Source organism: Aricia agestis, chromosome 5 (assembly GCF_905147365.1).
Source record: "Aricia agestis chromosome 5, ilAriAges1.1, whole genome shotgun sequence".
Lineage (NCBI taxonomy): Eukaryota > Metazoa > Arthropoda > Insecta > Lepidoptera > Lycaenidae > Aricia > Aricia agestis.
Window position 1 is genome coordinate 5930854 of NC_056410.1, and position 144179 is coordinate 6075032.

Sequence of the window (144179 nt, forward strand, 5' to 3'; positions counted from 1 at the left end):
CACGACCACCGTCTACAATTATTTGTCTTGGAGCTCCGAAAAGGTGGACAACTTGTTTCAAGGCTGCCAGAGTGCTATGATGACTTTTATTATTGGTGTGACGTAGTAGTACATATTTAGTAAAGGCATCAATTGTGACTACAACATATTCATGCTCATTTGAACCTCCTAATTTACCTGTGATGTCCATGTGTATTACTTCAAATGGAACCACTGGCTTGGCAATGGGATGCAATTGTACTTGAGTTACTCCAGATGTCTGTTTTGAAGTTCTACATATGATGCAGTTGTCAACAAAATCACGGACAATTGTGCTCATTTTATCAAAATAGTAGGTACCTTTTATTTTATGGAGCGTCTTCTCCCAGCCAGGATGCTTCAGAGCTGTATGGAAAGTATTGATGAGACTCCACTGGAAAGATTTTGGTACAACAATGAGCTTTTGTGAGCCCAAAATTGTGTCCTGCTTCTCAAATTTGAGAACATTGTCTTCGAGGTGATACCCAGGGACTTCTTCACCATTATGCAATTTGTCTATGATGGGTCGCAATTGGTGGTCGCGTCTCTGTTCAATATTTATCCAATCTAAATTTTTCGTTAGGACGTTTACAGTAAGTGGATCTGGATTTCTGCTTAGGTAATCTGCATGCTGCATCCGCTCGCCCTTCCTGTATTCTATATCAAACTCAAAATTTTGAAGATATGACCACCATCTATGTATGCGAGGTAACAAGTCTTTCTTGTGCTTGGAAGCTTTAAGCGCATTGCAGTCGGTAATCACCTTGAATTGGCGTCCATATAGGAAGTGTCGAAAATGCTTGATTGCTCGGACTACGGCCAGCGTTTCGAGTTCGTAGGAGTGATACCTACTTTCTATGTCTGTCGTACGCATACTAAAATAGGCTATCACATGCTGCCTACCGTTTATAATCTGTACGAGAATTGCTCCAAAGCCAAGACTGCTGGCATCGGTAAATAGCTCAATAGGTTTCCCTTCTTGAAATATTGTTAAGACGGGTGCAGAAGTTAAATGATGAATTATCTTTTGACGTGCTTCTTCATGAACATGATTCCATTGCCACTGAGCGCCTTGTTTAGTTAATTGATACAGAGGTACCATAGTCCGTGCAAAATCTGGTATGAATCTACGAAAATACCCTGCTAAGCCGTTAAATTGACGAATCTGTTTGACATTAGTCGGAACTGGAGCCTTTAGTAGGGCCTCAACTTTTTTGGGACTAGGACGAACCTGACCATTTTCTATCACATTACCGAGATATTCAATTGACCGTTTGAAGAATAAGCACTTATCAATGTTAACGGAGAAACCCGATTCCCGTAACGCTATAAATATTTTCTCTAAATAGACAAGACCAGATGAAAAATCTCTACATTTACTAATGACATCATCTATGTAAACTTGGGCTACGCTATCATTATGAACTTTATCCGCACTACCTGGATTTAAAAGAGGACCTAAAGCACGATTTATGCATCTTTGGTATACAGCAGGGGCATTACACAAGCCAAATGGCATAGTCTTATACTCGAACAAACCGTCCGGTGTCACAAAAGCGGTTTTCTCAATAGACTCATCAGCGATAGGAATCTGGTGAAAGCCAGAGGCCATATCTAAGGAAGTGTAGTACTGGCCTCCAGTCAACTGGTCAATTTGATCGGCTATTAAAGGAAGAGGATAATGATCCCGGACAGTGTTCGAGTTAAGTTCTCTGTAATCTACGCACATACGATCGTCCCCGTTCTTTTTCTTGACTAAAATAATTGGACTAGAATATGGGGACTTACTTTCTTGGACAATATCATTATCTATTAATTCCTTAACAATCTCCTTAACCTTTTCACGTTCGACTGGGCTCAATCTGTACGGTCTTCTTTCAACAAACTTGTTTGGATTTTTCAATCGAATCTCTAATTTACCTGTATTGACCCGAGATTGAGGAAAGCCGCGCGTAAAAATGGAAGAGTACTTATTTAGCAGGGTAAGGAGTTGATTAATCTCAAGTTCATTAACTAAGTCATGATTTATGTTATCAAATAGTCCGGTTGACGATTGTATGTGCATGACACGAGGCTGAAAGCACAAAGACGCACTATTTTCAGTCACGATTACAGATAACCCGGTGCTGTTTAAAAGATTTGCACCTATTAATACATCTGAAGTCATTTCGTAGTCAGATAAAATATAAAAATCTATCTCTACATTAATGTCATTAATGACGCATATAGTAGTTAGCTTATTAGTCGAAACTACAGGAAAAGGACCTATTCCTCGTAAATAATTAACTACTTGAACTCTCTTTCCAGGTAGCCTGTTTGCAATAGATTCGCACATAACAGAGCAGTCCGCACCGCTATCGAACACCGCATCAATAACTATATCACCTACTCGCATACGCATCGTGTTTAATTTTGGTTTATTTATTACAACTGAATTTACATTTGAAGTAATTTGTTTTTCCCGACGGTAACAAGTATCAAAAGTATGACCGGCCTTTGAACAAAAAGAACAGATCTTAGACGTATTAGGTTTTTGGAGTGATATTCCAGAAGAACTAGGGTTATTTGGAACAGGCTGTTTGTCAAGTATTGTGGAGTTATTTTTACCACGACAATCGCGAGAAAAATGCCCGGGCTTCTTACAGAAGTTACAATTAGAAATATTCCGATTATCTAAAGAGTATTTAAAACGCTTAGCAAGTGGTTGGTTCACGTTAGCGTGATTAGGTCTCTTAGATGTACGAATAGAAGAGGCAACAGATATTAATTCAGGCACTGAAGTGGCTCTGGCATTCATAAGCTCAATCCGAAGACGTTCATCGCTAATGGTTCCAATAACTGCTTCTACTGCATCATTATCGTTAAGTTTATCCTTCGTCACTCGTCTCCACAAAATCCAAGATCGTGATAAAAACTCTGCAATGTCTTTAGTGTGGTCATATTCATGCTCCCTAAATCGCAAGACGTCCTTTGAATAACGACTTTCGGGTTCAAATGTAGTAATAATATTTTGTCGCAACTCATCCCATGTAGAAGTTGTAACGAGCCAATTATCAGCCCACATTTTAGCTCGTCCCTTTAATAAGCTAGTCACCTTCATACGAATATCATAATCACTAAGCTCATAGTTATTTTTAGCCGAAGTGATATGGTCACACCATTCTCGCACTCCAACGTTACCATCTGGATCATATGAAGGCAAGAACACATCGGTAATTTTTACTTTTTCGCGCTGTTTCGTCAAGCGTTCGCTCATATTTTGCATCATTGTCATCATATGTAAATAGAACTCAGGAGGTACGTTACCGCACTGCAGCTGCTGTGAAGCTGCCATATTAACACAGGCATTTGGTCCATGATCAGCATCTACATCTGCAGTATCTGGTCCAGGTATAGTACATGGCAGCTCACTTGGTTCCGTTTCAGTCCGATTTTCTGCTTCCATCGCAATACCAAAATTCCTCAATATGAATAGGATGTCTGGTGTACCTGAAACATAAAATGAAAAGCACAGAAAGGACACGTAAGTATCCCACTTCTGATATCGAAAATCAGAGAGGGCGTTACAAAAATAATAATAATTATTAATTCACTTATTATGAGATTTGAATGTTTAATTTCATCAAAGCTATTGATTTCTCACTAAAAGCAATAGATTTCATTTATAAACAATAAAACAATTTCAAATCATTAAAAATACTAAAACTTAAAGAGCAAAAGAAATTAGAATTTAAAATTAAAAAGAAAACAAAGTGATAAAATCATTTTCATTTATTTAAACTGACATGGATTGTACTTACAATGTTTATTCACCGCAAATTCACAGTAGAATGAGCTCCACGCTCAGAACACGTCTTTTTATAAGCATCATCCCTACTTGTTTGCCCTACCACAAGTAATTACGTCACTCTTGAAAATCATGTTATAGAAACATTAAATAATTGTAAAATTAGTAAATAACGTTAAAATGAATTAGCTTATTTATTTTGTAATTTACCAAAATTCACATTAAATTATTACGAAGTAAATAAAACCGGAAGTAATTAATTCACAACCAAAATACGTCGTAATTTTAGTGAGAATGTTTAAAGAAATTATTTAAAAGTTTGATTGGCATGGAAAACTAGTTTCAATTACATTAGAATAATCCTATATTGGCCAACTATGAAATTGACATTAAATAATAATTTTAATAAATACCACGGAAGTTAAAATATCTTCCGGGCTTACAATAAATCATAAAATGCATATCAATCGTTCTAATAACGACGTATTACACATTTTTAACAATAATTCATGATTATAATCACATTATAATAATTTTTCTAAACATAAAATAAAGAGTCCCAATCAGACAGGAACCTCCGCGGCGACATATATATTTCCGTTGTCTGGTACCCGTAACACAAGTCCTTGTACTTAGCACGGGGCCAGACTGACGTGATGTGAAGCGTCCATAGATATTTAAATGACAGAGACACTGAACAGAACTCCTGAACCTTTAAAGATAAAAGTTTGGAAATTGCAGCATTGCTTAGGTAACTGCAAGCATTTACCACAATTTCGCTTACAGTAACATAATGTGAATAGTTAAGAGGATTCCACACCGCCATTTTTTCCATACAAACGTTGTCCCCTGTTTCCTCCCTGGATAATGCTAGTAGAGTTATAATTTTTTTCCTGAATATCTACGGCCACTAATACAATGTCCCTATGTTTTCTTTTTTTTCATAATTCAATTATTAAATAAGATATGAACGTTCAAAAACCCAAAAAAATGGCCAGATTTTCCACTGTGTTCAAACGTCCAGAAAACAGATTTGGATAGATTATACAAAAAAAGCAAAACATAGGAACACAGCTCAAGCCTTTTTTTAATCTTTAATGAAAAAAGTACTTAAATCGGTTAAGTTTTGGAGAAGGAATCAGGGGACAACGAATCGTTGATTTTCTGGATTTTCTGCAGTTGTCTCTATCGCGTTCTGCGGTATAGGCTTGAGGTAAGGGAGACAGCTATAGATATTACACGTACTTTTTTTTCATTTCTCTAGCCGCTGTGGTATCCTCTTAACATTCGTAGTGGTTATTTACGCATAAAGCCTTATCTTGTAGATGACTGAAAAGAGTGAAATTATTATTTTTAACAAAAAAATAAAACCGACTTCCAAGTTAAAAACAATAATAATATGAACTAAAAAGTATTAAATAACTCTTACTCTTTAAAATTGCCTTTTTCAGAATTAGTCTAAATCTCAACTATTTCTGTACATACTACAGTCTTCAGTACTTTTAAGTCGGTACCAGTCCCAAGTTTCAGATATTCTGACATTGACTGAACTCACGATTAAATTAGCTAGTACCGACTTCAAAATAATGAAGACTGTAGTATGTACAGAAATAGTTCAGATTTAGACTAATTCTGAAAAAGGCAATATTAAAGAGTAAGAGTTATTTAATACTTTTTAGTTCATATTATTATTGTTTTTACCTTGGAAGTCGGTTTTATTTTTTTGTTAAAAATAATAATTTCACTCTTTTCAGTCATCTACAAGATAAGGCTTTATGCGTAAATAACCACTACGAATGTTAACTATTCACATTATGTTACTGTAAGCGAAATTGTGGTAAATGCTTGCAGTTACCTAAGCAATGCTGCAATTTCCAAACTTTTATCTTTAAAGGTTCAGGAGTTCTGTTCAGTGTCTCTGGGTCCAGGGACACCTTCGTATGAAATTTCACTTATTTGTAACATATGTTTAAGTTACTAGAAACAACTTCGTAACCACTATGTGTGTTTTAATAAATTTCAAGGATTTACCTCGACTGCTCATAGATCCCATCATCAGATCACCACTTTCGTAATTGTTATACAAAATTTAGATTATATTCTATACAGCAACACAAGAATTTAAAAAATCGGTCCACAAACACCGAAACAATCATCAAAAACATCAGCTTCGATGCAAAATATCACGAAAAATACCACTAATTGGGTCATAATGTGATGACCCATGGTATAATTATAATTGTGATGATGATGATTAATCAAATTGATATATTGGCTTATTATTTGCTTTCAGTGGTTTAAACAACGCCAAAATCCCCGAACCTGTATCTATAAGGATTCAAAAGTTCTGTTGGGTACCTTCGGATCCAGGGTATAACCTGGTGAGAAGTCTTACTTTTTGGTAGCATGTGCCTCGAATACTTCAGAAAAAATTAAAATCACTATATATTTCCATACAAATTTCAAGGAGTCCCCTCGATTCCTCATGGATCCCATCATCAGATCACCACTTTTGTGAACATGGTACCAAATTCGAGTTAAACCCTATACAACACAAAAAGAATTTTGAAAATCGGACAACAAACGGCTGAGTAATCGTTGAACATACAAAAAAAACAATACAGCCGAATGTATTACCTCCTCCTTTTTGGAAGTCGGTCAAAAAAAAGAAAAAAACTTTAAATTCCAAGATAACATTGGCCTGTGAAGGTATGAATCCAATTTCGGGACTTTAATAAAATACAGCGCCAAATCGCGGAGCATCAGGAGCACAAAAATATAATAACCGAACACTACAAAGGTTCCGAATATTTTACATTCTTTGTGTCTTCAAACTATACTCTTCTATTTCAGAGTATCTTCATAAAATGTCTTTAAATTAATCGTGTTTGTTCTTTTTTTATTTAGATGTTAATAATCTTTTAGAATTACAGTGTACAGTAACAGTTTATGGTTACGACTTTACGAGACATAATATTTTTTAACCGACTTCAAAACTAAACCCGTTGAATTAATAACCTCCTTTTCAGAAGTCGGTTTAGAAGTCAGTTAATATACTTAATATAAATCTTAGGATTTTGAAAAAATATTATTCACATTCGACACCTCCCACAGGTATGGCATTATCAGACTTCTATTTATGATCATACAGGGAACTGTCAAAAAACGTTTCAGGGTGGTACAAATCGTTTGGCGAAAAAAAATTCACTCTTTTGCAGTGGTATGGCGGCCATAATTGGGAACTGTCGGAGAAGTGGCAAGGTGATTTTCGTGAATAGTCTACTCGACGATGATTAGCTATGCAAAAATTAGCCTGGCACAAATGGTTGAATTGTTTTTTTTTAATTAATGTATTCGCGTCAGTATCGCGGGCTGTAAGTCACACCCGAGAAAGCATTAAGCTACCGCCTACTTCTTTTTTTGAAAAATACAAGCATTCTTGTGGAACAAGTCGTTCGACACTCGTTATTTATCCAAATTCTGACGCGTTCCGCCCACGCGATTGGGCCGCCGCGCCGCGCCGGTGCGAGCGCTATGACTATCATTTTCCTTTTTGCCTTTACGTAATTAGACCTCTGAAGAACCGCCATACTGGTACAAATGACCTAGTATTTTATGTCACCATCTCCCGGTCTACCTATTTAAGTGTCTGAACAAATGTGCCAAATTTCAAAAGCGTATGTATGTACTATGTAATTATGTATACAAGGTGTAACAAAACTAAGTGAAAATACTTTAGTGTGTGTATGAGTCCCTCAGACCCAGGTATAAAGTTCACTGTAAAAGTGGCAGCACTGAAAGACCAAATTTTTTTTCACTTTTGTATGGGTAAACTCGTGACGCCGCCGCGCCGCTGTGATGCTTGCCCATACAAATCACAAAAAAAAATTGGTCTTTCAGCACTGCTACTTTTACAGTGAACACATACACACCCTAAAGTATTATCACTTAGTTTTGTTACACTCTGTATATGTATGTATGTTTTTATGTTTGTGTTCGCATATCTCCGGAACTACAAGTCCGATTTTATCAATTCTTTTTTTGTCGTACTAGGTATTATACAACTTAGGGAACACTACAAGTTTCATCAATATCGGTTCAGTAGTTTTTGCGATATTTGAGAGATTTTAACTCTCAATTACGTACAATTTTGAAGTCGGTTTTATGTTTTTAAAATACGTATTATTTTTGTTTTTGATTTTAATTCTGAAATCCGAGGGAAATGGGAATGGTGGCCATACGTGTTGTGGGGCTACCCACAACACGTATGGCCACCATGTAGATTTTTTAGAATAGATACTGAGAGATATTCGAATTTTTGAACTCAGAATTTTCGAACATAGAATTTTCGAATTTGTTACATTCATAGAGCCAAGAGCTGTGAAGGTCAGCAGCGTCTTGCATTACAGATGTCCAATTCTGCTCGTTTGCTTAAAAATAGGAATACTTCTACGCAATACCCTTTTATCGGCAACGGTCTTGTATAGCGCACGTTCTAACCCCGGTCACGTGCTGGGCGGCGACCCGAATTTACCCTATTTATTGGTAGATGCATAGAGGCCGTATGTATCTGAAAATACTGAAAGTTCATCATCAGCATGTGATGAAAACTTGCAACTGAAAAGATCTACAATGCAGTTCTTTTCAGTTGCAAGTTGTTTTATACAAAGATCGAAACGCCTACTGAGTAAAATAGGTAGTAGGCGTAACGTTTTATTGCAAAAAAAAAGCAAATAATGGCGGCCATAATTGGGAACGGTCGGAAAATAGGTAATTACTAATTAGCAAATAATATGATATTAGTATCTATCTATAGATATCTGTAACTTTTTATTTTTTTAGCACATTACATTTAACATTATTTACGTATTTAAGAATTTATCTTAAATAATCGTGTCACCGCTGTCATCGTGAATGAAAAAAAAATCAGCCAAGTACGAGTTGGACTCGCGCACGAAGGGTTCCCTACCACAGTAGAGCAAAAATAGGCTGAAAATAGTGTTTTGTGTATGGGAGCCCCCCTTAATTATTTCATTTATTTAAATTTTATTATAAATTATTAAAGTAAAAATAAAACGGAACCCTAAAAATATAATTTGGCTTTATATATTAACGGGAATATTGTTCATATTTTTAGTTTGCCGAAATCAGGTACAACAAATATTATATCAGCATCCATATATCAGCAGAACTCGCCAATAATCGTGATTGGTATCGCAATGCAAACTGGTGACACAGAGGTGGTGTAAACCCGGTCACAGCCTTGAAGCCGAGCCAGCCGACAGTGTTTCCACGCTAGTTTTGAAACTCCCAAAATACTGTACCTAATTGGTTACTGGCAATAAAGTCATACTTTTTTATTTTTGTAGGTACTAGCTGATACCACAATATTTTTTTTGTTGTGTCTATGCAAAATCTTAATTAATGTAAAACTACCGTACTGTACAGCGGGGCCAAAATGGTCACATTTAGCAATTCCTCTCAATCAATTCAGCAAATGAATTATCAAAACTGTCAAACTGACAAATGTCAAATCAGTACAAATATACAGAAATGAATTGCAAGCAGAGTTGCATTATGCGATTTTAGAAAAATGAATCATATTATGATTCATATCACGATTCTTCAAAGCGACCATTTTAGCCCCGCTGATATTATAGTTCAGATGTTTGTGGGAGGTGTCTTTATGCCAAGAAACCAGTTCATTAAGATAGATTGAAAGGATCGATCGCAATTGAAGCTAACTTAACCTGACTTTTACAAAATGTGAATTTTTCTCTCTTTATTTTTCCACCAATTTAATTCTGCACACATGCTTGAATTCAGTTCTCCAGTTTTCGGGGAAATTACGTTATGGCCACCCCACATGATCTTGAGCGGCTTGCGGCGTGTATGTAGGGCATGTGACTTTCGTACCGACCGCTGACTTGCGGTATTACACTGAACTAATGCCTGAAACTGATCCAATATTGGATATAAGGAATATATCGTGTTTATCAGACTGTAAAACTTTGACAAGATAGAGTTGTGAAAAAGTTTACATGGTGAAAATAGCCGGGTTTTTACCAAGTCTAATAGGTACCCTGAAGCCATGACGTTTTCTTTATTTTTCTCTTTATAGAATCGCCGATCAAAATTGTATGGAATTGACATAACAGCGAATGTCGACTATATTTTATCGAACGTTTATGTCAATTTAGTAATAAAGAAGCGATTAAGAAAACGTCGTAACTCCTAGCTAAAGGGTCTATGAGGTTTTTGATAACATTACTAGTACTGTATTTTATTATATTGTAAATTCTAACGTCATAATAATGTAATATTAACCAATTAACAACACTGTTGAAGAGATAAACTACCGACAGAACCTCCTAACTGGGCATGAGTTTTGTCACTTTAGTAAAACTTAGAAAAATATAAACGTTACAGGTTATATTTTTCTAGTAACTTAATGTTAACTAGCTACAACTCCCTGGTGCTTAATAATTCCACCAGTCGCAGGTAACGAGCGTAAAAAAGATATTTCCAACACTTTCCGAGTACTCATTAAAATTACTTTAACGACCGAGTTACGAATTACGATAGAATTTAAAAGTAGGTAAAAGCGTTAATAGTCTAGCTAGCTTAAAAATTTATTATGAACTTATCATACATTTTTAAGCTAGCTAGACCCCTCCAATTTAATATTCTTGATGTGTTCATAGTTCATACATAGTGCTCTTGAATGTTCATAGGCAGTGACGGATTAAGACTACTTGATGCCCTAAGCAATTCATGCCTGTGGGCCCCCCTATCCGTATCTCAACTAGAATCGGTCTTTGAACCTTTACTCTTCTGGTGCCCCCTCAGAAGTGATGCCCTAGGCAATTGCTTAATTTGATTAAGGGCTAATCCGTCACTGTTCATAGGTTATATTATTTCGTCATCTATGATCTATCTAATCTAATCTATGTAACTAATATATTATTATAATATTATAAAATTTTCATATCACAGTGTTTGCGCGCGAACTCCTCCAAAAAGCTCAACCGATTTTAACGAAATCGTGTACATACAAGATTTTATTAAAGTTAGGTCTGAGAATAGGTTTTTATCTACTTTTTATCAATATAAAACTAGAAAAATACTAGAAATAATTTATATCATGGCAAAACAACATTTGCCGGGTCAGCTAGTATTATAATATTATATTACTGTCTATACTCTATAATTATTATAAATTATAATACTAGCTGACACGTGATTTTAATTACCACGTACCGTCAAAAAAGTTTTAATTAAAAGAGATTTATATCAAAAATGGAATGCTAATCCTAATACGTGCTTGCCCTTTGATCCTGGATCGGGGCTCAAAGCCTTTTTTGTAAAAGCCTTACAGTTTTCATTTTGTATGTAAATTCCTATAACTTTATAAAAGCAAAGAGCTTTTTCGAAGTTTTTATGACTTTACAAATTTGTTCGCTAAATCAGTTTTTGGGATTAAGGGTGCCTAAGTAAAAAAGACTAACTAGTGAATGTATTAAAATACTTAATTGTTAATTTTAATTTAAAAAAGTTTTTGGCTAGATCATAATGTAAAAAACAATAAAATTTACTTTTTTGGAGTCTGGTTAAATTGAAACAAAAAATCATGAAAATTTACTTTTAATACCCAATCTGACTGAAAATATATTTTATTTCCAACACTTCATTAGGTAACACGTTTTTGATTCCCACTTGCCAGGAAAATTGACGTATAATCTATAGTTTAATATATCTGCCCTACCTGGGTACGCCCATGTACTCATTCATTTACCGAGTTAGCAGGATGCCAGATGTATAATATTAAGTATAACATTTTTACATTTAACAATATTATTATTCAATTACGACCGCTTATTAGGGTTCCGTAGCCAAGGCAAAAATGGAACCCTACTTCCCCATACTTTAAACTAACTTTAAACTGTTTTTGCTTTTAAAATATATTGGTACGGAACCCTATGTGCGAGAGTCCGACTCGCGCTTGGCCCCTTGGTACTAGACCACGTATTCAAATATGCAGTAGGTAATGATAGAGGCCACAACCCCACACATTCCAAACGATCTCGACAAATTAATAACTTGACGCTTCAACCCCAAATATGACGCAACTTTCTAGCGATATCTTAATAATTTACATGCTGAGCATTGCTCGGTCGCTGAAAAACTCAGTCACTCAAAAGCTATGAACAGCAATGTATAAAAAATTCGAAAAGTTTGTAACCCGTTGGAAAGTTACGTGGGGATACATTTTATTTAGCACGAATCACGATACTCCTTATCCTTAGTTTTATATTCTAGGATAATGGATGAGTTACATTGCTCACATACATAACACAAAGCCTTAACAGTTGAAGCTTTATCTATTAATAAGAGAAAATAACTCTAAATAAATAATAATAATATGAGTGATTTCGGCAGCAGCTGCAGCCTACGTAAAACTATAGGTACTTAATATGTTATTTTTATTATTTGGAAGTAAGGAAGTATGATCTAAGTATCCATTCGCCATTGTAAAAAAAATCCTAAAAAACAGTATTAATTATTAATTAAGTACTTAATAATTACTAAGAACTTAAATTAGTTTTTGCAGCATAGGTTATTAAAGATCTGTTGTCCTCATTGACATAGGTCTATAAAGATCATATTTTTAAGAATATTGTTTTTACCTTGGAAGTCGGTTTAAATATTTTGTTAAAAAATAATAATTCACTCTTTTTAGTTATCTACAAGATAAGGCTTCATGCGTAAATAACCACAACGAATGCTAACTACATAATATTCACATTATGTAACTGTAAGTGGAATAATTGTGGTAATTCTAAGCGATGCTGCAATTCCCAACCTTATGTTTCCATACAAATTTCAAGGAGTCCCCTCGATTCCTTATTCCTTATGGATCCCATCATTAGATCACCACTTTTGTGAACATGGTACCAAATTCGAGCTAAACCCTATACAACGCAAAAAGAATTTTGAAAATCGGATCAATAACCGCTGAGTAATCGTTGAACATACAAAAAAAATATACATACAGTTTTACCTCATCCTTTTTGGAAGTCGGTCAAAAAGGAGCACCTTGAAGCTGTGTGTTATTATTTTTATTCTCAAGAAAATTATTATAATTTGTAACAGGAAGAGTAGACGACAAAAATAATAAAACAAAGATTACTTTAAAATTTCGTACAATTTTTGGGGAAACTCGTGACGCTCGGGCCCTTGCCCATACAAAAGTGAAAAAAAAATTTCGTCTTTCAGCGCTGCTACTTTCACAGTGAACTGTCTACAAGGAACACGTAGACAGCCTAAGGTATTATCACTTATTTTTGTTACACACTGTATATAAAAATCATTAATAAATTACACAAATTATAATCCTTAACGAAACGTCAAAGAAATGGGTAAAATTTTAATGGTGACCTATACCAAAAAAAAACAACTGACTTCAATTATGATTCCTACTTCTGGGTGGTTTACAAAAAAATAACCGCGATGGCTAAGGCGGGAGCGTAGCGCAGCGAAGCTCCCGCCTTAGCCATCTAACCTAACCCAAAAAAGTCGTATTGGTCCGCAGCCCAACTCACCTGACTGCAATTATTCGTCGCATCGCCCCCATTCAAATTCGCACGCATTTAACAATATGTAGTTTTCATTAAAACACGTATCAAAATATAAAATATAAAGCCTCAAATAGAATATCAGTAACCAATTATTATTAATAAAGCGGCTCATAAAAGTTTGCTCAAAATGAACTTTTTAGTAGCTCGTAATAAATAACCTCACTTAGAAAATTTTAATCTATATTTAATATTGAAGTTGCCCGCTTTGTATTTCCAGTCGCTCACTTAGTAATACAGTCGCTCGGATAGAATTTTAATATCTGAAATAGATTTATTGCAATCCACATTTTGTAAGCTCGTTCTGGATTTTATTATAAATCAATATTAGTCGTTAGTTTAGTTTATTTTTCGCTTAGTCAAATTAATACCGCTCATGTTATTAAAACAGTATGTTCATCATCGGTCGCAAAGTAATTTTTTATTCGCTCGTTTTATTATTTCCCATTTTAAAGTGCCCAAGTGTGTGCGCAATACACAAGAGCACTCTGGTTTCAATGAAACCAGGCCAGGTACGCATGAGTTATTTTATAGTGCCCAAGTGTGTGCGCAATACACATGAGCACTCTGGTTGTTACGCAGGAGTTATGTTATAGTGCCCAAGTGTGTGCGCAATACACAAGAGCAACTCTGGTTCCAATGAAACTACGTCAAGTCTACTAAGAAGTCAAGTCGGTCGATTCAGTAAAGTGGTAGGACGCTTTATTGAAACTTTTGATGGAGTTTTGGAGGAAACACAGAAGAGCACGTTTCTGGTTATTACATCACTTTCCTACACTTGTGCACGATAACAAATATTTAATGGTTAATATCATAGACATATTATGTATATATTATGTCTATGGTTAATATCCTACCAATATTACATTGGCTTAAAGGTCTCGTTACCAGGCCATTAAATCTTAATAAAAAAAAAAAAAAAAAAAAAATACCAATATTACACATTAAAAACCCAGATAACACAATTTTAGGAAAAATATATAAATAGACAACATCACTCTTTCACATTCTTCCAAAAACTCAAAATGTCAGATGTCAAAATATTATTTCCAAGCTGTCACTTGTCACGAAACGCGTATTTTTATTTACACAGCATTTTAGTATTTTCTTGATTCTTAGCATAGTTTAAGTTATTTATTATTCATATAATGGCCCGTGACCGCGACCGGAGCAGACATCGCAGCAATAGCAGACACAGAAGCCGCAGTAGGTCACGGGAGCGAAACAAGAGCCCAAACAGGGATCGTCGTGAACGTAGTCGACACCGAGGTAGAGATAGAAGAGAGAGAAGCAAGGGTAACAGCAAGGAGAGACACGGAGATAGCGGTAGACATCGGTACTTTGAAGATAGACAAAGGGAGAGGAGCAGAGGACGGGAGAGAACCGAAAACAGAGGACAAAGTTCTTACAGAGAAAGTAATGGTGCTTTTGGAGGAGGTAATGTTCAAATATTAAATAATTACTATTTGTCTTTAGTTACAAATATCATTTACATGGATCCAGCATTAGGGCCACATTGTACATCCTACAGACTGCAGTAAATTTATGTAAGCTTTGAGTTTTTGCCATTGGTGTTAGTAAATTAAGCCATGTTGCCTAACTATTGCATTCGTTGAATGATTCATAAAATTTTATTTTGTAGTTACAATATTAAAATATTGGATATTTATGGTAATGTATCTCAATCTCTGTCTGTCAATGCTTATACATACGATAAATAACCTGTTGAAGATGACACACGAATTGTGTCCGCAGCTGTTGTCCCATCAAGGAAATTGATTCCTAGGCAGTTGACGGACCTATGTCATTTGGTCGGCTTATATCAATTCAATGTTAGCTGTAAATTGTGATAGGTCAGATGGGTTTGACTTAATGCGACCAAATTACTTAGGTCCGCCATGTGCATAGGAATCAACTTCTCTGATCTCTGATAGTATATAAAATTTACTGCCAAGTATGTGTGGTCTGATCAATATTGATCTTTAGTCTTAAATCATAAATGGTTAATAATAATGTAATAATTTACTGTCATGTATTTTTTATTTATTTAATAGGGTTGGGAAGCAGTGGCACTTCAAGTGGGCATGGAGGTGGTCATCAGAGGGGCCGATATAAACCACAAGAGGAGGAGTTCTTTGACGCCCGTCGGGAAGAGAGAGAAAGGATAGGTGAAATAGGAGTTTCATCTGTATGGGGAAAGTCTCCAGTAAGACCAGAGTAAGTAAAATTTATAGATGTTTTGTGGACTAATAGGAATTCGGCGGGGCTGAAATGGTCACATTTTGTAATTCCTCTCAATCAATTCAGCAAATGAATTGTCAAAACTGTCAAAATAACAAATGCCAATACAAAAAAAAAAATCAGTACAAAAATACAGAATACAGAAATGAATTGCTTTTGCAATTGCAAGCAGAGTTGCATTTTGCGATTTTAGAAAAATGAATCATATTAAGATTCATATCATGATTCTTCAAAGCAACCATTTTAGCCCCGCTGGATTTAAATATAAAACACTCTTTTTATACATATAAAACACCTAGACTTGTCCAAATATTTTTGGTTATGGTTAAATCTATATATATATATATATATAAATGAATCCATTTTCGCGTGGTCACGACATCACGCGTAAACGGCTGCACCGATTTTGCTGAAATTTGGCATAGAGATTCTTTCAGTCCCGAAGACGAAACTTGGATACATTTTGTCCCGAAAAATGTACGGTTACTGCACAATAAATCTTGATGAATTTGGTATGGTGACACTTTGGGTCTCGGGGAAGAACAAGGGCTACTTTTTGTCTCGGAAAATGTATGGTTTCCGCACAATAAACTTTTATGATTTTCGCGTAAACTATTCAATCAATTTTGATGAGTTTTGGTATCTACTATCTAGATACTCTAGATTTTGGGTAAGGACAAGGGATACTTTTTGTCCCGGAAAATGTATGGTTCCCGCATAATAAATTTTCGCTTAAACTATTCAATTTATTTTGATGAAATGGGCGAAATACTTTATATGGCAAAACAATGTTTGCCGGGACAGCTAGTAATAAATATATTACTAGCTGTCCCGGAAAATTGTTTGCAAATAATTTTTATTAAAATAAATATTCAATAATTACAGCTCGGAAGAAGAAAATCCAGTAAGCAGTTCAGAAACAAAAAAAGAAAAGAAAAAGAGTAAGAAATCTAAAGACAAGGGTGAAACCAAAGAAAAATTAAAGAAACTCAAAAAGAAGTTAAAGAAAATTAAGAAAGCAAGAAAAAAGGCCAAGAAGAAATCAAAGACTTCTAGCAGTGACAGCAGCTCAAGTGATGAAGAAGTTTGGGTGGAAAAAGGAAGTAAGTGATGTTTTCGTAAATGGTGTAAATGGCACATGCTCACTCATAGACCTGAGTGTATTGAATCTCCTATGCAAGTAAAACTTACATTGACAATGTAATGTGTGAAAGAAGTTATGTTAGCTTGCTTGCACTCTTTTGTTTCCACATATTTTTTATTGTCTTAATACTTTTGTGTCTACGATATATTATGATTTTATTAATCAATTACAGAGGAACACGAGGTAGAATCAAGTAAGGCGTCAAAGTCTAGTACAAAGACGGACGAACTGGCATCGGAGGAGTATGGTCCACTACCACGTGTAGGGCCACAACTGGGTCACAAAGACTTCGGACGGGCCCTGCTACCCGGTGAGGGTGCCGCTATGGCCGCTTACGTCGCGGAAGGCAAGCGTATACCTCGAAGAGGAGAGATTGGTCTGACGTCAGATGAGATTGCGTCGTATGAAGCTGTTGGATATGTGATGAGCGGAAGCAGGTAATTAAATTAATCACAATATAAACATAGCTAGACTGCTTGGTTTACTTTTTAGTAAACGATTTTTCATTATAATATAAATTATAGTAGAGGCTCAGAAAGGTTCTATAGTTTCGATACAGAGGTGTGTTTGTTTTAGGTTATAGATTTTTCAACAGACACCGTACATTATCATAAATTCACCGTACATACCCTTGTTTGTTCATTAAACCAACTTTTAAGGCAGAGTCTACTCCAACACATTCACAAAGGAGCCATAAATAAAAAGAAGAAGAAGAAGACACATAAACCAACCACATTATGCCAATTTGATTTCAGGGCTTGTACCACGAAACCGTTTTGAGTCTCAAACAATCGAACGAGAATGCCGGATCCTACTCTAACAACGTGAAATGACGTTGTTAGAGCCGGACGCGTTTCGTCCGATTGTTTGAGTCTCAAAACGGTTTCGTAGTAGGCCTACAGCATAAATATAACATTGTATGCAAATATCATTTCCACTGCCTAGTAAATGTTGTGTAAAACGCATGTCTGTGGGAGTAAAATAAAAAAAACTCTAATCTCTCTTTTAGGCAAGGTAGCAAAAAATATTTACAACTCTTGTCTTTTCCAGACATCGTCGAATGGAAGCTGTGCGTATTCGTAAAGAGAACCAGATTTATTCTGCCGATGAGAAACGCGCGTTGGCAGCGTTCAGCAAAGAGGAACGAAGTAAAAGAGAGAATGCCATACTACAGCAGTTCCGACAAGTTCTCACAAATAGAACTAGACCTGCGCCTCCATAGTGTTAATTATGATAATGGTGGTATCCCTGGACTGTTCTATTTTTGCCTAAACATCAGGCTCTTTTGACTACTAACCAGAATATTGCAGGATCTCAATGAGAAAATATAATGAATGAGATGAAAACATTTTACACAATAATAATATTTATAGTTTATGCGTTTTATGATGATATGCGTGACACATTATAATTGACAATAATATGGAAGTTACCTAACAAAAATTAATCGATAGTTTAAAAATATCGAATCACTTCGTAAAGGAACTGCAATCAAAATTATCGATTTCGTACTGACATTTCAGTGGTGCCGGCGATTTAAGATGGCCGCCCTTTTTTATCGATTTGATTTCGATTCAACAGAGTCAATCTCTATTGACATAAGTTCCGTTTCATGCATATGACATTTTTCAAATGTTTTCGTAACAATAATTTTATACTCCTATTTCACAGTTAATATTTATAATTTTTATAGTTAGCATTTACCATCTTTTCATTTTTATTCATTTACAATTATAGGAAACATTTGTTTTTGTGATTTTGTAGAAAAAAAACCCGTAGCAAGGAACATGAAAACTGTCTCCCATATCATCTTAGAATGCACAAACTATAATTATTATGAAATGAAGATGACTGAAGTCAAACTAGAAAATATAATTTTTATACTGCTCAACCAATTTATTGAAATAAGAAGAAAACGCCACTAAAACTGCATCCTTTGCCAGAAATAATAAGTGAAATCAAGAATTCGATTTTGTATAAAAATTGATGATTGACGAAGATTGTGTATAAAAATAAAATAATTTTAATTTACTTAACTTTTTATTTTTTCGATTTTAAAATTTACAAAACCTCAACAAAAATTGTACTCACTTCTGTAAACATTTACATATAAAAGTAAAAAACTTATACAAATCAAAATGCAATGATTATTGCCGATTATATTTTCACACTAAGGTATCTTTTAATAAGGCTTTGAAAAAGTTATGGAGAATAAAGGCAAGTGCTCACTCATCGTCTCATATTAATAAACCATTATTGAGCAGTACAATTTCAATTTTGTACTGTATCAGGTAGTAAGGCAGATTCGAGACTTATGTAGAGACAAAACTATCTCAAGAGAACTATATCCCAAATGAGCAATCTAACGATATTCTTCACACTACTTTTACGGTTTGAAATAAGGGTAATATTTACACGGGTCAGTCTTCGCCATATTATTTAGGAAATGTGAAAGATACAAGTCGTATTACGCCATCGTATTTATACCTTTCCATAAATGGACTGGGAAGATGCAAGTACATTAAATATATTATTATTATGGTAAAGTTCAAAAAGGTAATGAAATCACATACATACACTGATTTATCTTACTGTAGTACATATTATGTAGTTATTTACTATTACTAAGTAATGTTTTTTTATGTATAAAAATAATACAACTGAAGACTACGAGTATAATATTTTCGAAGTTCACCAAGTCCATTTTGGTAAGGTTATGTTCAGTTAAAAATCGTTTTATATCTATAGAGCTGTACCACTATCATGTATTTCTCATGGTTGGGTTAGACGACAAATATATAAGGCATGTTCTTTGTCAAAACGGAATGCAAGATTCAATGCACAATAATTATTATTGTACAGTGCGTCTACGTCGTTCTTCATACATTATATTCTGTCTCTGCATTCTGCAATAGGGAACATGCAAATATAATATTTATGAAAATTTTAAGGCAAGGCAAGGTTAATATTTTATAAAATATATAATTTTTTTTTACAAAAATTACGAAAATAGTAAGAAACGGAACGGATTTCAAAACACTAATCAGCGTTCAGTGACGTCACGTCATGCTATCCCCGCGTTCCATTTAGCGTTAAAAACTATCAAAATGCCTGCATTTTGAGCGTTTTGAGCGTTTTGATCGTTTTTAACGCTAAGGTACGATCAGGTGGTGTCATAGTCAATAATTATTGTCAAACAGTTGTGACGTCATACAGACTATAGATCCTTTTTGGCGCCAAAATTTAAATTAACAATTTTAAACCGCATTTTGTGCAGTAAATTTCAGTGTTTTAATTTTTTTTAATATACTTGTGGTCTATTCTACATGGAGTTCTTTAAAATAAACACAAAAATAAAAATATTGCATCTCCCTACTTAAGATTGGAACATATCAGCACTGTATTGCAGATATTTTATTCCTGACATCATCAGTAGTTACGCCACTCACTCACTTCGTAACAATTTAAGCTTGGTACCTTACAGTACTGTATTAATTATAGCATCGTTGATTCCTGATTAATTTTGAGTAATCATCAGTGGTCCGGTGGTTCGTACTGAGCGAGCCTCGCCCGCGTCGCGTCCAATTCCTCTTGTAACTCTCGTATCGTCGCATGCGCAGCTTCCAACTGCGCTTTCAAGTCTACCACAGATTCTTCGCCTGTCGACTCTAGAGGTTCAGTCTCCATAGCCGTTGGCTGCGCCTGCCGAAAAAGTTAAACTTTAATTGTTATGGTAGTAAATTTAAATTTCTATTATATGCCTTTATTTTAGTAAGTAGTTTATTTGATACAATATATTTTTTAGTTTCCTGTAATGGACAGTAATTTCAAAAATTCGCACAACTTTCAAATTGTTCGGCACAAGAAGGAGCATATTATTGTGCGTTGTGCAGTATTTAGGAAAACACCTAAGTGTTTTCTAATAAGACTGCAATGTTTTCATGCTAGAAGCAGCACCAGCATAGACAGTAATCAAAAACTTTTGTTTTATGTTTGACAACGTTTCTGTCAATATTCTTTTTAACGTGTTCAACATGTCAGAGTTTACTGCATTGAGAGATCTGCAAAACGTTGCAGCTTTAATTTAAATATTTTACGCTCTAGTCACTGACCTCCATTATACAAATACGGTGGACTTATGATACCCACCTGCTTTTTGTGCCTATTTGAAGCGGAATCAGCGCCCCCGATGCGGGGGAAGAGAACTAAATCTGACGTAAATTGCAAATGGCCGCTTAATCGTTATTGGTTGTCATCACTAGTATTAGTTCCAAGTACTCTCACTACTGCTATCAGCGCCAATATGGCGACTTTCAAACGTCATTTTTACGTCAGATTTAAATATGAAATTTTTTTGTGCCGCTTCAAATAGGCACAAAAAACGGCTGTCATTTCAAAGGGTATCATAAATCCAGCGTACTTGTATAATGGAGGTCCGTGGCTCTGGTGCTGTAAGTGGAAAATACGGCTTATACAAGGTGTAACAAAACTAAGTGATAATAATTTAGGGTGTGTATGGGTACCCTATATAGAGATCGCTGTGAAAATAGCAGCGCTGAAAGTATTTTTTTAAACGTATCTTTTTTTTCACCTTTGTATGGAAAAAATTCATAACACCGCCCATACAAATCACAAAAAATGTAATCATTCAACGTTGCTACTTTCACAGAGGGGATTCATACATACCCATAAAGTATTATCACTTAATTTTGTTATACTCTGCAGATTGTGATTCATTGTTTATAGAGTAGAATGTCGAGTGAAACTCTATCGACAGTTAAGTTGTGTTAAACGATCTTAAAGCGATAGATTCTGCCTACCTGTTGTATTTGTATCACGGGTTTCCTCACTTGTCCTATCTGCGACTGTGTGATCTGTTGCACTGGCTGCGTGAACAGTTTGTTCAAGCTCGCCTTGTTCATTATAATTTTGACCGGCGCACGATTTTTCGCCTTCAGTGGTGACGCTTTTGCTCCTTTAACATCCGACAATTGGACTAGCTTGACAGGCTGAAATGCAAGCAATATTTTCAAAATCGCAAATCTCGCGACTATCTCATATGTTGGCTTCTATAGGACTAATAATGATAAAGTAATTATACTGTTTAATTTGATTATTATTGAATCAAATAGCATGCTTATTTTATTTTTTTATTTTTATTTTTATTTATTTATTTTACACTTTATTGCACACAAAACCATTAAAAAGTAACATAATATTAGAAAGACGACACAACAGGTACTGCTTAGCTCTAAAAGAAATTTCTTCCAGCAGTCCTAAGTAGAGAAATTTGAATAGAAACATCAGATGGGGCGTGCACAGATAATAATTAGTATTGATGAACAATTTAAATTACTGTAACATTAAAATACAATAATTATACTATACTATTATACTACAATACTTAGATACTAATAATAATATTCTATAATTTATTACATACTATATCGACATAATATTATATACCAATTATATATTTAAACATTATATGGATACATACTTTAAGTATATTTAATTATAATCTTAACTGGATTCAGTATTGAGGTCATGTTCCTTCAAGCGTCTTTTAAAGACAGTGATTGTGGGACTATCACGAACGGTGTGGGGAAGGGAGTTCCATAATCTAACTGCATGAACGGTAAAGGAGTAGGAGAAGAAGTTGGAGCGATGGGAGGGGAGAAAGAAAGATTTGTTCTCACGTTAGGCCCACAAGGAATGTCTAAGGGTCGAGAAAAGTTAAAGCGATCCACGAGGTAAGAGGGAGACAAAGGGTTATAAAGGATATTGTAAAGGAGGGATAGGATATGGATATTTTGCCGAAGGCGAATCGGGAGCCACTTTAACTGTCACCGGAGAGCTGATACGTGATCATACTTTTTTAAACCAAAGATAAAACGAATGCACTGGTTTTGCAAACGTTCTAACTTCGTTAGCAACTCTTCGGTAACATCCAAGTAACAGGAGTCAGCATAATCGAGGATAGGGAGAATGAGTGACTGGACTAGGGATATTTTAGTTTTTAAGGGTAAAAAGTTCTGAAGGCGCCTAAGCATGTGTAACGAGTGGAATACTTTTCTACTTACCTCGTTGACTTGCGGTTGCCAGGACAAATTATTATAAATGATGATGCCGAGGTTTTTAGTAGATTGTGTGAGGGCAATCGGAGTACCATTCTCTGTGTCATATATCTACTGCCGACGATTATTGCTTGAGACTTATGAGGATTAACTAAGAGACCAAATGATTTTGCCCAGTCTGCAATTAGCTTTAGATCCGCATTAATATCACTGATTGCCCCACTTATATCATCAACATGAGATTGAAGATAAATTTACAGGTCGTCGGCGTAGAGATGAAAATTGCATGATAAAATTACTAAGGATACTGTGTTTATAAACATTGAAAAAAGAAGAGGAGAAAGGACACCACCCTGTGGAACCCCCGCATCGAGATCACACCAGTCTGAGGTAGCCTCATCATAGCGTACCCGCTGCGTGCGCCCTCGAAGATAGGAGTTGAACCAGTCTATAACTGAGGAAGATATATTTAGGGAACGGAGGACAGAAAGGAAGATGTCAAAGTCTACTGAATTAAAAGCACTGCTAAAGTCTAGTAGCACCAGGATAGATACACATTTTTGCTCCATAGCTAGTCGTAAATCATCAGTGACTTTTAGCAGTGCTGTAAAGTGCTGTGACCAGGGCAGAAACCGGATTGAAAGGAAGAGAGCAAATTATTACAGGATAGGAATTGGGAAAGCTGTTTGTGGACAATATTTTCGAGGACTTTGGAGAGGTATGGTAAAATGGAGATTGGTCTAAATTGGGATAAGGAAGAGGGATTTGGGGTTTTAGGTAAAGGAATAATATTGGCACGTTTCCACGCCGAAGGGAAAGAACTCGTTGTCAAGGAGTAATTGAAAATATGAGTAAGAATTGGCAAGAGTTCAGGAATTGAAAGGGAAATCATACGGGGACTGACGCCATCATTGCCAACAGCGGTGGAAGTTATAGCAGTGACATGCTTCTTAACATCATCCTCAGTGACGGGCTGGAATAGGAATGAAGTGCATGAAGGGATGGGAAAAGAGGAGATGTGGGAAATCGTGCGCGCTTTGGTATGTTGGTCAACATTTACAGGTGGCTTAGAAAAGTGCTTGTTGAGAGCGTTCAAGTCAACCGTGGTATCTAAACCAGCAGATGACTTCCCTATACCAAGCGACGAAAGGAATTTCCACAGTTGGGAGGGGTTGCTTTGGTTAATTATTGAATGGCATTTTTTTAAATACAAAACGGGGGAAATAATACAATAAACTTATTTAACTCTCCGTATTGCCCGCAACTTTGTTGGGCTAAAATTATTAATTGCGTGAGAACCGTAAAATTTTCCGTGATGAAAACTATTCTTTATTCTTTTAAGGCCTCAAAGTATACCTACCAATAAAACTCGATACCAATACATACAGGTGATAGAGAATAGACAGACATGTTTGAGATTTTATAATATGACTAGATGACACAAGCAACTCTTCCAGGATAAAAAGTATCCTATGTCCTATCCCGTACTCAAAGTCATGTTTGATATTTTATAATATGACTAGATGACACAATCAACTCTTCCGGGATAAAAAGTATCATATGTCCTATCCCGTACTCAAAGTATCTCCATACCAAATTTCAGGAAAATCGGTTCAGCGGTTCGAGCGTGAAGAGGTAACAGACAGACCGACAGATGGACAGACGCATTTCCGCATTAACAATATTAGTATGGATTATGCAGACATAGTATACCTGTGAATTGCCTTTGTTCTGCAGTGCGAAGACCTTGACGCCTTTGGGCGGGTCTCTAACGGGCGTGGCTCGGACGACCACGCCCTTCGACCGTGCCGCCGCGCTGACTGTGCTCGCGAGTGTACTCGGTACACTCGACTCCACTGTACTCTCCTTGAGCATGAGCTTACCAGCGTCTGAAATATGATTCTCTATTATTATTAACTAGCTATTTGACCGAGAATCCATATTTTAGGACCACGAACCTTAACTCTAGAGCGTAACGCATACATTACTTACCCAAGGCCAATCAGCGTTGGTTGGGCGCATTCACGCGAATTCGCGCGGATGCGCGCGCCTTTTTCAATTCTCAGAAGTAATAAAGTGCCTTAACGCTTTGGAGTTAAGGTTGGATTTGTTATGTTCAGTTTTAATAATTCGCTTCGATGCGCTTCGACTCTGCGCTAGTATAAATTGACCCTAAGATCAATGGGAAATAATTATAGGGATAGAGCAATGTTCAATTTTAAGGTGTTCGTGGGGCGGAAATATTGGCGGAATTCTTTAGTTTTTTATACGAATTTAAAAATTTTTTGCCGTTATTTTGGTGGTGAAGTACCGCAATGTGGTTATGTGTTTTAGCCCTTATAGAGGGTGCAATTAAACCTTCCAACCAAATTTTTTCCAGTCCTTAGGTATCATTAGGAGAGTCCATTTAACCAAAAAAAAATTGGGTGTTATTTTTAAATTTTTTTAATGACATATTTTATCCCATTTAAAATCGTTGCAGAACGGTCACTCGCGGCGCCGGGGAATGAGCGGGGGTGACGCGGGGGGGAGGCGCGCGTTTTTTAGGATAACTTTCGGAAGCTATTTCACAACATTTTAGTACTGAGTGATTATAAAAGAAAAAATACGTGTATTTTTATTTTTAACAAGGATCAATATATCAAAATTTTGCAGGAAGGTTTAATTGCACCCTGTATTACGTTTTTTTAAACAGTATGCTGACTGACCAGACAGCACGATGGTGCGGCCGCTCTGTAACGCTGACAGCACGGTGCCGCCGTCGTCGGGCGGCAGCAGCGTGATGCCGTGCGCGCGCAGCAACGCGGCAGCACCCTCTGTCGCGCGCGGCTGACTCTCTGTTACCTGGGAAAAAAAATTATACACTCAAGCAGGGCCGGATTTATATTTTTTATGAGTTTGGGCCACTTTAATTTTGCCACCCCTATGGACGAACTCTGGCGTCATCCTAGGACGCCCCCGTAGGGCGCTGCCACCCCCCTAGCACGCTGCCGCCCACAGGCCATGGCCTATGCTGCCTATACATAATTCCAGAGCTGCACTGAAGACTGATTAATATAATATTGGGCTGGGGACTATTTTCTAATGCAAAAGATTCACAACTTAGATCGCAGTACAAAAGCACTGCGATCTAAGTTGTGAATTAATTGTGAATTAATTGTGAAAAATGTGAAAAAATTGTGTGTGTGTTGTGTCTAAAAAGACAAAATAAGCAGGTAGACAATAAAGTTATTGTTGCATACATTTTCTTCTTTTGAGGTACTAGTAACTTTACTAGAATATTGTGTAAATAGTAACGACTGACTAATCATTATTAATTAGATAATATATAATAGAAAATAAATTGTAATAATATTACAAATAAACAAATACCTAAATTGTCGTATTTTGTGTGCGCTTTGATATACTGCTTTAATAACACCTCCGTGGTCTAGTGGTATAGAGTGCGGCTCTTGAGTCGGAGGTCGTGGGTTTGATTCCCGCGTTGGAAACATGCTATTTCCAAGTTTGGTTAGGACTATGCAGTCTGAACCTGATTGTCTGACAAGTTAAAGGCAAGCCGCCGATCTCTCGCCGGTCGTGTCGGTCTTCTGTCCTACTGGGTTATGAGAGTAAAGGAATAGAGTGCTTTTGTGTACTGCGCACACACTTGGGCACTTTAAAATTACTCCTGCGTAGCTGGCCTGGTTTTCAATGAAACCAGCCACCGTCACCGAAACCGGTGTGGGTGCGATTATTATTATCATATAGAGCAATAAGCATACCTGGGGTTTCTTTGTGTTTTCTTCTGTAGATTGTTTAGGAACTGACTTAATTATTTTAATACGCGGCTTTATTTCTTGCACTTCTGTGAAAGATTAAAAACAAAACTCATGTAGTTGTCGATCTTAACTTTAAGCTAATATTACATAATTACAATTACATAGTTTATGCTCACTTTGCACTGATTCTAATTCCTCAGCATGGATCTTTGGCGTTTTATCAACTTGCTCTGTAACAGAAACAGTAGAAAATAAGGAAAAACAGAATGCATATTACTTTTCTTTTAAAATCGTGGAATGCAATCATTAATGTATAATAACTATATCTCAGTATGCAATTAAGTTATTATACATTAATTTGATTGTATATTCCTGTGTTGTTTCTGGGTATATAAAATCAATAGGATTTTATACACCTAAAAACAACAATACCTTCTGAAAAATAATTAAAAAACAGCACATTCTATACCTTGTAATGCAGCAGCTTGCTGTTCCGCCTCAGCTGAATCTAGCAACACCAGCATTTTAGTATGATTATGTCTAACTGCATGGCAGCGTGGAGTTTTCCGGAACTTGCATCGCTCTTTTGGGTCTGCGCCGGCTCTGAGAAGCGCTCGGGCGACCTCCAAATGCCCTCTGGACGCCGCCCAGTGTAACGGGGTCATTTGTAGCAGATCCTTTGTGTGGGGTGAGGCACCCCATTGTAATAGGAGCTCGACGACTCGCGCGTGGCCGGCGTGAGCTGCGAGGTGGAGTGGTGTGCGTTCGACCTTAGTCCGAGCATCCCGGGAGACCCCTGCCCGTAGTAATACGTCACACGTCTCTGCGTGCCCGTTTGCAGCTGCTAAATGCAACGGAGATGTGCCCAGCTAAAAAGATTTTAAACTTATTTTGTTATTTATAATCCCATGTATATTATATATTATGTATTAATATTTCCTGGACTTCTACAAACATTTCAAGATTAAAATTAGCCATTCATCGATTTGCAAGTCATTCTCGAATTTTAGCAAGACTAACAAAATTTAAAATTCATTTTTATTTATACAGATTAATAGCGCAGTTTAATTGGTCGTTAACTCGTTCAATATGTATATCAAACGAGTTGCTGTATAGCCTGTATATTCTATATATTCAACAACGACTAATGAAAGTTACAAGTATATACGTGTTCGTTACATTCAGTGTTCGTTACATTCATTGGTCGATATACAGCTTGCGGACAAGTCAAATACATTTTCATTATTCAATTTTGATTCGCAAGTGCTTGTTGTAGTAGAAAGACATGCGGGCCCTGTGGCATTAGTTCCAGAAATCTGCCGCACCCCACATGCGGACCCTATCGACCAGTGAAATTGCGCGTCGAGTTTTAATATAAAATATGTTAGGAGACTCAGCTGGTTAACTTGTTTGAAGTGTTATAAATTGCTTATTAAAATATAAATGTAAAAACATAGCCCTCCTGGATGTCGGTTAATTACCCAATCTGTGGTAAACGGTGCTCCCTTGCTCATAAGATCTACAACGTTTGAAGTCTCTCCGGCACGAGCAGCTAGGAGTAGTTGTCTGCCTAGCTCCAGTCCTCCATTGCTAATACGACTGCTCACATTAGTATAAGTAGGAGTTGCTTCAGCGTCTATCAAAGTCGACCTCACCAGTGATTCGGACTGTTAATAAAATAAAAAAAAACATATACATTTTTTACAAACAATACATAATATCTACAGAACTTATTGTGAATTTTCTTTACAACTATTAATGCCTCTCACATGAGGAAAAAAAATCTCTTTTTTCTTCTCATAAATAATCTAATCCCTAAAGCCCTTTATGACTCTAGAGTCTAGAGTCTAGTCTGCCAAAGTAATAGTAGTACCTTGCAGTAAAGTCAGGTACATTCAACGTGAAAAAAATACTTTCCATTGTGTACAAAAGTGCAAAAGAATAATTGACAACAAGCTAAGACAAAAAATGTGGACATTGAGTTAGACCTAGTGTAGTTCGGAGTTATTTTTCCTTTAACATGTTGATTGCCAAGCCAAAAATAGTGAACTTACGAAATGGCCAGAACAAAAAAAAAGGTAAATCCCTTCCCTAGTGGCCAACACAAATGCCATCAAAACTAATGCCATTAGTTACGCTACGGCCACCATTTATAAGCGTGAACAAAATTGTAAAGCACTAGTGGACTGCATCACGCGACGTCACCTGATGTGGCAATGAACGTGTTAAGATCCTATCCAAGTCATTATTATAATATTATTGGCATAAAAATCTTGTGAAAGGACGGTAAGTTGCATATTTTATGAATATAAAAAAGACAGTGTATCTTTTGTATGTGACGGTAAATATAAATAATAAGATTAAAGTATTTTAACATTAATATAGATAAGTAAAAATGCAATTTCTTTTTTCTTGGTTTGGTTGATAACATAAAAGACGAAAATCAATTACTATTGTATTCAGTTATTAATTGAAAAATGTTAACTCTTCCAAATACCTATCATGAATTGTATGCTTACCACGTTAAAAGTTGGAATAGCTATATCTTCAGCGCATAATTCTGTAGTCATCTTGAACTATCTTAATTTACTGGTATCACTCACTGAAAAAGTAATTTTAACCTTAGTTAGAGCTGTTGAAAAAACTTTGTGAAACTTGTAAAACATTGTTATAGCTTTATCTTGATCATTAATAACCAATAAATCGAGCATATTTTAAATTGTTTTGTTTGTAAACAAATTGATATTTGATTGAAACATCAAACATAACAGGATAAGGATGTTGCTTCAGCATTAGGTTCTGAATTTTCAACCTCCACACTTCCTTTTCCTGTCTTGGCGGAAGTTACTTTGTGAAATTATAAAATTATGATAGAAAACAATACCTGATACACGCGAGTTATTTTCCTGTAATTTTTTATTATAAACAGGCTAGCTTACAAACATTTTTATAGTTATCAATAGACGTATTTTGTTAATTTCCAGTTTTGGAATAAAGCAAACGTTCTGTCAGTTTGATTTTGAAGTAAGGTCATAGACTATCGTTTTTTTTTTTGTGGCGATAACTCACCGGTTGTTGATGACTAGCTGATACTGTTTGATTCATAGACATAATATATACTGTCGTAAAGACCACCTGACAACTCGAAAATGCGTGACCATTTTTGATCTGTCAATGTGTGCGTGTTCTAGTGATGTATATTTTACTATCGATAGTATAGTATTTTGCTATCGATAGTTTAGTCCGTTCGAGTTATTTTACCTGAGTTTCTATAAGAAATAAATAATATGCAACTTTGATAGATTTGTATTTCAAATTAGGTATCATAAATTTTAATTGGCAAAAAAAGGTGACGATTGAAAAGTAGATACACATTTTCTTTTGGAATGATTTTTCAATCGTCGGATATGTTATGACATGAGGTTCTTATAGGGGTAAATAATTTACACTTAACACATCATAAAGTTACTTATTTATTACTCAGGTAAAATCTATCTGGTAAATCAGTCCTTACACTGAAAGTAAACGTTGAAAGTAAACAACACACATAGTGTATTATATTTTATTCTTAAATTAAATACATATTATAAAATATAATAATATTTTATTACAATTATTTTGAACCGACTTCCAAACAGGAGGAGTTCAACGATTACTCCGCCGTTTATGAACCGATTTTCAAATTTTTTCTTTTGCTGTACATTGTATTGTTCCGAGTAGGTATCATGTTCACAAAAGTGGTGGTCTGGTGATGGAAACAATGAGAAATCGAAGTGACTCCTTGATATTCAAATGGGAACATATGGTCCCAGAAAACGTTTAAAATCTTTCGATTAATAAATTTAAAAAAGTAGTCAAAGAACGTTTTGTGCCAAAGCCAAAATGATTTCATAATTGATGGCACATCTTGGGAGTAGAATGCTGAATGACTGCTTGCAAGGCTACTTCTACATGACTTACAATAATTATTATGTATCTATCTATGTTTACATTGTATAATTTTTAGTTACAGCATTGTAAATTTTGTTTTAAAAGATAATTTTTTTTCTCACTTTTTTTGGTAAAAAGTGGGCGTGCGAGTTTCTTACGCCGGTTCTTCTCGTCGGCTTAGTTACCGAACCGGTGGTAGGCACCATGTATTCTGAAAATATATTTTATTTTAGATTTGTTCAGAAATAAAGCAATTTTGATTTTGATTTTTTAAAACACCAACTGTAAGTATAGAAAACGTTAAGGACAGCTAAAATGAGTAAAATTATTATTTTTAAACAAAAAATTAAAACCGACTTCCAAGGCAATGACAATAGTAATATTATACTTAAATGAACTAAAAAGTATTAAATAATTCTTATTCTGTACTCAGTATAATTCTGTTCTCAATCTTCATTATTTTGCAATCGGTACCAGCTAACCTAATCGCCAGTTCTCTGACAGAATAGCTATAACAGCAACTTATATACTTAGGACTGGTACCGACTTCAAAATTATGAAGATTGAGTACTGAATAAGGATTATTTAATACTTTTTAGTTCATATAAGTATAATCTTAAATGAACTAAAAAGCATTAATTGCTTATAATTGCTTATTTTTAATAATTGCTTCAGTAACAAGTGCAACAGTATGTCAAACTTACTGGCACAAATAAAGTTGGGATAGCTCCTTTAACCAAAATAGTATTTATTCTAATTTTTCTTTAAAAATTTTCAATGAAATGTTGCTACATATTGTTGAATTTTTCTTGGGATTCCAACCGACACGCCCAATTAATTTCAGCCATTTTCCTCTTATTAGAGGATCTTGAGGGAATCTGTAAAACAAATGATTATGATATATAAATATAAACCTTCCTCTAGTTTTAGAGTCACTCTATACTATAGTAGTTATATTATATTAGCTATATTATAATATACTATTAGTTAAAATAAGATAATATGTCCTTTTAGTCCGGCCGCACATTATCCGAATTTGTGATCACTAAAATTCGGACGCCCCGCCCCGCTCATACATTTTGACACGTCAGAAATTCTTTTAGTATGATGGGTCTACAACAAAATGTATGAACAGAGTGCGTTCCGCCGGGCGTCCGAATTTTTCTGATCAGAAATTTCGGATAATGTGCGGCCGGGCTTAAGGTGATAAATATAAAGGTAAATGATTTTTATTTTAGATTTATGTTATTGTAAAATATCGATAAGCATATCGATAAATTTGATTCAAGCACAAATGTCAATTGCCAAAACATCTTGTCAAATTTCATGCTACTTTCCTCCAAAATTCAAATCTCAAATTTATTTACAAAATGTAATTTATACTATTGTTTTTATTATCGAAAACTTTTATGTTTTAAACAATAATTATTTAGTAAAACTTGACGAAAAGTGATCAGTGATTACGTAGTCATCTTTTTATTGAAGGAATTCAATTTCAAACAAATTTCTGTGTATATTTTATCGATTATTGTAAAAAATGAAGTTATCCACGCCTCGTTACACATTTTGTTTAATAAGTCAGTTAATATTCATGTTTTGTGATCTCATTTTTAACTGCGTAAGTCTTTTTCCGCGCAGTCGCGATGGATTACTGGTATTGTTTATGTGAGTACAAAAATTATGAGCTTATATTATTATAGTGTTAGGTACTAGATAACGCCCGCAACTCCGTTGCGCCAAAATTCATTTATCGTGCGGGAACCGTACATTTCTCCGGGATAAAAAGTATCCTATATCCTTTCCAGGACTCAAAGTATCCCCATACCAAATTTCAGCAAAATCGGTTCAGCGGTTTGGGCGTGAAGAGGTAATAGACAGACAGACAGACACACTTTCGCATTTATAATTAGTTTAAAGATATATTTTATTTATTACCTCTCGAATACGGGGATGTTAAAATTCTATTGAGCCTCAAATACCGCTTTCTATGGTGCCATTCAAATTTTTCGAATTTTTTTTTCAAGTTTTACAAAATTTGCGCCAATCAGGACCTAATTTAGTTCATTCTTTTTGTAGACAACTTCATACTCAATTCAAAAATAATGTATATGTTACCGGCCAAACTCGATTTCAGGACAAACCAGTTTTGCCTAGGCTCAACTAGTTCTTCCTATACGCGATAGGATTAACTAGTATAGCCTAGTCCAAACTAATTTGTCCTAAGCTCGATTGGATAGACCAGTTTAGACTAGGCCAAACTAGTTGATCCTAATATCAATACGCACACTATTAAAAAACTAATATTAAAATATTAGTTTTTTTTGTAATAATTAATGATTATGAAGAGATTAGCATGAAGAAAAAAATGAGGTCAAGTAGCCTATTTCGTTTATTGTACATGTGACCGACTCTCACACACGCAACTAGGTGCTACAACCCGCTGTCATTGTACATTGAGTGACGGCACCAATGACACGCACACATCCTACACGGGCGGCCATAACTATGTTTCACTCGTGATTAGACTAGGTTCCATATTTTTTTTACGTCTGTGGGTGAAAGGTGAAATACTTTATATGGCAAAGAAATGTTTGCCGGGACAGCTAGTATTATGTATAAGGCTGCGTTTCCACTGAAGCGCAGCGGAGCTTAGCGGTGCCGAATTGACCAATCACTCTGCTCAAAATCTTAGCTGTCATTCCGCTGAAATAGCACGATTAGTCAATTCGGGCACCGCTAAGCTCCGCTCCGCTTCAGTGGAAACGCAGCCTTACCCAATCATGTTCCCAGTTTCCACAGTCTGTTAGCTGTATATAACAACATAAAATTAAATATATTTTTATAGTTTTCAGGATTTATTTCTAATCCTATCGCTGACTACTTTACTAATGACTCTCTTCTCTACATATTTATTTCAAGTAAGTGTTTACCTAATTTTTAAGTCGGAAAGTTTTGCATTAGTTAAGTTTTGTATAACAAAGGAGAATGCCCAAGGTCGGTACCATAAATTCTCATGCGTCGATATGAAACTCTTATAGTAATTATTTTTCGAATTCTTTACGTAATTACACGCCAGGAATCCAATTTTTGAACCCGGAATTTAAATTATAGAATAAAATGTACTAAATGACTCCCTCCACATTCGTTTAGTGATATAGTGCATTATTAGAAACCACAGATTACACATCAAACAATATATTGTAACAATATTGATTCATTCGACTAAAGTAGTTATTGCAATCGTTATTCCAATTTTTATAAATGTTACTTGCTTTAATAACAATTTCCAAATAATAATATTATTTATTGAAATAATTTATTAGCTTTTCCATATTATGTATGTTAAATAACAGTAAAATTAAGCTAATCCATTACACCTAATCGATTCAGTGCTGCTAAATAACATAAAATCGATTTTTTTCATAAACTCAAAACTAGTTTAGCAGTTAAAAATAAGCAGTAAAGTAAACAAAAATGAGTTATAAAAAATAATGAAATGGATCATTGAAAATATTATTGAACAGTAAAATACATAAATGAGCGGTAAAAATTAATAAATGAGTTTGAATTCACAATTACCATTTAGACTTTAGAGTATATGTGTTATTTCTATGAATATAATATATTCATAGAAATAACACGTTTAGCATACGTGTTATTTCTATTCACTTTTTAATTCATTGTTTTATTACAGCTGACTTCAGATTCTTGTCAGAGCAAACAGAACCAGTGAAGGCTTTTTACCTGCTTTTGGTCATAGAAGAGTATGTTTTTCTTGTGGCCAGTCTATTCTACCTACTACAAGAACATATCCTGTAAGGGGATATTAGATTATCATATATATTGGATCCGAGATCATTGAGTCAATGATATTGGATAATGTAATATAGACATATGATTCATTTCTTCTTCTTCTTCTTCTTCTTATTAAAAAATGGCCCCGTAGTGAGTTGCCAATGTCAAAGTGGTTGATGCCTTGATCATAGATTTTTGACATTTGCTGAGAGATTGAATCCAATATGGTCATAGAAATTGGTGTTGCCAGTTATTTAATATAAAAAAGAGTTTTTGATTTCTTGTTCGTTAATATGTTTCAAATAATGTAATGTAATTATTTTTCTAATTATATACTTGGATAATCTTGCTGAAATAACAAAAAACAAGTCATATTAAAAATGACGATGTCTTTTGACAAATCGAATTCTCTGAGATCTAGTAACCCTGACGTCAATACCTGTCAGCGTTAGCGCTCTCCATTGGCTATTGAAACCACATAATATGACGTAAAATAGGATCAATGAAATATGATAATGTAATATGCAGATATAATCAAATGATCATACATATTGGATCCTATATATGATCATATAAATGATCCAATATAAATTATAATGTAATACCCCCCTAAGACAAGATCAAAATGAGAGAAACATTATAATTAGACTAGTTCCGTTGCACTTGGTAATCATTTTTGTTTATTTTATGTTAGATCCTATTAATATTTTTCATTTTTAGTCTCCAATATTTGATACTGCTGGTAGTGCTTTTATTTTCTTGTCACTATTATTTGTAAGGTTTAACAATACAATGAATATATTACAATATTACATATCACTTTTTAGATCTCAAGATTGGAAAGAGTTTATGCTGCTTGCTGGAGGTCAGCTGAAAGGGAAGTGTGACGTTATGATGAGCAAGACTCCAATCGCCCTGGTTTGTTAAGAGATATTCTGACAGATGCTGGATCAAGTGATATACCTCAGTTGCCTCCTCTCCCTTAATTAAACTATACAAACCCAAAAATGATTTCTTCTGTGTACAAACGAGCTGCAAGTACATCTAATCACTGTATATTTGTTAATTGTTTTGAAACGACGTTTACTGGTACTTTTATGTATGAGACTGGTTTTAGTGTCACGCGGACCGTTGGTATGGATCGTTCCACTTAGATTTGTATGAAGCATTAAGGAGGGTTTTAGAGTAATGCGGACGAATCCATATGGACCCGTCCGTATTACTCCTTAAAGCTTAATGCAGATCGGTCTATATGGAGCGATCCGTACCGACGGTCCGCGTGACACTAAAACCAGCCTAAAGAATTTTATAATTACATTATAAATTCTATTTTCCACCATGTTGTATGATTTAGATGAATTTATTGCAGGAGTATTATGATAAATGATTTAAATAGGTATTTTTCTTTTATGTAAATAAAAATGTTTGTGTGATCATGTTCACATTTTGCAGTACATAATATGTACTGAAAAATGTAAATTACTTACTGAATTATGTGTAATAATTATTCATACACTATATTAGGCTTACTTTACATGTAATATTATTATGTTATTGATTAATTATTATTGTTCTTAGAATAATTAAGCCCTTTGTGTTTGCCCTTTTTTCTTTTGTTTATAATACAACTCTGTGAACAGATGAAGCCGCTGGACGATTGATATGTATTTGTTATGACCTGAGGTTACGACAATGTTTGAATAAAATAAAAATACATTGTTTTATTTTCGACTCCAGTCAAAATCATGAGCATAAGCCCAATAGCGCATTAGCTGCGTTGGCGGTGGCCATCGAGATAGATACCTTAGTATGAAACCACCATAGACCACACGCGCACTTGGCCACCAAGCGGCCAGCGGCCTGGATACCATACTTACGATGGCCGCTAGTGCGCTATTGCCTATTGGGCTATGTGTCCATTGTGAAAAGTATTGTGACTAAGATGTTACTTACATTTTGCTTAAATTACCTAAATTGCTTATGAGAATGTATTCAATAATATTAAATACACACGTTTCGGTGATGATTTATTACTCCTATAAGCGCCTTACTCTGTTTTTAGAGCAATAACGTTCGCTCGTGTATGACCTGTCAATAAAGTATGTGTTTTGAAAATTTTGAGGTTATTTTCGATTTTATCAAATTACTCTGAAACCCCGGTTTTGTTTACAAATAAATTTTTATAGGAGCTAAAATGATAATCATAGACTTTAAAAAACCAAGTTTCGTAATGACGCAAAATGGTACGGGATACCATATATTTTTGGGCATTCTCCTTTATCTTTAATTTTGTGTTTGTAAGATGAAATTTCATCTAAATGAATTTTGATGAAATTTTGTCTTAGAAAAATATTGTTATGCATCTTTGCTGTCTAATTGATCTTGCATGTTATAAAAAAATACATAAACTTTTTTTCTCATCTCAGGCAGGTCTAGTAGAAGTGCTGATTCGTAAATTCCGTGCTGCCGGCTCAGTGATACTGGCTTATATTGTTGTCAACATGGTGTTGCATGCGGTGTGGCTTTTAGAGAAATGGGCCCAGCCAGAGTCTGTTTCTACTCCGATGCTCATAGTTCTATTTTCACTCCAAAGATGCTGTAAGTCCATACTTTTGATCATTCGAAAAATTAATTTTCATAAATATATAAATATCACAAAACTAGGTCTACTTGCACTTCTCTTGATTAAAGTTAACTGACTAATGATTAATAAAATATTATATTATGATATAATTTTTCAAAGCATGAACAATTGGCAATAATCTAGTCTAAAGTCTTAGTCTAGATTAGCCATAATAGTGTCATGAATTCAAAAACAACTTTTTTTTTTATTGATTAACTCGAATTTGAACCCAAACAACTTTTTTTCAGTGTCTCCTTGGTATTACTTTTTCTACAAAAGGGCAGCTCTCAGAGTGAGCGATCCACGGTTTTATGAAGACATCGATTGGATTAATCAACAGATGCAGACACACTAAACCAAGGACAAAGTTTAACCAAAGGAGATATGATATCTATTTTATCTCTAGTCATTAGAAATATCTTTAAGTTTAAGATATTTTGATTTATGTCACACTTGACAGTACACTGATATTTTGGAAAAACAACCCATATGTAGTCAGTGATGCCAACCTGCAGATAATTTCAGATCGGTGAGGAACCAATAGAAAATCTAGAAGTGTCTATCCTTACGCCATCTAGTTAAGATTGTTAAAATTAAAATTAAAAAATATGATAATGAAAATGAATAATGAAAATCCCTCATTATATTTAAATTGTAGCTTGTAAAATAAAATGGAACTGCAACATTAAGAAACATTCAATAATAAATATTAGTAAATATAGATTATAGAGAGTTATTATAATATTAAATTGAACTTTATTGACTATGACATCTTATTAGTTTGTTATTTTATTAAGCATGAGTACCGAAAATAATATTAATTAATTTGTAGTAGGGGAGGGGAAGGTGCTAATTTTGTAGTCACTCGAAGCGTCATGGAGACCTAGGTTTTTTACATTAGGTAAAACTGATAAAAAATAATAAGAGCGTTTTTTATTTTAGCGGTGGGTTCAGAAACTGCAGCCATTTTAAAGTTTTGAAAAAGAAAATATATCCAGAAAATTGCTTATTTAGGTTAATTATAAATATATTTAAGACAATAAGGACTAAATCATTTAGTTTAGTGCAAAATAAATTTATATTTTAAAATGTCCCCACATGCTTACCTAACCTTTGAATAGTCAGTATGGAAGCTTCTTTGGGGTATACTAAACATATCTTAATCTGATAGATACGATGACATTTCAATATTTAAAAAATAATATTTTAAAACACCATGTGAGAAATCTGATTTCTATATCATGATAACTAAACACATGTCGGAAGCCTATACAAGCTTAATCTGACACGCTCGAGCTTGTCCCGAAATCCCCTCTTCCCCTTCCAACTATTGTTCTTGCCATTACAATACATTTGAACATGTATTTCTTTTAATTTAAAGAAAAAAAAACTAGCCAAGCTGTATTATGTAATAGTAAGGTTAAAAGTCAGTTTCTCATAATATTCAATATTATATTTTAATAGCTGTTAATTCTGTTGGTGTTTCAAAATGTATTATTAATATAATGTATATATCGAAAATCAGAGAGGGCGTTACAAAAATAATAATAATTATTAATTCACTTATTATGAGATTTGAATGTTTAATTTCATCAAAGCTATTGATTTCTCACTAAAAGCAATAGATTTCATTTATAAACAATAAAACAATTTCAAATCATTAAAAATACTAAAACTTAAAGAGCAAAAGAAATTAGAATTTAAAATTAAAAAGAAAACAAAGTGATAAAATCATTTTCATTTATTTAAACTGACATGGATTGTACTTACAATGTTTATTCACCGCAAATTCACAGTAGAATGAGCTCCACGCTCAGAACACGTCTTTTTATAAGCATCATCCCTACTTGTTTGCCCTACCACAAGTAATTACGTCACTCTTGAAAATCATGTTATAGAAACATTAAATAATTGTAAAATTAGTAAATAACGTTAAAATGAATTAGCTTATTTATTTTGTAATTTACCAAAATTCACATTAAATTATTACGAAGTAAATAAAACCGGAAGTAATTAATTCACAACCAAAATACGTCGTAATTTTAGTGAGAATGTTTAAAGAAATTATTTAAAAGTTTGATTGGCATGGAAAACTAGTTTCAATTACATTAGAATAATCCTATATTGGCCAACTATGAAATTGACATTAAATAATAATTTTAATAAATACCACGGAAGTTAAAATATCTTCCGGGCTTACAATAAATCATAAAATGCATATCAATCGTTCTAATAACGACGTATTACACATTTTTAACAATAATTCATGATTATAATCACATTATAATAATTTTTCTAAACATAAAATAAAGAGTCCCAATCAGACAGGAACCTCCGCGGCGACACGGCCATACTGACATGCGATGCGTGCTCTGCATCGCTTCTGCCTTCTGTAATAGAGAAATATAAAATGTGAGGACCAGGTACTTCCACAGTACACACTAGCCTTTATGATTCTTAAGTTATTATTTGTTGCATCAACTGTTCACTCCACGTGACTACAGAAGATTCGTTCTTAATATTTTTCGATTTTATTCTCATGTTTTTTTTTTCTTTTTCTTTAATAGGAAAATGGATAGGTGGGTGAAAGATCGATGCTGTTTAAAACAGGGGCTCTAAAGGATACAGAGATAGGTCGATGCTGTGCTCTAGGCGGTCTCGTACGCCGTGGTACACAGGGGACATTTACTTCTTTCAGGATGGAATATCATCAATGGCTTATTGGTCGGCTCCACACGCCAATAGCATCTTTTGTCTTAGCATATTTTAGAAGTTTTAAAACAATTTTAATGCTTTTTAAGTATCAACATAGAAGTTGCTCACCGTTAATATTCAGTTTTCGTCGTTGACCTCGGGTCTTGCTTGATGATCGTCTAGAGGAGACACAGAACCCGCTTGCTGATGCTCTGGAGGCGAACCAGAAGGACCAGGTTGCTGATCGTCTGGGAGCGAACCAGAAGGCCCCGCTTGCTGATCGTCGAAGGGCGACACGGTTGCCTGATTGGTGCCTCCGGGTAGTGGAGCGCGTCGAAGCTGGTCATGGGCGACCTTGCGAGGGCGCCCATGATGTCCTATTACCTTTTTCACAAGATAGCGATCATTTTCGAGTACCCTGTGAACTTCGTATGGAACGCTAAATTTCAGATCAAGAGCAGTTTGATTACGTGGATTGTTTTTTATTAAAACAAAGTCACCCCTTTGAAACCTTTGAATTTTAGCTCGTCCTTTATCGAACCTCGCTTTATCTTTAGCAGACACTTGCATCATCTTCTGTTGCACGTGTTGTTCCAGGGCTTCAATATTGATGATTGCATCATCTAGGTTTACCAAGGTCAGTAATTCTGGTGGGACACAGTTTTGACGTCTAGTTAGAAGTGTAAGTGGAGCTATACCTGTAGTTCTATGAACAGTGCAGTTGAGGGCTAGTTGAAGGCTTTCCAAGGCTGTATGCCAATTTGGTGTTTCATAATTTTTAATCATAATGAGGCCATTTTTAAGGGTTGCCATTACCCGTTCCACTTGCCCATTAGCTCTGCTAACCCCCGGTGCTATAGAGTGTATTTCTATATTGAACATATCGCAGTAACTTTTAAATTCTCCTAGAAATTCACGACCACCGTCTACAATTATTTGTCTTGGAGCTCCGAAAAGGTGGACAACTTGTTTCAAGGCTGCCAGAGTGCTATGATGACTTTTATTATTGGTGTGACGTAGTAGTACATATTTAGTAAAGGCATCAATTGTGACTACAACATATTCATGCTCATTTGAACCTCCTAATTTACCTGTGATGTCCATGTGTATTACTTCAAATGGAACCACTGGCTTGGCAATGGGATGCAATTGTACTTGAGTTACTCCAGATGTCTGTTTTGAAGTTCTACATATGATGCAGTTGTCAACAAAATCACGGACAATTGTGCTCATTTTATCAAAATAGTAGGTACCTTTTATTTTATGGAGCGTCTTCTCCCAGCCAGGATGCTTCAGAGCTGTATGGAAAGTATTGATGAGACTCCACTGGAAAGATTTTGGTACAACAATGAGCTTTTGTGAGCCCAAAATTGTGTCCTGCTTCTCAAATTTGAGAACATTGTCTTCGAGGTGATACCCAGGGACTTCTTCACCATTATGCAATTTGTCTATGATGGGTCGCAATTGGTGGTCGCGTCTCTGTTCAATATTTATCCAATCTAAATTTTTCGTTAGGACGTTTACAGTAAGTGGATCTGGATTTCTGCTTAGGTAATCTGCATGCTGCATCCGCTCGCCCTTCCTGTATTCTATATCAAACTCAAAATTTTGAAGATATGACCACCATCTATGTATGCGAGGTAACAAGTCTTTCTTGTGCTTGGAAGCTTTAAGCGCATTGCAGTCGGTAATCACCTTGAATTGGCGTCCATATAGGAAGTGTCGAAAATGCTTGATTGCTCGGACTACGGCCAGCGTTTCGAGTTCGTAGGAGTGATACCTACTTTCTATGTCTGTCGTACGCATACTAAAATAGGCTATCACATGCTGCCTACCGTTTATAATCTGTACGAGAATTGCTCCAAAGCCAAGACTGCTGGCATCGGTAAATAGCTCAATAGGTTTCCCTTCTTGAAATATTGTTAAGACGGGTGCAGAAGTTAAATGATGAATTATCTTTTGACGTGCTTCTTCATGAACATGATTCCATTGCCACTGAGCGCCTTGTTTAGTTAATTGATACAGAGGTACCATAGTCCGTGCAAAATCTGGTATGAATCTACGAAAATACCCTGCTAAGCCGTTAAATTGACGAATCTGTTTGACATTAGTCGGAACTGGAGCCTTTAGTAGGGCCTCAACTTTTTTGGGACTAGGACGAACCTGACCATTTTCTATCACATTACCGAGATATTCAATTGACCGTTTGAAGAATAAGCACTTATCAATGTTAACGGAGAAACCCGATTCCCGTAACGCTATAAATATTTTCTCTAAATAGACAAGACCAGATGAAAAATCTCTACATTTACTAATGACATCATCTATGTAAACTTGGGCTACGCTATCATTATGAACTTTATCCGCACTACCTGGATTTAAAAGAGGACCTAAAGCACGATTTATGCATCTTTGGTATACAGCAGGGGCATTACACAAGCCAAATGGCATAGTCTTATACTCGAACAAACCGTCCGGTGTCACAAAAGCGGTTTTCTCAATAGACTCATCAGCGATAGGAATCTGGTGAAAGCCAGAGGCCATATCTAAGGAAGTGTAGTACTGGCCTCCAGTCAACTGGTCAATTTGATCGGCTATTAAAGGAAGAGGATAATGATCCCGGACAGTGTTCGAGTTAAGTTCTCTGTAATCTACGCACATACGATCGTCCCCGTTCTTTTTCTTGACTAAAATAATTGGACTAGAATATGGGGACTTACTTTCTTGGACAATATCATTATCTATTAATTCCTTAACAATCTCCTTAACCTTTTCACGTTCGACTGGGCTCAATCTGTACGGTCTTCTTTCAACAAACTTGTTTGGATTTTTCAATCGAATCTCTAATTTACCTGTATTGACCCGAGATTGAGGAAAGCCGCGCGTAAAAATGGAAGAGTACTTATTTAGCAGGGTAAGGAGTTGATTAATCTCAAGTTCATTAACTAAGTCATGATTTATGTTATCAAATAGTCCGGTTGACGATTGTATGTGCATGACACGAGGCTGAAAGCACAAAGACGCACTATTTTCAGTCACGATTACAGATAACCCGGTGCTGTTTAAAAGATTTGCACCTATTAATACATCTGAAGTCATTTCGTAGTCAGATAAAATATAAAAATCTATCTCTACATTAATGTCATTAATGACGCATATAGTAGTTAGCTTATTAGTCGAAACTACAGGAAAAGGACCTATTCCTCGTAAATAATTAACTACTTGAACTCTCTTTCCAGGTAGCCTGTTTGCAATAGATTCGCACATAACAGAGCAGTCCGCACCGCTATCGAACACCGCATCAATAACTATATCACCTACTCGCATACGCATCGTGTTTAATTTTGGTTTATTTATTACAACTGAATTTACATTTGAAGTAATTTGTTTTTCCCGACGGTAACAAGTATCAAAAGTATGACCGGCCTTTGAACAAAAAGAACAGATCTTAGACGTATTAGGTTTTTGGAGTGATATTCCAGAAGAACTAGGGTTATTTGGAACAGGCTGTTTGTCAAGTATTGTGGAGTTATTTTTACCACGACAATCGCGAGAAAAATGCCCGGGCTTCTTACAGAAGTTACAACTAGAAATATTCCGATTATCTAAAGAGTATTTAAAACGCTTAGCAAGTGGTTGGTTCACGTTAGCGTGATTAGGTCTCTTAGATGTACGAATAGAAGAGGCAACAGATATTAATTCAGGCACTGAAGTGGCTCTGGCATTCATAAGCTCAATCCGAAGACGTTCATCGCTAATGGTTCCAATAACTGCTTCTACTGCATCATTATCGTTAAGTTTATCCTTCGTCACTCGTCTCCACAAAATCCAAGATCGTGATAAAAACTCTGCAATGTCTTTAGTGTGGTCATATTCATGCTCCCTAAATCGCAAGACGTCGACTTTCGGGTTCAAATGTAGTAATAATATTTTGTCGCAACTCATCCCATGTAGAAGTTGTAACGAGCCAATTATCAGCCCACATTTTAGCTCGTCCCTTTAATAAGCTAGTCACCTTCATACGAATATCATAATCACTAAGCTCATAGTTATTTTTAGCCGAAGTGATATGGTCACACCATTCTCGCACTCCAACGTTACCATCTGGATCATATGAAGGCAAGAACACATCGGTAATTTTTACTTTTTCGCGCTGTTTCGTCAAGCGTTCGCTCATATTTTGCATCATTGTCATCATATGTAAATAGAACTCAGGAGGTACGTTACCGCACTGCAGCTGCTGTGAAGCTGCCATATTAACACAGGCATTTGGTCCATGATCAGCATCTACATCTGCAGTATCTGGTCCAGGTATAGTACATGGCAGCTCACTTGGTTCCGTTTCAGTCCGATTTTCTGCTTCCATCGCAATACCAAAATTCCTCAATATGAATAGGATGTCTGGTGTACCTGAAACATAAAATGAAAAGCACAGAAAGGACACGTAAGTATCCCACTTCTGATATCGAAAATCAGAGAGGGCGTTACAAAAATAATAATAATTATTAATTCACTTATTATGAGATTTGAATGTTTAATTTCATCAAAGCTATTGATTTCTCACTAAAAGCAATAGATTTCATTTATAAACAATAAAACAATTTCAAATCATTAAAAATACTAAAACTTAAAGAGCAAAAGAAATTAGAATTTAAAATTAAAAAGAAAACAAAGTGATAAAATCATTTTCATTTATTTAAACTGACATGGATTGTACTTACAATGTTTATTCACCGCAAATTCACAGTAGAATGAGCTCCACGCTCAGAACACGTCTTTTTATAAGCATCATCCCTACTTGTTTGCCCTACCACAAGTAATTACGTCACTCTTGAAAATCATGTTATAGAAACATTAAATAATTGTAAAATTAGTAAATAACGTTAAAATGAATTAGCTTATTTATTTTGTAATTTACCAAAATTCACATTAAATTATTACGAAGTAAATAAAACCGGAAGTAATTAATTCACAACCAAAATACGTCGTAATTTTAGTGAGAATGTTTAAAGAAATTATTTAAAAGTTTGATTGGCATGGAAAACTAGTTTCAATTACATTAGAATAATCCTATATTGGCCAACTATGAAATTGACATTAAATAATAATTTTAATAAATACCACGGAAGTTAAAATATCTTCCGGGCTTACAATAAATCATAAAATGCATATCAATCGTTCTAATAACGACGTATTACACATTTTTAACAATAATTCATGATTATAATCACATTATAATAATTTTTCTAAACATAAAATAAAGAGTCCCAATCAGACAGGAACCTCCGCGGCGACATATACATAGAAAAAAACTTAATAAATTTAGTATAATATGAATTATTTTTTATTTAATATTTGAATTTACATAAGTAGATAAAAATTTAAATTACATAATTTAAAGTTGGTGAACATTTTAATATCTGTGATATAATTTGGTTTTATAACAAGAAAAGTCTGCACTGAACAATTGTAAACCTTTAATGTGAAAACAATTATCAACTCGATTGTCTGAATACACTTTTTGTACAGAATGAAAAATTCCTAAGATCTGCAGCTGTTCTAGAAATGTGTCCGGCATATCGGGCAAATTGATTTCCCGCTAGTTGCAATCCATTTCCTCTGAAATAAAGAAAACACAAGACGTGAAATAAATTTTTTTTATAATTTAACATCAACAGTTTTACTTTCCACAAAAGCTTCAGTTCTAGCTTCAGCTTCAGTCCAATAAAAAAATATTGTAAGTATAACCTATAGAGATTTAGGTGTATCTTAACTCCAATAACTGCTTAGTTTAGTAACAAAAGTGACTTAAATCCATGCTATCCATACTCGAATTTCATAAATGCAAAAGTGACTCTGTCTGTATGTTACCTCTGCACGCAAAAACCGCTAAACCGATTTGGCTGAAATTTGGTATGAAGATACTTGAGTCCCGGGAAAGGACATTATTTATTAATTTTCATTGTAAATGATCCAGGCCTACTTGTATCATAAAAATGTGTCTTATTGTTTAAGTATGTGTTTTACTGTGAACAAAGTAAGCTAGGCCATCATAATATAGCTATATCAGTTGCTGGTTGCAGACAACCAGTACAAGACTTTATAAAACTGAAACTTTTTACAACACAATTTAAAAAGTTCAAATGTCACAATGACATTTTAACTCTTTAAAAATGAGTTTAAAAAAACTAAAACGTCAACGCACACTATAACCTAGTGCTCACACGAGCCCATTTATTTTATCTGTAGCGTGCATAATACTCACAAGACACGCCGAATGGAACTTGTTCCGGCACTGGTGGCAGGGCACGGAGGGCAGATGGCCGCTCTTGGGGTGCATGCGGCAGTAGCAGATGAAGCACTGCGACGCGCTCTCCACGCGCCCCGTCACAGATTTCATCCACATCTTCATAGCGTTCTCAAGTGTTCCGTTCTAGAAAAAAAGGTATTTTGTTTAGACTATTAACAAATCCATAAACCGTGAGATATATATTTTTTGTAACAGCAGATATAATATTGAATACGTTTACGCATTTTTTTCATATTAAGTCACAGTACCTGGATGACCGAGCTTTGTTCGGTATAGCAAACACTCATTGACTTCGTGTTACTTAACGACGCCATTTGCCGGAATAGCTTTAGCTGTTGTTGTGTCGTTAAAGCAATTAGTTGCTCACAAAATAGTATTATTATTCGCCAATTGATGTCAGGAAGAGTAATATTTTTCAGTTTATCGATTATCGATAAAACACGAATAAAAAGACATTTTCTAAAAATTATTCCTAGCTAGATCGATTTATCGCCCTCGAAAACCCCTATATACTAAATTTCATGAAAATCGCTAATATATATACAAGAATTGCTCGTTTAAAGATATAAGATTCCACCAAAACTTCTATATATAGTATTTTTAAGGCCGTCCCGCAGATCACCCTCGAACATCCGCGCGCGCCTATTGGCATTCTTAGGGCCAACACTAAAACTGACGGGGGCAGCGTTCGCGTGTGTATTAATGAAAAATAGTATGGGCAGCGTCGTCGCCCGCGTCCGCGCTCCGTCGCACGCGCCTGCGCTGCCCATACTATTTTTCATTTATACACTCGCAAGCGTGCGCCCGCGCGAGTTTTAGCGTTGGCCCTTAAAAGACTGAGTGCGTGGGTCGAAACGGGATATTGGTTTTTAAAAATCGATTTACTGCTCTAATAGTCATACCAGTGCAAGAAACATTATATTTAGACTTTCAAAATCATAGTTTTTTCTATTGCCGTAAGTAAGGCAAAAGAGCGTTCCAGTATCACACAACGCAGGAGGAGGAGAGAGTCTTATATAAACAGCAAGTGATCAAAAATTGCGTCACGTACTTTAACGCTCCCTTAAAAGGCCCATGACCTACCTGGTGTCCAAGATACAGCGATAGCCAGAGCGTGTCTGGGGCGGGCGAGTTGGAGCTGGTGGTAATGGTGGGCGGGGTTAACGGGTGGTCGGGGGCGAAGCGCACGTGCAGCTCTAGTACGTGTTCTTCCAGGCCGAGAGAACAGGTGACCTCGCCTGAGGACCACTTGATGGCGACCTGTGATAGAAAGATATTGGATCAAGTTGAAGAGGTGTATTTGAAGATTTTGATCAAGTACAGATAAATGATAAGGTTTCTTAAATATCAATGGCAAAAACGAATATATTTGAAAGTTTGATTATTTAAAGTTGGCGACTCATTTTTAATGAAAATTAAAACAGCGCCTCCAGCAGACAAAAGTAACTAAATCAGCAAGGCGATTATGACGTATCGTGCAACAGGCGTTTGCCAGCAGCTATTGCATATCTTTCAGACATTTACTAAGGCCACTATGCTAGTTTATGTTACCTGTGCGTCAGTGAATCCTTTAGCCCGCTCGTGTAGTTTACGCAGCTGCGCCGCAGTGAGCGAGGGCGCCACCGCTGCGGGCACGAGGCGGCGCAACGCGAGCAGAACGCGCGGCCTGGCCACGCCCCACGAGCGCGCGCCGCCTGACCCCGCTCCGCCAAGACATAGCAGCAGCGCGCGGCACGCTAGACCTTCGACGGCCAGAGATGCGTCGCCGCCGGGCTCTGATAAAATTGATTGTTTTTTATTTGAAATGGAAATTACATAGATCCTTGTGTTGTAATATGGGTGTAGATAAATACATTTCAGGAAAAAGAATATTTTTTTGTGCCGACACAATAAAAAAATAACCATCAGCTTGCTTTGTTGATTAAAGCCACAAGAACCAAAAAGACGACAAAACACCAGACTTGGTAACATATTATTAAGCACAACATGAAACGCAATATCAAACATGCTCGATAACGTTATATTACAGTAGCGCGCGACGTTGCCAGCTGGCGCGTATCACGGTAATTTAGTAGATGAAAAACCAACAACGTTCATAAAAAAGGTACACGCTTATTAGTTAAAATTGACATGTTGCCAACTCTTTGTGCTTCGATTGTTGCTTAGTACTTAGTACTAATTAGTAGTATTACTTTACTACTCAGTACTCACTATAGTCTGGCCCCTCGTTAAACAGAGCCAATATGTGCGGCGGCAGTGTAGACCCCGACTGCGGTTCGTTCGCAAGCGCCGCCACCGCATCGGGAACGAGGCGCAATGATGTGGATAGCGTCTCTTCCGCTATGCTGTTCTCCCTGCAAATTAATTTTATTATCTTATACCGTTATTTGTTGCTACTTACACCTTTTTACAACCATCAATATATAAAGCTATAGTCTGTCAAGAAAGTCATGACAGGCGGGAATTTTTTTAATGAAATAAAAAATAAGAGAACTTTATTAATTCGAGATAAAAATGTGCAAGGTGACAATATATAAAATGTAATAAGCATTCTCTATGAAAATACAAAGAAAAAAATACACCTTTTAAGCGTGATTACGTTTAGAAAATTTTCCCGCCTGTCATGACTTTCTTGACGCACTATAGAATACACAACGTCTTCGTAAGCGCAATGTACCATCAGAGAAGTTAATACCTAGGCAGATGGGGGACCTACGTAGTTTGGTCGCGTTACGTCAAACCCAGCCGACATATCACAATTAACATTAAATTGACATGATCCTACCAAATGACGTAGGTCTGTAGACTGCCAAGGAATCAATTTCCTCGATGGTACATACAATCCCGTGGAAGCCAAACAATTTTCAGCAAAAAAAAACCAATCCCCCTTACAGTGGCGTAACTATAGGGCTGGCAAAATGCCACGGGCCCCCGACCCAAAGGGTCCCTTATTATTAACGTGACGATTTTTACTGATAGGGGCCCATCAATTTGCTACGGACCCCGGATGTTATAGTTACGCCACTGCCCACTTACTACTATTTCATATTACCAGTTTTAAGTTGTCCATCATGTTTCCCAACTTGTTTGATGCAAACCAACAAACAATCAAGTCGCTTTTTCAATATTATGAGAAACTATTCACCCATCAAGCCCCATAGCTCACCGGTGAGCGAGACACAATAGAATAACAATAGATTTCCAAGAATCCACGATCAAAGGATTGAAGAATAGCATAATATAAAATTCTGCAGTATCTACAGGATTTTCCCACTTACCTGAAGTGATCAATATACACGATATGTAGGTCTCCCTCAGCTCGCTCAGCGAGGCGGTGCAGCGCGATCGACAGCAGCATCGCCGCGAGCGCCACGCAGTGACTGTCCGTGAACGGGACCACGTGACACGTGTCTTCGCCCACTCTGGAATATATTATGGTTTGTTAGTTACAGAATTATCTTGGATTGCCTAAGGAAAGTAAATGATAAAAAAAAAAGTTGTCGTTTTGATACAACAACAACTTTATTTTATTGCAAAATAATTTACTTAAACATTATTTAGCTTTAGCAGCCCACTGATGTAATTGAATTTAGATATTTTTTTTTATTTTTATTTTATACACTTCCCATGTTATAATTTTTTGTGTTATTTTTACGTACAATTTTAAAGTATTTAGTATTTATAAAATAACTCACCTAACAGATTCTAGTACGGCCTCAAGTAGTGTGTGCAGCTGACAACGCGCCGGCTCCAGCTGCGCCGGCCACACCGCCGGCCGCGCGCTGTCGTCGCCACGTGCACTCCACGCTGACAACTTGTCACCTAGATTAAATATAATTAAATTATGCACACATAGAATAATATTACGAACGCACATACATCTTATATATAAAATTCTCGTGTCACAATTTTAGTCACCGTACTCCTCTGAACCGGCTTTACTGATTTTTACCAAATTTTATATGCATATTCAGTAAGTCTGAGAATAGGCTACTGGCTACTTTTTATATTGATAAGTGCATTTGTTGAATAAATAATTGTAAATTATTACAACTCTAGACTGCCACAGCGACCATTGTTTGCGCGACGGGATAGCGATGGACGTTGCCATGGTGCCGTACTTATTTAGTCACTTCAATAAAATAATATTATGGGCGAAATACTTTATATAGCAAAACAACGTTTGCCGGGACAGCTAGTAATATTATATAATGCATTTTCATGCTTGGACACAAATGGGCCGGCTTTACCGAAGTCACAAGTGTAATTTGTCTGGTGTTGTGAGTTTCCATAGGCGGCCGCATTATATCTTACCATCAAGCGTCCTGCATGCTCGTTTCCTATTCCGTTTCAGAAAAAAAAATAAAGATGGAATATCTATTATCTATGTCTAAACCAAGGCCAATCGCATAATTTCAACTGATCTGACGTTTTCCCTCAACAATTGTATGTGTCTTACAGTTTCACTAAAACTTACGATCATCTTCAACAAGCGCATCTGCCACAAATTCTAGTGCGTAATACGCAAGATACGAGTAGGAGTGGTGTGTAACACGGCGCAGTGCGTCCGCAGCCGAGCGTACTATCTGCTCGAGCGAGCACGCCGCACGTACGGGCGGCGGTAGCTCCGCCCATCGCAGCGTACACAGCGCCGGAATGAGCTCATCGATGACCGCTAGTACGCCCGCTGACATTGTTTTGCTCGCGGTTTCTGTAAAAAAATCTCATATATTTGATACTTTAGAAAAATAATTGAAGGCTAGCTGTAAGAATTTCGTATTTTTTTAATATAACAATATATATGACTCTTAAAATAAACAGCTTTTAATTTCTTTTTTCAAATATTAAGTGCAATTTCAAACATAAAGCCTTATTTATAATTCTTACGCAACAACTTCAAAATGATGACAGTGTCGGACTTCTGTCCGACACTGTCATCGTTATAATTATTCAGTCGGGCGATCACGTAGGCGGCGTTCATGAACCGCACGTTCACGTACGCCCGCCACGAACGAGCGAAATTCGTGTGACACTTTGAACTATAGCTTAATTTCAGATTAGAATACTTACGCAACAACTTCAGGGTGATCTGTCCGACGCTGTTGCCGTAGTCCGGGGTGAATATGTCGGTCCATTCAGTCGGTAGCGCGATCACGTGAGCGGCGGGCTCCTCGCGCACCGCACGCTCGCGAACGCCAGACACGAACGAGCGAACTTCGTGCGACAGGCGTAACGCCGAGCGAGCGAGTATCGCGACCTGAAGGATAATTTTAAGCATAAAGCAACATTATTTATGCATTTTTCTAGTCATTTCATCATGCAGTACTAAATATATTAATAATATAAAATTGATAGACTCAAAATGTTTTTTTTATATAAAAGCTATTCGGCACGGTTTAAGATTGTAAAAATAGTCAATACAATAAAAGTAAGGCATTAGATATGATGCACTTCCTGATAAAGTGGCAGATAGGCTATCCACAAGTTTTTTGACAGATTCTCCATACTCTATCTGTCAAGTTAATTGGTGGATAGCCTATCCAGCACTTATTAGGAAGTGGTGAAACAGGTCCTAAGACAGTAAGTATGACACTTTTAACACGAATAGACTACACAGCAATACCAACCTTAGCGCATCCCACATTATCCACTGACATGCGGACGGATGCGAGTATGGAGCATATTGCAATGTTAATGAAGTCCCATCTAGTATCGGAGAGGTTCCAACCGTCAGACGCGACAAGTGCACGCAAGTAGTCCAGTATAGCGGCGTTGCTGACCACGTGCGCCCACGACGAGTCTTTTAGATTCCTGTAAAAATATCTAAGTAAGTGACATTGTTATGGCATAAACTTAAAGCTTAGGCCAAACCTACGCGAACAGGCGTCGTCGTCGTAGAAAAAAAAACCTATGATATGAAATATAACATTATTCCTTATTTTTATACTTGGCCATCGTTAAAGATTAGAGATTAAAACTTTTGGTTAACTTACACCATTCTCCATACTAATATATTTACACGGCAAGTAACTTTACAGCTAATAACTTTGTCTGATACTTTTGAGATGTAATTGCGATGTACTATCAGAGAAGTTGATTCCTAGGCAGATGGGGGACCAACGTAATTTGGTCACGTTATGTCAAACCCAGCCCACAGATCATGACTAATATAATTGAAGTGAAGTGATAAGGTTTAATCATACAGCAGTCTATACTCTACAGGGTGTAATAAAAATAAGTCATAACTCATAACACTTCAGGATTGGATTGACATAACTCGACCAGATGACATAGGTCCGTCAACTGCCTTTGAATCAATTTCTTTCAAAACAACGTAAACTTTCGTTAACATCAATGGTTTGGGTTCAACTAAATAAATCAAGTTAAAACAAAGAAAAACAATAAACCTTTTTGAACATGGCGGGTGACACGGTAGCCGTATCATCTACTTATATGGCGTATGACACGGCTAACGTCTCACGAGAAAATTGTATACCACCACTACTGAAAGGTTAAAAAAATGTGCGCCACATTGAATCGATTAAGACGTAATCAGCTTTACTAGTGATTCTAACATAATTTGACTTACTTCTCAAACAGCATCATATGGTTATGTTGGTAGTACGCATCAATGAGTGCGTCTATATCCCGCGTGGCGGCCGCGTGCGTCAGTGACGTAAGTAGCGGCGCATCTTGCGCGTGCGCAGCCATCGCGCTGCGTACCATCAACACGTAGAGCGTGTCTAGAGACTCGCCTGAATATTTGTCTTTGGCCTGAAAAAAAAATGTATTGATGAACTATAACTGACATTTATTTTTAGAGCAATTACATGGATGACAGCGCAATACGTTCTTGCAGAGTAAAAATTAAAAAAATATATCTTTTAAGTCCTTACCTGTAGTCCATGGAAGAATCCACTACCCGTAATTATTTCAGACAAGTTTTTACCATGCAACAATTTCGTATAATCTTCTGATTTTTCTTCTGTCTTTGGTATCTCTTTGTCATCTACATTATCTATGGATTCAGAATTCTCAGGTTCATTTGCTTCATCTTCAGTATTCTTATTGGTGTTTTCAATAATTTTACGTTCCAACAGTTTTTCAGTATAGGACCAATAGTAACCACGTGTTGCGGCTAACTCACTAGTATGTTCTAACAAGAAGTTCTTCGCTTCAGTTGACATATTTGATAGTGTATTATCCAAGTATTTTTTCATGTCCTGTGTAACTTGTTTTAAAATTGCATAATGTGGCCACTGGAATAAAAATGTATGATAGTTAATGGATGTTACTGTTATTTATTTAATGAAATGATAAAATCACAGGAAAATTATGTAGTAAAATCAGTATCTATGATCTTTTAAATTTTTATACAGCTTCCGTCATGTTTAAATCCTAGAACACAGCAAAACACTATTCTAATAAATCAGTTTAAGTTTAAACGCATTTCAAGATATTTTTATATTTTCGAAGAATACCAATAAATTGTTTACACTGTCTATTTAACATTAAATTTATTTTGTCATAATAGTATTATGACAAGTGTTACAAGCATATCGTAAGTTTATTTTGCGCAATCTACCTTCAGTTAGCAAAGGAATAAAACACTCACAAACGCGTATCTTTCTTCTAACGAACTCAGGAGTACATAGTCATAAACCATCTGCGATATTTCCGTCTTAAAATAAACTCCACTGAGTAGCTCATTCCAAGTACTTTCATCTAGTTCAGTACGAGACAATATTTGGCTCAAACAGTAAGCATGGTACAGGTTTCTGTGTGCTTGAAGTAAAAGTGCGTCTTTGGTTAGCTCGCCGGTACATTTATTGCAATCTTTGATCACTTGTTTAATATGAGGATTGTCGTCTTCTATAGGACAGTTTAGGCAGCCATATATGCAGTCTATTCTTAAAGCGAACACCTCTAGAGGCGTTTTTGGTTTAGGCGTCTTAAGGTTCAATAGCAGCTCAGCGAAAGACAGCACTTCTGATAAGTCTTCTACAGTTTCGGGCAGCAGATCGAGTGATAAAGATACCACATGCTCTATTTTTGGTAAATCCACTTTTTCCTTGCTGCAAAAAATAATAAAAGTGATTATGCGAATAAAATGTAACATTAGACAATAAATAGTACTGATGTAAGATTTTTCTATACCGTATTTTATTTTGTAGTATTATAACATTTTGTAAGATTATGAAATTGGAAATTCTTTGCTTGCTTCTGGCAATATATATGCGCTCAAACAAACATGATATCTATGTGTGCATACACTTTGACAATAATTTACTTGAGCAAAAAAAATCTGCGTCTGTCAGTGCGTACGTGCCCTGACATAGCGTGTAGTGTGCGTGCTTATACGCAATAAAGTGCGTACTCACTTAGGTTGAAGTTGTTCGTGAGCGGCAACCAACGCGCTCGTCGCTAGCTCTCGTCGGCAGTCGGTGTCTAGCGCCGAGATAGCATCACGCAAGCGTTGTCTTTCATTTTCCGACTCATTCTCTTCATTTACCTATTTTATTACATTAAAAAACCTACATTAATGTTTACCAATAGTTACGTTTGAAGCATGGCATAGGTTAATATAATAATATCACCTGTGCTTTCAGATAAAGACGGAACACAGTCATCAGTAGCGGCACACACAGCTGTCGCCGCACAGACGAAGCGACAGCACAGCACAGTTTCTGTGCCACGAGAAGTCTCTTGGATGTTTGCTCGCTAGACGCTTGGTCATCCGATAATGCGTCTTCGTACGATTTGATTATTTTGCTGACGGTACCTTCGTTTACTAGTATTACTGAAATATATTTACATCGTTAATAATATTCGTATTGATTTTTTTATCGTAGGCATCTGCCTACTCTTTGTTGTCTAGGAGACTATAAAGATAGACTTTAAAAAGTGAATGTCTTACAGTATATGAAAAAAATAGCATAACAAAAATATGCAGTTTATAGAAGCATAGATAAAAATCTATTGTTGAACAGAGTTGCGTAATGTTGAATGACAAATCAATCGTTAAGGTGCCTCTTCACAATGGTCTATGCTGGCCAACTACAAGCCATCGCCATTGTGTAGACGGGGTAATAGTACTATGATGGCGAACGATGGCCAGTGGATTGCCAGGCAGTAATGAGCCATGCGCCATTGTGTTTAACACCAAATGATCGTGGTCTACTACTTTAACGTTTTTATACAACATGTCAGTTGGATAACAATATGAAGACACTTACCACCACCATGATTAGGTGTAACACATCGTAACAGTAATTTCACAGCGGCATCATCTTCGCGCCTACTGAGTCCTACCAACGTCGCTTCTACTGTACCGCTCTGCAGCCACACTAGTGCGGCCGGTGAGGGGTCACACAGGGCACGAGATATGCACCATTCCACTACAGAGGGGGGGAACTGCAACATAGAAGTTATAATTTAAGTACTAAGTACTATCAGAGATGTTGATTCATAGGCAGATGGCGGACCTAATTTGGTCGCGTTGTGTCAAACCCAGCCGACAGATCATGAATCACGATTAACATAGAATTGACATAATTCGACCAAATGGCGTAGGTCCGTCAACTGCCTGTGTATTAATTTCTTCGATGGTAGTGATCACTGACCTCCATTACACAAGTACGCTGGACTTATGATACCCACCTGCTTTTTGTGCCTATTTGAAGCGGAATCAGCGCCCCCAATGCGGGGGAAGAGAACTAAATCTGACTTTACTTGCAAATGGCCGCATAAATCAAGATTATTTTTAAAGGAATTGTGTCTATGAAGTGGACCTATTCTCCCATATCTATAATATTAAAATGAGTCGCTGAATGTGTTGCTAAGCGCAAAACTCGAGAACGGTTGGACCGATTTCACTAATTCTTTTTTTTAAATATTCCTTGAAGTACGAGGATGGTTCTTACGGAGAGAAAAATTCTAAAAAAAAATTAAATTTCCTGGAAAAGTCTAAAAACTCTTATATACTTATAAAAATCGATTTTCAAATGTGTTAGTCGCGCTAAAACTCGAAAACTGCTAAACCGATTGGGCTGATTTTAGTCTTAAAATATTCGTAGAAGTCCAGGGAAGGTTTTAAAGTGACACGAAGTTCACCGTCCCGGTGAACTTCGCTAGTTATAAATAAATATGAACGTTTGTTTGATTTGTTTCCTTATATTCAAAAGAGAAATATTAAGCCTATGTAAAATTGAGATAATTAATATAGTTGCACAATTAGCTTCTAGCGCGTGGTCAAGTTACGCCCTATTATGACAATGAAATCCAAGTGCCATAAGCTCGACAATTTTGTGGATGGATCCACTCATAGGTGATAAACACCCTGTATATATATTGTAATGGCGCTTACTGAAAACCAGCGTTGCGAACTGCGTTCGCAACAAATGCTGAGTAGGTGCCAATTTGGTAAGGCTTATCTTAAAATGTTCTTGATTATTTCAATGTTCATCTACTGTTTTACCAAATAAAGATTATTTTCTTTCTTTCTTCTTTCATAAAAGGCAATTGTGAAGTCATAAAATGTAAAAAATGTGACAAACCTGTTGGAAGGAACTGAACATGCGGCATTGGTCCGGTTCAGACAGATATTTCGCAGCCATGAACACAATATCAACTAGCGTCTTACACCGCATTGTATCGCCCGCTAAGTACGCTCTTAATTCCTTCTCGTATAATCCATACACTGTATCGGCTTCAACATGTTTTGCCAACGTCACAAACAACGCCTCGCTGTCAAATTCCGAAAGCAAATTGTATAAAGATGGAAACACCGCTCTTGATACTTGCTTCTCCTTGGCGAATGTAAAGTACTGACAACACACTCGGCTGACCAGGTCGTCCATGTTATGTTTGAATCTTCCTATCATGGAGGCGTCACATTCAATTGTTTTCTCTCTCACATCGGCCACGGCCGCTTCGTCTTCAAACTTTATAGACCGCTTCCTAGCAACCTGCATGAATCCTTTTTGCATTGTTTTCAAAAGTAAAATATGGTCGTCGATAGCTTGAACTATTTGCTCCTGATCCATGGATAGTTTGTTGATGCTCGAAGAAATCGTTGAGGCGGTGTTTTGCCAGAAGTTTCTGATGAGCTGGTCATATTTTTCCGCGTTTTCTTTGGACTGTTTCAGCCAGAATTTAAGGAGAGACGCCATGTCGTTCGCTGCTTGTTTTATTAGATCTTGCTTTTGTCTGTCATCACTGATTGTGAGGACGTGTTCTAGGCAGGTTCTATGCGCGTACGTCACAACCTCTGTCACATATTCGTCACTCTGTATCGAGAGATACCGTATGCATTCGGCGATAATATTGATCCACGCTTGACGTTCGATTTTAGAGTTAAGAAGCGCTTTTGATTTTAGTCTGAAAAAATAAATCGAAATGAGGTTATCATTTTTTTAAGAGCCTGCTGTCCCACTGCTTTGGGGGAGTCCCTCCCCCAAAGTCTTCCAGTTCTCTCGATCCAACGCAGCCGTAGGCCAACGTGACTCGTATTTGTCTAGCTCATCGCGCCATCTTTTTCGAGGTTATCATAGTTGGGGCTAATTTCTCAAATAACATCATTAACCTTTCAAGCCCCATAAGCTCACTGGTGAGCGAGACACAATAGAATAACAATAGATTTCCAAGAATCCACGATCGAAGGATAAAAATATTGTGCTGTACACATCACAAGTGGAAGCTTTTGTATGGAGCTCAAGATACTAGTATTAACAAGGGTCATAATAAATAACTTACCCAGTCAAGAGCGCATCAAATAATGTAATGTAGAACTGTTGTGTGAGCAAGTCTTGCGGTAGCTGCGACAGTAGAGGCAGCAGAGTGTCAGACAGGGAGCGCGCCTCTCCCCACCCACCTGATAAATAAATATTGCAAAATAAAGAACAACCAACCTTATTGTCATACCTGTCGTATTTTGGTGTACACCTATGAAACATACGCCAATCGAAAGAGAAGATGTTTACAAACAACAAATACTCTTTGACAAAGTGACGTAAATAATATACTTTCACTGAGTTATTTCAGTTTGAAAATGTAAAATAAATAACATTTTAAATCCCACCAAAACAAAATTTATGGTTTTAGGCACAAAAAATCAGGTAAAAAAAATTTGCAGCACTCACTTGTCGGTTCACATTAAAGGCCAAAATATAGAAAGAGTAAACGAATCTCGAAATTTAGGGCTTCTTATGGACGAAATCTACATTTTGAAAAATATATAGTAAAATTGGTGAGTAATTGTTTTAATAGATTGAAACTGCTATATAAAATTAGAAGTTTTTTGACCCAATAATTGCGTGTAACCATTTGTGAATTTATCGTTCTCTCCAAATTGAACTATGCAGATATAGTCACCGGGCCATGTCTTTTATCAAGATCTAAGAAATTAATACAAAAAGTGCAAAATGCATGTGCCAGGTACTGTTTGACTATCCCCCCCAGAACCCATGTCTCTCCGTATATAAATAGCGAGCGATGGCTAAACATGGAGAGTCGACGGCAGCTTGATTTTGCTATGCTTTTATTCGGAGTGGTAAAGCTTAAATCTCCTCCCTACTTTTACAGCAAGCTGCAGTGGGCTGGAGACAAACACCTATCAATGACTACCAGAGGCTCTAGTTATTTATGAATGTCTCAGTCACACCACTCAGCTGCTTTCAGAGGAAGCTTCAGACACGTAGCTAGCAAGGTCTGGAACAATTTGTTGCCGCCGCTACGTTCTCTGAAGTTTTTTGAAACTTTTAAACTTAAATATAAACTATACCTATTAAAGCAACAGACTGATAATAATAGTCCGCTACGTTAATTATTGTATATCATTATGTTACAGCATGTAAGTACTATATTAATATATTCAACGTAAATATTATTATATATTTTATCATATTGACTTATTGTTTAAATTATATTATATCACAAATTTCACACCTACTTATGTTCTTTTATTTATAAATTATACCCATCAATAATTATTATAATGTTATGTTTAAGATATTTAAGTGTTAAACAGACAATAATAATATTATATCCATATGCGCGTGAAGCATCCTAGACTTTGTTTTAAATAACTTACGGGGACAGGTGGTCACGGAAGACCAGGGACAGCGGCGTCTGTCGCTGTCAAAACCTGAGTGATCACCTTTTCTTTTTTTCGTAGCAATGCACTGCTATTTTTGTACATGTTATTCTTTTTTTTTTCACAACACATGTTTTGTTTCTTTTAGAATATTTTATTTTTTATTTCTAAGTTCTTTTTTTGTTATTCTTCAGTGTATTTTATAATGGTGGTGTTTTTCTTACGATAAATTTAATAAATGATTCTTATTCTTAAAATGTATAGACGGGAAAATTTCTATTAGGGCACACTGTCAATAGAATTATGTACTTACTCTAATTTTGAAAAAAATATATACAATATACATAGTTTGAACTTACCATTTTCAAGCAGTGTCAGTAATCTTTTGATCAGCAGATCTTTTTTGTCCATCCATTTGGACCAATCCTAAAATATGTTGAAATGTAAATAAAATATTATGTAACATCATTATATCCATGTTAATTACGAAAATTAAGTAATATTGGCTATTCTTAACGAAATTGATAATCGATTAGCAACACAGATTGGCGTACTTGCGCAAAATTGACAAACGACCATCAACAGTTGGCGCAAGTGCGCCAAAAAACTAAACTCACCGGCGAAGAGTGCATCAACAGCAGAACAGCGGCCCAGCGCTCTGCCGCCACGGCTGGCGCTTGCTCGGGCTGCGCCACCAGCGCCCGGGATATCTTAGTGCCAAGTTCACCTTCGAGACGCGGCCCGAAACGCGCGGATATACGGCCAGTGGCGCAGTACCATGCACCTCTAGGAACAAAATAAATTATAATGGTGGGTTGCACCAGAGGCGTGGTTAAAGTTGGAGTTAAGGTTAAAGTTATGGTTATAGTTAAGGTTAAATTTAACTTTAACCTTAACTTTGACCGGAGAAATTGACAGATGACAGCTGGTCCAACAAGGTTATAAATGAACGTGGGCGGGGGCGCTGCTGGTAAAGGAGAACTGTCAAAAACAGGCGTTTTTGTATGATGACAGCATTACTTCCTTTTTTCGCCACGTGCATTTAAAACCTTGTCGAGTTCTATGGTTATGGTTAAATATGGCGTCTTGATGGCGTCCATTTTTAATCTTAACCAAAGATTTGACATTTTGCATTGTAGTTAAAGTTGTTGTTAAAGTTAGTTGGCGCAACCCAACCTAAAAGGTTTAAAAAACTAAAAAAAAACTCTTTTTTTTAATTTTAACAATTTATTGCATTGTCATTGGCGCTTAATACGTATGCAATTTTTCGAATTAATTAGGCTACTGGAGTTAGGTAAAAATCATGCTCAAAGATTCCATTACATAGGTACATACAGTCCAAGCTAATAAAAGCGTGTTAAAAATATATAAATGGCACCCATTAATTTACTATGCATCAAAAATGTCTTAAATAAAGCTTGAATACTTTTAATTTTTAAATATGTAAATGTTTGCAGTGCAATTAAGAAGTATCATTTCTCACATATTATGTGAGTAAAATTTTGTTCACGAAATATAACCCACGGCCATGTGCAATGTGCATAATGTAACAAATTGTAAAAATACAACATATGAAATAGTGAAAAATATACTAAAGGTAAATATTACCTGAGCCTAGCATCATCATGAGTGGCGAGTTTCCAGTACGCGTTAGCACGTATCAGCGGTGCCAACGACTCCCACAGCCAATCGTCGTGACTAGCCGCCAGAGTCCGCACTAGTTGCTCCAAAGCTCGAAGACTACTGCACATGACGCGGGAAATACTCGACGCGCGCTCCTCTTCTTCGATCCTACAAAATTATTTTTTGTATTTTTAGTGAGCAAAGAGTTATCGCAATCATGGGTCAATGGATCTGTACAACATCAAGTTTGCTCAATGCTTTATAGGGACCTAGTTACAGTTATTTTATGATTCTAGTCCGGTTATGTAAAGACAGACGGAAAATAGGGCATGGGAGTTTTAAATATAGTATAGGGATCCATTTTACTCTTTGGGGTACATTATTTGGAGTTTACATTTGAAGAGTACAGGGAAAGAATGATCAAAGTAATTTTTTATAAATTAGAAGATAAATGATTTATTAACTTATAGGACTCATAAGTACTTAAAGAAATGACACAATAATAATAATTTCTGTCTTAAAATCACTGCTAATGCTTTGGTTTCATTATTTACTAAAAAATAAAAATATTGTATATTTTTAATGAGATTTATTTAATATTTTTCCAGTTCAGGGCCAAACCTAAATCATATAAATGTCACAGAGCATGAGAACGTCAACTGACGTTTGACTATTCGTTCGAAAACTTGTAAGAACAATCAAAGTCCTCGGACTCTGATTGTTTTTAACTTTTACCGCTTAGACTATGATCACTAATAACTTTTATGTAAAAAAATAAAACGTAATTTATCGTGACTTTGTACGTTTATATTCTTTTCATGCTTAGTGACAGGCAAGCTTAGCGTCTTACGAACTAGATGGCAAAAGCAGTTTTAGGGTGACTTTGATCGTTCTTTCCCTGTGCTCTTCATTTTTGAACATGGTTTACAGTTTTTCAGATAGACAAAAATTGTTTTTGGAACTTATAAACTATTGATTAATAATAAATACATTCAAAACAGTTATTATCACTTACTTTTTACTCAACATAGCCTCAGCATTACCCATCAAATTGTCTAGGAGAAGGCTAACAATTTCTAATTTACAAAATGAAAACGCTTCTTCTAATTTTGCCTCTGGAAATGTGCTCTGTAACAAATAAACAAATGAAATCTTTGAAACAATTAATAGTTTAAATGCAAAACTATCTTAGGCTTTACTGTTTCTTATGCAAGTGAAATAGATACAATATAGAGTAACATTAAACAAATTTGTCTCCTTATCATTGAATTTAAAATAATAATTGATATCTAATACAATTAAGTTCTACATGCTTTGTGAGACTTTGCAGAAATACAAATGATTTTAAAAACCCACTTCAAGGTAACGCTTAGCAGCAGACTGTGCGGGCGCATGATCGTCATGACAGGCCAGCAACCACGCTGGAAGGAGACGGCGCAAATGCGGGGCCACGCGTCGGCCGCATGCTGCAACTATAGCACCATGACAGAGCTGTAAGAACAAATTGTTTATATTAATATGTATTTTTAAAATGGTAATGCTGTCTCGCTGCTGGACAAAGGCCTTTCTCAAGCTTTTCCACTTCTTTTTGTCTAGCACAACCATAGGTAAAGGTATTTAAATAATAATAATAGTTTAATAAAACCAAAAAGAACACTCCTTTTTTTTTCAAAAAAATGTAACAAATTGTTGCATTGTCATTGGCTCGTAATACATATTACACAAAGTTTAGAATTAATGAGACTACTGGAAAATAGGTAAAAATCATGCTCAAAGATTCCATTACATACATACGGCCAAAGTTTAAAAAAGCATGTTAAAAATAAAAAACTATATTATGACTAAGTAAATAGCTTGCATGGTTTTACCTGAGCAGTTTCCCGAACCTTCCGATCACTGTCAATGGTTAATGTTGGATAGAAGTGTGCCCAACTTGGCAACACAGTAGCCACATCATCAACATTACTACTTTTTATTAATTCTGTCAGTTCTTGCAGAGCCTGAAAACCAAATCATTATGTAAAATGAGACAAAATGATTTTAGTTTTTTCCCTATGAATAATAAAAACTAAGGAATAGTAACTCCGTCAAAAACATGTTCTACAACACTTGTCAATAAAGTGTACCTAGGTAAACATTTTCAATACATTTAGGTGGCCTAGAGCGGTATCAGGCTGACGTTACATGACAGTTCGAAAGGAACCAAATTTAAGACGGTAATAGTATGGGAGTTATGTTTCCTTAGATTTTATTATTCATAGGTTTTTCCTATATAACTTTGCTATTTCATTAAAATAGAAGTCTTGGGATAAAGGTTAAAACTGTATCATTTTGGAATAAAAATTTACATTTTTAAGCTTATATGATATTGTAGGGACTGCAGTTGAGTTGAGAAAAGAAACTTTTCATCAGATTTTAACCATTACACTTTACTTGTATAAAATATATTGTACTACATCATAATATTTACCTTAGTTTTAGTTATGGGGTCCTTTTTCGTGAATTTTTTAAAACAAATCGATAGCTCCGGACTTAGTCCATGTTCAGGACTTGTAGGTATTAAGGTTGGGAACAGCGCAGGCAGAACCTTGCCAGTAGTTGGTGAAACAACAGAAGAGTCCAACTTCAACGTATTGTGAAGAATTTCAGCACTTCTGCCGCTGCTGGATGGCTGTAAATGTTAAGAAAAGATATATTACAATCCAAACTATCATTTTATTTATTGTATTATGACTTAAAACACAGATTTACCACAACTTACCCTGACATTATTTTTTGTTCTTTGACTTTGTTTCGGTTTTCCTCCCATACTTTTCTAGTATAGAAATAATTATAATACTACAACAAATTAATAAGAACACATTACTTTTATGTCTTTATTTTAATAAATAAGTACTTGAAAATATAAAAATCTTAGATCCGAAAATTGTAAATTGCAAAGGTTTTTGGTGATGTTTTTTTTATGAAACTTGACATTGACAAACAAATGACAACTGACATAAACGTGACAACAATCGACATTCTTCTTTTCTTATTATGGCACTTCGGCTATATAACCATGGCCAGTGTCAAGTATTATAAATGGCGGGAAAACAGTAATTGTTGCATTCAATTTTCAGCATCGTTTCTTTATATCGTCAGGGCAAAAGTCTATTCAAAATCGAAGTAAAATGTCAATACAGTCAAAGAGTCAAGTCGGTCGATTCAGTAAAGTGGTAGACGCTTTACTGAATCTTTCGATGGAGTTTTGGAGGGAACACAAAATAGTTCGTTTCTGGACATTGCATCACTTTCCTACACTTGTGCATGATAACGAATATCTAATGGTTAATATCCTACCAATATTACACATTAAAAACCCCATTTAACACAATTCTGCCGTGCAGACACTAAGCATTTTTGTGATTTTCCGTTTTTGATATATTCTAAATCTACATTTTTTTCCTCTTTATTTCTGGCTTACTCACATTATCCTACGTTAAATGGAAGTAAGCACGTGAAAACCTAATTAAAACGCAGTATATGTTAACTCCATACAAACAGTTTTTACTGCATTTAATCAGTACTAGTGATTACTAATTAAAATGCAGTAAATTCAGGTATACCTAATACTGCATTTTAAAAAGTTAATTGCTATATTGATATAATCTATACTACTTACTAAAATGCAGTATTTGTATAGTATTCTTTGAAAGAGTTGTATATATTACAAAAAGATATAAGTACTTGCAGGCTATTATAAATCGTATTTTGATATTTTATTAAAATGATTATTACTGCATGGTGATTCAGATTTTTTAATAAATTTTAGCTTAGAAACGAAGTTCAAATGAAAAACGCATCCTATTTGATCAATATCATTGTATTTGATTATTAATAATAAAATTTTCATAATTAAATTATTATGCTGTTTCATTTGTATGCACTACTTCTTTTATGTTCCAGAACACAAAACTAGCTAAAGTGCAGTAATGCACCTTTTTTACTGTAATTCTCGGTTTTTTTCTGTGCAGTAAAGGGGCCCCAAAAATATTAATGTCTGTAATAAATTATTCATGGGGTTTTCAGGGCATTCTTTACGTCTAGGATTAAGTTTACGTTATTCCCTTTTAGATAAAGTTGACAAAGAATAAAACAAATACATTTTAATATATTTTTTTACGTTTTAAAACTTTAAATGCGGTTTTCTCCGAATCATGATTTTGCACTTACTGCGCTTTAGTGTCTGCACGGCAGAATTTTAGGCAAATAATACAAAAACAAAACATCATTCTTTCACATTCTCGACAAAAGTCAATCTACAGTCTTATCTGGGGGCACGAGAGCACAGAATACAAATTACTCACAGAGCACGGGACTTCACGGGAGTGCAGTGCCCCCGCCAAGATGAGCTTATATATTTTTTAAATATAAATATGTCTAGAGTTGAAAAAACCATTACCTGCAGAATCAAGTACCTAATAAGCGTTAAAATAAAATTTTCGTAAAACAATATGAACTGCACGGACGTAAAAAAAGTACGGACGTAACCTTCTCTAATCACGAGTGAAGCCTAGTTATGGCCGACCGTGTAGGACGTGTGCGTGATATGAGGGTTGCCATATAAATCATAAATTTGTAAAATTTCCCTACTTTTTTTTGTAAACTCAGACAAGTTAAATGTATTTTTTATACTTAAACATATTTTTATGTTTTTTTCGCTTCAGAAATGTAAGCGGTTGTTAAAGATGTCATAATGAAAATATTATTTTTATGACACTATAGATAGAAAAAAAACACATATTACGTACAGAGAAGTATATTATTTACATAACATTATTAGTAATAATGATTATGTACAAACATTTACAATAATAAAATTATTACTAGCTATTTGACCGAGCTTTGCTCGGTATTCAATAAAACACGAATAAAATGACATTTTCTAAAAATAATTCCTAGCTAGACAGATTTATCGCCCCCGAAACCTATATAAGAAACCTGTATACGAAAAGATATAAGATACTTAAGTCCCGTAACCCGTTTCATCAAAAAATCAAGTAATGTTAAATAAATAATGGCTTGTTAAATCAGTTAACGGCCTTTTAGAGCTATCGAGAGTTCTACCATGCGCTAACGTCAAATCAAATCACCTAACATGGTGTTAAATTTATTCCTGGTCCAGAGGTCCATTCAATATTTTCATTTCTACTAGGTCTCAATGACGCTCGGGTGACTACACCAATAGCACCTTCCCTCCCCTACTACTGAAGGAAATCTAAGACAACAATTTTATCTATGGACGCTTCACACCACGTCAGTCTGACCCCGTGCTAAGTACCTGAAGGACTTGTGTTACGGGTACCAGACAACGGAAATATATTTAATACTGTTATACTATACATATATTTAAGATTTTTATTATATGATACACATATTTAATACACACTCATGACCCAGGAACTTTGAAAACTTTTTGTTCCGTCGGCAGGATTCGAACCCGCGACCCCCGGCTTGAGCTACCGACAGCCCACCCACTGAGCCACAGAGGTCGTCAAACAACAATTATATCCACTTTTGTAAATTAAGAAATTAATAGGGGTGTAGACTATTTTTAGGAAATATATTTATTTTACAGATGTACCATCAAGGAAGTTGATTCCTATGCAATTGACAGACCAACGTTATTTGGTCGAATACTTATGTCAATTCAATGTTAATTGTGATCTGTCGGCTGGGTTTGACGCAACCAACGCAACGCAACCAAACTACTTATGTCCCCGATCTGCATAGGAATCAACTTCTCTGATAGTACATAAGTATTTTGTTACACCTAAAAATATGTATAAAAATAAATACACTCTTATTTCAATTAAAAAAATCACTTATTAAATATAAAAAATATTATAAAGTTATTAAGTAAAATATGTCCATTTTCGGTAATTCTATAATACAAACTCTCAAAAAAACAATAATTTGTATTAGATTTCGTTTACTGTCTACACCCCTATTATTGTATTCCTGCCTAATTACTGGTCAATAGTATGCTAAATACTTACATGACACTAATAAAAGACAATAAAATTAATTATTTGATTATTTAAAAATAATTTAAAATTTTCCCCGGTTTGGGGAAAATTTCCCCACTTTGTTATGGACATTACTGACCTGTTGAAGTTGAATTAATATTTACATTATTTTATCAAAATACTTTAAAAATATGTTATCTTACCTATGAAATATTATTCCTTGATGTTTTTTGTGTAAGGTTGTATTGTTCTTGCACCATTTTACAACACAAGATGGCATATTTATTTTTATTTATGAATGACAAAGACGTGTCACCGCGATGCAGTCTAATTGCGTAATGGCGGTACGATCGGCTTATTACAGTACGAGTGTTTGTGCAAGATGTGTACATATGATCGCCTGGGCTTATTAAGGGTGCTTCACTCATTTCTTAATGGCGATCCGTCCGTATTTTTTTTACGTCCGTGATGAACTGTAATCTTTTAAATTCTTAAATTTTTTCATAGAAAGTTTTACTTTTATCCACTTTTATCATGACACATTAAATTAGAAGTGAACAAACAAAATTGTAAAAATTTTCAGCACCGTTTTTATATTAGTCGGTTTCAGCCTGTGCAGTCAGTAAGTCATGTCAATAGAACCAGAGGCCTTAGCCAAAATGAATTCTTGATCGCTTCGTTATAGAATCGTCAACCAAAAATGTATGGAAATGACATAAGCGTTCGTTATCATGAGTCTCTTGTCGTAATCGTGTACACCATTGGTAGCCAAATTACAAGTTGGACGAAAGCGATATCACTGTTCATCTTCTTTATTGCGATAAAGAAGTGCCCCTTAGCTTTTTGTATAGAAAGTCCTAGACAACACACACAAATGCCACTAATCGCTAGCGTTTTCGTATCTTTTCTTTTTCGTCACAAACGATTGTTAAAAAGGCGGTGTTATCGCGTTGAAGAACAAAATGGCGTGCATTCAGCTGTAAATTGTGTGTGGCTGCCGATCAATGGTTCTTACTTCTTGTTAAAAACATACTCAAGTACTAATTAATATGCATGCATTACGCTTGCTGTGGACCGCGCACCACCACACCATATCGGACAGGCGCAGGAGGAGGCTTTTGCTAAGACGGCAATTAGAGAGAATAGAAGACATGCCGGAACTTCTATTCACACAAAATTTCCGTCTTGACAAAGCCTCCTACACAAGTTTGTGTATGGATTTGCGCAGGGCAAATATTTTAAAGGGAACCAACGAAATACCTCTCCAAATTAAGGTAAGAAAAAGAAAATGTACTTACTTAAGTAATTTTACTATAGGTACTTAGGTATTGTAATTCACATGTTGGTCTTGAGTTCTTTATTCAAGTTCGGAGTTTCAGTTTTGTGCACGTTTCAAGTGTCAAAATCCATTTAAACAGCTCTAAAACAGTTTCAGATTTTATCAAAATCAGTCTAGTGGTCAGTTTTGTGTATGGTCGGACTCCATTTATTTTATGATTTGTCCCACAACTTTTGAATCTGAGGCTAAATAAATGTGCAGTATTGTGAATTATAATAGTGAAATACAAACAAACTAGCTTTTCAAGACTTTTGATATTGATTTTTTCTTTACAGTTAAGTACATGGATCTGATAAAATCTGTCATCCATGCTGGCAAAGAATTGACCGAGCTGCTACTTGTTTCACTGAAGTAAGACATCCCAACAATAACCAACCCAGTATAATCTTGCCAATGTACACTAGAGCTTCAGGTTCTCAACAGTTTTGTTTTTATCCTGATTGTCATTCAACCCAAAGACTGGCTGCTCCTAAGTGGCTGAGAATAAAATTATTCACTGATTATTTTTATGTACCACAAAACTGTAGGATTTGTTCCTTCCATTTATATAATGATAATTGGGAGGTACTTAGTAATATCCAGCAACCGATTCATAGTTTTAATGCAGAACACATTCAGGACTTTGCAACTTTTGTTGCGCTTTCGCTGCGCTCATATTATGACTATTTTATGGTCTTTAGGCTGGGCAAGGCATCAAGATCATATTGATCCCCCTGCCCAGTTTCTTGATCAAGTATTACTTACTTATGAAACAGAGTAATAAAATATTTATTAAAAATATGTTGTTTTATTTGATTATTTACCTTTTCCAATAACACATAGAAATCTAAATATAAAGTCTGATACAAAACTAGGTTTATATTTTGCTTTTTACTGATCTAAAGTATTTAATTCATATTACATTATTAGCATAATGAACTGTTCACAAATGGCCAAAGTGTCTATAGAAAGTGGGCAATCCCCTTTATATATAAGATGTTAATATATTATTATTAAATAAAGTAAACTAAACTTTCAGTAATCACTTAATCAGTCTTATGCTGCCTGACAAAAAAATATTATTTATTATTTAAATTGCTTCATATTAAAATTAGATTTTAATTAGATTAGATTGACCTAATAAATGTTTAGTATTTTCAATTAAAATAGTATATTTGGATAAATAAGTATGTACTTCACTTATGTATCCAATAATCAACAAATAACAAACAAAAACCAAAAAAGAATTAAATAAAAACAGGTAGTAATACTAAAACAATTTATTCGAAATTAATAGGTTGCGTATTACACCTTGTTTTAGATACTCTAAAAAATCTTTAGCTACCCCAACAAATTCGTTGGCTACACCTACAGCAGCACTGAAGGCTTCAGCTTGGCGTTGCTGCACCTCTAACTGCCGTAACTCCCGTTCATAATGCAGCTTAAGATGCATTTGTTGGAGCTCTAACATTTGATGGGCTCTCCTTTCTTCAAATTCCATTAGTTGAGCAGCCCGTTTCTCCTCAACTTCCAGGCGCAAACGCTCAACTGACATAAAATCGTTTGCGGCCCTTTCAAAGGGTGTCAACCCTTGTCTCCGGCGGGACCGCAACAGGCGTGGCAGACAAATGACGGGAAGTATATGTTATTTCCGCAGGTGCTGATGGTACTAATCTAGGACCGCCTACATCGGCGGGCCTCCCCGTGGATGTAGATGGTCTTGGATTAGTAGGCTCTATTATATTATATTGTATGTCTTCCGTCGACATCATCTGTGGTGATTGTGGTGATGGTGGTGGGAGTATTCTGCAAAAAAATAAACAGTGTATGAAAGTATTATAAAAGATAAATAGTTTCATTGGGTTTAATTGTATTGATAAAATTAGTTAACAAAAACACATACCATTTACAAAAATTTGCTCTATGTTGGCTGGCTCTGCCTGGATGTCTACAGGTCTTTCAATGAGATTAATGTTCTGGAAAAAAATAAATGAAAAAGTTTTATCAATGAAAATATTTTCATACATTGACCATACATAACATAATATTATCCCTTTAAAGTAATTTATTATAGAAACAAATTAATATTTTAATCACTTACGGTAAAACCCAGCTCTTGGACAGCCTCTTGGCCTTGGACAGCCAGTGGGCCCATGATAGCCAGCACTCTGAGATCAAGTGCCGACAGCGACTGACCATCATGTGGCCCACCGCCTGTGCCATTGGCAGCTAGGCGGATTCTAAGCCCCTTCTTCTTAGTTTTTGACTTTAGATTCGCCCAAACCTATGAAAAATGAAATATGTTTTTTTTTAATTATAACTTTGAAAAACATTTATTTCTCTCTTATCAAGAAGTAGTATAGAGTAAGAAATTCTTTATTTGTATTAACTTAAAACCAATCTAAAACTTAAGAAACAATTCTTCTTTAATAAAAGATTAAAGATTAATATTATGACTAAATATATTATAATATTATTAAGTAAATGATGTATTCTGATGAAAAAAAAATATCATGAAAGTCTGTGATGAAATAAAAATTACAATTATTACTTACATGGAATTGAGTTTGTTTTTTTAAAAAGCTTTGTAATACCTAACCCCCAGCTACATTTAAGGTACAAAGCTTTAATCAAGATTTCAAATTACTTTGTTTCTAAATTTGTTTTAAAATACTTTGAAATAAAACCTTGCAAATTAACAATTGAATTACTTTCACTGTAGTGAAAAAAAGCAGTATGTATACTGCTTTGTAACTGATTTATTTGCAATGTAAAAAATACTAAGGATTCTAGTATTATGAAGGAATTTATACAAATTATTATTGGTTCATATTATCAAACATTTACCTACTTACAAATGATCAAATGTATAAAATATTTTACCAAATGAATACTTACATACCTTCTCATTGAAATAAAATACTTAAACTTGCATAAAATCTACTTATAACATTTTAAAAACCTATATTTAAAACTTACTTTTTTCCACTTTTCGGTTGTTTTTGTTGAGCCATTGCCTATGGCATTAAGGCTATGGGTCAGGGTGTCCCATAGCCTTTCAGATCGAAGGCGCCCTTGGGCACCACCAACGGGTCTGAATAAATCTCCATTACTGCAATACATTTAATAGAATAAAGGTTTTCAGTATTTAAGCAACAAATATTATGAACTACTAACTAGTATCATCTAGTATGCACCACATTCCTACACATGAAGATAATATTAAGTTTTTGGTTTGCCCATTGCACAGGGATCATGCCTCAGGGTTAGTCTGAAGGACCTAGACTGAAATCACAAACCTTTTATTATCTCTTAATACCTCATGCCATTAGCTTGATCCTTTCGTAAGTGTACAATTGAATATTGATACATAGTAAGTTTATCACTACCACTAAACCATTTAAGCAAAATATTTATGAAAATATAAGTTTTCAACATCATCGTAGGCATCAATGTAGTACTTAACTACAATTGTGAAATTTACTTACCTACGTCTCCATGTATTCTATTAAATATATATACTGTTCGTTACTTGTTCTGCACCTATTCATTTTAATTTCTATCGAAAATAAATTAACAAGAAGAAAAAACACGAAAAACTTCTCGTTCACATTGGAATAAATTCGCGGTCTGAGTTGGCGGCATAACAAACTCATTTCAAAGTTATTTTACCTCTGAGTTATGGCGAAAGTGATCCTAAAACCCTTGTCATAAAGTCTATAGCCGAGACCATAGTCGTGTTCGTTTCGTTTTCAATGCACATTACGCATGCGCAAAGTTAAAAATAAGTGTCAGTGTGTCATGTTTTAAAATACCATTCAATTTCTGTCAGATTTTAGAACATGACACTGACACTAACACTGACATTGACATTTAAAAAACGAAATGAACACGACTCATACTGACAGTTGACATTTGACAGTTGAAATTTGACAGTTGACATTTGACAGGACAACAAAACCAAAGACAATTTTGGGGCAAACGAAGGTAAAGAGAAAATCGTTATGGAATCACCGAAACGTAAGTTCGCCGGTTGTTGGCTAGGGCAAAATGTTCTGTATTGCATTGGCGTTAAAGAATCTACTAGTCTCTTCGTAATAAGGCGAAGTAAATTTGGCTAGGGCCTCAGAGGCCTTAGCCAAAATGAATTCTTGATCGCTTCGTTATAGAATCGTCAACCAAAAATGTATGGAAATGACATAAGCGTTCGTTATCATGAGTCTCTTGTCGTAATCGTGTACACCATTGGTAGCCAAATTACAAGTTGGACGAAAGCGATATCACTGTTCATCTTCTTTATTGCGATAAAGAAGTGCCCCTTAGCTTTTTGTATAGAAAGTCCTAGACAACACACACAAATGCCACTAATCGCTAGCGTTTTCGTATCTTTTCTTTTTCGTCACAAACGATTGTTAAAAAGGCGGTGTTATCGCGTTGAAGAACAAAATGGCGTGCATTCAGCTGTAAATTGTGTGTGGCTGCCGATCAATGGTTCTTACTTCTTGTTAAAAACATACTCAAGTACTAATTAATATGCATGCATTACGCTTGCTGTGGACCGCGCACCACCACACCATATCGGACAGGCGCAGGAGGAGGCTTTTGCTAAGACGGCAATTAGAGAGAATAGAAGACATGCCGGAACTTCTATTCACACAAAATTTCCGTCTTGACAAAGCCTCCTACACAAGTTTGTGTATGGATTTGCGCAGGGCAAATATTTTAAAGGGAACCAACGAAATACCTCTCCAAATTAAGGTAAGAAAAAGAAAATGTACTTACTTAAGTAATTTTACTATAGGTACTTAGGTATTGTAATTCACATGTTGGTCTTGAGTTCTTTATTCAAGTTCGGAGTTTCAGTTTTGTGCACGTTTCAAGTGTCAAAATCCATTTAAACAGCTCTAAAACAGTTTCAGATTTTATCAAAATCAGTCTAGTGGTCAGTTTTGTGTATGGTCGGACTCCATTTATTTTATGATTTGTCCCACAACTTTTGAATCTGAGGCTAAATAAATGTGCAGTATTGTGAATTATAATAGTGAAATACAAACAAACTAGCTTTTCAAGACTTTTGATATTGATTTTTTCTTTACAGTTAAGTACATGGATCTGATAAAATCTGTCATCCATGCTGGCAAAGAATTGACCGAGCTGCTACTTGTTTCACTGAAGTAAGACATCCCAACAATAACCAACCCAGTATAATCTTGCCAATGTACACTAGAGCTTCAGGTTCTCAACAGTTTTGTTTTTATCCTGATTGTCATTCAACCCAAAGACTGGCTGCTCCTAAGTGGCTGAGAATAAAATTATTCACTGATTATTTTTATGTACCACAAAACTGTAGGATTTGTTCCTTCCATTTATATAATGATAATTGGGAGGTACTTAGTAATATCCAGCAACCGATTCATAGTTTTAATGCAGAACACATTCAGGACTTTGCAACTTTTGTTGCGCTTTCGCTGCGCTCATATTATGACTATTTTATGGTCTTTAGGCTGGGCAAGGCATCAAGATCATATTGATCCCCCTGCCCAGTTTCTTGATCAAGTATTACTTACTTATGAAACAGAGTAATAAAATATTTATTAAAAATATGTTGTTTTATTTGATTATTTACCTTTTCCAATAACACATAGAAATCTAAATATAAAGTCTGATACAAAACTAGGTTTATATTTTGCTTTTTACTGATCTAAAGTATTTAATTCATATTACATTATTAGCATAATGAACTGTTCACAAATGGCCAAAGTGTCTATAGAAAGTGGGCAATCCCCTTTATATATAAGATGTTAATATATTATTATTAAATAAAGTAAACTAAACTTTCAGTAATCACTTAATCAGTCTTATGCTGCCTGACAAAAAAATATTATTTATTATTTAAATTGCTTCATATTAAAATTAGATTTTAATTAGATTAGATTGACCTAATAAATGTTTAGTATTTTCAATTAAAATAGTATATTTGGATAAATAAGTATGTACTTCACTTATGTATCCAATAATCAACAAATAACAAACAAAAACCAAAAAAGAATTAAATAAAAACAGGTAGTAATACTAAAACAATTTATTCGAAATTAATAGGTTGCGTATTACACCTTGTTTTAGATACTCTAAAAAATCTTTAGCTACCCCAACAAATTCGTTGGCTACACCTACAGCAGCACTGAAGGCTTCAGCTTGGCGTTGCTGCACCTCTAACTGCCGTAACTCCCGTTCATAATGCAGCTTAAGATGCATTTGTTGGAGCTCTAACATTTGATGGGCTCTCCTTTCTTCAAATTCCATTAGTTGAGCAGCCCGTTTCTCCTCAACTTCCAGGCGCAAACGCTCAACTGACATAAAATCGTTTGCGGCCCTTTCAAAGGGTGTCAACCCTTGTCTCCGGCGGGACCGCAACAGGCGTGGCAGACAAATGACGGGAAGTATATGTTATTTCCGCAGGTGCTGATGGTACTAATCTAGGACCGCCTACATCGGCGGGCCTCCCCGTGGATGTAGATGGTCTTGGATTAGTAGGCTCTATTATATTATATTGTATGTCTTCCGTCGACATCATCTGTGGTGATTGTGGTGATGGTGGTGGGAGTATTCTGCAAAAAAATAAACAGTGTATGAAAGTATTATAAAAGATAAATAGTTTCATTGGGTTTAATTGTATTGATAAAATTAGTTAACAAAAACACATACCATTTACAAAAATTTGCTCTATGTTGGCTGGCTCTGCCTGGATGTCTACAGGTCTTTCAATGAGATTAATGTTCTGGAAAAAAATAAATGAAAAAGTTTTATCAATGAAAATATTTTCATACATTGACCATACATAACATAATATTATCCCTTTAAAGTAATTTATTATAGAAACAAATTAATATTTTAATCACTTACGGTAAAACCCAGCTCTTGGACAGCCTCTTGGCCTTGGACAGCCAGTGGGCCCATGATAGCCAGCACTCTGAGATCAAGTGCCGACAGCGACTGACCATCATGTGGCCCACCGCCTGTGCCATTGGCAGCTAGGCGGATTCTAAGCCCCTTCTTCTTAGTTTTTGACTTTAGATTCGCCCAAACCTATGAAAAATGAAATATGTTTTTTTTTAATTATAACTTTGAAAAACATTTATTTCTCTCTTATCAAGAAGTAGTATAGAGTAAGAAATTCTTTATTTGTATTAACTTAAAACCAATCTAAAACTTAAGAAACAATTCTTCTTTAATAAAAGATTAAAGATTAATATTATGACTAAATATATTATAATATTATTAAGTAAATGATGTATTCTGATGAAAAAAAAATATCATGAAAGTCTGTGATGAAATAAAAATTACAATTATTACTTACATGGAATTGAGTTTGTTTTTTTAAAAAGCTTTGTAATACCTAACCCCCAGCTACATTTAAGGTACAAAGCTTTAATCAAGATTTCAAATTACTTTGTTTCTAAATTTGTTTTAAAATACTTTGAAATAAAACCTTGCAAATTAACAATTGAATTACTTTCACTGTAGTGAAAAAAAGCAGTATGTATACTGCTTTGTAACTGATTTATTTGCAATGTAAAAAATACTAAGGATTCTAGTATTATGAAGGAATTTATACAAATTATTATTGGTTCATATTATCAAACATTTACCTACTTACAAATGATCAAATGTATAAAATATTTTACCAAATGAATACTTACATACCTTCTCATTGAAATAAAATACTTAAACTTGCATAAAATCTACTTATAACATTTTAAAAACCTATATTTAAAACTTACTTTTTTCCACTTTTCGGTTGTTTTTGTTGAGCCATTGCCTATGGCATTAAGGCTATGGGTCAGGGTGTCCCATAGCCTTTCAGATCGAAGGCGCCCTTGGGCACCACCAACGGGTCTGAATAAATCTCCATTACTGCAATACATTTAATAGAATAAAGGTTTTCAGTATTTAAGCAACAAATATTATGAACTACTAACTAGTATCATCTAGTATGCACCACATTCCTACACATGAAGATAATATTAAGTTTTTGGTTTGCCCATTGCACAGGGATCATGCCTCAGGGTTAGTCTGAAGGACCTAGACTGAAATCACAAACCTTTTATTATCTCTTAATACCTCATGCCATTAGCTTGATCCTTTCGTAAGTGTACAATTGAATATTGATACATAGTAAGTTTATCACTACCACTAAACCATTTAAGCAAAATATTTATGAAAATATAAGTTTTCAACATCATCGTAGGCATCAATGTAGTACTTAACTACAATTGTGAAATTTACTTACCTACGTCTCCATGTATTCTATTAAATATATATACTGTTCGTTACTTGTTCTGCACCTATTCATTTTAATTTCTATCGAAAATAAATTAACAAGAAGAAAAAACACGAAAAACTTCTCGTTCACATTGGAATAAATTCGCGGTCTGAGTTGGCGGCATAACAAACTCATTTCAAAGTTATTTTACCTCTGAGTTATGGCGAAAGTGATCCTAAAACCCTTGTCATAAAGTCTATAGCCGAGACCATAGTCGTGTTCGTTTCGTTTTCAATGCACATTACGCATGCGCAAAGTTAAAAATAAGTGTCAGTGTGTCATGTTTTAAAATACCATTCAATTTCTGTCAGATTTTAGAACATGACACTGACACTAACACTGACATTGACATTTAAAAAACGAAATGAACACGACTCATACTGACAGTTGACATTTGACAGTTGAAATTTGACAGTTGACATTTGACAGGACAACAAAACCAAAGACAATTTTGGGGCAAACGAAGGTAAAGAGAAAATCGTTATGGAATCACCGAAACGTAAGTTCGCCGGTTGTTGGCTAGGGCAAAATGTTCTGTATTGCATTGGCGTTAAAGAATCTACTAGTCTCTTCGTAATAAGGCGAAGTAAATTTGGCTAGGGCCTCAGCACTGAAGGCTTCAGCTTGGCGTTGCTGCACCTCTAACTGCCGTAACTCCCGTTCATAATGCAGCTTAAGATGCATTTGTTGGAGCTCTAACATTTGATGGGCTCTCCTTTCTTCAAATTCCATTAGTTGAGCAGCCCGTTTCTCCTCAACTTCCAGGCGCAAACGCTCAACTGACATAAAATCGTTTGCGGCCCTTTCAAAGGGTGTCAACCCTTGTCTCCGGCGGGACCGCAACAGGCGTGGCAGACAAATGACGGGAAGTATATGTTATTTCCGCAGGTGCTGATGGTACTAATCTAGGACCGCCTACATCGGCGGGCCTCCCCGTGGATGTAGATGGTCTTGGATTAGTAGGCTCTATTATATTATATTGTATGTCTTCCGTCGACATCATCTGTGGTGATTGTGGTGATGGTGGTGGGAGTATTCTGCAAAAAAATAAACAGTGTATGAAAGTATTATAAAAGATAAATAGTTTCATTGGGTTTAATTGTATTGATAAAATTAGTTAACAAAAACACATACCATTTACAAAAATTTGCTCTATGTTGGCTGGCTCTGCCTGGATGTCTACAGGTCTTTCAATGAGATTAATGTTCTGGAAAAAAATAAATGAAAAAGTTTTATCAATGAAAATATTTTCATACATTGACCATACATAACATAATATTATCCCTTTAAAGTAATTTATTATAGAAACAAATTAATATTTTAATCACTTACGGTAAAACCCAGCTCTTGGACAGCCTCTTGGCCTTGGACAGCCAGTGGGCCCATGATAGCCAGCACTCTGAGATCAAGTGCCGACAGCGACTGACCATCATGTGGCCCACCGCCTGTGCCATTGGCAGCTAGGCGGATTCTAAGCCCCTTCTTCTTAGTTTTTGACTTTAGATTCGCCCAAACCTATGAAAAATGAAATATGTTTTTTTTTAATTATAACTTTGAAAAACATTTATTTCTCTCTTATCAAGAAGTAGTATAGAGTAAGAAATTCTTTATTTGTATTAACTTAAAACCAATCTAAAACTTAAGAAACAATTCTTCTTTAATAAAAGATTAAAGATTAATATTATGACTAAATATATTATAATATTATTAAGTAAATGATGTATTCTGATGAAAAAAAAATATCATGAAAGTCTGTGATGAAATAAAAATTACAATTATTACTTACATGGAATTGAGTTTGTTTTTTTAAAAAGCTTTGTAATACCTAACCCCCAGCTACATTTAAGGTACAAAGCTTTAATCAAGATTTCAAATTACTTTGTTTCTAAATTTGTTTTAAAATACTTTGAAATAAAACCTTGCAAATTAACAATTGAATTACTTTCACTGTAGTGAAAAAAAGCAGTATGTATACTGCTTTGTAACTGATTTATTTGCAATGTAAAAAATACTAAGGATTCTAGTATTATGAAGGAATTTATACAAATTATTATTGGTTCATATTATCAAACATTTACCTACTTACAAATGATCAAATGTATAAAATATTTTACCAAATGAATACTTACATACCTTCTCATTGAAATAAAATACTTAAACTTGCATAAAATCTACTTATAACATTTTAAAAACCTATATTTAAAACTTACTTTTTTCCACTTTTCGGTTGTTTTTGTTGAGCCATTGCCTATGGCATTAAGGCTATGGGTCAGGGTGTCCCATAGCCTTTCAGATCGAAGGCGCCCTTGGGCACCACCAACGGGTCTGAATAAATCTCCATTACTGCAATACATTTAATAGAATAAAGGTTTTCAGTATTTAAGCAACAAATATTATGAACTACTAACTAGTATCATCTAGTATGCACCACATTCCTACACATGAAGATAATATTAAGTTTTTGGTTTGCCCATTGCACAGGGATCATGCCTCAGGGTTAGTCTGAAGGACCTAGACTGAAATCACAAACCTTTTATTATCTCTTAATACCTCATGCCATTAGCTTGATCCTTTCGTAAGTGTACAATTGAATATTGATACATAGTAAGTTTATCACTACCACTAAACCATTTAAGCAAAATATTTATGAAAATATAAGTTTTCAACATCATCGTAGGCATCAATGTAGTACTTAACTACAATTGTGAAATTTACTTACCTACGTCTCCATGTATTCTATTAAATATATATACTGTTCGTTACTTGTTCTGCACCTATTCATTTTAATTTCTATCGAAAATAAATTAACAAGAAGAAAAAACACGAAAAACTTCTCGTTCACATTGGAATAAATTCGCGGTCTGAGTTGGCGGCATAACAAACTCATTTCAAAGTTATTTTACCTCTGAGTTATGGCGAAAGTGATCCTAAAACCCTTGTCATAAAGTCTATAGCCGAGACCATAGTCGTGTTCGTTTCGTTTTCAATGCACATTACGCATGCGCAAAGTTAAAAATAAGTGTCAGTGTGTCATGTTTTAAAATACCATTCAATTTCTGTCAGATTTTAGAACATGACACTGACACTAACACTGACATTGACATTTAAAAAACGAAATGAACACGACTCATACTGACAGTTGACATTTGACAGTTGAAATTTGACAGTTGACATTTGACAGGACAACAAAACCAAAGACAATTTTGGGGCAAACGAAGGTAAAGAGAAAATCGTTATGGAATCACCGAAACGTAAGTTCGCCGGTTGTTGGCTAGGGCAAAATGTTCTGTATTGCATTGGCGTTAAAGAATCTACTAGTCTCTTCGTAATAAGGCGAAGTAAATTTGGCTAGGGCCTCAGAGGCCTTAGCCAAAATGAATTCTTGATCGCTTCGTTATAGAATCGTCAACCAAAAATGTATGGAAATGACATAAGCGTTCGTTATCATGAGTCTCTTGTCGTAATCGTGTACACCATTGGTAGCCAAATTACAAGTTGGACGAAAGCGATATCACTGTTCATCTTCTTTATTGCGATAAAGAAGTGCCCCTTAGCTTTTTGTATAGAAAGTCCTAGACAACACACACAAATGCCACTAATCGCTAGCGTTTTCGTATCTTTTCTTTTTCGTCACAAACGATTGTTAAAAAGGCGGTGTTATCGCGTTGAAGAACAAAATGGCGTGCATTCAGCTGTAAATTGTGTGTGGCTGCCGATCAATGGTTCTTACTTCTTGTTAAAAACATACTCAAGTACTAATTAATATGCATGCATTACGCTTGCTGTGGACCGCGCACCACCACACCATATCGGACAGGCGCAGGAGGAGGCTTTTGCTAAGACGGCAATTAGAGAGAATAGAAGACATGCCGGAACTTCTATTCACACAAAATTTCCGTCTTGACAAAGCCTCCTACACAAGTTTGTGTATGGATTTGCGCAGGGCAAATATTTTAAAGGGAACCAACGAAATACCTCTCCAAATTAAGGTAAGAAAAAGAAAATGTACTTACTTAAGTAATTTTACTATAGGTACTTAGGTATTGTAATTCACATGTTGGTCTTGAGTTCTTTATTCAAGTTCGGAGTTTCAGTTTTGTGCACGTTTCAAGTGTCAAAATCCATTTAAACAGCTCTAAAACAGTTTCAGATTTTATCAAAATCAGTCTAGTGGTCAGTTTTGTGTATGGTCGGACTCCATTTATTTTATGATTTGTCCCACAACTTTTGAATCTGAGGCTAAATAAATGTGCAGTATTGTGAATTATAATAGTGAAATACAAACAAACTAGCTTTTCAAGACTTTTGATATTGATTTTTTCTTTACAGTTAAGTACATGGATCTGATAAAATCTGTCATCCATGCTGGCAAAGAATTGACCGAGCTGCTACTTGTTTCACTGAAGTAAGACATCCCAACAATAACCAACCCAGTATAATCTTGCCAATGTACACTAGAGCTTCAGGTTCTCAACAGTTTTGTTTTTATCCTGATTGTCATTCAACCCAAAGACTGGCTGCTCCTAAGTGGCTGAGAATAAAATTATTCACTGATTATTTTTATGTACCACAAAACTGTAGGATTTGTTCCTTCCATTTATATAATGATAATTGGGAGGTACTTAGTAATATCCAGCAACCGATTCATAGTTTTAATGCAGAACACATTCAGGACTTTGCAACTTTTGTTGCGCTTTCGCTGCGCTCATATTATGACTATTTTATGGTCTTTAGGCTGGGCAAGGCATCAAGATCATATTGATCCCCCTGCCCAGTTTCTTGATCAAGTATTACTTACTTATGAAACAGAGTAATAAAATATTTATTAAAAATATGTTGTTTTATTTGATTATTTACCTTTTCCAATAACACATAGAAATCTAAATATAAAGTCTGATACAAAACTAGGTTTATATTTTGCTTTTTACTGATCTAAAGTATTTAATTCATATTACATTATTAGCATAATGAACTGTTCACAAATGGCCAAAGTGTCTATAGAAAGTGGGCAATCCCCTTTATATATAAGATGTTAATATATTATTATTAAATAAAGTAAACTAAACTTTCAGTAATCACTTAATCAGTCTTATGCTGCCTGACAAAAAAATATTATTTATTATTTAAATTGCTTCATATTAAAATTAGATTTTAATTAGATTAGATTGACCTAATAAATGTTTAGTATTTTCAATTAAAATAGTATATTTGGATAAATAAGTATGTACTTCACTTATGTATCCAATAATCAACAAATAACAAACAAAAACCAAAAAAGAATTAAATAAAAACAGGTAGTAATACTAAAACAATTTATTCGAAATTAATAGGTTGCGTATTACACCTTGTTTTAGATACTCTAAAAAATCTTTAGCTACCCCAACAAATTCGTTGGCTACACCTACAGCAGCACTGAAGGCTTCAGCTTGGCGTTGCTGCACCTCTAACTGCCGTAACTCCCGTTCATAATGCAGCTTAAGATGCATTTGTTGGAGCTCTAACATTTGATGGGCTCTCCTTTCTTCAAATTCCATTAGTTGAGCAGCCCGTTTCTCCTCAACTTCCAGGCGCAAACGCTCAACTGACATAAAATCGTTTGCGGCCCTTTCAAAGGGTGTCAACCCTTGTCTCCGGCGGGACCGCAACAGGCGTGGCAGACAAATGACGGGAAGTATATGTTATTTCCGCAGGTGCTGATGGTACTAATCTAGGACCGCCTACATCGGCGGGCCTCCCCGTGGATGTAGATGGTCTTGGATTAGTAGGCTCTATTATATTATATTGTATGTCTTCCGTCGACATCATCTGTGGTGATTGTGGTGATGGTGGTGGGAGTATTCTGCAAAAAAATAAACAGTGTATGAAAGTATTATAAAAGATAAATAGTTTCATTGGGTTTAATTGTATTGATAAAATTAGTTAACAAAAACACATACCATTTACAAAAATTTGCTCTATGTTGGCTGGCTCTGCCTGGATGTCTACAGGTCTTTCAATGAGATTAATGTTCTGGAAAAAAATAAATGAAAAAGTTTTATCAATGAAAATATTTTCATACATTGACCATACATAACATAATATTATCCCTTTAAAGTAATTTATTATAGAAACAAATTAATATTTTAATCACTTACGGTAAAACCCAGCTCTTGGACAGCCTCTTGGCCTTGGACAGCCAGTGGGCCCATGATAGCCAGCACTCTGAGATCAAGTGCCGACAGCGACTGACCATCATGTGGCCCACCGCCTGTGCCATTGGCAGCTAGGCGGATTCTAAGCCCCTTCTTCTTAGTTTTTGACTTTAGATTCGCCCAAACCTATGAAAAATGAAATATGTTTTTTTTTAATTATAACTTTGAAAAACATTTATTTCTCTCTTATCAAGAAGTAGTATAGAGTAAGAAATTCTTTATTTGTATTAACTTAAAACCAATCTAAAACTTAAGAAACAATTCTTCTTTAATAAAAGATTAAAGATTAATATTATGACTAAATATATTATAATATTATTAAGTAAATGATGTATTCTGATGAAAAAAAAATATCATGAAAGTCTGTGATGAAATAAAAATTACAATTATTACTTACATGGAATTGAGTTTGTTTTTTTAAAAAGCTTTGTAATACCTAACCCCCAGCTACATTTAAGGTACAAAGCTTTAATCAAGATTTCAAATTACTTTGTTTCTAAATTTGTTTTAAAATACTTTGAAATAAAACCTTGCAAATTAACAATTGAATTACTTTCACTGTAGTGAAAAAAAGCAGTATGTATACTGCTTTGTAACTGATTTATTTGCAATGTAAAAAATACTAAGGATTCTAGTATTATGAAGGAATTTATACAAATTATTATTGGTTCATATTATCAAACATTTACCTACTTACAAATGATCAAATGTATAAAATATTTTACCAAATGAATACTTACATACCTTCTCATTGAAATAAAATACTTAAACTTGCATAAAATCTACTTATAACATTTTAAAAACCTATATTTAAAACTTACTTTTTTCCACTTTTCGGTTGTTTTTGTTGAGCCATTGCCTATGGCATTAAGGCTATGGGTCAGGGTGTCCCATAGCCTTTCAGATCGAAGGCGCCCTTGGGCACCACCAACGGGTCTGAATAAATCTCCATTACTGCAATACATTTAATAGAATAAAGGTTTTCAGTATTTAAGCAACAAATATTATGAACTACTAACTAGTATCATCTAGTATGCACCACATTCCTACACATGAAGATAATATTAAGTTTTTGGTTTGCCCATTGCACAGGGATCATGCCTCAGGGTTAGTCTGAAGGACCTAGACTGAAATCACAAACCTTTTATTATCTCTTAATACCTCATGCCATTAGCTTGATCCTTTCGTAAGTGTACAATTGAATATTGATACATAGTAAGTTTATCACTACCACTAAACCATTTAAGCAAAATATTTATGAAAATATAAGTTTTCAACATCATCGTAGGCATCAATGTAGTACTTAACTACAATTGTGAAATTTACTTACCTACGTCTCCATGTATTCTATTAAATATATATACTGTTCGTTACTTGTTCTGCACCTATTCATTTTAATTTCTATCGAAAATAAATTAACAAGAAGAAAAAACACGAAAAACTTCTCGTTCACATTGGAATAAATTCGCGGTCTGAGTTGGCGGCATAACAAACTCATTTCAAAGTTATTTTACCTCTGAGTTATGGCGAAAGTGATCCTAAAACCCTTGTCATAAAGTCTATAGCCGAGACCATAGTCGTGTTCGTTTCGTTTTCAATGCACATTACGCATGCGCAAAGTTAAAAATAAGTGTCAGTGTGTCATGTTTTAAAATACCATTCAATTTCTGTCAGATTTTAGAACATGACACTGACACTAACACTGACATTGACATTTAAAAAACGAAATGAACACGACTCATACTGACAGTTGACATTTGACAGTTGAAATTTGACAGTTGACATTTGACAGGACAACAAAACCAAAGACAATTTTGGGGCAAACGAAGGTAAAGAGAAAATCGTTATGGAATCACCGAAACGTAAGTTCGCCGGTTGTTGGCTAGGGCAAAATGTTCTGTATTGCATTGGCGTTAAAGAATCTACTAGTCTCTTCGTAATAAGGCGAAGTAAATTTGGCTAGGGCCTCAGTAATAGTAAAATAGTAGAGTTAAGTAGTGGAGTGCCTAGAGCGTAAAACTCATATTCGTAGGTTACACGGTCAAATTTTCATCAATCTCGTTACAATCGGGATTGATGGTAAATGGATAGACCGTATCACGATGTTTCTACGATCAATCCGGATTGTCAATTTACCATCAATCTGGCATCTCAGTCAGAGATAAACAGTTTCAAGGAGCAGACGTGTACATATTTTGCAGAATGGAGAAAAAAAGGCTTGTGTCGCTATTATCATAGCTATAACCAAGCTATACTTAACAGCAAAAAAAAGTGTCGAAAGAAAATGATGGGTTAAGCAGTGGCTTCTCAAAAGAGAAGCCTTTCTGAGTATTTTAAGTGCCTACCTTTAGCCATTATTGATTTTGAGAAAAAAAGTCAAAAAGGTTCACGTTTGTTATTTGGGATTAATTAATAATATTATTCAGACATCAAAGTCTCAGTAATAGGGACCCGTTTTTGCCGTTGGTCCCAGATGTATTGACTAGTTCTTTCCTCTGGACTGTTCCTATGTTGCGAGAATGTCGTATGTGCTTGGGCAAGTGGCAACCATACGAACACTTAAATCCTGTCCCAGGCACTATTTGAGGAGTGGTTACTTCGCTCTGAAAATACTGTATAAATCATCTACTAGCAGCATTATAATAGGTCAAAAATTGTGTTTTTTGTATGGGAGCCCCCCTCAATCTTTTATTTTATTTAAATATTATTATTAATTATCAAAGTAGACTTATAACTAAGGCCTTTGTGAAAATTTCAAGTGCCTAGCTGTTGCCATTAATGATTACGAGCAAAAAAGGCTAAAAAAATTACGTTTGTTGTATGGGAGCCCCCCTTAAATATTAATTTTATTTTATTTTAAGCTACGAATAATAAAAACTATTTTAAGTATTTGTTGTTTAGTTATAGCGGCAACAGAAATACACAGCCTGTGAAAATGTCAGAAGTCTAGTTATAGCGGTTACTGAGTTACAGACTGGAGACAGACAGACGGTCATACGGTCAGATGGACAGACAGACGGACAGACATAGAAGTCTTAGTAATAGGGTCCCGTTTTTACCCTTTGGGTACGGAACCCAAAAAAGAAATGAGCTCAAATAAATGTTTAATTACATCCAAAAATTATTACATACAGTAACATAATATCTTAAAAGATATTATGTTACTGTATGTAATAATTTTTGGATAAATCTAATATCTCGGGTTCCTTCCTGACGCTATAACTCCAGAAAGAACTTAGAAAGATTTCGGGCTCCGTGAGGTCTATAGAATAAAAAATTATAAAAAACTTCAACAGAAAAGCAGGAAAACAGGGAAAATCATTTTATAGGAAAACAACGTTTGCCGTGACAGCTAGTATAATATAAAAATAAGTAAGGTTTTCCTGACGCTATAACTCCAGAACGCACGAACCGATTTCCACGGTTTTGCATTCGTTGGAAAGGTCTCGGGCTCCGTGAGGTCTATAGAAAAAAAAATCAAAAAAAACTTCAAGAGAAAAGCAGGAAAACAGGGAAAATCATTTTACACATACAGCTTCATCTCTGATACATAGCATGTACTACAACGGCGCCAGTACGTGGCGTGTGAGTTATATCCCTCACGAAAATAAGTACGTTTCATTTTGAAGCGCGATATAATCGATATCCACGCGGGCGGAGCCGCGGGCGGAAAGCTAGTGAGGTATATTAAACAATAAAACACCTGCATTTCTGTCAGTTCAGTTAAGTATCAAAATAATTAAATATACCTACTATAATTTTTTTATTCATATCGTTGCTTATATTCCAAAAAAAGAAAATAAGTGAAAAAATATTATATACTTACTTAATTTAAATTTAAAAATTTATATTTTTGTATTTAGAATCTAGATGACCATACCTCCGGACCATACATGGAATGTTTTTGGTGGGATACATAATATTATTATTAGGCTGTTGCTAGTCGTCCGGTAATCGGATGAATAAAATAAATCTTAGTCGTCCGATTACCGGATGATTAAAAAAAATAATTCATCCGATTACCGGACGACTAGCCTTAAAAGATAATCTAATCGTCCGATCAAAAATGACGTTTTTGTATGAAAACTTGCGTGATTAAAACTCTTAAAATATAGTATTACCCATAGACTTATAATATATACTGTCGGTATTACCACTTGATATAACGATAAAATTAGACATGAGGAGTGAGGAACACTGACATGATGAATCAGTATTCATCATGTCAGTGTTCCTTGTACAGTGAACTTTAATTTCTTAGCTTTAGTCATTGCTGAGAAAAATCGATATCGCTACAGCCAAATTAGTAATACATTTATTTTCTAATTAAAGATAAGTAGCGATACACACCAAACAATGAGCAAGCGAGATGTCACTATCGTCTATCAGTAACATCACTAACACTTCGTGGTAGGAAGGGATGCGTGATTTGAAGTGGCAGAATCCTTTTTCATATGTTTTGACAGTCAGTCGGCACTTATCGGCACGTTGACAATTTGAGCTCTAAGAAAAATGTATGTAGGAACATCATTTACACTCACACGTAAACATACACAGATATACTTAGTTCAATTTTGGTTTCGTTTGACAGCTCGGAATTGTTGCTCTATTCCGCTAGCTATATTAATTTTGTTGCGGTAGGTTGATCGTGCCTATAACTATGCCTAGGCGGGGAGTGGAACACCAGTGGGTACTTCCTCGGAGAGTCCCATAAATCCCGGTCGATGTCCCCACTCCCCAATCCGCCGGGGATCCAGATGCGCAAAGCATTTCCAAATGGGAATGTCTGGATCGTGGGAATCGCAGACACAATAGATTTTCAATTGTTATGCGACAACCGGGTGCCGCTTGGGGATTGAGGGGTAAAAAAAAAGAATATGTATTCTGTTAATCTGTAGAGCTCGATAACGCTTTAAATGAACTTGGCGAAAAAAGGAACTAACGCTGTCATCATACAAAAACGCCGTCTTTGACAGTTCTCCTTTACCAGCAGCGCCCCGGCCCCGCCCACGTTAATTTATGTCCGGTATATAATATTGTATTATTTTTCTCAATACCGGGGTAATTAGAATAAAACATTTTGATCCTTTTTTTTTCTTATAACAGCTGATTCTGTGTGTGGAACATGCAAATTTTTTTTTTCAATGATACGGACAATTATTCATCCACTTACCGGACGACTAGCAACAGCCTTAAAAGATAATATATTCGTCCGATAATCGGACGACTAAGATTTATTTTATTCATCCGGTAATCGGACGACTAGACACTTCGTTATTATTATTGATATTGTAAAGGTAAATTTTTATGTTAATTCTCTATTGACCACTAGATGGAGCTTTTGGGATTTTTTGTTTGATATAATTAGGCCGGAGGCCCACTTGCGCCAGTATGGATTTAAAGTTAATCCCGGTTTAAATAAGTTATTCCTCTCGTTGCTTGTATTTACGAAAGAGGGTCCAAGTTATTTTTACGCTTTTTCTTTAACATTTTAAATATTAAAAATTTTACTGAATTTACATTTTATACTAGAATTTTTGACTGGTCTGCTGTTTGGGGGTGTAATAAAACAATGTATGAAATAAGACACACAAATGCATCGAATTGTCAATATATATATTTTTAATATTCATAAATTCAATATACATTATAATATCAAGTAAAATGAATTACTATAATTTATATAGGCAATATTTTAACACATGTTAATCTATAGTTAAGTTTAACAATCTATTATCTGGCTTACAACAAGACAGCGCCACCACACTCGCAAACGCACCAATTTACAACAAACTTACTTTAATAATATTATGGCAATAGGAATTCACGATCACTTAGCCTCTAAAATACAAAAAAAAATGGAAGATATATTTTCTTTGCAATATTGTATTGCACAAGAACATAACTATATACTGCCATAGTACAGAATGCCTAGTGTAAAAAAATAAAAATAAAATTTCGTCTTAATTACATAATATATTATTTCAGAAATCCTAAAATTAACTTTGGCACAAAACTTATATTCTACTGATGGGATATTTTATGTACAGGTCCACATCATAACTCGTAACTAAGCTTTGGTTTGTCTAGCCCACCGGTAATTCTCGAATCACTTACAATAAAATTAAAATAAAATATTAATTAATAATAATTCAAACAGGCTTACTTCGATTACAATAATTTCGTTAAGGTAATTTATAACTACGTATCGTTTAACTTTTTGGCACAAAATTTAAAACTGTATGCTAAATACTGTAAAGTATTAGGTAATAATATCTTCGCTTTTTGGCACAACTTACAAAGGTGCGTATGTATATTAGAATGCACTATGCAAATTTCACAAGTGGAGTTTTCTGGATGACTATAAACAATGTCATAAGTTGCATTATGCAATGTGTATTAATTCTTTGCAACATTCTGTCAGACATAAATCTGCGTGGTAGAGCAGAAATAGAGACTTTAAGATAGGTCAGAAAATTTAAAATTTTATCAGCTGTAAATGCATAATGCCTGTACTAAAATAGTTTTTCTGAAGAGTGAAATGAAAATTGGTAACTAAATATCAATTATCCTTTCCTCATTCATAGAAACTTAAACGATAAAGTCTGATGTTCATGTAGAGCGAAGTTTTTAAGTATTTATCAAAGACTCCTGAACGATCTATTCTTCATCTATATTATTTCCATGGATTCGATCTTTATTATTTTTATGAACAAGAGTGTATGTTTTAAATGACGTTTCTACATCTAAATGGCGCTTAAGCATTTAATCGTGAATATTAAATACAATGGTTGCGTTTATTTAATTCGTTGATTAGAAACCTTTTTAAATTATTTACCTACTTATAATTACAAAATATCAATAAATCAGTATCTTAGAGTATTTGCTTAGGAACTTTCTGTTCTAATATACTGCGGTTTGGGATGACCATGGACTAAAATCTAGGCTCTTCAAGTAAAATAATAAGACAGTGACTTTCTTACAGACATTTGGTAGTACGGCTCCACTCTGCTTAGGGGCCTGTTTCAGCACTTCCTGACAAAGTGCCGGATAGGCTATCCACGACTTTTTTGACAAATTCTCCATACTCTATAACTGTCAAGTTAAGTGGTGGATTGCCTATCCGGCACTTATCAGAACGTGGTGAAACAGGCCTGTCTAGTGTTTTAAATCCATGGTAGAAAACAGAACGAGTGTTCGAAATGGATCTGTGGGTATCGTCAGCATAAAATCAGAGATTTTTCAGATGTAAAATTAAAGGAATTATTTTCTACTAACATAACATTATGAATACCATAATTTTTAGTACCTACAAAAATTAAGTACTTCGAATGAACAAAAGTCTATCTAGGCGACATGGCGAAGCGTCATTAATTGTCCTTATGTAAATTATACAAATACCAACAATTTAAATGGAATTTATTTTACATTACGATTATAAATATATTCTATTGCGATCAAATAGATGTTCTTTTATTATTGTCAGTATTCATTGTTAAGAATCGGCTCTACGCCATGTTACTTCAAACTAGCGGACATATTTACAGAAAAGTAATATATTTACATCGAGTATTTACAACTTAGACTACTATTCGATTAATCAAGATTTAAACAGCAGAGATCCCATACTCCCAGCATTATGGAATGATTAAAATTTTAAACTTACACATACTCCTACACTTAAACTAAAATACAAGAAGCCTAAACTACTATTTTTAACAAACGTTGGTCTCGCACCAGTGTTTGATTTCTTTGAAATACTGATTGTTTTTCTCTAGGCCAGTTTACATGTGTATTTTAGTATTGTAGTGGTATTTCTTTCGTATATCTGCAAACTTATGCATACTTCGTGTACTTTTTTGTACGTATATTGTTATTAATTGTACGACTAAATATTTCGATCAGAGAATTGTGATCTTTACACTATTTATATCGTCCTCCTAGATCTCACGCTTATGAACCTTTTTTTAATTTTTACACGGTTATCATTATAATCTGTTAATAAAATTAAGTCTACTCTAATTATTATAATATAAAGAAAATTATTTACGAGTATTATGCCACAGGTACCGGATCTTTGGGTAACAAAGAACGGATAAAAATAATGATTCGGTATACCAGATACCTACAGACAAATCTTTGGTTTTCTTTGGCACAAAATCTTTGTATAATTCGAGCACTAAGTAGGTACTACAAAAATATATGTTGAGCAACAACGACCTTAAATAATTATATTATATTCCAACAAAAATACCGAGCATTCAATACTTTATATTTCAGTGTTCACAAATTGGTAGAATCCGAAACCCTTTTTGTCTTCACGCTCAGTAGTCAAAGAGGTGACTACCAAAACGGGTCAGCAATATGCAAAGAGTATAACCAACTAACTAATAAGTTTGACATAATTTGAAGCTAATGTCCTATTAAACTAGATGGAAATTAATTAATCTCTATAGGGCTTGCAGATGGCGAACCTGTGGTTCATGTGCTGGCTGTAGGAGCCAGAGTGGGAGAACTTCTTCAGACATTTGCAGCACTGGAAGGGTTTCTCTCCTGTGTGGAGACGCTTGTGCTCAGTGAGGTGATGTTTGTGCTTGAACGCCTTTGGACATTCAGCGCATTTGTATGGACGTTGTCCTGTTAACAAAAAATACAATTGTTAAAAACCATTAACGGAGCGGAAATTTTGAAAGAATGTTGTTTAGCTTTCTGGAAGGTGGAAAGTGAATTTTTGACGGTCTTGAATGGTGGATTTATAACTTTGATGTAAAGAATTATTTTTGCAATATAGTATTTACTATAATTATAACAATAGTTTCTAAATTTATTACTAACCTGAGTGTTCATATTTGTGTCGAGCAAGAGAACTTTGTTTTACAAAGGTTTTGTCGCACTGATCACACACGAACTGCCCTTCTCCCTCTTTGATGTCATTTCCTGCCTTGAGCTTGCTCTTCTTAAGTACAGATGCTTCGTCATCGTAGTCGTTACTCATTTTTATGTCTTCACCCCAGGCGTTGCGGTCGTAGGCCGGACTGGACCCTTGTCGATTGTCCAACGCCATGTTCAAATTTAGCATGGCCTGTCGTCCATTAGCGATATCGTTGTATTGGAGGAGCTTATCCATTGGAATCGATGGATTTATCGCCAACTTTTGAGGCAAAAGACGTTTCTGGCCATTTATTATTTCACCGGGTGAGGGCGATAACCGGAAATCGGTGAAAGATGATGATGAGCAATTGGAATGTGGGTACGCGTTTAAATAATTAGACCGATGAGGTGTCGTACTACGTGAAGACTTTTGACTCAAGTTCACAGCTTCTTCGGAATCGGAATGTGTGACAGAGATACTGCACGGTGACGGCGATGGACTTGACGTTACCGATGCGCTGGATTTCTTCGTCGATAAATCCAGCGGCTGATCTGCAATTCCGATCGCTTGGGTCATCTTTCGAACTCTAGCTCTATTATTTTGGAACCACACTTGTACTACTCTACTGTCAAGCCCAATTTGATGCGCAATCTTTTTAAATTCGTCTCTGTTCGGTCTGGGATTTACAGCATAATGTTCTTTCAATACTGTTTGCTGCTCTTCACTTAAAGCTGTCCGGACCCTAATTTTTCTATCACCATCGTGAACTGACCCTTTGTCATCTCGATCATCTTTCCCATAATCTTCTTCATCACTAGCTCCACTTTGAATAGATGCCCTCATCTCTGCCTCTATTCTATTAAGAGCTACAGTTTCTGCCATTTGTGCAACTAAACCTTCGTGTTTCCTGAACATGTTGCCGCAAAGAGCTCTCTCATGCTCTAACAGGTCATTTTTGTCATTAAAAGTTAAGTTACATTTTAAACACTTATGCATTGAGCTATCTTCAGGCTCATCTTTAACAATAACGTGAGTAGGAGGTGAAGGTAAACTAGGGACTGGTGATAATTTCTCAACGTCTGTTTTAAAAAAGTGCTTAGTCACCGATGCATTGACCGATTCCATTAAAGTGTTAAAACCAGATTGATTTTCTGACTTCGGAGTGTTATTATTTAATGGGACGGAATCAAAAGAACGGGATGGGGACCTTTGATCTTTTTCCTCTTTCTCTTTTTTAATAGATACGTTGTTGTCATCTTCGATATCCATGACCAATTCAGCACTACCGTCGGACCTTTTGTCTTCTTCCTCAGTTACCTCTTCTATTAGGTCTTCGGGATCGCCGGAAGGTGTGCTGAATTGTTTCGGGCTGGGGCTCTCCAATTTTCTCTGTTGGTATTGCTGAGCAAATTCCAAAAATTGGGTAAGCGATGTGGGGAAGCTATATGGAGTGATACCGCTGGCAGGACTCATGGGCAACCCCGGAGGAACATAAAATGGAGCAATTTGTTGCGCTAATGGACGATGGAAATTATTCTCTTGTGCAGAAAAGTTTGCAAAAATCTCATTGTATTTTGGCAAAATGGGAAGAAATCCGTTTCCATTCGCGATGTTATTATTTAGTTGACTAGCGACCATAGCGTTGGCTCGCTTCCTTGAAGGACTTCGAGCTGGGTTGAGAGCAGGGTTGTTGGGCTTTATTTTGCCCATTTTGAGGTTCATAACGAGACACTTTTTGGAAGTCGTATGCGAAGAGTAGGATCCAGAATGGGAGAATCGTTTGCCGCAATTGGCACATCCGAAGGGTTTCTCTCCGCTGTGGATTCTCGTGTGTTCTTTGAGGTGATGCTTAAACTTGAACGCCTTATCGCAGTCGTTGCATTTATACTTTCGTAGTTGCGCGCTATCGTCGTGGCTTATCATGTGCCGTTGTAGTCGATAAACGTTCATGAAGCTCTTGTGGCAGATTTTGCATGTCTGTTGAAAAAAAAACATAAATTAGCAACCAATGTATTAACCATAAGACATACGATTTAAAATTAACAGGATTAGGCAAACTTTAACATTATTTTAAAATTAACGTAATATTCCAAATGTAAAGACAACGTCAGTTTATACCCTAGACTCTGAATACAATTTTATCATGTAGTGTATTTAACAATAGGCACTGACATAGATGAGGTTATCCACCTGAGTGCTGGGCGCGTGCAGCGTTTCGTGGCGCTCGAGCTGCTCGCGCGTGGGGTAGGCTCCGCGGCATTGGCTGCAGGTGAACGGACCGCCTGGTCCCAGGGGAGATCCACCTCTGTCTTCCTCTTCCTCCGATGGCTTGCCCTCCGGACCCCCACCCGCCAGCGGTCGGACTGGTGAAGAAGAAAGGCAAGGTTAGTTAAAACGTCAACGGAGAATAGGCACCACATTTATGATTTTTTTAGAATATTATGATTAAAGTCTTATTTGTTACACTTTGATTAGGCTTGAATATTAAAGGAATATAATATTATAATATTTCAATTACAATAATTATTATTATTAATTCTCTAGTACAAAATACATAACACTGAAGAGCTACTATGAACTACCGTATGTATTAAAAAATTTAAAATTCAAATTCTTTATTATTGTCATATTTCTTTAGGCAATATGCAGCCTTCACAAAATATGCATTATACAGTCTTCACTGAACATAAGTCATAACCAAAGAAGGTTATATGACTACGTCATAGTCCATAGAGTAAAAAGGTCAGTACGTCTGACTTCTGAGTATTCATTAGTATAAAATATAACAACATAGGTACTCGCTACGACTCGTAAACATGCAAAACATCGTCATGGTGAAACATAGTTAAAATAAATTTCTCTGTTCTAATTATAGCCCGGTCGCAACATAATCGTTAACATGAATCATCGAACGATCGGTTTTAATAAAACCTATTTTAATTAAAATTATTATCGTAGATTTTAATTATAAGGCGTTAATTATAATTATATATGAATAACAGTACGTCTACGATAATTAAATGTTAAGTTTTTCTTTATAAAATAACCATGGTTATTGAGGAAAGAAACCCAAAACTAAACTGAAACTCAAAAGTGAATCGAATAGATGGAAATGATAACACGTAGGTATAGCTTTTATGATTTTAGGATTAACGATAAATAACTAAGTAACGTTTTTGTACTTTACTCAAAAGGTTGTTTAAAAATTTAATTAAAATTGTATACCTAAAAGTTTACTTATTAACAACTAGATGACGCCCGTAACTCCGTTGCGCCAAAACTCGTGTATCGCGCGGGAACCGTACATTTTTCCGGGACAAAAAGTATCCTATGTCCTTTCCCGGGACTCAAAGTATCTCCACGCCAAATTTCAGCAAAATCGGTTTAGCGGTTTGGGCGTGAAGAGGTAACAGACAGACAGACAGACAGACAGGCGGATATACAGACAGACACACTTTCGCATTTATAATATTAGTATGGATAGTATGGATTTTAGATTTCGTAATGCATTAAAAGTGATAACTATGTAAAATGTAGAGTAACGCAACACAATATCTTTTTAATTTCAAACTCGAACATAACAAAACAAAATTATTTTGCCTCTTCGTTATAAAGTATAGTGTTTAATAAAATTTTAGGCCAAAAATATGGCCAAGCAGGCCTTTTGTATGGCTTAATTTGGCCAGGTCCGGCGTAATGGCCATACGTTGGGTATTGAATTTAGAAATTATTGCCTCGTAAACCCCGCTCCCTTAACAAGCCCGCGCCTAACGTGTTTTGTTTGATAACTAATAGGTAAATACTAAATACATAGTTATCTAGACTAGATGTTTTGCTTTATTTATTGTTAAAGCTTGTATTAAATAAAAATACAATGAATAAACTCATACAATAACCGTGCTTTTTCACGAGACAAAAATTGGCTATTAGTAGGTATAATTTATTCATGTTTATAATAGTATTAAAAATATTCCCAGTTTTAAAATATATAAAAGAAAATAAGTAAGGAATTACCTCACAAAACATCATTTAAAACAGAAGTAAACTTTTTCATGAATAATGTTTCTACTCCGTAACAGATGGCGCTAGCTGTATCGTATCTGTTGAATTGGGTTATCGACGAAAATTTATGAACGAAATAATTCAACTTACGTAGATAATTATTAACTCTTAAAAATAATGAAATATCTTTGGAGATGTCTAATTAGATAATAAGTACACGTTTAACCTTATAGGGAAGTATTTGACGTAATAATTTATTGGAATGTTTGAGCACTAATATAACTTATTTTTAGCGTTGTGGTGAAGTTATTTGTGTCATTGTTTAACCGTTATACTTTTCCCTGTATGTACCGTCAGTTTACCTTGTTACATCGAACAAATATTTTATATTAAATGAGTGTATACTATAAACCTATTAAAATTTATTCTAAAATTTTATAACTGTACTTCAATTCTCGTATTAAATTTCAGACTTTCAAATTGCTTTCTTTGAATCATAAATGAATCGTTTCAATATTGTCTTGAAGTTGTTTAATTTATTCTTTAATTCTTAATTTTTTATCGCATCCTTTTTTTTTGTAGATGGATACACTATAGAAAACTTATTTATGTTAAAATAGGTATAGTCAGTAAAAATCCTACAAAATATATTTAATTAAAATATTTTCTTGATAATAAAAACAACTTTAGGGAGGTACGTCCTTTTATCGCCGGAACGCCTAATTATTATTCTTTTAGCATATTATGATATAAGTACATTAGTGGATATAATTTGACTATTCTGCTTAGGTCTTGAAGAGAAGAAAAAAATACACATGTAGAGTGGACTTCCAGTCTTTTGTGACTACAGTTTTAATTAGTTTATTATTCGGAAATAAACTGTTAAGTATTGATTTCTAAAACTAATCTTATTACTTAATATTATTGTATTAAAATTGTGTAAAGAAAAGAAGGCCTTAAGTAAGGAACTCAGCGTAGAGTTAACAATTATACGCTAATAAAATAAACCAATTATCGCCAAATCCATTATATTGTTCAAAGTAAGTGTCTCTACATAATGTAGATTGTAGAGTATACAAAACATTGTTATTAGGTGTACCGGACGATACACCTACACGGCTGCAATCTCTGCGCACGGGCATCCGTCTGATAAACTCACACAGGCGCACGCCGCTTCCTATTGGTCTACATAACAATTATCGAACGCACACACGCGCGGCGATAAGTCGTTGATAGCTGTACCGATTGGCCGCACCTGTGCTCTAGTGGGGGTAAGAAAGACACCATTTTGTGGTGTCGACCGCCAATTGATATAATTTTGACTCTATGTCAAAAACAATGTTTTAATTGTTACTTTTTGTTTAAAATTTTATGTTTGTGAGGCGGATATATAAATTTAATGACAATAAGTATTGTGTTGGATTTTGCTTCAAAAATATTCATCCAGTTTTATTTTGATTCTATAAATCATCAATCTTTTCTTTTTTGCTCTCTTCTTTGCGGTATAATGTGATTTTGCAATAAGTAGGTACGTGTTTTATTGTTTTACTAAAAGGTGCACTCACTTAATAGTTAATACTTATTGAAATAAAACTAAAATAAGATTCTTAGAGTACATTTAAAGTCATTGAAAGGCTCTCTGCCCAAATATCTACTACGTGATATACTGAAATTTTAATTGAACTATAAAATTTATATCTCTATACTGAAAACACTTACGAAATAGTAGCAGTTTCAGTTAGTACCTTGGCAATTAACATAATTGTTTAGGTAAGTAAGAAATATTTTGAGTACCAAAGAGTACCTTTTATTAGTTCATTTAATTAAAATTCCGAATACACTATGAACTTTAATTCAATTTACATTAAAAATTGTTATTTTTATTGAAATTCCTATTATTTTAAAGCATAAGAAGTCACCTTTTTATTGGCATTAACTACGAATAATAAAAACTGAGGAAGAGTAACTGTGTCAAAAATTTGTCCACGAGTCTACAAAATGTGACCCAAATACATGCATACTTTATGCATGTATTCGCTACACAATTTTTTGTAAATACAGAAGCGACAATTAATGTCAATGGCTTTATCTTGTTTCGTTGCTATTGCCATATTTTACTAGCTATTTGAACGAGCTTTGCTCGGTATTCGATAAAACACGAATAAAATGACATTTTCTAAAAATGATTCCAAGCTAGATCGATTTATCGCCCCCGAAACCCCCTATATACTAAATTTCATGAAAATCGTTGGAGCCGATTCCGAGATTCCAATTATATATTTATATATAAGAATTGCTCGTTTAAAGATATAAGATATATATTTTAGTGTGCGAAAAGGAAATTAATTCAAAACGGGTGAAGTATGGGAGTTTCCTTAGTTTTTATTATTCGTAAAGGGCATTAAAAAAATATTATTCGCAGAGGATCAACACAGCTATGACTTTAATGGAGTTAAGTCATGATTTGGAAGAATAGAGATTTAAAATGCATATAAATAATTATTTAAATAAAAATCACACTAAAGTTACGTATGATAACGAGAATTTTTCACGTACTGCTGATTGATTTTCAGAATAAAGTTTGTTCCAATAGTCGTATCAGTTTTAGCATTAAGACAGATGCCTCTTCTAATCCCGGAAAATATTACTTATAATATACCAATTCTTATTGGTGCACCATGGAAACTGGTATTTAAGCGAGTAAAGTCACGGTCTGGAGGTAGAGCTTTGTGATCGAAGCGAAGCTAGGTACAAAAGTTTAAGTAAAACTAATATTTTTTTCATATTTCATAGTATATACTAAATTATGAAAATATACATACAATTCATACTACTATCCATATTCTAATACTAATCTGTCTGTCTGTTACCTCTTCACGCCCAAACCACAGAACCGATTTTGCTGAAATATGGTCTGAGAATACTTTAAGTCCCGGAATAGGACATCGAATACATTTTATCCCGGAAAAATGTACGGTTCCAGCGCGATAAACGAATTTTGGCGCAAGGGAGTTGCGGGCGTCATCTAGTATACAAATAAATGCTTACATTTAGAACTCTACAATTAATAGTTATAGATCGATATCTCGATATGGTAGAGAAAAGACAGGAGTCTCAAATCTCGCGAGATAGAGTTATTGACTCACCTAGATGAGTCAACTGAGATGTAAACGATGTTTATCTGTTTCAGACTTTGCCGGTATTAATGAGGCTGTGTATAATAAACAGACGATTAGGCATTTAACGATTTCTGGTAAGTGGTAACATTTGAACGCAAACATGAAGAATAAACAAGGACTTAAGCATTCCTGTTTCAAACTAGTCTTTGGTTTACCTTGTGCTTAAATAACGAGCCACCGAACACGAAAATCCATATATTTATATTATTAAAGTACAAAAATGTGCCTGTATATGTGTTACCTCTTCGCGCCCAAACCACTGAACTGATTTTCCTAAAATTTAGTATAGGAATACTTTGCGTCCCAGGAAAGGACATATGATACTTTTTATCTAGATAAAATGCACGGTTCTCACGTGATCAGCGAATTTTGGTGCAACGAATGATGGATGCGAGTAGCAGGAGATCGGTCATCTTGGCCCGAGAGAGGCCTATGTCCAGCAGTGGACGAATATTGGCTGATATGATGTGATGATGAAGTTGCAGGCGTCATCAAGTAATAATATATATTAGGTACAAATGTAGAGTCCTATATTTATTACACTAACTATTTCAATAAACAAGCTATTTCACTTTTTTGATAGTTTTTCTGATACTGTATTATTAATATCAACTTGGTTTTATTAATATAAAACCTACAAACAATAGAATTTTTACGCACGAATTTTCTTATAGGTACTATGTATCTGGAGCAGCATATAAAAAATCAATGTTGTGTTTTAGTTGAAAAGACAAATCATATTATTGTATTTATTATAATAGAACCTAAGTTATAATTTTGGCTTGGAACAAAATTAGAATACCGCTTATGAAATTAGGTTTAAAGAAGTGAAGCTATTGATGTTTTTTTCAAGTAGTTTGTAATACTTGAAAAAACATTTTTTTTCAAGTATTACAAAAAAACACATTAGACTGCTGTAACTATAACTAAGTTAAATAGGTATCAATGAACACGTCGTAGAATTCAACAACATAACATTTAAAGAGGAATTATTATGCGTCCTAGCAGTATAAAATATTGTTTTATCAATAAAAACACACGGAAATAAACAATAATTAATACCTATTAGGTGTAGTGTCAATAAATCATTAATTTATTAGCCTTATCACCTTTCCTAATGAGTTCATACTCCGATAATACGGTAATATGTTTACACTAACTCTACATTATCCATTTATACCTTTTAAAGAGCGTTGGCTATTTTTGAAAATATTTCAATGAGTCTCTACTCTCTACATACTAAAACATTCCTGGCACAAGACTTAAAAATATTCGAAACATGAAAATGTTAAGTGTTATCGTGTGTAAACACAATACATGACATGTGGTCACATTAACATAGTAAATTAACCACACCTTGATAGTAATAACATCGTATGAAATAACATGTCAAATTATATACCTACAGCTAGCTAACAAATAACATGGTAAAATTATTTTAAAATTTGCACTCACGACTATAATAAACTATACACATGTTTTTTTATTGTTAGCAATATAAAGAACTCTACATAATATTATTATTGAACAGTATAACATGACATTATGTGTGAAGATTTTTATAATTTTGTTGTGGATCAACTTGTAGAGACTAATTATTGTTTACATAGATAATATTATATTGTAAACCAAAATTATCTGTTAGTATCGGCTGTGATTTAATTTTTGTCGATCTCTATCATTTAGGTATAAATAAAAACTTATAACTCTACCATAATTTGATTTATTTTCCGATTTCACAACACAGAACTCTTACTTAGTATGAATTTGTAAATACACTTCACCGCTACTCGGTAGAGCACATTTCCACTCCAGACAGGCGGCATAGAATTAAATAAAAAGAGGAAAAAGCAAACGAATTAAAACAACATAATCATTTACAATTTAGGCCAAAAGAGATTCCCCTCAAACCAAACTTTCTTTCAAGTCTGTGTACCTGTTCCCGATTCTCAAGTGGATGAATTATATCCCGAGGGAGCCGGGGAGATTACTGAGCGGTGGTTATTTCTAATGAAGACGTGCTTGAGTTTTATTTTTAATGCGTCTTAGGTGATATCATTCGCACCTGCTTTTTATCACTTTAGAACCTTTTTTACATTTTTTTTCAAGAAAAGTAGAGTCAAAGTAAAAGATAACATAAAAATAAAATTGCAAATAAATAAAAAGGAAAAGAAGCTTACTTAAAGCGGCCAGCCGCCTGGCCGAAGTGGTGGAGGTCGGGACCTGCTTACTCCTCATGTCCGCGAGCCAACCGGCGGCCAAGCTCTCATACCAACTAACTCCCATAGAGCTGTGCACTTTCATCTAGCGACACGGGTTCACTACGCACTATACTACACGATCGCGGAGAGTTCCAGGCGCTACTCACATCGGCAGGCGCCCCACACGTTGGCCAGGCTCCACAGGCGGTACGAGTAGCTGTCACCGTAGCACCCGAACATTTCATCGGTTCTCGCGACCATGGCCCACGCTTTGTACGTGCGTCCGTCGGCGCGGCGCGCGGCGGAATGATGCCGGCCCGCCTCTCGCCCCGCCCTGCAGCGCCGCACCCCCCACCCCCCACCCCCCTACTTAATTAGTGAGCCGTCAGCCGACTGCCCGTGTCTCACCACCGCGCCGCGCGCCCGTGCGAGCCCGTGCGTCACACCGCGACGATCGCCGGCCGCGTGGACTTTACAACTTTTCTTTATGATACGCCCCACCTTCGCTCTACCTGTCTCTATCGCCGCTTATGTTTATGGCGTCCGCAAATGACGTTTTGTTTATTTTTATATATACAACGTATATTTAATATCTTAGAGCTTGCAATATTTTTTATTATCGAACCGTTTCCGAGAATGTAGTAACTGTAATGCGATTTAAATTTAGGAATGACGAGTGTATAAAACATTCTAAATATTTATAATAATATTTATTAAATATAAAACACAAAATTGCATTCGAATACCTGATTCATATCTACAGAGCGATTTCATTCATTCAAGCTTAAAGCTTCGTTGTACGTTTAGTACGGCTTCTTGACGCGAGATGGCGCTACAAGTCGCATAGTAAAAACAAAGCTTGTGTTTGTGCTTTTGAAATTACAACAACATTTTTTCTATACACATACCTGTATTTATTTTTTGTTGAAATATATTTTAATAGTATTAAATTCGGTGAAATGTTATAGCTATCCGTCCCTTATTGGTATTGTCATTATTTCCGTTTCTTATCTTTGTGTTCGGGTAGCTGCTGTCCCCGTCTACGTCTTAAAAAAGGTAGTTTTTATGTATTGTTTATGCTCCATTTTTAAAATATTATGAAAAGTCTTCTCTCTTTAATCGCAATGCCCACACATTAGATGTTAAAGAATTTAATTTATCTAATAAGAACTTAATACATCGAGTATTATTTCTAGATCTAAAACTTCATATTAAAAATGTTGTAGGTAGGTAAAGAAAAAAGTGCAAAACAAAAGTAATCTTATTGTACACTAATAAAGTTTGATGTTGATTGTGAAAATATAACGAGTTCTTGAAACTTTGAAACAATAGCACCTTGTTTGCACGTGTTCCACACGTGTGTACAGGATCTCGAAGAAAAAGTGCTCCAAAGCGGTGCCACAAAGAAATAAAGAAAAACAATCAATTTTTCGAAGCGCTTTTTGGAGGCGACACACCTCTTTGTATGAAACAAAATGTATGGTCTCTGGTGACATCAATACAAGATTTTGTATTTTATGTTATGGCCGCTGTAAATATCTTCTTTGTCAAAGGTGATTGACTGTCTAGATCAATATACATATTATTTTATGGGAAATAATAAAACGAGTGAATAAAAAATTACTTTGCGACTGATAATGAACATACTGTTTTAATAACATGAGCGGTATTAATTTGACTAAGCGAAAAATAAACTAAACTAACGACTAATATTAATTTATAATAAAATCCAGAACGACCTTACAAAATGTGGATTGCGATTATTCTATTTTAGATATTAAAATTCTATCCGAGCGACTGTATTACTAAGTGAGCGACTGGACATACATAGCGGGCAACTTCAATATTAAATGTAGACTCAATTTTTCTGAGTGAGGTTATAAATAACCTTTTTATAAATAACTTTTTAGTAGCTCGTAATAAATTACGAGCTACTAAAAAGTTCACTTTTAGCAAACTTTGTGAGCTGCTTTATTAATGATAATTGGTTACTGATATTCTATTTGAGGCTTTATATTTTATTTTTTGATACGTGTTTTAATGAAAACTACATATTGTTAAATGCGTGCAAATTCGAATGGGGGCGGGGCAACGAATCGTTGCACTCAGGTGAGTTGGGCTGCGGACCAATACGACTTTTTTGGGTTAGGTTAGCCATCGTGGTTATTTTTTTGTGAACCACCCAGAAGTAGGAGCCCCGCGGGGCTCCGTCGACTCATAATTGAAGCCAGTTGTTTTTTTTTGTATAGGTCGCCATTAAAATTGTTACCCATTTCTTTGACGTTCCGTTAAGGATTATAATTTGTGTAATTTATTAATGATTTTTATATATAAACGGGGTTTAATAATATAACGGGGTATAATAATTAATAATTTCTAAGTTGTTGTTCTGTTAATTTCTCGTCACTCACAGTCAGTCGCTCAAATAGTAATTCTATAACCCAAATTTAGTAATTTTGACACTCACTGTAATTTACAGTCACTCGATTAAATACTACCCTTATTTTATCACCCAATAATTATAAGTGAAGACTAGTTTGCCGACCTGTGTTTTATTGTTAGAGGGAAAATTGGATTGTAAATTTATTATTAATCGGTGCATTTTTAACTAGGTTAACTAGGTTTTATTCGTAAATCGTAACTGGAGATATCTATTTAAAAAAGTAATTTTTCGGCAACGATCGAATTTCCCGAGCGTCGGAAGACGTCGCTGTAAACGCTGTTTTAAACTTAACTTTAAGAAAAACAGCGCTTTGCAGCGACGTAGAGGCGCCTGAGGTTGCTTGGACGTTACCATGGTAACGCCGCGATGGCTTCCCGGTGAGTTAGCGACAGCGGACAGCCACCTGCTATGGGATATTTACTTCCATTTCCTTTGAACAAGGTGCAAAATGCAAGTTTCATAAATTTGGGTGTTTTCGTGATTACGACAATTAGCGAAGATTTCCATGCGCATTATTAATTTGGGAGTACTGTATAGTATTATGCGATTATTATTATTTTATTTCCCATCAATCGAGCTCGCCGTTCATTTGGGCATTTAGACATTGATAATCGCTTTACAAATCAGGGAAAAAATTTTCGTCTTGTAAAATATGTTTGGAACAAGTGAAACGTGAGTACTAATTCTAACAAATTAGTGTCATAATATGAATGCCCATAATTATTGCATAAAAAGATGTCACCCGCAATTCAGTTGCGCCAAAACTCGTTTATCGCGCGGGAACCGTATATTTTTCCGGGATAGAAAGTACCTCCATTCAAAATTTCAACAAAACCGGTTCAGTGGTTTGGGCGTGAAAAGCTAACATATTACATAATATAGACATACACACTTTCGCATTTATAATATTAGTATGGACTTAGAGTTTGACTTTAGTTGATGAGTTTCGTGGCCCAAAATCATCTTGTCTTAAAAAAAAACAACATAATATTAATTAACGTTTTTTATATACCTATTTTGGTAACATTCGTCCATAATATTTACAATATTATACGAACATGAGTAATTGTGAAAAACCCCGAACAAAATTATTGAGGAAAGAATGTAACTAGATAACGCGGGGAGCTGCAGTATAATATATTGTATAGGTAATATTATAATTATTATTAGTATATAATAATTGTTATCAATTAATAATAACCTATTTACATTTAAATAAATATGTTCTGCTATTACGTAGCTGGTCCATCCAGTGCTAGTACAACCACTTCCGTGCAGCCCTAGTAGACAAGTGGCAAGCGATTACCGTAAACGCTAACGAAATGTATGCGATTTGACATTTAAGTCATCGCTTCGCTAGCGAATACTAATGTCAAATCAAATACATTTTGTGGCGTTGGCGTTGGCGTTTACGATAATCGCTTGCCGCTTGTCTAGGCCCTCAGGTGGTTTTAGGTCCAAGCAGCGAGGTGCATAATAAGTATAAAAATAAAATGAACGAACGAATAGAACTTCATAATTATTAAATCTGTAAAGTTATAAAAATTCTGTAACTAATTGAAAATTTCCTAAGTCTTAATAATAGGGTTTACTAAGACTTCGTTGTCTGTCCGTCTGCCTGTTTGTCTATATGTCTCCAGGCTGTATCTCAAGAACCGCTATAGCTAGACTTCTGACATTTTTACAGATTGTGTATGTCTGTTGCCGCTATAAGAACAAATACTAAAAATAAAATAAAGTTAATATTTAAGGGGGGCTCCCATACAAGAAACGTGATTTTTTTGGCCTTTTTTGCTCGTAATCAATAATAGAAACAGCTAGGCACATGAAAATTTTACGAAATCCTTAATTATATTTGTACTTTAATAATTAATAATAAAATTAAAATAAAGTAATTGTTTAAGGGGGGCTCCCATACAAAAAACACAATTTTTTGTCTACTTTTGCTAAGATAAAAAAAAGATATAAACAATGAATTTTTTTGATATCTCTATTAACAATTTTATTAACTATTGTATAAAGAATTAAAAAAAATATATTACTTTGACATTATTATTTTTTAAATATATTTTTCATCGGTCGAAAGTACCCAAATTTGAGGTTTTTCGAACCTTTAAAAAGTCATATCTTTAAAAATATTAACTTTATCGAAAAAGTCATGGTACCTTTTTTATTGGTATTTCAATAAAAAATATAAAAAAAATTTGTTCGGTTGAAAAATGACAATTCCTTGCAATTGTTTAAACAATGTTTGTTCAAACAATATGGCACCAGGTTGCGCCCTGGCAACATGCATTTATATCATCAGGAGGGCAATTTGAAGAGGATCGCATAAAAAAATTGAGGTGGAATAGTTTTCGGTACTCATGCGCCGACTCGTCCTAGTCTATTATGTGTGTACTCTGTCAGCAATGATGACTTTCGTTTACAAATCAAAATGTCAACGTTGAAGAAAAATAGTGGTACAAATTTAGAATTTCTCAACGACTGTACCTCTAGTTGCTATAATATCAATTTTCAGTGCTCGCATCTGTACCAAGTCCTATAATATCCTATACCCGTATGTGAGTATAAAAGGTGTATGAAAATAATCTCACAATAGTTAATTGGAGAACAAAAGGTGTAGGGAACCTTTTATGCACACGTGTGTCGCTTGTGTGGTCGACTTGATGCAGGGGTGGTCAACTTTTTACAAAGATATTTTTATTTCTTTTGAGACTTTAGGTAATATTAAGACGGATCTTTAAAATATTTGTCAAGTCACGTAACAAAAAAATTACGTGAAAATTATATTTTTTTTATATCATTAACAGCCAAAAACAGTAATAATTAATTTGCTATTTATTGTTTTTAAAAAACTAATGTACATTTTAATATCTAAGTAATAAGCCTTGCCAATGAGTATTTTCTCTTTCTCTCTCTCTCTATTCTATGGCACTGCCTGCGATTGTGCAGGAGTATGCTATGCTTATTCTTGTTTAGTTTGATAGAAATCATATAACAACTAAAGCTAAGCTAGTAACGTCTACAATTAATACTACTAAGGCACACAGTTCCCACGGGTAATTACTCAACATCTGGTCTTACTCCAGGTAAACATCTGTTACAGGTAAACAATATCGGTAACAGCTTATAATGTTTACAAAACACGCTAAGGTTTGGCGGTACCGTCAGTACCGATAAATACTTTAATACTTTGGTCTTTGGTAGTTAAAAAACAAGGAGTAGCATTGACGGTCTCCTTAAGTTTATTTTTTTACCCATGCCGAAAAATTCACACATTTATATTATATTTATTTTTACGTGGGAGAGCCATGCTTCGGCATGAATGGGCCGGCTCGATCAGAGAAATACCACTCGCTCACAGAAAACCGGCCTGAAACAGCGCTTACGCTGTGTTTCGCCGAGTGAGTGAGTTTACCGGAGGTCCAATCCCCTACCCTATTCCCTTTCCTACCTTCCCCTCCCTTATTTCCTTCCCTTCCCTTCCCTACCTTCCCCTATTACCCTATTCCCTCTTAAAAGGCCGGCAACGCACCTTTAGCTCTTCTGATGCTGCGAGTGTCCATGGGCGACGGAAGTTGCCTTCCATCAGGTGACCCGTTTGCTCGTTTGCCTCCTAATTTCATTAAAAAAAAGTATTCGGGATATGATTTGCAGCTCAACGCTGCTAAGTTCACTCAAAAAGTTCACGCCAATGGCAATTTTATATTGTAACTTATTAAAAGTTAATTAACGGGGAAAACCCGGCGGGCCAGGTCTTTTATTGATTACTATTACTATTATTTAATAATGACACGTGTGATTGGTTCGTTACAATTTTGTATAATATCGCGCTAACGTGTACATTATAAAGGTCATAAATGTTCATATTTGTCTTCCGACGAGATATTTTATGAAATAAGGGGGCTAACGAGCAAACGGGTCACCTGATGGAAAGCAACTTCCGTCGCCCATGGATACACGCAACATCAGAAGAGCTGCAGGTGCGTTGCCGGCCTTTTAAGAGGGAATAGGATTACAGGGTAGGGGAGGTAAGGAAGGGAATAGGGAACCCTTCGGTAGGGAATTGGGCCTCCAGTAAACTCACTCATTCGGCGAAACACAGCACAAGCGCTGTTTCACGCCGGGTTTTTCGAGCCGGCCCATTCGTGCCGAAGCATGGCTCTACCACGTAAAATATGTAAAACACTTCCTATTATTACCTCATAAAGTGACTTATTTAAACCGATCGGCAAGCATTTTGAAGTCAATTGATTTTCGATCGATACGGGCTATATCAGTTACCTTTATAAGGGTGGTATTGTGACCATAAAAGACTTTATACTGTCAAAGAACGCCAGACTCCCCGGTGGTACAGAAAATAGTAGAATAATTTTTAATTTTAAGTATTATACAAATGTTTTAATTGTACTGATTTGAGGCTGTAGCCTGCAACCCGCATTTAGATAGGTAAAAGAGTAACAATTTGTTAATACTTCTTGGCAATGTCCATTGAGATATGTGTAGTATATACAACTCAATGGCAATCTCCATATTTTTCGCCCAGTCCCACTTTAATTCTGCAGCTTGCTTGCTGCAAATGACCAAGTCTGAGCACCGTAGGTTAGGATGGGCAGAATACACATGTCGACGAGTCTGCGTTTCAGGGAGATTGGCAAATCTCCCTTCAGGTATATTGGTTATATTATATAAAATAAAAAATCAAAAAGATAAATTTTCACAATTTACATTAAAGTTAAGTTCTAATTGCTTATATTAATTTGTTAAAGTCAAAGCTACAGTCAAAATAAATATTACATTCTCAGAAAATGTATATATCGAAAATCAGAGAGGGCGTTACAAAAATAATAATAATTATTAATTCACTTATTATGAGATTTGAATGTTTAATTTCATCAAAGCTATTGATTTCTCACTAAAAGCAATAGATTTCATTTATAAACAATAAAACAATTTCAAATCATTAAAAATACTAAAACTTAAAGAGCAAAAGAAATTAGAATTTAAAATTAAAAAGAAAACAAAGTGATAAAATCATTTTCATTTATTTAAACTGACATGGATTGTACTTACAATGTTTATTCACCGCAAATTCACAGTAGAATGAGCTCCACGCTCAGAACACGTCTTTTTATAAGCATCATCCCTACTTGTTTGCCCTACCACAAGTAATTACGTCACTCTTGAAAATCATGTTATAGAAACATTAAATAATTGTAAAATTAGTAAATAACGTTAAAATGAATTAGCTTATTTATTTTGTAATTTACCAAAATTCACATTAAATTATTACGAAGTAAATAAAACCGGAAGTAATTAATTCACAACCAAAATACGTCGTAATTTTAGTGAGAATGTTTAAAGAAATTATTTAAAAGTTTGATTGGCATGGAAAACTAGTTTCAATTACATTAGAATAATCCTATATTGGCCAACTATGAAATTGACATTAAATAATAATTTTAATAAATACCACGGAAGTTAAAATATCTTCCGGGCTTACAATAAATCATAAAATGCATATCAATCGTTCTAATAACGACGTATTACACATTTTTAACAATAATTCATGATTATAATCACATTATAATAATTTTTCTAAACATAAAATAAAGAGTCCCAATCAGACAGGAACCTCCGCGGCGACACGGCCATACTGACATGCGATGCGTGCTCTGCATCGCTTCTGCCTTCTGTAATAGAGAAATATAAAATGTGAGGACCAGGTACTTCCACAGTACACACTAGCCTTTATGATTCTTAAGTTATTATTTGTTGCATCAACTGTTCACTCCACGTGACTACAGAAGATTCGTTCTTAATATTTTTCGATTTTATTCTCATGTTTTTTTTTTCTTTTTCTTTAATAGGAAAATGGATAGGTGGGTGAAAGATCGATGCTGTTTAAAACAGGGGCTCTAAAGGATACAGAGATAGGTCGATGCTGTGCTCTAGGCGGTCTCGTACGCCGTGGTACACAGGGGACATTTACTTCTTTCAGGATGGAATATCATCAATGGCTTATTGGTCGGCTCCACACGCCAATAGCATCTTTTGTCTTAGCATATTTTAGAAGTTTTAAAACAATTTTAATGCTTTTTAAGTATCAACATAGAAGTTGCTCACCGTTAATATTCAGTTTTCGTCGTTGACCTCGGGTCTTGCTTGATGATCGTCTAGAGGAGACACAGAACCCGCTTGCTGATGCTCTGGAGGCGAACCAGAAGGACCAGGTTGCTGATCGTCTGGGAGCGAACCAGAAGGCCCCGCTTGCTGATCGTCGAAGGGCGACACGGTTGCCTGATTGGTGCCTCCGGGTAGTGGAGCGCGTCGAAGCTGGTCATGGGCGACCTTGCGAGGGCGCCCATGATGTCCTATTACCTTTTTCACAAGATAGCGATCATTTTCGAGTACCCTGTGAACTTCGTATGGAACGCTAAATTTCAGATCAAGAGCAGTTTGATTACGTGGATTGTTTTTTATTAAAACAAAGTCACCCCTTTGAAACCTTTGAATTTTAGCTCGTCCTTTATCGAACCTCGCTTTATCTTTAGCAGACACTTGCATCATCTTCTGTTGCACGTGTTGTTCCAGGGCTTCAATATTGATGATTGCATCATCTAGGTTTACCAAGGTCAGTAATTCTGGTGGGACACAGTTTTGACGTCTAGTTAGAAGTGTAAGTGGAGCTATACCTGTAGTTCTATGAACAGTGCAGTTGAGGGCTAGTTGAAGGCTTTCCAAGGCTGTATGCCAATTTGGTGTTTCATAATTTTTAATCATAATGAGGCCATTTTTAAGGGTTGCCATTACCCGTTCCACTTGCCCATTAGCTCTGCTAACCCCCGGTGCTATAGAGTGTATTTCTATATTGAACATATCGCAGTAACTTTTAAATTCTCCTAGAAATTCACGACCACCGTCTACAATTATTTGTCTTGGAGCTCCGAAAAGGTGGACAACTTGTTTCAAGGCTGCCAGAGTGCTATGATGACTTTTATTATTGGTGTGACGTAGTAGTACATATTTAGTAAAGGCATCAATTGTGACTACAACATATTCATGCTCATTTGAACCTCCTAATTTACCTGTGATGTCCATGTGTATTACTTCAAATGGAACCACTGGCTTGGCAATGGGATGCAATTGTACTTGAGTTACTCCAGATGTCTGTTTTGAAGTTCTACATATGATGCAGTTGTCAACAAAATCACGGACAATTGTGCTCATTTTATCAAAATAGTAGGTACCTTTTATTTTATGGAGCGTCTTCTCCCAGCCAGGATGCTTCAGAGCTGTATGGAAAGTATTGATGAGACTCCACTGGAAAGATTTTGGTACAACAATGAGCTTTTGTGAGCCCAAAATTGTGTCCTGCTTCTCAAATTTGAGAACATTGTCTTCGAGGTGATACCCAGGGACTTCTTCACCATTATGCAATTTGTCTATGATGGGTCGCAATTGGTGGTCGCGTCTCTGTTCAATATTTATCCAATCTAAATTTTTCGTTAGGACGTTTACAGTAAGTGGATCTGGATTTCTGCTTAGGTAATCTGCATGCTGCATCCGCTCGCCCTTCCTGTATTCTATATCAAACTCAAAATTTTGAAGATATGACCACCATCTATGTATGCGAGGTAACAAGTCTTTCTTGTGCTTGGAAGCTTTAAGCGCATTGCAGTCGGTAATCACCTTGAATTGGCGTCCATATAGGAAGTGTCGAAAATGCTTGATTGCTCGGACTACGGCCAGCGTTTCGAGTTCGTAGGAGTGATACCTACTTTCTATGTCTGTCGTACGCATACTAAAATAGGCTATCACATGCTGCCTACCGTTTATAATCTGTACGAGAATTGCTCCAAAGCCAAGACTGCTGGCATCGGTAAATAGCTCAATAGGTTTCCCTTCTTGAAATATTGTTAAGACGGGTGCAGAAGTTAAATGATGAATTATCTTTTGACGTGCTTCTTCATGAACATGATTCCATTGCCACTGAGCGCCTTGTTTAGTTAATTGATACAGAGGTACCATAGTCCGTGCAAAATCTGGTATGAATCTACGAAAATACCCTGCTAAGCCGTTAAATTGACGAATCTGTTTGACATTAGTCGGAACTGGAGCCTTTAGTAGGGCCTCAACTTTTTTGGGACTAGGACGAACCTGACCATTTTCTATCACATTACCGAGATATTCAATTGACCGTTTGAAGAATAAGCACTTATCAATGTTAACGGAGAAACCCGATTCCCGTAACGCTATAAATATTTTCTCTAAATAGACAAGACCAGATGAAAAATCTCTACATTTACTAATGACATCATCTATGTAAACTTGGGCTACGCTATCATTATGAACTTTATCCGCACTACCTGGATTTAAAAGAGGACCTAAAGCACGATTTATGCATCTTTGGTATACAGCAGGGGCATTACACAAGCCAAATGGCATAGTCTTATACTCGAACAAACCGTCCGGTGTCACAAAAGCGGTTTTCTCAATAGACTCATCAGCGATAGGAATCTGGTGAAAGCCAGAGGCCATATCTAAGGAAGTGTAGTACTGGCCTCCAGTCAACTGGTCAATTTGATCGGCTATTAAAGGAAGAGGATAATGATCCCGGACAGTGTTCGAGTTAAGTTCTCTGTAATCTACGCACATACGATCGTCCCCGTTCTTTTTCTTGACTAAAATAATTGGACTAGAATATGGGGACTTACTTTCTTGGACAATATCATTATCTATTAATTCCTTAACAATCTCCTTAACCTTTTCACGTTCGACTGGGCTCAATCTGTACGGTCTTCTTTCAACAAACTTGTTTGGATTTTTCAATCGAATCTCTAATTTACCTGTATTGACCCGAGATTGAGGAAAGCCGCGCGTAAAAATGGAAGAGTACTTATTTAGCAGGGTAAGGAGTTGATTAATCTCAAGTTCATTAACTAAGTCATGATTTATGTTATCAAATAGTCCGGTTGACGATTGTATGTGCATGACACGAGGCTGAAAGCACAAAGACGCACTATTTTCAGTCACGATTACAGATAACCCGGTGCTGTTTAAAAGATTTGCACCTATTAATACATCTGAAGTCATTTCGTAGTCAGATAAAATATAAAAATCTATCTCTACATTAATGTCATTAATGACGCATATAGTAGTTAGCTTATTAGTCGAAACTACAGGAAAAGGACCTATTCCTCGTAAATAATTAACTACTTGAACTCTCTTTCCAGGTAGCCTGTTTGCAATAGATTCGCACATAACAGAGCAGTCCGCACCGCTATCGAACACCGCATCAATAACTATATCACCTACTCGCATACGCATCGTGTTTAATTTTGGTTTATTTATTACAACTGAATTTACATTTGAAGTAATTTGTTTTTCCCGACGGTAACAAGTATCAAAAGTATGACCGGCCTTTGAACAAAAAGAACAGATCTTAGACGTATTAGGTTTTTGGAGTGATATTCCAGAAGAACTAGGGTTATTTGGAACAGGCTGTTTGTCAAGTATTGTGGAGTTATTTTTACCACGACAATCGCGAGAAAAATGCCCGGGCTTCTTACAGAAGTTACAATTAGAAATATTCCGATTATCTAAAGAGTATTTAAAACGCTTAGCAAGTGGTTGGTTCACGTTAGCGTGATTAGGTCTCTTAGATGTACGAATAGAAGAGGCAACAGATATTAATTCAGGCACTGAAGTGGCTCTGGCATTCATAAGCTCAATCCGAAGACGTTCATCGCTAATGGTTCCAATAACTGCTTCTACTGCATCATTATCGTTAAGTTTATCCTTCGTCACTCGTCTCCACAAAATCCAAGATCGTGATAAAAACTCTGCAATGTCTTTAGTGTGGTCATATTCATGCTCCCTAAATCGCAAGACGTCCTTTGAATAACGACTTTCGGGTTCAAATGTAGTAATAATATTTTGTCGCAACTCATCCCATGTAGAAGTTGTAACGAGCCAATTATCAGCCCACATTTTAGCTCGTCCCTTTAATAAGCTAGTCACCTTCATACGAATATCATAATCACTAAGCTCATAGTTATTTTTAGCCGAAGTGATATGGTCACACCATTCTCGCACTCCAACGTTACCATCTGGATCATATGAAGGCAAGAACACATCGGTAATTTTTACTTTTTCGCGCTGTTTCGTCAAGCGTTCGCTCATATTTTGCATCATTGTCATCATATGTAAATAGAACTCAGGAGGTACGTTACCGCACTGCAGCTGCTGTGAAGCTGCCATATTAACACAGGCATTTGGTCCATGATCAGCATCTACATCTGCAGTATCTGGTCCAGGTATAGTACATGGCAGCTCACTTGGTTCCGTTTCAGTCCGATTTTCTGCTTCCATCGCAATACCAAAATTCCTCAATATGAATAGGATGTCTGGTGTACCTGAAACATAAAATGAAAAGCACAGAAAGGACACGTAAGTATCCCACTTCTGATATCGAAAATCAGAGAGGGCGTTACAAAAATAATAATAATTATTAATTCACTTATTATGAGATTTGAATGTTTAATTTCATCAAAGCTATTGATTTCTCACTAAAAGCAATAGATTTCATTTATAAACAATAAAACAATTTCAAATCATTAAAAATACTAAAACTTAAAGAGCAAAAGAAATTAGAATTTAAAATTAAAAAGAAAACAAAGTGATAAAATCATTTTCATTTATTTAAACTGACATGGATTGTACTTACAATGTTTATTCACCGCAAATTCACAGTAGAATGAGCTCCACGCTCAGAACACGTCTTTTTATAAGCATCATCCCTACTTGTTTGCCCTACCACAAGTAATTACGTCACTCTTGAAAATCATGTTATAGAAACATTAAATAATTGTAAAATTAGTAAATAACGTTAAAATGAATTAGCTTATTTATTTTGTAATTTACCAAAATTCACATTAAATTATTACGAAGTAAATAAAACCGGAAGTAATTAATTCACAACCAAAATACGTCGTAATTTTAGTGAGAATGTTTAAAGAAATTATTTAAAAGTTTGATTGGCATGGAAAACTAGTTTCAATTACATTAGAATAATCCTATATTGGCCAACTATGAAATTGACATTAAATAATAATTTTAATAAATACCACGGAAGTTAAAATATCTTCCGGGCTTACAATAAATCATAAAATGCATATCAATCGTTCTAATAACGACGTATTACACATTTTTAACAATAATTCATGATTATAATCACATTATAATAATTTTTCTAAACATAAAATAAAGAGTCCCAATCAGACAGGAACCTCCGCGGCGACATATACTTTGTCCACGAATATAATGAAAAAGTTTCCTTATCAAAGTCTGTCTCACGGTGCGTAGATAATGAAGTTTTTAACAAAAAATCGGATAAGCACAAGTTATATTTTTATCAATGGGTTCTGAATTCCTGATGTTCTTAAAATTATATTAAGTATGTTTTCCGTTTAAAAAAACTAATTATAATAATAGTTTAAATAGGATATGTATTTAGACAAGTCCGAAAATGTTATTTTATTTGCGTGCGAAATGTGATTGCGCAAAAATTAAGCAATTAAAAAAACAGTTACTAAACCATCGGCATAAAGGGGCAAGGACATTTCGGGATTTACTTTTTTAAAAGCACGTGAAATATTTTATCATTTCACAAATTATCTAATTTATATTTATATATCTATATATATAAAACTCAAAGGTGACTGACTGACATGGTGATCTATCAACGCACAGCCCAAACCACTAGACCGATCGGGCTGAAATTTGGCATGCAGGTAGAAATTATGACGTAGGCATCCGCTAAGAAAGGATTTTGATCAATTCCATCTCCAAGGGGTTAAAATAGGGGATGAAAGTTTGTATATAATAAATAATACTTCTTAACGCGAGCGAAGCCGTGGGCAAAAGCTCGTATTATTATATAACTGAGTACTGACATAGTGATCTATCAACGCACAGCCAAAATCACTGGACGGATCAGGCTAAAATTTGGCATGTTATGACGTAGGCATCCGCTAACAAAGGATTTTGATCAATTCTACCTCTAAGGGGATAACATAGGGGATGGAAGTTTGTATGAAACTTTGTCAATTTTAAACTAATCGGATTGAGACTTTAATACCTAATGATAAAATATAATACAAGTTCTTAACGCGAGCCAAGTCGCGGGCAAAAGCTAGTTATCTATACCTATAAGTCGAATTAAGCTGGATCGATAAGGCTGTAGATTGGAAATTAGAATAAAAAAAAAAATCACTTAACTTTGTGAAACCCACAGAATCCTAAAAGGCAAAAGTTGAATTTTTTACAAGAGTCGCAGGTCGTCAGATTTTATATGATGTTGACAGCACGTTATTGGGCAGATAACCCCAAACCTCTGATTATGTGTTTTTACTCTGTACGCTATTTATCACAACTTATAGATAAAACTGTTTCCGATTTGATAGCGATTGACGTTGTTAGGTAATAGGTATGTTTTTATTATTCGTAGGTAGTAGGTATGCTTTTGCTAATAGATATATTTTGTTTAATTTTATGTTATGTTAGATAAGCCTATAATATGTTTTACTATTAATCGTCTGTGATATCTAAGTGATTCAATTTGCTTACGATTTTGAGCTTATTAAGTCATTGTTTTATAATAATAATAATAATAATCATTTATTTCGGACACTATACATCCATGCATAAGTATTTGTTATTATAGGTATCACATTTTTAATAAAGCATAATTTTGTATCGCTTTAAAAAAAAGTAAGTTAAATTTTTTGCGATAACATCATTTCTTGCAAAGAAATTTCGTGAGAAGCCCCTCGTGACATTTTTACCTCGACTCCAGATGCTGTATTTATAACTAAATCATAAATTATGTAATTTTATATCCGCTTTGTACATACCTATTGGGACATGGCAATAAACCTTTATGGTCGTTTCCCATAGCTTTTTGTAGCGAAGAAGGTGCTACAATGGTGGACACGGTGGACACATGGCAGCCATATGCGGGGGAACGGACAACCTTTAGCAGGTTGTTATTGTTTCTAAACTTTTGTCTTGCGGCCAATTTACAAGTAGGTAATGTGCGCCATCGATGTATTTTAAATGTTAGAATAACTTACGACCGCACTTAGAGAGCTTCAACGATGATTAAACTTGAATTTAATTAAAAGACAGACAATGTATGGGCCTGTTAAAATCTTCATTTAATTACAGTTTTTAAGTACATAATTATAGTGTTCGTCTCTGAGTGTGGCAGGTGTATATATTAAACATTTACCACAAATTAGTCTCGAGTTTTAAGGTATTTAAAATAAAATGTGTTGGGCAACAAGTTATCGCAGATTAGTGATATTAGATATGTAATTAATAAAATATTTCTTGGCGTCACTTGGTAGAATGTTCTCGCGATAGGCAAGTAGAAAACTTAGCTGATTATTATTAAAATATTTCGACAAATTTTTGCAAAGTGACTAGTAAATTAAAAAAAAGTAGACAGAACCATACCTATGCATTATTATTGCAAGACAGAGGGCCTAGACAAGCGGCAAGCGATTATCGTAAACGCCAACGCCAACGCCACAAAATGTATGGGATTTGACATTAGTATTCGCTAGCGAAGCGATGACTTATGTCAAATCGCATACATTTTGTTAGCGTTTACGATAATCGCTTGCCCCTTGTCTACTAGGGCAGGCAAGTTTTCAATTTTTCCCTTAAAATTGTCTTTCTCAAATCTTTCTAATAGAAGTATCTAGTAGGAAATGGTGCATCTACGTATACAACGTCGAGGGTAAATCTGAACGACCTTATTTGTAATGCAGGCATAACTCTTGTTTAATAACTTGGCAGTACAGGCCGGTGCCAGATGGTCTAGGATGCAGTGTCAATGCCCATTATGCTGACGTCCACATAATTAGATACTAAATCTTTTGTGGACTCACGGCATCAGCCATTGATATGTTTTTCGAAATTCCAGGAACAAGTTTGTCGAATTCGTAATCCTGTTAGATAAATGTAGGATTATTGCAGCTTTGAAATGTTATCTTCGTAAAGGATTTGCTGTGTTATCTGTTTTTGGTAGTCTAGTGGGATACCACATGATGTCATGTTGGGATGCTATCAGGAGTAAGCAGGATTTTGACAGCTACGTAGTCGTATGTTATCAAAATTATGTATAATTATGGGAGCTGTCAATTTTTTTATACTTTTCGATAACGTTACGAGACCTATCGAATCATTGTTTCTGTTAGCCTGCTGCATCCGTTGCAGGATGTTGTCAAATATGTATGTGCATAAAAGAAAAAGTTAACAATTTTGATCATTTTTCGATCCTTACGCTTACGAGGAAAGAACGACGTCGAACGACAAAACGAAAGATTCTAAGACCAAATTTTCACGAATTTTCATTAGGAAGATGAGTTAAGTAAGTTCTAAGGTGAACAAGTATAGTATAATTTGTGAATGATCTCGGTAAAAATGTAAAATCAGAGATCGTTTATTAGTTGAGTGACAAGTGTGTGAGCGCGCGGCGTTTGAACGGGTGCCAATTCCGACATATTGTCATTAGGATAAATTACTCGTTACGATTATTAGCTGGCCGTATCTTGTTTCATGGAGATAATACAATATTGAGCGTTTTTACATAAAATACGAGAGTTTAATGGCCTCACTCAGTTACATCTGCATCCATCCATACTGCCATACTTCCATACTAATATTATAAATGCGAAAGTGTGTCTGTCTATCTGTCTGTCTGTCTGTTACCTCTTCACCCTCAAACCGCTGAACCAATTTTGCTGTTTGACATGGAGATACTTTGAGTCCCGGAAAAGGATATAGGATACTTTTTATCTCGAAAAAATGTACGGTTCCCGCGCAACAAACAAATTTTGGACCAACGGAGTTGCGGGCGTCATCTAGTACTAATATAAATGCGAAAGAGTGTCTGTCTGTTACCTCTTCACGCCTAAACCGCTGAACTGATTTTGCTACAATTTTCTATGGAGATATTTTAAATCCCGGGAAAGGATATCCCTTCCAACTGTTGACCACGCTATCAAATGCTCGATGTCAAAAATGTGCGCATCTGTTGACCGCTCTCCTGGAGCTCGATTATCACCTTCGTGTTTTATTTTAACGGCCGAATAGGCTAACCACCACTTTAAAACTTGAAAGATACAGTATGTAGTATCTGTCAAAAAAATTGTGAATAGCCTATTCGGCACTTTATCAGAAAGTGTTTCAAAATGAGATAACAAAATGAGATAACATCGATTTTTAGGGTTCCGTAGCCAAATGGCGAAAAACGGAACCCTTATAGATTCGTCATGTCTGTCTGTCTGTTCGTTCGTATGTCACAGCCACTTTTCTCCGTAACTATAAGAGCTATACTATTCAAACTTGGTAAGTAGATGTAGTCTGTGAACCGCATTAAGATTTTGATATAAAAATGGAAAAACCATAAAAATTTTTAGGGGTCCCCATAGGTACAACAGAAACAAAAAATTTTTTTTTCATCTAACCTATGCGTGTGGGGTATTTATGGATCGGTCTTCAAAAATCATATTGAGGTTCCTTATATTATTTTTTTCTAACCTGAATAGTTTGCAAGAGAGACTCTTCCAAAGTGGTAAAATGTGTGTCGCCTAACTTCTATATTTTTTTTAGATTTAGCATGATAAATCTAAAAAAAAATATATGATATACATTACTATAAAAACTACCAACGAAAATTGGTTTGAACGAGATCTAGCAAGTAGTTTTTTTTTACGTTATAAATGGTAAACATTAAATAAACTTTCATTAAATCAACTGAAATATAAAAATAAATCAAAAACTTTTTAATTTCATAAAAATAAACCTTATTGCTGCTGCGGAACCCTTCATGGGCGGGTCCAACTCGCACTTGGCTGGTTTTATTATTAAGTATATTGTTGATAATATAATGAAGTGTTGAAAGATGAACTAAATCGAATCAAAAACTTAGCATAATTAACGTTGCATTAAAATACTGTTTTAATTACTGTTTTAAAGTTTTTAATGAGATACTTAAGAATGGCCATATTTTCACACCTTTTGTGTTATTTATCAATGAAGGGACCAATTCTTATTTGTTTTACGCACCTATTGTTTCTGTTGCCAGATGTTGGACACTGGAGACTTTATACTTTTGTTATATTTAACGAGCTTTTGGCAAAACTTGTTATATAATGTGTAAATTGTTGTATAGAGACATAGGACGCAAACGTTGAAGAATTACTTACAGTATAAAAACAAAGGAAACTTAACTCCCATACTTCAATCGTTTTGAATTTGGTTCCTTTTCGCACACTAAAATATGGCAATAGCAACGAAACATTTACGAAATAAAGCCGTTGACATTAATAATTGTCACTTCTATATATTTAACACAAAATTGTGTACCGAATACATGCATAAAGTATGCATCTTAGATAAATGATTGGTTCTTGGATTGAGACCCATCATTTATCTAAGGTATGCATGTATTCGGGTCATATTTTGTAGACTCGTGGACAAATTTTTTGACACAGTTACTCTTCCTTAGTTTTTATTAGTCGTAGCCAATGATATTATTTATGAAAAACGCAAAGCATATTATGTAGAATATCATTGTTCGTAGCCTATATATAACTTTATCTAATGAAAGTCATACAACAACAAAATAAGACATACCTACACTAACTTCAAATTAATAATAACTAGCGACCCGCCCCAGCGTTGCACGGGTATAAAATATATAGCCACTGAAAAAATTATTAAAATCGATAGCCTATGATCCTTCACGTAGTCTACTTCTTATCTGTGCCAAATAACATAAAAATTGCTCCAGTAGTTCGCGAGATAAGCCCTTTCGAATAATTTCCCCCGTTTTTTTCACATTCTCCTATTAGTCTTAATGTGATAAAATATACCCTATAGCCTTCCTCAATAAATGGGCTATCTAAAACTGAAAGAATTTTTGAAATCGGACCAGTAGTTCCTGAGATTAGCGCGTTTAAGTTAGCCCTTTCAAATAATTTTCCCCGTTTTTTTCCACATAATATTCCTCTATGTCTTCGTTCCTATTAGTCTTAGCATGATATAGCCTTCCTCAATAAATGGACTATCTGACACTGAAAGAATCATCAAAATCCGTTGCGTAGTTTTAAAGATTAAAGGGAACAAAGGGAGATGAGGGAAAAAAAGCGACTTTGTTTTATAATATGTATAAATTTATCATTAAAATATATTTCTTGTTGTTCGTTGTAACCTGTAGGCACCTGAGAAAAAATTTGCGATCTAAAATGTAACCTCAAAGGAAAAATTAAAAAATAAATATATTTTAGCTCTGGCTGGATAAAAGTGGTCCACGATGATGCAAATTGTACAGGATAAATAGAGGAAGACCTTCCTAACGAATACGCGGTCGCCGGTCAGTTCACGCCTCGTGATCCTGTGGTTTCGTGGTTCGATTATTATTATTATCGCATTTGAACAAAAATAGTGTTGTTTTCATATTGGGATAATGAAAGCGAGTCAGGTGAATGTTTGACAAAAAAAGGACGATGCATCCAAAAGTCGGTCGAATTATCCCTTAGTGTCTAAACACACTAGGCCGAAGTTACGCGGCGTAAATTACGTCCGCAATACCAAACGCATACAAAATACGGACGGAATGCGACGGAATAGTGTGTCGTAGCCCGTAGGCAATTTAAAATACATTGCGGGCGTAATCATGCGGAATTTACGCCGGCGTAACTTCGGCCTAGTGTGTTTTGATACTAACACTGAATTATTACGAAAATAAGGATATTATTTATAGTGTTCTTGTACATTACATACACTATGATTTTATAATGCCTAATTTCTGAGTTCTACGTCGTCGCTGGCACGGTATACAACCAATTACCAATCGTCGCCACCGGTGTATGTAAAATAAAGAGAGATTTCCATTAAGCTTTGTATTTGGCTAGATTAGATTAAGATATTTTTATGTGACCACGATATAAAAATAATTGACTGCTTTCTGTAGGATAACGGGCAGTTATTATCCTAAATTACTCTTATATGACAAATTGTTTTGTAACCTTCCTATTGTAAACTTTATTTATTGTAAATTATTAGTGCGAAGCGGAAACTATCTCAGGCACGGAATAATTTTTGCGGTCGCAAATTCGTGAGCTAAAACAGCCCCCCTTTTGAGTGCGCCTCGTAAAAACACCCCACTATTGTTTATTTGTTAATTAATTATGACGTTCATTCGACGATTTAGTTCTAGATTCAACTATAAAATATGTAGATCTCATAATAATTTTATTCAGAGCAATTTTCTTTATCACTTTTCTTAACGTCATGTCATGTACATTTTTCTTATGCCCGATGTTTCGGGTACTTTTCTGCTGTGCCATGGTCAGTCTATCATGGAAAAGTAGCAGTTTTCTGGAATAAGAAAAGTCCATAAGATAATATCTGTAGCTGCTCAGAACTATGTCAATTTTAGTTATTAGTCAGTATAGGTACACAATATAACGTTTTATCTAGAACCAGGATTCCAATTCTAATGTTTTATTACTTTTATAGTAACAGTTTGCTTCTGACGATCAAATGACAAAATACTCTAATTATAAATATAAAAGTTATAGGCTTATTCTATACTTATAATAGAATACATCAATCACGACATGTAGAGTAGGTAGAGCTCGGATGACGCGCCAAAACTAAGAAGTAAACTAAAAGGGAACACGACCCTCTTATTTCAAACATTATTTCATAATAATATCTATGGACGCTTCACACTACGTCAGTGGCCCCGTGCTAAGTACCTGAAGGACTTGTGTTACGGGTACCAGACAACGGAAATATGTTTAATATTTTTAAACTATACAATATAATATGTATAGTATAAAAGTATTAAATATATTTCCGTTGTCTGGTAGCCGTAACACAAGTCCTTCAAGTACCATTATATTTAAGATTTTGATTATATTATACACATATTTAATACACATCCACGACCCAGGAACTTTGAAAAATGTTTGTTCCATCGGCGGGATTCGAACCCGCGATCCCCGGCTTGAGCTACCAGTAGCCCACCAACTGAGCCACAGAGGTCGTCAAATTCATAATTCAGCATATATTAAGTAGGTAAGTAATATCAATATTTTATTTGTGAAAGTTTTTCCAAAGGTGAATGCCCAAAAAAATACCATTGTCGATTAAAATAATTTATATACAGCAAAGTAGACCATTAATAGTAGATTGTAAATATGTAACTCATTTTATTCAAAACCATAACCGAAACGGATAAATTGAAAAAATAAATCTAAGATTTTGAGACAGCGCCTTGAATCAACTATGTAGTTTCTTCCTTTGTTTTTGTGTTTTCCTCGTAAAAACGATGGTGAGACATATACAATTTAGAGAAAATAACGTCAAAACCGGCCAAGTGCGTGTCGGGCCACGCGCAATATAAGGTTCCGTAGTACCGCTAGTTTTTGATATTTTTTGAATGGTCAATGAATGTACATACTAACAACATCATTACGTTTTTAAAGGAATTTAAATTATGAGTTCCTTTAATACTTCTCCGAATAGAAGCCGAATAGTTACATTTTTTAGTTGATCGACTATTACTCTATAACTTATGAAGTCTTCTTAGCCGTGATAGTTTTTCTTTTAAATTCAGCATATTTCCTACTCCCGTGAATATTTTTCCAGAAGCAACCGTTTATAATAGCTGGTAGAAGGGGGGACACTGCAGGACTTTTTTTTCCACTTCAAAACTTCATATTTCACATCTCTAAATCGGTACTTGACTACTCTACTAATGTTGCGAGTGTCCATGAGTGACGGTAATTACTTTCTATCAGGTGACCCGTTTGCTCGTTTGCCCTTTTATTTCCGAAAAGACGTAGATAGTTAACTGATATCATATTGTAATAATCGTTAAAAATAGATTGTACAGATTATACCATTTCTATACCAAACTGACATTCTATACTTTCAGATATAAAAGTGATAAATATTTTAATATTAAATACATGAATATAAGAATCAGTAGACAAATATAAATGTGTTTTTACTACGTACTAATCGTCACAATATCGTTTGTAGCATCATGTCGTCCTAAATATCATAGATTCCTATAAGAAAAGTCAATTGGTTACGATCGTTTTTAAAGTACTTGGTGATTGTTTAATCCAAAAAGGACATTGTATTTGGGATACCGTAGATATAGTCTACTATGCCCCATATAAATGGTTTGAATCGATTACGGGTTTTCGGTCCATACATTTTTGGGCATTCACCTTTATATATTAAGTACTAGATGACGCCTGCAACTCCGTTGCGTCAAAACTCGTTTATCGCGCGGGAACCGTACATTTTTTTGGAATGAAAAGTACTCTATGTCCTTTCCCGGGACTCAAAGTATCTCCACGCCAAATTTCAGGAAAATCACACACACACACAAACAGACAGACGGTCAGACAGATAGACACACTTTCGCATTTATAATATTAGTATGGAAGGAATGTGATTATGTGACATGTAAGTAAAAATCGGCCAAGTACGAGTCGGACTCGCGCACGAAGGGTTCCGTACGTGCCTATAGAGCAAAATTAGGCCAAAAATTGTGTTTTTTGTATGGGAGCCCCCCTTAATTTTTTTATTTTATTTTAATATTATTACTAATTAATAAAGTAGACATAATATAATTAAGGGCTTTGTGAAAATATTAAGTGCCTACCTGTTGCCATTATTGATATCGAGCAAAAAAGGCCAAAAAAATCATGTTTGTTGTATGAGAGCCCCCCGTATTAACTTTATTTTGTTTTTAGTATTTGTTATTATAGCGGCAACAGATATACACAATCTGTGAAAATTTCAGAAATCTAGCTATAGCGGTTCATGAGAATTGAGATACAGCCTGGAGACAGACAGACGGACAGACGGACAGGCAACGAAGTCTTAGTAATAGGGTCCCGTTATGGAATACGTATACGGAACCCTAAAAACTAACTTTAAATAATAATTTTTTAATAATATTTTTGTTGCTGCTGCTGATGCAGAGCGTCAAAGAAATATTACATTTTTAATAATTTTTCCTTCGCTGTTAACAGTAATTATCCTTAAAAACGATTAACCTTTTAATATAATTATTACTGCACAATATTTTATTATCAGTTTGTTGTAAATTAAGAGGAAAACAAAACAAAAAGTACGTAAGCAAATATTTTTGTTTTGGCATTGATGTAAACGTAAAAGTCAGATGTTCTGATGATTTGTTTTGAAGCAAACGTCGTAGTACTTAGTAGTCAGTGATTACGTGAGAATTGGGACTATCAGCTAATAGTACCTAAGCTGATTTCAAAACGGACATAGTCTATATTCTACACTAATAATACAAAAGCTGTAGTTTGTTTGTTTGAACGCAATAATCTCAGGAACTACTGGACCGATTTCAAAAAGTCTTTCACCAATGTATAGCTAAGACGTCCCTGAGTGCTATAGCCTATATTGTGTTTGTACCACGCGCGGAGCCGGGGCAGACCACTAGCAAATTATACTATCGGTAATTCAAACAAAAAACAATTTAATAATCTTTATTTCATTCTTTTGTTTTCCTGTTTCAAATTTAGAACGAACACGTTGTTGCAGATATAATTGAAATTTCAAGAAGACCTTTGAAACTTCATGGTGCAGAACAGGGTACGGAATTGGCAAACACATAGTAATTATGAGGCGTCGGCGCGGGTCCGCAGCGGAACCTGCAGTAGGTACGCCTCGGTAGCTTTATTTACTTTTTGCTACTGTTACTTTTACTGGGGTGAAACAAAAGCTTTCGTAAATCGTAGGGTTGGCAGTTGCTAGAAATTTAATATGTTAGGGTTGCCTCGTTGATGTATTTGGAATTACAACGATGTTCTATAATCTATCATACAGTATCTGTATGCTGGTGTACCTACTAAATAGTGATAGAAAAGATAGAGATGATGTGTCATGTGTTGAATTTTGAAGATGGACATAATATGGTAATATGTTTTGATAAAGTTCTTCAATATTCTGTAATCAGTAGCTAGCAATATGTTCGAATAATAAACACTATGGTTGGGTTGCACCAACTAACTTTAACTATAACTGTGACTTTAACTACAATGCAAAATGTCAAATCTTTGGTTAAAGTTAAAAATGGACGCCATCTAGACGCCATATTTAACCATAACCATAGAGCTCGACAAGGTTTTAAATGCACGTGGCGAAAAAAGGAACTAACGCTGTCATCATACAAAAACGGCATTTTTGACAGTTCTCCTTTACTAGCAGCGCCCCCGCCCACGTTCAATTATAACCTTGGTGGACCAGCTGTCATCTGTCAATTTCTCCGGTCAAAGTTAAGGTTAGAGTTAAAGTTAAATTTTGCCTTAACTATAACCATAACTTTAACCTTAACTTTAACCGCGCCTCCGATGCAACCCAACCTAAAAGATCGGTATTAGTAAAAGGAGTAGAAGCCCAAAGTGAACATTTTTACTATCGCTACTAGTTCTGACGTACCTACTAGAGATATGGGCAAGTAAAGAGCAGGGTCTTATGAAAAATGGAGCAATTATTTTACCCACTTTACCTACACACAGACCTTTGATAACCCAGTAAAGTAGAATAAAACGTCAATCACATACTTTTGGGACAGTCGAGATAAAAATATGCTCTACATTTTCCAAAACTCATTAAATATAATAAGAATTTACTTTGTTGCGTCGAATGCTCTGGATTTTCCTTTAGGAGCAGGCTAATCAGAAATACATTTAAAATTTTTAGATAAACTACAATATTTTCTCTGTATGACTTATACTCTTAGGCCAGTTTCACACGGCACAATCCTGCACGTTACTGCACGTTTTTTGCAGTATACGTCTTAACGATTAAACAGTGGCGCATACAAAACGTCGATTGTACTGCAATAAATCGTGCACCAACAATTAATTCACTACAACCTGGCCTCAGTAGATTAGATGTGTTAGGATATTGTGACTACACTCATTATCCATTCGTTAAGTAGTGTCTTATGTATCATAAAAGGTAGTGTTTTTTTAATTAGTAAGAGGAAATTTTGAAGTGTAGTGTAATAAATAGTTTAAAGTGCTCCGAGGCTTTAAATGAGTGTAGGACGGGGCGCTGCTGGTAAAGGAGAACTGTCAAAATATGTCAAAATGACGTTTTTGTATGATAGAAGCGTTAGTTCTTTTTCTCGCCTCGTTCATATAAAGCCTTGTCGAACTGTAGAGCAAATTTTGAAAAGTGTAGTATTATAAAATATAGACAACGTTGTTATACAAAGCCACTTTTGTATAACAACGTTGCAGTAACGATTGACAACATCTGACACTTCATTGTCAATCGCGGTTTATATAGAAAATGACAAGATTTTGACACGGAGTCAGTGACCGCTACCGCCATATTTCGCCGAGGACAGTATAGTTTCATAACTTTTAAATTTAATTATTATGAAATAATTTGTGAGTCACGCAGGGTGGCCGGCGCTTAAGGAAGAATGTCTCAAAAACATCTAGAACCATACAGAGCTAATTAACGTTTATCGGGGGGTCAAGAGGTCCAGGTGGTGCGCACAAAGAGGCATCAATCAGCCGTATCTCTTCTCAGAAGTGATCGCCGACACGTGAACATTGCGTCTGCGATCCTTCACCTCCGCCCCACCGATAATACGCATAAACATCCATTGACGTCACGAGGTGACAAGCGGCGCCGTATCTCTACAGCATAAGGTCGATAATCCCGCGGCGGACCACCTTCCTGACACAACCTCGGCCCGGCCTCATTTGCTCCAATTATACGCAGTTGTATTAAAAACGCCAACAACCTTATGTAACCTAAGTTACATAAGGTTGTTGGCGTTTTTAATACAACTAACCTAACCTAAGGAAAACCGCAACATACCTAAGTATGTTGCGGTTTTCCTTAGGTATTAATAGATTGCATTTCCTAAAATTTCCTACAAGGAACCTTGTCCATGTGGTTGGCAATATAGCTTATGTCAGTTTACAGTCAATCGCGAATTAAATAATGTAATTAAGTTTTCTGCTCTGTGTGCTTATAAATCAACTAGATGTCCCGCGCGGCTTCGCCCGCGTAAATTAGGAATTTTACGGAAACCGTACATTTTCCCATAAAAAATAGCTTATGCCCCTTACTCCCTTCACATGGTCTACTCTATATCTATGCCAAATATTGCCATAAAAATTGCTCCAGTAGTTCGTAATTTCTAATATTTCCCCCGTTTTCCCACATTTTCCTGAGTTTCTTCGGTCATATTAGTCTTAGTGTGATAAATGATAATATATAGCCTATAGTCTTACTCGATAAATGAGGTATCTAACAGTGAAATAATTTTTTAAATCGGATCAGTAGTTCCTGAGATTAACGCGTTTAAGCAAACATACTCTTCAGGTTTAGTTTAATATTAGGTAGGTATAGATTTTTTAAATTATCACTTGATAAGCGTTTGTTTGTTTTGATAACCATGGGACGATGCATGGTATAATATGGTAGTGATGATGATGATGATGAATGTAATTTGCATAGTAGCATATGCTTTCCGTTCTTAAAACAACGCCGAAACTCCCAAACTTGTATCTATAAAAAATCAGGAGTTCTCTCAGCACCTTCCGAACCACGGTATACCAGGTATACCTCGGTGCAAAATCTTAGCTGTTGGTAGCATATGCTTAGAATACTTCTCACGAAACCGGAGTCACCACATGTTTCCCTATAAATTTTGTAGAGCTCCCTCGATTACTTATGGATCCTTCATCAGATCACCACTTTTGTAAATATAATACAAAATTAGGTTGATACCCTATATACCAAAAGAAAAATTTTGGAAATCGGCTAACAAATGGCAGAGTAATCGTTGAACATAAGAAAACGAACATAACACCTCCCCCATTATGAAAGTCGGTTAAAATTGTAGCCTATGTGTTATTCTGATGTGTAAGCTATGTTATTGTAAAGTTTCATTAAAATCCGTAAAAGTGGTTTTTGCGTGAAAGAGTAACAAACATCCATACATCCAAACAAACTTTCGCCTTTATAATATTAGTAGGACTAGTAGGATGATTTATAAGCACACAGAACAGAAATTTCACCAAGTGCGAGTCGGACTCGCGCATGAAGAGTTCCGTACCGTAATACAGCAAAAATAGACCTAAAATTGTGTTTTTTTCTATGGGAGCCCCCTTCAAATTTTTATTTTATTTTAATATTATATTATTAATTATTGAAGAAAATATGTAATTAAGGCCTTTGTGGAAATATCAAGTGCCTACCTGTAGCCATTATTGATATCAAGCAAAAAAAGCCAAAAAAGTTACGTTTGTTGTATGGGAGCCCCCCTTAAATATTAATTTTATTTTGTTTTTAGTATTTGTTGTTATAGTGGCAACAGAAATACACAATCTGTGAAAATTTCAAAAGTCTAGCTAATCGGCTCTTGAGATACAGCCTGGAGACAGACAGACGGACGGACATACAGACAGACATCGAAGTCTCAGTAATAGGGTACCGTTTTTATCCTTTGGGTACGGAATCTTAAAAACATAATATTATTAGATAATATTTTGACACTGAAACGGTTTAGCAGCAGCAAAAGTGTGCTAATGTGAGCCTTTACTTAAGCTTTCCTTAAACTTTGGTTTTCCTTTGTTTTATTATTCCAAGAAATTTATATATAGTATTGCCTGTATGAGTGTAGTACACAAGTTTACCTATCAAATGAGACCTTTTTTATCTTCATAGGGTATTTACATGAAAAGTATTGGTCAGATTAGTGTGAAAGCCCGATAAAAACTAAAATGGCTGCCATTTTACAACTGTGAGAGACAGAAAAAATTTGCGAACCAATTTGTAGATAAAATATTATACATCATGACATTTAAGGATCGGACACCGCGGTGTCAGGACACATTGTATAATTCACCACCTACTTACTTTACCAAGTATAAGTATTATACGAGTATATTATTAAAACAACAATTTTTATTCATGCAGTCACACTTGGGTAGACGTCCAATGACTTTGGTCGGAAGTAAAAAAAAAACAAGTTAAGTACTAAAACATAATTCAGAGTCCCGATCACGATCTTACATAACTACATCGAATGAGAAATTCGCGTGTAAGGTAGACTAACGTCATACACTTATCATGTTTACCTTAACTCTACATGACTCTAAAATAGGGGTATACTGTGTAGACAGTAAACGAAATATAATACAAATTATTGTTTTTTTGAGAGTTTGTTTAATAGAATTATCGAAAATGACATATTTTTTCTCATTAAATTTATAATAATTTTTTTTATTAAATAAAAAGTAAATATTTTATCCGTAATATCACGTGATCGCAAACAGCCATCACAGAGTGTGACGTCACGATCTCCAAAGCATTGTGTGTGACAGTAGCATTTCGATGTCAAACCCATACACAGATTTTTGTTGTTTGGAGGACCGTGACGTCATAGCGACGCCATGATGAACTTTAGCGTTTTAGCGGGAAATTTTAAAACTAAATTGAATAATAAGTGTTTTTTAGGGTTCCGTACCCAAAGGGTAAAAACGTGACCGTATTACTGAGACTTCGATGTCTGTCCGTCTGTCTGTCTGGCCGTCTGTCTGTCCGTCTGTTTGTCCGTCTGTCCGTCTGTCTGTCTGTCTCCAGGCTGTATCTCAATAATCGCTATAGCTAGACTTCTGAAATTTTCACAGATTGTGTATATTTGTTGTCGCTACCACAAAAAATACTGAAAACAAAATAAAGTTAATATTTAATTTAGGGGGGCTCCCATACAACAAATGTGTTTTTTTTGGCTTGTTTTGCTCGTAATCCATAATGGCAACAGATAGGCACTTGAAATATTCACAAAATATTTAATTATATATTTTGTAATTTAATATTTAATAATAAAATTAAAATAAAATAAATAATTAAGGGAGGATCCCATACAAAAAACATTTTTTTCTCTATAACGGTACGGAACCCTTCGTGCGTTAGTCCGACTCGCGCTTGGCCGATTATTTCAATTGAAATAAGAGTGTATTTATTTTTTAATGTATATTTTTAGGTGTAACAAATGTACATCTGCAAAATAAATATATTTCCTAAAAATACTCTACACCCCTATTCGAAAACACGATAATGTGACCCCAGCTTAAGTTTAAGGTAAAAATACTCAATATCTCACTCACATACGTTGTGTTATCTCACTTGACCGCCATCTTGTTTTTATCAATGACAGTACTCATGGTGACACGTGGTCACCAATATGGCCGCCTTCATTGATAAAATATTATAATCACTGTCTACGTACTTTGCTATGTACAAATTGTTGATAATTTTTGTAGTTTAGTACAAAAACAAAATAAAAGTATTTGCCTTTATAAAGCACTAATTATCGACTAAGGTTTTATTACAAAATCTATTAATTTGCAAGTAGATATTCCGATGTAAAAACTTTGGATTTTTCTTATTAGATTTTCCCATCTAAACAAAAAAGTCATAATATTGTATTGCCAAAATATTGCAGTTTCTAATTTCTATTGCCAAGCAATAATTCATAATTTTTGACAGAAAAAAATCTTCATAGAAGGAATATCGATACAACTTCGGTGGAACAGACTGACTTCAAACAACACCGATGTGGCCTTTATTTTGGCCATGATTTTCGCCACGCTTTCTGCCAAATATTGTTTTTGCCGATTCTTCTATAAATAATATCTAGTAGGAAAATATTCCTAGAACTAGTAGTTCTAGAACGAAATGTTTTACGCAGTTCGCTCTCACCGGCTCTAACCTATTTCGCGCTACTGCAGACTGCAGAGGTTATCTTCGAATTTTGTTTACTACGACTATCTTTGGGCGTATACTTACATCACCCGTCGTACGTCTTATTTTAAACCGGGTGAACCAGCTAAGTCTTTGTTATTGTGTTAATTATCGATTTGCATTGATATTTAAATATAGCGCACTTCGTTCGAAATGAAACTATATGGAAGCAGGAAGAAAAATATTTCTAACTGCAAGCTTTAAACTAACTTAACACGTTGATTGACACTACTTTTGTACTGTTGATCCTAGTTTGACACTACTTTTTTATACATTGCCTATAGACGTAGTGTCTCGACACATAGGAAAATATATTATATTATGTAGCACGTCAGTTATACGTCCATAGGCGTCATCCGTCAGCCAGCTATCGTCAGCAAAAGGGTTTTCGCTTTATCCGGGAGACGAATCATCATCAAATAAGTCCTGTAGTCTTTTTTGCTGCTGTTCATAAGAATCCCTACCGGCTATCTATAAGATATGATTTTGCTTTTATGGAAACCATTTAGCAACCCGTGAAGCACCGCCGCTGCGCACTATTGGGCTAAATGTATGAAAAGACGACGTCTAGGGGCGTAGTGTGTGGCGTGGGGGGGGATGAAAATTTTTGAATGTGTGCGTGACTTTTGTGTCTGCAGTAATTCATTACAAAAGTTTAAGATACCTCTACGGTGACACTATAAAAAGCCACACCTAATGCTTGTATGAGAAATCGAACATCTTGAAGCGTACTGTCAGTGGTTGACCTACGGGGCTAAAATGGTCGCTTTGGAGCATTGTTATTATTATGAATCATAGTGTTATTCATTTTTTTAAATCGCAAAATGCAAGTCGGCTTGCAATTCATGCCTAAGGTGCGAGAATTTGTATAATGGCAGCGTTAGTTCCTTTTTTCGTCACGTTCTTATAAAGCCTTGTCGAGCTGTAGTAATTCGTACTAATTTGACATTTGTCAGTTTGACAGTTTTGACAGTTTATTTGCTGAATTGATTGAGAGGAATTGCTAAATGTGACCATTTTAGCCCCACTAAACTCATACGTCGACAGGCGTTCTGTCGTATCGCTTTTTAAGTATTTACGTTTATGGGCGGTACTGTCCATCAACGTGTTAAGGAAATAAGCTAAGAACCTTCTATGTATTTTCAATTTTGGAATCACTTAAAAATAAAAAGTAGGTTGGATACTTTCCAACCTACTCATCATGATCATTGACATAATATTTTAACTATCTCAGTAGTTCTCGCAGGTTTGCTATATCAAAATTTTCGCTCGCAAATGAAATAGACAATTCATCATAATTCATAAGTAAATGTTTGAATTTCTTATTAATAAGAATTAAAACCGATTATAAATTCTTCACATTCAATTAAGGTTTTGTAAGATTATGGTATGATTTGCAAAAAACATCTCTTTTATTTCACAAAAAAGGGATCGAGAGATGAACGAATAAACAGCATATTCGTATGTAGCGCGCATCATAACAATCTACATCTAATCAGCGACGCTACTGTATAATTTGTGATAAATATTTTTATGTAGCGAATTATTCTGTAAACATACAACATTCCCATAATAAATACATTGGTCTTTTTGTTCCCGGTATAAACAATGTTTTTATGTGCATGATTTTCTTTTCTTCCTTTAAGGATGATGTTGATTGAAATTTTAGTATCATGAATCACAATAATATATTACGTAGTTTATGTGTTACCAATTGAAGACCGGTAAGTTGTTATTGAACACGTGAAAACTACGTGACAGTCGCGTCATGCTTTAGAAATAAATTATTGTGATTTTAATAATCATTTATTTGAAATCTTTTAGTATGTTATTGCTTTTTGTAAACAGATAGAGAGTATAAAAGTTTTTAGCACACACGTAATATTATTATACTCATTTATCAATGCACAAAAAAAAATTAAGTTACATTCTAAGAAACTGAACAAAAAGGCGGATACGGTCTACTGCTTACATAAGTCTGGAGCTCTATGTATGTCTTTGGTTTCGCTGTTCATTTCAATCCCATGTGCTTAATTCTGAGATAGGCAACTCGCATGCAGGCTGTTTGTGAGTACTGAGTTGTCTAATATTATATTATCATAGTAATAAAAATATTACACACAGTTTGTTATGCTGGAACTTGGCCTAGATAGACTAAGACTGTATGCCTGTGGAATCTATAAAATATATTTAGCATTTGGGAACAGCAAATGTAAAACCTAATTATTAAAAAGCAAAATCCTAATAAACAAGCTTAAAAGGAGGCACTTATAAAAATGTCGTAAACCCGTCGGATTCTTCCAATCTGCGTCTGGTGATTCGCGTTCCACTTATTATCGTACCGTGGGCATTTGCATAAGAATAACAAGGAGGATTATTGATGTCCCCCCTGCCCTCCCCGCCCGCCGCGCCGAGCCGCAGCTACCGATCGCGATTTGAGGTTGGTGTAAGTGAGAAGCTGGTAGCGATAGAATTGAGAGGACTTATTCCGAAATGAAGAGGATAGGACAGGTTAGTCCACTAGTAGAAGAGTATGCGGTATCTCAAACGCCTTCTACCGGAGGCATAGCTTTCTGACAGTCTGCTGAACTGCTAATGGAAGCCACTGCTGTTGTCATTTGCCGTTATGCGGCCCAGTGGGTACCAAGCTGAAAATTAAGCCTCATGGGGTTCTAGTGTGGTAAATTTACTCATAATCCTATTAGATATCATTACCTTAGTATTGAGTTAATGCTTCTAAGACTTATAGCATTCTTAGAAGACAGTTCTTATAAGAATAAAAATATGGTTCTAGATTTTAATTAGTTTCCAACTCGCCTTCGCTTATATCTCACTCGCCGTGTAACGCTTAATTTTGTTCTCTTTTCATGTTTGCTCTGTATACATTTCGTCTAAAATGGAATGGAATAATTTGATGTAACGCCGACGTCGACGTGAGCTGGATTGCTCCTCTATTGATATTGTATGCTAATAACCGATGTTTCTACTTGTACAGTCACGGATACCTGCGATTGTTTACTTCCAACCTTATTGACTACGCAGTAAGATCGAAATGGGTTTATATCGTATGTGTCAGCGGCTGTACATAAATTATGGATTATGCCAATCCCTAAATAATCGTCAGGATGAGATGTTTTTTTAGAAAGTGTTTTATCATTCGCAATAGTGATGGCACTGAAAAATGGTACATGAAATAAGTTTCGTTCTTTTACAACTATCATGCTTGCGAAATTGTTTTGAATATAATCTCAGTCTTTAGATTAAAATTATACTTTATAACATATAATTTTATATCTCTATAAATAATGCGTACGTTGTAAAAAAAATTGTTTGATAATTTTAAAATCGACTTAAAATATTTTTAGACTCAGATTACAATGTTTTCGACTTTGATTATAATATACTAGATAGAGCCAAGGATCACGTGATTCCGTCGAAAAAAATAAGCTCCATCTGTTGGACACAAAGCCGCGATTCGCCTATCAATGCTACTTCTGACATCACTGGATACGCATGTCACGCGCTTGATAAAAGTCGTTAAAAAAGTGATTGAAAATGTCGATTTGCGCAATAAAAGTGTGCAGAAATTACAAAAGACGCTTAAAAAAGAATAACAAAGTCACCTATCTATCCTAAACTAAAGTCTGAATCCTATTTATTTCGTAGCAAAATATTTAAATTGTTATAAGTTATTTTTCACAATTCTTACTTGACTTTTTTGCCAGTGTTGTCGGTTTTTTAATGAAAATTTTCCACCATCATATTATAAGTAGTGGTTGGATCGATTTTATTTTTCACAACTCTTACTTGTCTTTTTTGCCAGTGTTGTCACTTTTTTATTGAAAATTTCCCACCATTATAAATGAGTAGTGGTTGGATCGATATGGGTAAAACTATATTATATTATATTGTGCTTAGGCACTTGGTTTAGTTTTTATTTGTCACAACTCTTACTTAATCAAAGGTTTTCGACTTTTGTTTGTAGTAAACTACTAATTTATTGTAAGTTGTAAGTACATACTATCTACTAACATACTATACTTACAATATATTATAAGCTATAACTGTCATCGACAGATCTACACGTGGGCGGTAAGGTTATCACCAAGTTACGGGGCTGTTATAATGAATGAATATAATTACAGCGCGTCTTGTAAACAACATTATTATGGTATAGATTAAATATTTTACGTCAATGATCGAAATTATTGACGTGTCTAGGTACGTTAATACAGGTTATCAAAGTACATGGAGATAGTAGTTGTTCATATAAAACAGCTAGTTATTTTTTATTTGCAGTAACATATTCGTGTAACAAATATTTTAATAATTGTTACACGAATATGCATCATTAACTATTGCTTAAAGTCAAATTCTTGTGCCTTTTACTGAACTAAACAATGCTTAAGTAAGAAAATATTGTAACTGCGATCATTAAAATTTAAAAACATACATTAACTTCTACCGTTAACTTTATCAAACTTATGCCAATATCGGAATCCATTTTAAAACAATCAAATGATTTAAATCGTAGTACAAATTCCGGTCAACTGAATCTGACCTCACCGCTAAAATTTACCCTAAATAAACCGAATAGGAACGTTTCAGCACGCGTACCTTTCCCACGATTTAAATTCCGAATTTCCTTTTCGCAATTGAAGACCCTGTGGATGAAGCGCGTAACAAACATTTTACAAGTTTTACAACATGAAACCAATTATCACTCATTTTTTAGGGGTCCGTACCCAAAGGGTTTAAAAACGAGACTACCTACTAGGACTTCGATGTCTAAGCACGATTTTTCCCTTATAATTTGAACCAACCTTGTAACTTACCTACTTCATGATCTAGCATAGTATATCTTAGTCATACAAAAATTCCACATTTTTTTTATTTGAAATCAGAGCCTTGGCTACACCAAGACTTTTCTTTATCACTTCTTTATAGAATCGTCGATCAAAATATATAGAATTGACATTAGATGAGTCGAACGTCAACGTCATATTCACGAACCCTTATGTCAATTCCATACATTTTGATAGGCGATTCTATAGAGAAGCGATAAAGAAAAGGTCTTGGCTAAGGGGTCCAGGCCGGCCCGGCCCGAAAAAAAAAACGTAATTATTCAATTTGTTATAGTTACCCACTTTATTCACTTACGTCTTCAATTCCGAACAATGGTGGTCCTCGCGCCCACAATGGTCCAAGGAGTTTAAATCACGGGCCACGGGTGCAATTCCGGCCGGACTTACTTAATTCAATCATGATAACAGCGGCCCGGCAAGAAATAAATTGACCAATGACCACCCCTGCTGTAGGGTTGCCAGTTTCTTATTTTCCAACTGAAAATCTACTTTCTGATTTTCACTTTTCAGGCTCGTAATTTGAAGTGTTATTTAATTTTACAGTGTTATTTGAGCACAACTATCATAATAATCGGCCTTCTTAAAAACTATGCGTGGTAATCCAAAAAAGAAAAACAATATATTAACGTATTTGTTTCAGACATTTCTCCAGTTTTAATGAGCTGATGTATTCGATGCTCACTAATTAATATAAATTTTACCAAAGTGTTTAAGATTATTTTGGACTCTTCACCCTGACCTATATTGCACGTCAAGTAATTGAATGCAAAAAGCAAGCAGAAAGTCCCAGTCATCTGGCCTAGATTATACCTGAGTGTCCTCTACCTTTTACTTCTATAAGCAATACAGTAAAAACTGGCAGCCCTAGCGTAAAAGAAGGGTATACCTGGCAGGGTGGCAGGGACCTTGCAGCGGCAGATAACAATTGAGAGTCGCTCGCCGCAAATTCAATATCCCGAGGTGTCGCCGGCTGCTCCCCGCGCTCAGGTCCGGACCGAGAGTTTAGGGGCCCTAGCATAAAGGCTCGCTCATCCGTGCCGCGTGCGCGTTTTACCACGCGCGCGGATTCAGCTCGCGTGTTTTCCTAAACGCTACATACACTAAGAACACGCGCACGTCTGAACGCGCCGTAATACTACTTAGGCTAAAGCATTCCGTTAGTTCGAAGTACCAACATACAAACGAAGATGAAATTAATATGTTTGATCGATGGTAGGATTCGCAGAGCTGCCTTTAAAGCCACTCCTGTCCATCGTGTAGGCTCTACTCTGCCTCTGCATTTTTTTCCCCTCTTATTGGCCAGCTAGTATGACTTATCTGGGGTCCCTTACGAAGCTGGCTGGCTGGGGTAGATCCGGCCCTGCGGTCGCGCACCTTGTGTTTAGTGTCCATTCGGCCCCCGTTAAAGGGGATATAACCACTTAACGCGACTGAAGTCTAGCTCCAATTGAATTTGGCTACCTCCCCTATACAAGTCCAGTGTGCGATAATTGTATATTTAATTAAACTAGACAACCGCCTTTGGACCTAATTCGCACGTAATTTATGTAATTTCTTCTTTGGATTATACGATTTTTTTGTTTTCTTTCAGGAAAGTTTCCAATTCAAATCGTTTATTTTCTTAAAGCCGATCTGGAATTATACTTAGTAATTAGGAATATCTACGGCAAAATAGGCAAAATAAAATTATTATAGGCTTTGCTTAGTGACTTTTAACCACACCCGCGTAAAATATTTTTTAGTAATCAAACTTTTATCTCTTAACCTCTTTGGGGATTGAATGTTGAAAATCCTTTGTATATGCATCGAAAGAACATCACGTCTACCTTCAATTTTTAACGAATTTCAAACTTTTTAAAGCCGTATAATCAAAATAACGAGACAAAAAATTTCCCTCACATTTTATAATAATGTGAAAGTTTTGTGCCTCGATTCATGGTTTAAACTTTATAAGGCATACAGAGACGTTCACAAAAAATAGATACAAAGTTATTCCCGTTATCGCAATATATGGCGGCCGGTCCGGCATATTAAACGGCAATTAACCCACCGGCTCTGATTTATGCGAACTATTAAAATCTAGAGCATAGAATTAATTACTCCAGCCTTATTAATTGGGGCCCAGTCACCAGTTGTTTATGGACTTCCCCTTTCCTTGGCCGGTGGCCCTCATCTTGACCCGCCGGGTCCAATTTGTCCACTCACGTTCTCCAATTTCAAAGGCAGTTAAGGACCCTCATAATAAAACTACTCGCATAATTCACTTGCCGCTTGTGACTGAATTTACAGGTGACGTTTATGGAATTCGGTTTTTGAAATCCTGAAGTGATAACTTATGTGAACTTGTTGCTTTAAGTTAGGAGGAGCTTAGGATGCGTCAACGAATAATAAAAACTAAGGAAACGTAACACCCATACTTCAATCGTTTTGAATTTGGTTCTCAAGGTTCTTTTCGCACACTATGGCAATAGCTACGAAACACTACATTCAAATTGACATATTAAAGCCGTTGACAATAATTATTCACCTCTATAATTACACAAAATTCTTGCATGTATTCAGGCCTCTCTCTTCCTTAGTTTTTATTATACGTACTGATGCGTCCAGATTACTGTTACGAGAAACATGAAAAAAAAAGATCGTGAGAACGTGTCAGTTTTTTGTGTCAATACTTAGTATTGCAAAATATATAGATAAAATTAAGTATTATGTCACGATATACATGTCACATCCATTGTCTGATCACAGTCATAACGTCTAAAAAAGCCATAACAAATGATTGGAAAGTACTTAATTTAACTTACTAATGTTCTAACTTTTTTACGTTTTCACGCTGTAACTTAAGCAGTTATTTCCACTCAGTCTGTTTTTAACCTAAAATTGCGATACTATTTTGTTCTAAAATAGTTTCATATACACCAATCCAAAATACAATCAAAAACGTTTGCATAAAATCAAAAACTTTACCTTCGGACCTTTATTATGATGTAAACTCATAAACAGGATGTTCAAATAAAGTTGTGTAGGTGTCGCGAAGTTTCGGCACGCATTCAAATGTGGTCACCGTGAAATATCACCTTCGGGGAGAGGACGGCAACTAATTATAAACAACAATTAGTACGGTGCGACCGCTGACAAATCATTTAAATTGTGTTAGATTGTTCCAGAACTTTTTACACAAAGTCAGGTGGAATTTGTTACGGGAGTTTACATGTAGGTTAGGTAAGTACAATGAAAATAATCTTTTGCTATGTGAGTAACATACGGTTTTCCTCGATAGTTTTACTCCGAATCGAAGGAAATGACATATTTGACATATTTAATTCCATCGAGCCGGCTCGAAGCGAGCCTTCGAGCTGTCAGTTTTGCAGTCCTCACGGTGATTATTGCTCGAATTGGAGTAAAACTATCGAGCAAAACCGTATGTGAGTACTTAGCATTACAGGACAATGATTTTTACAAGACTAAAACGGAATAGTAGTCCACACGTTTGATATTTCGGTTGGTGACAAAATGATTTTTAACACTGAGAGATTGCACAATGTTTAACCCAGGCTTCATAGCAGCTCAGTAGGTCTTATCTCGTCACGCGCTCTAAAATGTGTGAACGTATTATGTACCTAAGATTTTACTTGGGCAATATATAATATGCAATAAGTTTTTTCATGGCTAATCAGCCATGCAAAACAGCAAGAATTCTGTTAGCCAATAAGTAAATAAAGCCAAAAAGAAAGCATAGAGTTATCAAAGCAAAGCTCGATATAAAGGATTTGGTCTGAATATTCGCACGTGTAAATAAAAAGTCTGACAATCAAGATTGGCGATGAAGGTTCGCTGCAGGATACCAACCTCTATAAAACCAATCCCTCCATTTAGATCATGTCTGTGTCCGCGCTTACATCGCACCCTCACCTGACCCGCACGCCAAGGTAAAACCACCTTTATTTCATTGGTAACACGACACAATGGGTGTGTCTAGTGAGCTCTACCAGAACTAGTCTAATTTCCCTAAAGGTGAAAAGAATCCGATGCTGGACAGTATTGCTTTAATAAAAACATACATGCTTATTGCAAACGTTTGTGAAAGATCGGGCTAACAAGAAAACGTATCTTATGTTGTAAGATTGCAATCGAGACTAGTTTCAGGTTTCAGTGGGATAATAATAATAAGATGGCGAGTCAACGTCTGCCAACTTTATGATACATGTTTCCACGTTGTATTGACAGACGCCATAGTCCTTCCATAGTCCCAGTTACCCAGCCCACTAGCGCCTCACCCCCATGATAGTCCGGTATCATTTCTAATATCCATTCTCTGTAATAGTCCTATAACACTGGCCGTAGGCTCTCCTTGGTCGTACTCCTATAGTGTGGACAGGGAGAGTCGCCGGCTTGTGTCACATTACATCAAGAAAAAGTGTGTAACGGACTAACGGGCCTCTGCGTGTTGGCTTCGGCCCCATGCATGCCTTCCAAAGGTCCGAGATTTAATTGCCCGTGAGCAAGGAATACCTTACACAAACATAATATTAATAATAATATCTATTGACGCTTCACACCACGTCAGTCTGGCCCCGTGGTGGACTTGTGTTACGGGTACCAGACAACGGAAATATATTTAATACTTTCATATTATACATAAGTATATTTAAGATTTTTATTATATTATACTCATATTTAATACACATCCAGACCCGGGAACATTGAAAACTTGAAATTTAGCCACGGAGGTCGTCACGTAACTTTTTTTTCTTTTATATGGAAAACTTAATCAATCTGGGGTGCTTTTCCATATAAATGACAACAAATTGCTTTAAGGGCTGCTACTTTCACAGTGAACTATACAAGGTGTAATAAAACTAAGTGATAATAAAGAGTTAGGGTGTGTCTGTGTTCCTTATATAAAGTCCACTGTGAAAGTAGCAGCGCTGAAAGAGCAAAGTTTTTTTGTGATTTGTATGGACAAGCCTCATGAACTTTTCCATACAAAGATGAAAAAAAAGTTACTCTTTCAGCGCTGCTATTTTCACAGTGAACTCTATACACACCCTAAAGTATTATCACTTATTTTTGTAATTTGTTACACTCTGTATATACGGGACACTGTACATTGTACACCCGAAAGTATTATCACTTTTGTAATTTGTTACACCCCGTAAATGTTTCAATTTTCTAACACAACTAGAAAAATAAACTACAAATATAGAAATAACAACAAATAATATAATTTATGTATATCTAAGGGCAGATACCTTGTTTTTACCCTAAACCTTTTCCTCGTAATCAGCGGTTATCTGCCCCAGTCAGATGATAACAGCTATCTTGTTGTTCCCTCTGATTTATTATATTTGGTTTCGTGTTCATTGAAGGACATCCTACAGCAAGTTTTATATACGTGGTTATTACAAGTTTGTGTGGTATTTACATTTCTGGGTTGAGCTTTTTTTAGTGACGTAGAATACTTCAATGTTTTAAATAATATTTTTTTGAGATCTTTTCATATTTATATTTAAACATTGAAATAAACTAGACTACATAATTTACTTAGTATATTCTATAGTATTTTCTACTAAATTTTATTCTCACCTTCCATGCTTCGGTACGAATGGGCCGGAAACGCACCTGCAGCTCTTCTGATGCTGCGAGTGTCCATGGGCGACGGAAGTTGCTTTCCATCAGGTGACCCGTTTGCTCGTTTGCCCCCTTATTTCATAAAAAAAAAACCTGCTACTGTTGACAATTGAAGACGTGAGTGGAAGAACAAAAAATTGCCGTTTTTTGCATAAATTATTTGAAATAAAAAAACTGTGCATTTTATGTGTAGCCAGATATATTTAAAGCCCAGTGATGAAGAAAATAAGTGGCAAGGTTTGTTTAAATTATAAGGAAAAAAGTGATTTAATATGCGTGTGTTAAAAACTGTATCGTGTTCTTGCACTCACGTCTTCAATTATTACAATATTAAATTCTGTTATTCGCTGAAGGAAACTATTGAGTAAAAGTTCTAAGTTTTGTATGTCACGGTTGTTTTGTTGCAATAAAGAATTTTCATTCATTTTCATTCAAGGAAACTAACTAATGTCGATTTCGTCAACGCGAAAGGTCCTAGAGCTAAATGCTAACAATTTAATCCAGCTCTATGTATCCAATCTCTATATGTTACCTATCTTGCACTATAAAGCCGGGACAGTAAAGAAAATGGAGTTTTAGTGTAAGTGAGCACCTCGCAGCGTTGCCGCGGGCGACTGTCACCGCGCGGATCGTAATCTCACCAACTGCCACTAAACTGAACACCGATTTTCCCTTTTATATTTTAAATGGCAACACTGGCCAGTTGAGATGAGAATTGAGCAGACGGGTCGATGATGGAAACCCATTATGCGTAGTTACTTATAGGTACTTCCAGGTGCATTTTAAATCTATGGTTCATGTTGTGTTGGGCCAATGGATACCTCCTTGTTAAAAATTTGTCAAATTTTCATCGCAATGAATTAACTGAATGAAAGTAAGGAATCTACCCTATCGAGGAATTGTGTAATGGTGTAATCAATGGTTCTTAACGTAACATACATAAAACATTATTTAAAAACCACAAAAATATGAAAGGTAGTAAAATATAAGAGAATGGCGTTAATCAAATCACCCTTATGGCGTACAATGATCTGATACGGCGCGGGGACTCCCCGGGGTACTATAACGAAGGTTGCTCGCGCCTACGGCAAGAGCTGTGTTGACATCATTGCTATTATATTTTAAATTTTTCTCCATGGACTTTCTTTTACCCATCTTCGGCAAAAGTAAGAGTTATTGACACAATAAAAAAGTCAGAATATGTTGTATGTTTTACCGTAGTCCCTAGTCTTACCCTAAACCATTTATTTTAAACTAACAAGTTTGTAAAGCGGGCCTACCTAATTTGGTCAGGTTATGTCAAAGAACAAGTCGGGCTGATCGATAACGATTTTACCCGACCAAATAAAGTAGGTTCACCATCTGCCAATGAATCAATTTCTTTGATGGTACAATTACTGACAAAATTCAAAAATTATAACGAAGATCGAACATCTACTAAAGACAAACCTTATAAAGCAATGTATAACATTGATATACTTACTTTTTGAAAAAGCGAGCTACTATCTCGACCAAGTTGAGTTTATAAAACTGGTAATCTCATTTCGTTCTGCACCGCTAACGCAAGACCCTAATTACATTCAAAGAGATATCCGTCGCGGCACAACTTTGCAAATTAAATATTATTTTTTCCATGTTCAAAACTTACCCTGTGTAGTAGCTGCTTTAACATTCGTCGCTGGACCTCTAGAATTAACGCTTCAACAATTTCACAACTCCTTTGAACGGCCCGGGGAATATTAAAAATATAAGCTGAAAGAATACAACAAAGGAGCCCGTAATTAAATTAATGTCTCGATCGGTATTCTTCAAAATGCAGTTATTGCTTGTTTGCACACTGTACGCTCTTTCTATACTTAATTGATTTTTTGATTATTATTAATTAAAAACGAAGATTTTGAAATATTTAAAGAAATTTGCGCTGTGTTTCGCCGAGTGAGTGAGTTTACCGGAGACCCAATCCCCTACGCTTTTCCCTTCCCTACCCTCCCCTATCCCCTTCCTCCCTTCCTGTCCATGGGCGACGGATGTTGCTTTCCATCAGGTGACCCGTTTGCTCGTTTGCTCCCTTATTTCATAAAAAAAATTGTTGTATAATGAATAAAGACGTCCTGATGTTCGAAGTCGGTATAAACAGGAAACGGTACGATAAATAGATTTCTCAAACTCAAATTATTGTTTAATGTGACCTTATTAAAAGGTATATGTTGTTAATATTATATATTTTTTAAATATCTCTATTCTCTACGTGTAGTTTAGAAAATACCGTAATAAACATTAATGCAAATATCGATTATAAACTTTATCGTTATTCGGAACTCGGAAGTAACGCAAGTGAAAAATACCTGAAACCCTGCGGTTAACGACATTTCACACTTCATTACTCCGTCGATAAAAAAACAAAGAGCTCTAATGACTTTCTCGATTACCAATCACTAGAAAAAATCGACCCTGACGTGTCTGCCCCACCTCCATTTGATTCAGGCACTCTTTCTTCTTG

At 35.3% G+C, this 144179-nt stretch overlaps 9 protein-coding genes across 12 annotated transcripts; 2 read left to right on the forward strand and 7 right to left on the reverse strand.

The window, feature by feature from the left end:
• The first annotated feature begins 14512 nt into the window (after window positions 1–14512).
• On the forward strand, window positions 14513–18219 carry LOC121727009 (NKAP family protein CG6066). Its single transcript, XM_042114678.1, has 5 exons — window positions 14513–14877; window positions 15495–15657; window positions 16567–16784; window positions 16998–17262; window positions 17876–18219. Exons 1-5 carry the CDS (start codon window positions 14589–14591, stop codon window positions 18045–18047), a joined length of 1107 nt encoding a protein of 368 aa, XP_041970612.1. The 5' UTR covers window positions 14513–14588; the 3' UTR covers window positions 18048–18219.
• A 1929-nt stretch (window positions 18220–20148) lies between these two features.
• LOC121727008 (poly [ADP-ribose] polymerase tankyrase-1) lies at window positions 20149–29654 on the reverse strand. 2 transcript variants are annotated; one of them, XM_042114676.1, is made up of 10 exons: window positions 29548–29654; window positions 29183–29265; window positions 28145–28330; window positions 27133–27532; window positions 26840–26893; window positions 26667–26749; window positions 25611–25746; window positions 24616–24791; window positions 21646–21834; window positions 20149–20527 (listed from the first exon to the last, which is right to left on the reverse strand). In XM_042114676.1, exons 2-10 carry the CDS (start codon window positions 29231–29233, stop codon window positions 20360–20362), a joined length of 1443 nt encoding a protein of 480 aa, XP_041970610.1. In that variant the 5' UTR covers window positions 29234–29265; window positions 29548–29654; the 3' UTR covers window positions 20149–20359. The 2 variants fall into 2 exon arrangements, with proteins under 2 accessions (XP_041970610.1, XP_041970611.1); XM_042114677.1 differs by lacking the exon at window positions 29548–29654 and having other exon boundaries at window positions 29183–29362.
• Window positions 29655–32022: 2368 nt separating this feature from the next.
• On the forward strand, window positions 32023–37475 carry LOC121726830 (transmembrane protein 138-like). Its single transcript, XM_042114393.1, has 4 exons — window positions 32023–32258; window positions 33439–33511; window positions 36815–36986; window positions 37260–37475. The coding sequence occupies exons 1-4, from the start codon at window positions 32131–32133 to the stop codon at window positions 37364–37366; spliced, it is 480 nt and encodes a 159-aa protein (XP_041970327.1). The 5' UTR covers window positions 32023–32130; the 3' UTR covers window positions 37367–37475.
• Window positions 37476–45165: 7690 nt separating this feature from the next.
• On the reverse strand, window positions 45166–63639 carry LOC121726829 (E3 ubiquitin-protein ligase listerin). The gene is made up of 26 exons (XM_042114391.1): window positions 63493–63639; window positions 63202–63402; window positions 62600–62731; window positions 62088–62222; window positions 61747–61859; window positions 60717–60899; window positions 59726–59894; window positions 59468–59534; window positions 57770–57887; window positions 56572–57394; window positions 55252–55429; window positions 54613–54815; window positions 54397–54527; window positions 53631–54090; window positions 52912–53274; window positions 52605–52789; window positions 51643–51826; window positions 51086–51272; window positions 50493–50726; window positions 49711–49837; window positions 49294–49437; window positions 48227–48369; window positions 47567–47790; window positions 47099–47275; window positions 45971–46138; window positions 45166–45324 (listed from the first exon to the last, which is right to left on the reverse strand). Exons 1-26 carry the CDS (start codon window positions 63538–63540, stop codon window positions 45265–45267), a joined length of 5157 nt encoding a protein of 1718 aa, XP_041970325.1. The 5' UTR covers window positions 63541–63639; the 3' UTR covers window positions 45166–45264.
• Window positions 63640–69681: 6042 nt separating this feature from the next.
• Window positions 69682–71562, reverse strand: LOC121727097. Its single transcript, XM_042114774.1, has 5 exons — window positions 71550–71562; window positions 71037–71169; window positions 70159–70341; window positions 69961–70033; window positions 69682–69863 (listed from the first exon to the last, which is right to left on the reverse strand). The coding sequence occupies exons 1-5, from the start codon at window positions 71555–71557 to the stop codon at window positions 69826–69828; spliced, it is 435 nt and encodes a 144-aa protein (XP_041970708.1). The 5' UTR covers window positions 71558–71562; the 3' UTR covers window positions 69682–69825.
• Window positions 71563–74483: 2921 nt separating this feature from the next.
• On the reverse strand, window positions 74484–76364 carry LOC121727095. Its single transcript, XM_042114771.1, has 5 exons — window positions 76352–76364; window positions 75839–75971; window positions 74961–75143; window positions 74763–74835; window positions 74484–74665 (listed from the first exon to the last, which is right to left on the reverse strand). The coding sequence occupies exons 1-5, from the start codon at window positions 76357–76359 to the stop codon at window positions 74628–74630; spliced, it is 435 nt and encodes a 144-aa protein (XP_041970705.1). The 5' UTR covers window positions 76360–76364; the 3' UTR covers window positions 74484–74627.
• An 871-nt stretch (window positions 76365–77235) lies between these two features.
• Window positions 77236–79116, reverse strand: LOC121727118. Its single transcript, XM_042114797.1, has 5 exons — window positions 79104–79116; window positions 78591–78723; window positions 77713–77895; window positions 77515–77587; window positions 77236–77417 (listed from the first exon to the last, which is right to left on the reverse strand). The coding sequence occupies exons 1-5, from the start codon at window positions 79109–79111 to the stop codon at window positions 77380–77382; spliced, it is 435 nt and encodes a 144-aa protein (XP_041970731.1). The 5' UTR covers window positions 79112–79116; the 3' UTR covers window positions 77236–77379.
• A 2921-nt stretch (window positions 79117–82037) lies between these two features.
• LOC121727088 lies at window positions 82038–83918 on the reverse strand. The gene is made up of 5 exons (XM_042114764.1): window positions 83906–83918; window positions 83393–83525; window positions 82515–82697; window positions 82317–82389; window positions 82038–82219 (listed from the first exon to the last, which is right to left on the reverse strand). The coding sequence occupies exons 1-5, from the start codon at window positions 83911–83913 to the stop codon at window positions 82182–82184; spliced, it is 435 nt and encodes a 144-aa protein (XP_041970698.1). The 5' UTR covers window positions 83914–83918; the 3' UTR covers window positions 82038–82181.
• Window positions 83919–88148: 4230 nt separating this feature from the next.
• LOC121726854 (zinc finger protein 1) lies at window positions 88149–101118 on the reverse strand. Of its 3 annotated transcripts, none has more exons than XM_042114459.1 (4): window positions 100993–101118; window positions 93616–93806; window positions 91407–93420; window positions 88149–91208 (listed from the first exon to the last, which is right to left on the reverse strand). In XM_042114459.1, the coding sequence occupies exons 1-4, from the start codon at window positions 101084–101086 to the stop codon at window positions 91015–91017; spliced, it is 2493 nt and encodes an 830-aa protein (XP_041970393.1). In that variant the 5' UTR covers window positions 101087–101118; the 3' UTR covers window positions 88149–91014. The 3 variants fall into 3 exon arrangements, with proteins under 3 accessions (XP_041970393.1, XP_041970392.1, XP_041970390.1); XM_042114458.1 differs by having other exon boundaries at window positions 93634–93806; window positions 100805–101085; XM_042114456.1 differs by having other exon boundaries at window positions 100805–101085.
• Window positions 101119–144179: the final 43061 nt, after the last annotated feature.

Coding starts and splice junctions, on each gene's coding strand:
- LOC121727009 (XM_042114678.1), top strand. CDS start 14,589: ATGGCCCGTGACCGCGACCGGAGCAGACATCGCAGCAATAGCAGACAC. Junction 14,878..15,494: donor TAATGGTGCTTTTGGAGGAG/GTAATGTTCAAA, acceptor TTTATTTAATAG/GGTTGGGAAGCAGTGGCACT. Junction 17,263..17,875: donor TATGTGATGAGCGGAAGCAG/GTAATTAAATTA, acceptor TGTCTTTTCCAG/ACATCGTCGAATGGAAGCTG.
- LOC121727008 (XM_042114676.1), bottom strand. CDS start 29,233: ATGACTACAGAATTATGCGCTGAAGATATAGCTATTCCAACTTTTAAC. Junction 27,533..28,144: donor CACCGTTTACCACAGATTGG/GTAATTAACCGA, acceptor AAATCTTTTTAG/CTGGGCACATCTCCGTTGCA. Junction 24,792..25,610: donor CCGCACCATCGTGCTGTCTG/GTCAGTCAGCAT, acceptor ATCATATTTCAG/ACGCTGGTAAGCTCATGCTC.
- LOC121726830 (XM_042114393.1), top strand. CDS start 32,131: ATGAAGTTATCCACGCCTCGTTACACATTTTGTTTAATAAGTCAGTTA. Junction 32,259..33,438: donor GGATTACTGGTATTGTTTAT/GTGAGTACAAAA, acceptor ATATTTTTATAG/TTTTCAGGATTTATTTCTAA. Junction 33,512..36,814: donor TCTCTACATATTTATTTCAA/GTAAGTGTTTAC, acceptor TTCTCATCTCAG/GCAGGTCTAGTAGAAGTGCT.
- LOC121726829 (XM_042114391.1), bottom strand. CDS start 63,540: ATGGGAGGAAAACCGAAACAAAGTCAAAGAACAAAAAATAATGTCAGG. Junction 49,438..49,710: donor GCCGTACTAGAATCTGTTAG/GTGAGTTATTTT, acceptor AATATATTCCAG/AGTGGGCGAAGACACGTGTC. Junction 45,325..45,970: donor AGTTCCATTCGGCGTGTCTT/GTGAGTATTATG, acceptor TCTTTATTTCAG/AGGAAATGGATTGCAACTAG.
- LOC121727097 (XM_042114774.1), bottom strand. Junction 70,342..71,036: donor CAACCGAAAAGTGGAAAAAA/GTAAGTTTTAAA, acceptor CATTTTTCATAG/GTTTGGGCGAATCTAAAGTC. Junction 69,864..69,960: donor AGAGCAAATTTTTGTAAATG/GTATGTGTTTTT, acceptor ATTTTTTTGCAG/AATACTCCCACCACCATCAC.
- LOC121727095 (XM_042114771.1), bottom strand. Junction 75,144..75,838: donor CAACCGAAAAGTGGAAAAAA/GTAAGTTTTAAA, acceptor CATTTTTCATAG/GTTTGGGCGAATCTAAAGTC. Junction 74,836..74,960: donor TCCAAGAGCTGGGTTTTACC/GTAAGTGATTAA, acceptor ATTTTTTTCCAG/AACATTAATCTCATTGAAAG.
- LOC121727118 (XM_042114797.1), bottom strand. Junction 77,896..78,590: donor CAACCGAAAAGTGGAAAAAA/GTAAGTTTTAAA, acceptor CATTTTTCATAG/GTTTGGGCGAATCTAAAGTC. Junction 77,418..77,514: donor AGAGCAAATTTTTGTAAATG/GTATGTGTTTTT, acceptor ATTTTTTTGCAG/AATACTCCCACCACCATCAC.
- LOC121727088 (XM_042114764.1), bottom strand. Junction 82,698..83,392: donor CAACCGAAAAGTGGAAAAAA/GTAAGTTTTAAA, acceptor CATTTTTCATAG/GTTTGGGCGAATCTAAAGTC. Junction 82,390..82,514: donor TCCAAGAGCTGGGTTTTACC/GTAAGTGATTAA, acceptor ATTTTTTTCCAG/AACATTAATCTCATTGAAAG.
- LOC121726854 (XM_042114456.1), bottom strand. CDS start 100,928: ATGAAAGTGCACAGCTCTATGGGAGTTAGTTGGTATGAGAGCTTGGCC. Junction 93,421..93,615: donor AGGTGGATAACCTCATCTAT/GTCAGTGCCTAT, acceptor TTTTTTCAACAG/ACATGCAAAATCTGCCACAA. Junction 91,209..91,406: donor ACACAAATATGAACACTCAG/GTTAGTAATAAA, acceptor TTTTGTTAACAG/GACAACGTCCATACAAATGC.